This window comes from Struthio camelus, chromosome 2 (genome assembly GCF_040807025.1).
Source record: "Struthio camelus isolate bStrCam1 chromosome 2, bStrCam1.hap1, whole genome shotgun sequence".
In the NCBI taxonomy this organism is placed as follows: Eukaryota; Metazoa; Chordata; class Aves; order Struthioniformes; family Struthionidae; genus Struthio; species Struthio camelus.
Genome location: NC_090943.1, coordinates 62787219 through 62931397, shown reverse-complemented (window position 1 = coordinate 62931397; position 144179 = coordinate 62787219). Strand labels below are relative to the sequence as shown.

The 144179-nt window shown below is 38.7% G+C and overlaps 1 protein-coding gene across 7 annotated transcripts; it reads right to left on the bottom strand.

Annotated features, from left to right (window-relative positions):
* Nucleotides 1-33771: 33771 nt before the first annotated feature.
* On the bottom strand, nt 33772-131871 carry RAMP3 (receptor activity modifying protein 3). Of its 7 annotated transcripts, none has more exons than XR_011139774.1 (5): nt 95243-95450; nt 73412-73441; nt 70253-70385; nt 60518-60686; nt 33772-35284 (listed from the first exon to the last, which is right to left on the bottom strand). XR_011139774.1 is itself a non-coding variant. In XM_068936069.1 (5 exons), the coding sequence occupies exons 3-5, from the start codon at nt 73428-73430 to the stop codon at nt 35029-35031; spliced, it is 408 nt and encodes a 135-aa protein (XP_068792170.1). In that variant the 5' UTR covers nt 73431-73441; nt 88455-88537; nt 95243-95497; the 3' UTR covers nt 33772-35028. The 7 variants fall into 7 exon arrangements, 5 of the variants coding, with proteins under 5 accessions (XP_068792170.1, XP_068792171.1, XP_068792172.1 ...); XM_068936069.1 differs by lacking the exon at nt 60518-60686 and adding an exon at nt 88455-88537 and having other exon boundaries at nt 95243-95497; XM_068936070.1 differs by lacking the exons at nt 60518-60686; nt 95243-95450 and adding exons at nt 88455-88537; nt 90688-90704.
* Nucleotides 131872-144179: the final 12308 nt, after the last annotated feature.

The window sequence follows — 144179 nt, the reverse complement described above, 5'->3', positions numbered from 1 at the left end:
ACTTTCTATAGTTATTTGGAGAGATATGCTAAGCTTTTGCTTACCTGAATGGAATTGTTCACACCTGAAATTTATTCAGCATCATATTTGGGTTTGTTTTGTAGTTCTAAGTCTACACCTCTGCTCATCCAGAAACCAATTCCATTATTTTTCTAACTGGTTTTGTGTACAAATAGTTCCAAACATTGGAAAGTAGGTTTCTGCCAGCTTTTAGCATAGCTTGTTCCAAACTTCCCAGGTAAGCTAGTTAGATATTTTAAAAGAGCTCCTCGAACCACATATGTCGTACTGTGCAGCAGTGATTTGCTTTCATCCAGGAGATGTGACCGATTTCAGAACGTCTGAATTGGCAAGACAGAGGTTGGACAACGGCTGATTTTTTAGCTTCCTTCTCCTGATCTTTTAGATAGTTTTGTCTATCCTTTTACCAGAGGAGCAGGAGAGAAGTTTAGCAGACACTTTTCTTTCTCTTATTCTGAGAAGTATCAGTGTTATATGTATAAAGAACTTAGATACAAAAGAATAAGGAGACTGTAGGCAGCAAATGCTGTGGGCAGTGATGCTGCTTAGGTGCCTCGTGGAGCTAGGTGGGAGCTAGGATTGACACCTGCAATATTTTTATCAATTGCCTGGCATTGAGCCATGGAAAGTGAAAGACGTCTTAAACTCGATCCCCCCCAGAATGTTTGGACACTCAGAGATGCCAGCTAGTTTTGAAAGTCCCAGAGGTTAGCTGCTGCAATATATCAGTGGCAGTCCTGTGATTTCAGTTTGTTCCAAAATCAGCTTTGAATATGTCTTTTCTTGATAACAGAGTTTTATTTCTGACTTCCACACGTTTGTTTATTGTGTGCATGTGAGTGGTGGAGAATTCCACCCTTCAAATTATTAGGGTCAGTGGATGAAACCTCAAGACTAACACAGACTGTGGTTATCAAATTATTAGGGTCAGTGGATGAAACCTCAAGACTAACACAGACTGTGGTTATCACCAATTAATTTTCATTTGGGAATCTGGAAAAAAATCAAAAGGTAGTACATACCTGCAAATAGTCAATATTTAGCATTTGACAGCAAGTGATGCAGTAAAACAAGTATCTCGTATCCTAAATACAGAAAATGCCATGGCTAATGAATGTACCTAATTAAAATGGATTAATATTTAATATCACCCATACTCCAAAAGCCAGAGCTGTCATGCTGCACTAAGCTAGTATCTGTTCCTGACATTTCCACTGTAATCCTCACAAGCTTTTTAACAGATGTTCTGGAGAAAAAGATGGAGGAGAAAGTGTAATCTTTTAAAACGTTTCTTGCTCAAGTTTGTCTGGAGGGCTGCACAGGATCAGTTAGGTTTAAGTGCATTGGATGTAAACATAGGAGGGAAAGAAAATAATAGACTACACCACCTGAGAATCTGACTGAAAATCTTGTACCACAGAGAAATTGTGGAGTACGGTAACGGATACAAACCTGTTCAGTCGTGCTGAAAAAAGGTATCATTATTTCTTGGCATCAAGGAATACAGCAGCAGTAAGGTAGTCCAATAAAACACACACAACTCTCTTGAAATCATCAGCTGTTTGTATATTTGGGATAACCTTAATTTTGTGGGATTTATGGTGACTTAATTCAGCCATTAATCCTGCAATAATTTTACCATAGGTAGTTAATGTGGAAAGAGTAGCTACGAGATTTTATAGACTAGCAAATTTTAAAATAAACTAATCTCATCTTGAAATTTATTGGCAAATACTGCTTAACCATGGTTATCTGCTAGCCTACATTGCAGAAGATGTTGCGTATTTGCGTAGGAGAAACAAAGAATTGACTATAAATTAAATACAAATGTGAGTTTATTCATTTCACAGCTTGTTCTCGCCCAGTGCCAGTGCTCCCCATCCACTAAAAAGATAGCACAAATGGAAAAAATGCATAACAGAGGGCAGCAAAGAGGCAAACGAGGAGGAGAATTGTATGCAACATTGATGTTACAAAACAGGCTGCTCAGAGCGTTGTATCACTGGTTGCATACGGTTCTATGCCTAAATAGACAGGCAAAATTTGATCTTGATAGCAGCAAAGAAAGGGTACAAGGACTATATTTAGTTGTGGCCAGTTGCTATGCAGATTTAACTAAACTTTGGTGAGGAAGCAAAACACCAAAAAGGTGCAAAAGAAAGCAAAAGAAATGCTTGGAGAGAGATGTTACATAAGCTATGCCATGCACAACTCATTTTCCTTACAGGAGTTTAAACACATTTTCAAGGATAATTTATACAAGTCTAACATGAAACTCATTTCAGACCACGGGAGCAGGGCACGTGCTTCCGCTCCCAGGATGACATACAGCGTGTGTCCTGGAGAAAGCTGAGGAGGGTCTGCATGGAGAAGCCCATAGGTTTATCCAGATTTCTATCTTTTGTTTCTGAAATTACAAACTGTCCAAGGTAATCTAGCAGCTCAGGGAATCAGACAACAGCACAGGGTGCAATCTATTCTGGTTTGAAGAGTTATACAAAGTTTGTGAAGGATAGTAGAGGATTATCTCTATTCATCTACCTCATCAGTCCACTGCAGCGATTAAAGCATTACCAACTGCACACTGATACAAGACCCAGCAGAAATTACAACTCCTTGTGAGAGTCCTATTGAACTCTGGAGGCGCAATGACCAGGCGCACACAGCTACACTAGCTAAATCACCAGCTGCAAAACTGGGCCCTTTTGGTAAGCCGCTCACAGCTTGATTTCATGGGATATTGACCGTCTCATCACCTTACAAAACTGAGCCACAAGATCCAGGTTTTCTCATTCTGTTTAGTCTGTTAGTGGGAAAGGGAACGGGACAGCTAACTTCCCTCTTTTTCCCTTTTGAAGACAGGCTTTTATACGTACAACTGTGATTCAGTGTTATGATGTAAACACAGTCAGCTGAACAAACTGAATCCTTCATTTCCCAGACTGCATACAAAGTCAAAGCAGATGAAAGGGGAGAGCTACAACATCTGAATGGTCCTAGATGCTGGAGACCTGCTGAGACCCTTGAGACCTAACCAGTGGCAAATTACTCCTTACAAGCAGCTCCTCATTGCATTTGTGAAAGAAAAAAGAAGCCCATTTGTTTCCCATGTATGAAATCAATAGGCAGGTCACGCACCCCCAGTTATTCATTTGTTATAGCGCAGCACTGAGATAATAACATGACTTAATTTATCCGCTCAATGTATTCGCTCAGTATATTCACCAACCCAACGCATGCAGCTCTGTGTTCACTGTATAATCTGGCTGCTGCAGGCAAAGATGTATTGGGATCAAAATACACCAATGTGAGACGCAGCAGTTCCCTGAAATTTGCCCTTCTCGAAGAGCTGGGAGCAATGGGCACACCTCTGGGAATCCCACCAAAAAGTCCAGGCAGGACATGCTTTAGGAGTAGAGTTATGACATGTCGCTATGCATGAGATAAGGTATAAAAACCTCACTAAGTGCCAAAGCTCACTGAGTCCATAGCAATCAGTGAACGGGGCTTCGAGGGGTTTGGATCAAAACGGCTACTCACATATGCAAGTTCCCGCTCTGTTGGTACAGCATCTGTGTGAAATTTCACGTAAAACTTGGCTCTGCGCTTCCATCTTTCAGAAGAAGGCACTTATAAACACTTTCCCAAAGGCTGGTATTCTTCCTGGACTTCTCAGTAACGTCCTTAGGGGGCATGTCACTTCCGCCTGTCGTAAGTCCATGAGGTAAAACAGTTGTGAATCTGCTTGCAATAACGTGGCTGATCTGGATTGTATTTCAAATTCGTTAGTCAGGCAACAATATTATTCGCTTCATAAATATATCAGGTCTGATGCCAAAGTGCTATTCTTATTGTAATAAGAAAAATTAACATAATATTGATAACTTTTTCTGTAAAGGAACTCAGCCCTTGCTGAAGGGAACTCTGACTTCTTAACTGATACATAACGTTACACCCTCAGTGTGCTTCCACGCCTGGTTCTGGAAGTGAAATCTTTATAAAGTTCAATAGACATGAGGTAAAATGTCGTGCTTTGCTTTGGGATTTGCTAGGCTTCATGCCTTTGAGTTGTCATTTTTATTACATTTTGTGAATCAGTGAAAGGTGTGTTTTTCTAGGCAGAAGTGTGCTTCACATTACATAAAACCAGAAATGCAAATATACAGTTCCAGTTTAAAATGAAGATTCCAGAGATGGTCCCCGGTTTGGTCTATCTCATGTTAAGGCCGCAATTTCTTACCCCTCTACCTGATGAAAACATTTTTCAAAGTACTTTGTGGTTTTGTATGCCATCAAGATAAACACATTTAAGTAAGACTGTTAAGTTACCAGCCAAATGCTAGTGAGCGCTAGCACAGAAAGCTACAAGACCTAAACCCTGCGGTAGACAGCTGAGCACGCGAGGACAGAGCCCTAGTCCAAACGAGACTTGTTCAAAACTCAGCATTATGAGCTGGGGCAGGTCGTCAGCTGCTGTAAATCACAGCCATCATTGGGGGTAACGTACATCGGCTAAGAGTCTAGTTGGAAATATTGACCAGTCTGAGCTTAAAATCCTTTCGTCTGCCTTTGGGTTATGAAGCAAAGCACAGACTATCCGTAGCAAAGCACCCTGTTCCCCACATTATAAGCAAGTAACATCAAAAACTTCTGCTGGCTTCCATCCAAAAGTACAACTCAGAATGTGTTTATGTAAAGCACAGCCCTCACAGGTCAATCACAGCTTTAGTGCTCAGGGCTAATCACAATAAATGAATACCCAGTTTACAGGCAGAAAACCGAGAATTTGCAATCAAGACACATGTTGTAGGCTTTACTGGCAGTTGGTTGAAGAGTTGGAAGGAAAACCCAGGTATTTCCTGAGAAAAATCATCTTCATCCTGCTGTTAAGTTGCTTAATTGCTGATTTGGATTGCATTTCGAATTCTTTCATCACGCAACAATACTATTCGCTTCATAAATATATCCAGTCTAATGCCGAACTGCTATTCTTATTGCAATAAGAATAACTAACCTGATACTGACAACTTAAAAAAGCAAAAAGACTATTGCCAAAAAGACTATTGGAGCTTTTCTTTCATTTTCCTTCTCTGGCTCTTTGTCTTCCTTAATTGTCTTTAATTGCCTTTTTCTCATTCAGACTGTAACGTCTTCAAGATGGGGGCTATTTCTTAACACTTTGCAGGTTCTTTTTTTAGCACATTTTGTCTGTGATCTGTACCTATATATTAGATATGCTATATGTAATAAAGAATGTTAAGAATAAAACCTATTCTCCAAGCATTTTCTGTTTAAAATATGTATGTGAATAATTTTTCAGCTAATGCAAAAAATACAGGCTGGCCTCCATCAAGGTTAGAGAAATGCAAGACTGGTTACATTAATCCGTAATTCTAGAGCACAAGTTTCATCTCATGATGGTCTGCATTTACCTTAGAGTCCATTTTCAGCTGAGCTGCTCTTAAGCACAGCTAGACTGAGAGGTAACTTCTGTAGGTGGCAAGGCAGGTCACAGCACAGCTCTTCTCCCAGTGTTGCCTATGCCAACACGTGGGAAGGGTGCCGGAGGGGTACAATGAGAGGTACTGCGGGATTTGGACTCTGACTGCTCTGAGCACCGTGGTTGCTACCTTGCCACCACCTTCCTCCCCCCGCAGCAATGGGACCTCCAAGTGCAGCTCTCCAGGAAGCTTGTCCAGGTCTCCAATGTAGCTCGGCCCCTTCCCCTTCCTGCAGCAACAGCTGCCGAACCAGAGCCATGCTAGAGAGTCCCGCAGCCTCAACTCAGACAAGTTCTAGGTTTTTTGCACTGCAGGAGACTTTGAGCAGCCTTTTAACTCATTAGGTTTCCTCCACTATTGCTGTTATATCTCAGCACCTTTAGGTGCAAAGGTTTCTTACGCTGGCAGATGTGTGCAGTGACAACAGATTGGCAGGTGTCGCGGCCTTCGAAATAGGTCCCACCGTCCCCTGAAGAGGACTCGTTCTCAGTGAAGCTAGCATAATTACATAAGGAAGCTGACTAATGGCAGGTTGTTACTGTGAATATCTCCCCAAAACATCAAAATGGAAATAGTGCTTCCCTTTATGTTTTGACGAGCTTTAGCTTTGGGCGGTTTAAGCGTTTGAACCAACCCAGATGTCAAACACTCTCAAGGGAAAATAACCTCAGGGTTACCTTTGGATCCAAATTTTCTGAGTGGAAAGCATTTTAATGGCCCGAGATCATAAAAAGGGAGTTAAATTTGGACTGCAAATACAAAATATGCAGTACAGATGCAAATGTTGTTCTAATTCTCAGATATATTTTAAAAGCATATGTTCCCTGTTAATGATTTGACTGTGTTGTTCTAATAAGACTGATTTTGGGTTTGTGTTCAATTGCAGAGCAGGTTTCAGTCAGTTATAACACTTTAAACTAATCCAGTCATTTCTGCTTGTAGAAAATCATGCAACTTTTGAAATTTATTAAATTTTGCCTTGAGCAATGGACATAGATGTGACCCAGGAGGTACTGAAGGAGAAATCCTTTAGCCAGAGACAAGGAATTAATTTCTAGGAAAATAGAAGGAAAATAAAGAGTAGTCATGTTGGGACTAGAAATATTCTGAAACACAGAACATGGCTATTTTAGAAGTAGACAAGGAATAATATGTCCACACTATATCCATAATAGTTTCATTTCATATAGCTAGAAAATCAGTAACAATTTCTTTAATGACATCATTTCCTTTCATTTAAAAAAGCACTCCTTCTTATATAGTTGAAGACCTCTTTTTTCAGATCTCCAGAAATCAATTCTGAAAAAAAAAGGTAACGAAAATCAGGCAACTAAATTTTAGTCGAAGTTTGTTTTAAATAAATCTAAATTCAGGCACCTAAACCCATTGTGATACCTAAACTAAGGGAAAGGACTAGTTTTTAGACATTTACTCTTTAACCAAGGAGCAGAATCACAGAATTGCTGAGGCTGGAAGGGAGCTCTGAGACTCTTTTCCAACCCTCTACTCAAAGGAGGTCCAGTAAGAGAAAGTTTCCCAGGACCAAATACATAATCACATTGCTAGACTGTTTAGATGTGATTATCTGAAAGTCTTGCTGACAACACATCAGCATTTACAACTAAAAATCAAGCACCATTCTAATGAGTTAAATGCTGAGCTTAAAATATGGGTGCTGAAAATAGGAGCTGGTTTTAGTTTTAATAGTTCACTACAATTCTTAAGCAAAATATATTTAATGAATGCTCAAGAACTACTAATTAGAAAGCACAAAGTAATTGGTCAAAATTCCTTCCTTTTTAAAATTAGGTTACCATATTAATATCAGCTTCTAATGTGGCACGCTTTTGTTTTGCCAGTCCCATGAGGCAAGTTTCAAGTTGCAAGCACAGAGAATTTGTACTTATTTTCGCAGTCAGGCTCCTCTACTCACACACATAGATTTGCTGACAATTGAGCCATCAAGCAATTCTCACCACAGAATCCAAAGGCTAAATTAATCCATACAGTATTCTTTTTCTTCAGTGGGATCACATGCATGTTCTTTTTCTATGCCAAAAGACCGAGACTGTGTTGTATTCTGTACCATGTATATCTGGACTATGATAATAGCAGGAGACAATCAATTCTCTGCTTGTAAACAGAGCTGCTGTGCGCTCTCCATGCGCTATTGAAAATGCAAGCATTAATTACAGAAGTTGTTCAGTACAGATGTGTGTTCCCTCTGGAGGAACAGGAAGACAAGTTTTCCAATTTTGAAGATTGCAAATTTGGAACAAAAAGCAACAAATGCAATGTCTGGCCAAATTCAGGAATGGGAGAGGAAAGGTAATTTACAAAGGAAATATATTTGGATTCAAACACAAAGTGTTACTCGGAAAAAAGAGGATTCCTACCATGCCAATTCCATTTCTATTCTTCTCTGGGGGATAATGTCCCATTCTTGTCCAAGCAATTTAGGTAGAGTTTAAACAAGAAGGCCTCAATGTAATCTTGTTCTGAACATGTCAGATGAGATCATAGAGGCAGCTGTCTTCATACACTGCTAGGAGGAGGCTAAGCAGAGTCCCACCACAGCACAAAAGCCAAACAAGGTTGGTGTTACTAGAGACTCTAAGTACATCCTCAAACATCCACCTTCACCACAAATTCAGTCCTCACCTACTGTGACGTAATCTCTTTATGGGGGCACAATTCAGCTTGAAAAAGGAAAAATTAAAAAAGGACTGCAAGCATGCAAAAAGCCATGCTCAGATGCCTCTAGAGATGCACTGAAAGTACATGCTTTTTTAATGTAAGAAAGTGAATGCACTATCTTCTTATACAGTCCACTCCTCAGGACCAGAATAAGTCAGCTTGTTCTGAGGATCTAGGCCAAATTATTAGAACGGAATTTAGTCTTTCACACAGTTGTCTTTGCTGGTCATGTCCTATAAAATCAACTCAACACAAAGTGAAAGCCCACTTGCCTTCAGTTAGTATTTTCTTCCCCTAGTTTCCCCAACACAGTTGCACTTTGTATTTAGCAGGGATCTTTGTTTTGATTTTAAAGAAAAATAGATACTGCAGGATAGTTATTTGCATGGCATTGCTTTGTTCCAAAAGTAAAAACGAGAGTTATGATTCACCAGCACACATTACAGGAGGAGCATATTCATTTCATTCTTCCATATCACATGATGCCTGAGTAAGAATGACTTGACTCCGTCTATGATTTACATGGTTTTAGTTCAGAAGACTTTGATCTCATTCACGTGTTTGTTGAAACCAAACAACAGCATGGCAAACACTTATCTTTGTGGTATTCATTCAAGAGAACAATGGCCTCGGAGGTAATGCTTTATCTATCAAACTTGGTTATACTGCGGGGAGCAATAGAAAGGAAAGTGGTTGTTTGAGTCTGACGAGGAAGATAATATATTGAAATAATGGTTCTTTGTTTCCCTACTTCCCTGCTAATTGCGTTAGGCTGTAAACTTCTCCCTTGTGGTAAATGAGCACAGGCAGCTGTGGGTAGCCCAATGCCAACTGCAAGTTTGGCCTGTGAAAAAGACCAAAAGTTATCAGACATCTAAGAACTAAACGCTTAAAATAGGGATTCTATCAAATGGGATGTCGCTTTTCTTATCTAAAGGAGAACTATGATTAAGATGCTGAAGAAAACAGACATGATTCAGGTTTACAGGACTTTTAATCCCTCTGGAAATAGTCTTTAGACTGAGATAAGGGCATCATTTTTTTAACTTTGTGCTGAAATAAAACAAGCGAGCTTGTTATTAGTCTCTGTCCTTATTGATTTTCTTTTCCTTTTGACATGTTTCCTTGCAGTCACAGAGGTACCCTTTCCATTTTAATGAAATCTATTGGAAGTTTTATTGTGGCAAAGCCCTATTGTACTGTTACACATGAGAATCTTTAGGTGTTTTTGTTCTAAACCTTCTGGGATTTATAGGTCAGCTATAACCATTTGTTGTGCAGTTCTCACTCTCTAAAGTGACTGAATAACTATGGGATACAGTCTGTGCATGTGTTGCAGTTAAGTGAATTCAGAAAGTCTGGAGGGTTCACAAAAGACAAAAATATGAGCACGTTTAATTTTGGGGACAGAAATAAACAACCCAAGTAGATTCACGTTCAGATGAATCAGAGATCCTCCCTTTTCCTTCTACATATCTAGAACCATATATTAACCGTGACTAAAGACTGCATTTTGTAAGAAGCAAGCTCTCTGGTCACTTAAGAACACATTTGGCAGTTAGGCTAGGGGAATCAAAAGCAGTAATTTGTTCAATCTGGAGCCCAAACTCCTGACTCATACCGTTGCTTCATTTGCATTGTAACATTCTAGAAATTGTAGGATTTTCCCTTTCTTCTTTAATACTTTCTTCCATTGCGGGGAGGACATTGTTTTTACCTTGCCACATGGTCGCCTAACACCATAACGAGATGGTATGTGTCATGTTCTTTACTACCTCTGCAGTCTAATGCATTTGATCCAGATTTGATACTGATGTTCTTAACTCAGGCTCTTTCCTTTGCTCCTCTAATCTAATCATGTTCCTTGTATGAGTGTTTGCTATAACGATGCCATCTCTTATAACCATACACCTGCAATGCCACCACACTTTCCCCATTTCCTTATTGGCTGCAGAATCATTTCCTTAGAAAACTTTTCTCTGAAGCAGAGAGAGAGGAATTTATGATGAAGATACATAGGTCTGTGGACTTTTTATCTATTCTGACTTAATATCTATCCTTCTCCTATTCTCAAGGAACCATGGAGGTAATTCTGAAAATTTCTGAAAACTTGACCAGTAGTGTAGACACTAGTATTGTAAAATAATGAGACAGCTAGAGCAGAATGACATTATTCTGGAACATCTGAACATTACTCAACCAAAAAAGAAATGAGTTTTAATGACTAGTACAATTAGATACTTTTTATTCCTCCCCTGGCTTAAAGTTACTAATGCTTTGGAGCTTTCTCCAAGCCTCACCCTGCAAAATGCTGAAAGCGTTTTAATAGACACTAAATAATAGAAGGTTCTCCTAAAGTCAAATGAAAGTGAGATAACTCAGCACTTCATAGAACTGTTTTTTAAGAGGGATTCTATTCTACATGGGATCCTGAAACTGATAGTGTAATTTTTATGTTCAGCTTTTAACAAGTAAATGGAAAAAACGACATTAACCTAGTGTATCTAGTTTTTTCTTTTTATCAGGAAACTCAGCATGCGATTTGTAAATAAAAATACCATGTTTCTTCTCCCCACGTGGTTGGTAAGAACCATGAGTCTACTCAGGCTCTTCGGTTCCACCCAAAATGAGCAGAATGCAAAACCATATTTCATGTTTATTTACATGCTGGATGCATATCATATACTCAGCAGCCACCGAAAATCTTTCCAGAACATAATGTTTTAAGACATGTGTTGTTCTTTGCAAACACTATGACAGAATTACAGTTGATCTATACTGCAGTTTTGCCATCTCCATGCAGCAATCTGAGCACAGGATTTAAAGCTTAGTTTTAAAACTACTTCTGCTCAATTATGAATTGAAAAAGAAGACAGCTGTTTTGTAGCATTTTCAAAAAGAGAACAGGCTCCCAAACAGAAATACTATAATTTCCCTGAGAACAGTGAAATGTTGTTAAATCCAGCTTTTCCATTACAAATCCCATAGGAAATTATAGTTTGCAGATGGGAAGTAAATGTCTCAATGAGATGTGATCTAAGTGATACTGCTAGAGGTTTTTTAGGAAAAGATCAACAAAAAATAAAGATTTTATTGCTTTTCTCTTCATTCCTGTCTTTATGTCTCTCACAGATCCAGAGTCTTATTCTAATTCCCCAATACAGCCATTATGTTACAGGGTTTTTTAAATTGCTTTTCAGAAGAAATGTGATATTTATTTATTTGCTGCATTCAGAGTGTTTTAAATGCTCTTCACCATGAATACACAACTTATTTCACTCAAGTATCACCACTGGTAAGAGCTGCAGCAACAACAACTTCTGTTTCTCTGGCTGTGCCCTTGCACTTTCCAATTTCTCAAAAGACAAGTTCAGCTTTAGTACCCAACCCTTGTATTACATCTCCAGACTTTCCAAACAAGGGCTCCAGCCCCCTGCCCCTGTCTACTGCCTCCACTCTCCTATCACATACAGCACTTCAAAAAAGCTGGAAATCGGTCCAATGGCCTATATCTCCACACGTTTTATACCACATGCTTTCAAAGAGGGAACCTAATCTGCATTTCCAAACATGGTATTTCCCCACTCCTGCCTTCTTCACAAGCTAAGACCACAAATCCCTGTTCCTTGTCTTTTCACACCATTGTAATACCCTTCTTAGCACCTTGATACCTTCCCACTGACCCACACTGGGACACCTTATCTTCCCTGCACCATCCTCACTTTTCTATCAAATCCTTTCACTCTTTCCCTCCCAATACCTGGGGGCCCAGATCAATCTCTTCAGCTGCTTAAGGTCCCCTCCCTTCCCTACAAGCCCAATTCGACTTTACCTGACTGTATCCTTGAGTCCTACAGCAGACACGCAGAAGCATGTTTTGGCTTCTATAAGGTACACCTACATTGGATGGTGGTAGCAGAAGCTCCTGACTCTTTCTAGGTGCACGGAGGTGCTTGCTTTGAGGATCCCACCAGAGGCTTAGCACAGGAAAGATGAGGAGCAGCTCGTCTAGCCAGGCATAGTACCTGGATATGCTCCAGATAGCAGTTTGGGAATCTCTGTCATGTAGAAGAGAAGACATCAGAATTATCATATTGAATCAAATAAATGGTCCATCTAACTACATACCTTGTCTCCAAGAGTGCCCAGTGTCTGCTGCTCCGGAAGAAAATACAAGAAAACCTGCAGACACTTCAGAGCACAAGTACTTTCATTTAGAGACTATGTAATGCCCTTCCACAACTGAGAACAGTGGGTATTCGAAAACAAGGTGATAAAGCAAAAATACATACAGCAAGGAGAAACAAATCCAAAGCCTGTCAAACATTGTGCTCATTGCAAATACTAAAAGAAGGAGCAGAGAGACAAATGAAAAATTTATAACAGCAGTATCAGCTACAGCCAAATATCAAAGGCATCATAGGCTCCTAAAATTTGGTCTGCAAAAGTCATCAGCCTATTTTATTGTAAGTGTAATATGTTTCTGCTTTACCACTTCACCTTCAGGAGGATTGGAGATTATGAAGTTTTTAATATACCTTGAGGGCTGTGGGAATTTTCAATAAAATACTTTTTAATACCATATATGCCTCAGTTAGGGAGTGCAGTTCTTAAAAGACATGAGTTTTTTTATTTCATTGTCAAACATAACGTAGGGTCTGAGTTTCTTTAAAAGTAAATCATCATGATATCAGGCTTTAAGAAATTCTCCTTACTAAATATCATTCATGCTTTTGTACCCATACTCCTCAAACAAATGAAATTGCTTCTTTGTGAAATTCCTTTCCATGCTGAATTCCTTCCCATGCCATTTTGGGATGATTTTTTCTTTCATCCACCTGCATTATCAACTGCTTCCTCAGCTGTCATTGCACCACCAGAAATTAATCTCTAACTGCATAGCTACATGTCTTCCTGAGAGAGTTTTTGCTGACTTTAGCAACAGCAAAAGTAAGTCAGGGCAGAATCATCCACCAATGTACGATGGTACTGCCATGGAGAAATGCAACCACACAGCACCATATTATATTAGAGATACCTGGTCTAGCTTCAATACCACGAGAAGAATAATTTCTTTGGTAATACTGTAGTCATTTTCTCTGTCTGGGTGAATTAACTCAGCTTTAGTTCATGATGACATATTCCATGAGTGAGTCTGCTAGATGCACAGGCTTCTTCATTTGTGGGATGTTTGCAAAGTTCCTCACGACTACAGCAGGGAAAAGAAAGAGATGACGGAACCAGAAATCATTTAAGATTATAAACCTGTGTATTTGCATATACCAGCCTACTAGGTAGAGATATGCATATGGTTTCAATAGCTTTGCAGCCATTGCTAGCTGTAGACGGAAGTAGAGGAAAAATCATTTATGAAAAAGTATCTCAGAATTACAGAATGGCTGAGGTTGGAAGGGACCTCTGGAGACCATCTAGTCCAACCTCCCTGCTCAAGCAGGGTCCTCTAGAGCACATTGCACAGGATTGCATTCAGACAGGTTTTGAATATCTCCAAGGATGAAAACTCCACAACCTCTCTGGGCAACCTGTTCCAGTGCTTTGTCACCCTCTCAGTAAAGAAGTTTTCTCTCCTGCTCAGATGCACCTTCCTGTGTCTCAGTTTACGTCCAATGCCTCTCGTCCTGGGCACCACAGAGAAGTTTGGCCCCATCCTCTGTACACCTTCCCTTCAGATAGCAGATACTTATGCACATTGATCAGATCCTCCCTCAGTCTTCTCTTCTCCAGGCTGAACAGTCCCAGCTCTCTCAGCCTTTCCTCACATGAGAGATGCTCCAGTCCCTTTATCATCTTAGTAGCCCTTCACTTCGATCCAGGCGCTACACGTCTGTCTTGTTTTGGGGAGCCCAGAACAGGACGCAGCACTCCAGGTGTGGCCTTTGTTCACAGCGCTCCAAGAAGTAGAGGGGATATGATTGGCCTGTATAATATCCAGTATATAAACAGGAAAAGTAGTCTTGTTTGGGGATGGGATAGGACTTATTTTCCCTTGAAGGAGCCTTGAAGCCCAGAGGAAAGTAGAAGAAACAAACGTAGAATATACTTCTCCCGTAAGTTCCTCCCAAATTCCAGCAATCAGTGTCTTCAGGGCAATCAGCAGTTGCATCAGACTACAGTATTTACTAGTCCTTGATGGACGTGCCTTCTATGAATATGCTTATTTGTTTTTTCGATCTTTACTTTTTCCGAGTAAAGGTGACAGTTAAGCCATAAGGTTATTACGGCTATGTATTACGGCTAGAAAGTTTAAGAGGCTAATTCAAGGTTACCCAAACTTTTTAATTAGATGAGCTACTAATTGTTCTTTTGACATGTCTGCTTTCATCCACAAGCTGATAAACTATTAGCCTTCTTTTTTTCTTCACTTAGCTTCTCTTGACCATCACAGCAATTTCTTGCACATTAAAAATGCACAGGAGAGTACTGGGTGCATAGTCAGTTTGGGGGATGGAGCAAGTATAATTTTTCCACTTCCTCACTCAAGGCTATCATTCAAACACCATCTTAAGTATGAAAAAAGGATGTGTCCAGGGCCTTTTCAAGAAAGAACAGGCAGATATAAAAGGCTTTCCTGTAGCAGCAGGTGAATGCAGGTCAGTGCCTGCTCCTGCTCATGCAGCTCAGAAGCTACATGAGACCTGACATCTCCTTGCTGCACAAAAAGCCTCGTGTTGATGCTAGAGAAAGAGAACATATGGAAGACTATAACTTAGAGGAATTCACCTGTAAAGAATATGCTACTCATCATCTCTTATACAAGATTTGCCTGTTGCAGGAAAAAGTGGTAGCTTCTATCAAACAACATAGATTTTTCTGAAGTCAGAATAACTTTTGGTTTGTATGTCCATCAGGATGTAGAAGGCAACAATGTCTTTGCACTTATCAGGGAAAGGTCTGCATCTGAAACTATTCCTCCCAGGGAAAAACACAGTTAAATTCTGTGGCAGATCCAGAACTGTGAATCCTGGAATTCTGGACCATACACAGGTATAATATGCTCTAGAGGGATTTCTCAACAGGCAACTAGCATGCAGTGAAGAACTTGCACAGGAACAAACCTATGAAAATCTTCAACATACAATGAAAGCTTTGGGTAAATTTCAAACTACAGCCTATTGGAAAAATAGGATGTATGGCTTGTAAGATTTACATTTTAATTTTTGGCAGACGTAACTAATGGTTTTTTTTTTCCCTATAACAGTTTATGACATAAATGTGGATTCTAGCAGTTTCATTTATAGCACAAAAAGAACCCTATTAAGCTGCCCACCGCTGTCATTGTAACTGTTATTTTCTGTACGTAACATTCATCTTTAGTTACCTAGTACTATTAGCTTGAGATTAGTTGTCATTCCTTTACTGATACTCAGAAGACTACATCATAGAAGTAGTTTTATTAAAACTATTTATCTTTCACTCTCACTTAAATATTATATATATATTTCTTATTATGCTGAAGCTTGTAGCACTGATTATAAACAGTCCTAGGGGAGTTTTATGTTCCTTTCATAAATGTCCAAAACCATACAGCCAACTAGCAAAATACAACTGTTCTCACTTGGTGGACAACCTCAGTAGACAGGTCTACAAAATCACAGTGTGGTCTTCAGGTAAGCAGAGCAGAAGCCAAATGAGTACAGTAGTTATTAGAAACATAAAGTCAGAAAGACTAAATGGTCTGAAGTTTGTTTGCAAAATTAAAAACTAATTAACGAGGAGAAGCTGAATTCGAACAGAAAGAATGTGTCTGTATTCAAGGTGGAATGAAAGGGCTGGAAGAAGTGGAACAGGGCAAAACTTGCAAAGTTAAAAGATGAGTTGCAATATGCATTGAATGCTCGAGCGAGCGTAGTTCAGGGAACAGGACACCAGATTAGGCTTAGGAGGCTTGACTCTACCATTAGCCTTAAAGGACCCTAGCTTTTGGAAGCACTGAGTATTCAAACCCCGAGAAGCTGGCCAATTTAAGGTAATAGGAAATCACAGACCACAGTGTTTGCTTCTGGACAGTCCCTCTTTGCCTGTGGGAACAAAATATACCCAAGTTCCAGTTCTGAATTCATTTAATTATAAATCACTTCCCTAGCTCTGCTTTGTGTGCGTCTTTCCCATGAGATATAGTCATTTAATTTCCAAAGGGGTCCTGAGAGAAGCAAGAACGTCAACAACAGTACTGCTAAGCAAATAATTCACTGAGCTTTCCAATCTAACTCTCTACAGTCTAATACTTTCCTTTTAATTGCTGCCAAGTTTGCATCTTTAATATTCAAGAGAAGTATGTTTCCCCTCCTACTCTATGAGGAGTAAATAGTATTTACTTTATATAGCTTTCACATTCAGAAAGAAAAAAAAAGGCAGAATTCATTGCTACTAAGCTTTACTTCAGTGTAACTCCACTGAATCAGTGGAATTACAGCAGCATAAATTTGGAGTAACTTGGTGATGAATCAGGCTCCCAGTCTCTAGATATTTCAAGCTACTTGTGTATTCTGAAGTGGTAGTCACTCATAAAACTACTGTAGCAATCAATTCTTTGATCCTGATTTCCCTATGATTTACACCGTGAATAAGCCCCTCTTTGGGGAATGAAGAGATGATTCTCACAAACTATAGTTTAAAAAAAATTTGATTTTCTTACTGAGAAGTTTTGAAAATGGCGATGAAAATGCTTAAAATAAAAGGCAATAACTGATCCAAAGTCATGTCAGGTTTGTTTGGCTTTTTTGATCATAAGTGTATTACCTTTCAAAACATTATTTCACACAAAAAATGTCAGCATAAATCTCTTGGGGAATTTTGGGGTTTATTTTAGTCAACACAGTCCAGCAACATAAACATTAATTCACTAAAACATTTGGTCAACCAAATTTTTTTTTTTTAATTGAAAAAAATGAAGCCAGAAAAATCATCTGTGTCTATATAGTCCTCAGCATGAAGGCAACCAATCCCTTCTAAGCATAACTAGCAAGCCACCATCAAATGGTTTTCCTTCAAAGTGGCACAATTACAGTGAATCAGAGCCTGGGAATGAGTAAGGTGTACCGAGCAGCATTGCTCCACATGGAAAATTGCTTCTGCTCCATACTTAGGGCCTAATCTGCTTCACATTCCACTTGTAAAACTTCTGTCAGGTTCAAAGGCAATTCCTTGTGCAAGCATTAAAGGCAAGACGAGACCCTGAAGGTCACCAAAAGAAAGTCCTGAGAAGGCCTTAGATAAGGTCTGTGGGATGGTCTGGCAGAAACAGGAGAGAAAAATGGAAAGAACTAACAATTAGAATAAACATTTTGAAGGGTTTTTAGCTCAAATTCAGGACTTAACCAGTGACAACAAAATCAGGACTTGACCAGTAACATTACAATCACACTTGAATAATTTCAAGACAAGTAAGAGAGGTTCGGCAATTTGCTTATAAATGTTCTAGTCACCAGACATCTAGTCACCTTAGAACAAGACATGGCTGTTCTTTTTAACACTTTAATTAGTATTATAATTTGATTTACAAGTCCCATTAAAAGGAGTGATCTGAATAACAGAGACGCAATTTCCCTTCACAAATGTCTATGACAGAGGAGACGACAAAACTCTGAGCTGCTCAGTAAATTGCTTGCGGCACTACACGCAGTAATTCACCTACCCTCGATTCTGCCTTCTTCATTTTTCACTAACCTGGGCTCAGTCCCTTACTTACACATGCAATATTGCTCACACTTGCACTAATAAGTACATCATCTCTATTCATCTCAAATTTGCAAAGAAATCCTCCCAGCACATTGCTTAATGCAGAAGGGTGCAACTCAGTGGTAGTGAGAGGTCATCAGCACCATCCCATCCCCATTCGGGAGTATGTCGGCAGCTCAGTTACATTGCAAACATATCCGAGCTATCTGGCAATTGACTGGTCACCTGCTCATCGTGTAGGAATAAACTCGGAACCGAGTAGGCAAAGCGGAACGAAGATGTATGTTGCTACCCTGTGCATAGCTCTGCTCTGGGAAGGTAGCTACGCTCCCAGTAAGCCTCAGCCAGCTCCTTAGAGTTAGCTCAAATTCATGTGTGTCCCCGGAGACAGATCTTTTTGTTGCCAATTAGTTATACCTTTGGAAAAGTGGGGGAATATTGGAGAATGAAATGGCGGAGAAATCTTCCCTGCTTCTCCACACTTTTCTCTTTCCTAACAGAAATCACTTGGAGGCTCTCCTGTGACTAGTGAGCCAAACCAGCTCTTTTGGGAAAATATCACTTCACTCCAGTGTACGATCCTCTCTGGACTAAATGGCAACTTCTTGTTTTCTACTCCGAGGTCATCCTCAGAAAACCTGCTACTTCTCCTGAAATATCTTCTCAATTGCCAGTAGGTGCTATATGTCTTCCAGAAACCAAACAAAAGTTAAAAGTTATATGCTGAGAATAAGAAACACACACATAACTGTCTGCTGCTCCCCCACAGCCCTTATATTCAGCCCTTATATTTCTCCATTATATTTCTGTGATTAAGATTTCAAGGCAGACACCTATATGGACTCCAAAACCAACAAGGACCCCTGCATGCTTTAATAATACAAATATTCTTGATTTCAGTGCAGTAAGTCAATCTATTTTTACCTTTCACTAAAATCTTGACCTCAACAACTTTCTGAGGCAAAGAGTTTCACAGTTTAATCACCCTTCTTGTGAAGAAATAATTCATTAGATTAGAATTTCCCACCTATTTTCAGTTCATGTGCTGTGTTTTCCACACAGCAGGGAAAATGTGGTTAATAAAAAAATCTGATTGGAAAACCTAAGACTTCACCCAGCATCTACTGGATTTGATACAGAACCTGTGATGTACTCTTCGGCATAGGTCTCTCTTCAGTGGTTGAAAAAACTTGGTCAGAAATATGAAGAGAGAGTTTCCTACCTACAGCATGAATGTACTTCCTTCTAACTGAAAGAAAGTATTTGTAGTTTGAAAAAAAATTAAGCAAATTATTCCTATTTTGATTACTGTTGAAGCTACTGTGTGCTTTTGTTTCCTCTCAGTTAAGGTTACAGTTCTAGGACATCCTCAGAACTCACTAAGTTAAACTCCCAAAAAGCGATATCACTGAACAATTCTAATCTTTTAATGACTAATAAACTTCCCACCAGTTAACTGAACGTTCTTTTCAGTGTCATTGTGCTGTGGAACTGTAGCTTACATACCCGGTAAAAGGTGAAAATTTTACCTTTCTTCTCCAGATTTTTATTTTAAAATAATAATAATAATGATAGGCATACACATAATTGCTTATCTTACATTTTTATGTGAATATCCTTCTCCTCACAGTTCTCCTTGGCTAGTGCATCACCTTGGTTCACACACTTCTCTAAATTCTCCCGTACTTTTAAACATGACTTTATTATATATAGATAGCACACCAGGACTCTAATTTCTGACTGAGATTTCTATGGAAATAGCGATAGGTTGTGCCTCACAGGCACATTAGACTACATGAGTGGTGTGCAAGCAGGCAGGAATGATAAATATAAATCAATATGGTCAGAATATTTTTTTCTTTATATGAGGAATAATTTTGGAAGGCAATCGGGGATATAATCAGATGACTTCCTAGGGCATCTAAGATGAGTTTGTATGCTTCTAACTGCATCCACACTGATGAGTGGTTCAGGACTGTCCAGACCTGTAAAGTCAGGAGAAAGTGGTAGGCTCAGATTACTTCCCATGGGTATGTAACTTGGATCTTGCCCTGAATGCTCTCCCTACTGACTACAGAGAGGTCCAAAATACAGCACCTTTTGGGGAGGGGAGCTGTTGGTCTCACTCTCCTGAATAGTGATCGCATTAGAAGCATTAAGGATAAACAGCTTTCAGACATCACAGTCATCCATGAAGCACACATGTCTACCACTTAGGGTAGATATGTTCAACCCAAAATCAACCTGAAAAATAAATAAATAAATCAACCCCAAAAACCCAAGGCTAGGGTATGGTCAGAGCAAAGTCTCCTGAGTGGGGTAGATTCTGCAGTTCCTATGGATCCCCACAGAGATACAAGCCAGTGGAAATAAAAATCACCCAGCAGCATCAAGCTGATTTCTTACGCACTGCATTGCCCTTGCCAGGTGCTTAGACAACTCCTCTTCAGCCTAATGCCAGCCCTGAAAAAGGACAATAAATGGGGCAGGGTGGTCGCTGCAGGCAGCAGCACTGCAGCACTGCTGCAGCCAGAAGTCCCACTAACTACAGCTAAGGAGAGAAATATACTACACCATGCTAAAAATATCCCCATTTTCTTCTTTTCTCAGGCACTTACTTCACCCCAGAGAGTGGAAATAAGCCTGAGGAGGCTGATCATATGACCCTGGGAGTAACAGAAATGATTGCTCTGGTTTAAACAGTCTCTGGTGGGATCCTAATGAACAATGCACATTGGTAACGTTAGCAGTGATCATTAACTTTTGGCCTAGATCATCAGTCTCAGAGAATGTGTGGCTTGCAGCATGCTTCATAGTTAGTGCTGTGATTCTCATATATGAGTTACTGTTGAAAATGATCTTCCGTTTTGGAAGACTTGTGCCTTTCTGAGCTACACCATATTTAATAAGGCAAATGTAACAGGAACCTATAGCGCTTCTTAAAACAAGGAGAAGCATTTAATATAGACTTCTGCATCCATGATTTCAGGTGTACCTCCTGTTAATATCTGCAAAGGTATTAGATAAGAGGAATCTGTAAGAGAAAATATAATTATTTACTCCTCCCTTTTCTTTGACTTCTGTATCCCCTATATTTCCTTCTTCAAAAACAAAACTTCCCACGAGGCTAGTCCACAGCCGATGACAGCTAGAGCACACTTTAATCATTTCTGCAATGTCGAAGACTGGTGCAAGAAGTAAGTATGTGGCTTTGAACGGTCTTCTGCTGCTGGCAATATCCAATTGCTTTTTATGCCTTTCAGTCATCAAAAAGAGCAAAATTTCCCCGCATGGCTTTGTGTTGGTATTTAAAAGCCAGATTTGGGGCTTTTAATGCTAAATCAAAAATGTGACATGAATCAAAGTCCTGATCCAATTTAATTTCAAGCTGCCTGTTCAGATTTGTTCAAGAAATACTGGAAGGCCAGCTGGAAACCAGTTGGCTTACTGCCAGATCAGGTATCAAATGGATTTCTACAACCAGCATAAAGCCAGTGTTGATTCTATGTCATGCATCCTGGGCAATTTAGAAGAAATGCAAATTCTGGCAGAGGTGAGAGCAGAGGTGAGCAGAAAAAACAGGCAATGCCTTTTTACTAGTTTTGGTCCCAGAGAAAAGATGTATGGAAATACATCCTCGGCTCTTTAGGCTACCATCTCAAATCTGTACCTGCTCAGTATTGCATCACAATTCAAGATAAATATAGGGACAGACATTCACCACAGCACAGTATATTATCCCATGAGCATTCATTGACCCCTTCTTTGTCAGCCCCACAAGCAAATGAGGAAGCATTACTACTTCTTTTAGAAAAATTACAACTTTGAAGATAAATTTTAAAAATTTTGATAAACAGGTCAAGTGAACCCATTGCTGTAAATGGCTTGTTTCTGCCTTGTCACCCCAAGTCCACATGACCGCCACACAAATATAGGAGCAACATTTATGCAATATAAGTAAAGAAAAATATATAGATGTATTGAGGGGCTCTATCTAGCTACTGAAAATAGTAAACAGACCCTTCAGGCAAAACAAATGAGTCTGTGAGCAGTGCATCTTACTATTGAAAATTATTCTTTGTTTGAATGCAACCTAATTTTAAAGCTTGAAATGTTATCTTCCTGTTTTTCTCCTATCTTCTTGTCCTAGCAGGTACGAATTGTATTCTATATTCACCTTCATTTTTCCCCTTACATCAGTCAAAATATGCTGCAAATTCAGGGAAATAAAAAACACTTTGAATCCATTTGCATCATCTAAGTACCAGCACGGTTTCATGTATCAAACAGCTTGCCATTATTTGTTATTGGCACAATATTTTCATTTTTCCTTATAAATAGGACAAGGACTTCTTGTAAGCCCTCTTCCTCTCCTTTCCTCCAACTACAGTACTGGTATGCAATATACTGACATTAGAGCATGAGGGTCAGCCAAAGAGCGTTTGATTCATGCATAATGAGGAGTTTGGGTAGGAAATTTTATTATGAAACATTCTCAAGAAAATTTTCTCAGTCTTCAAAACTGTTCTGAGCCATGGCTTACACAATTTCTAAGGTTCCAGATGGGCAGTAGGATCCAGGGATTTGGGATCCAGCTCTGCCACAGTAACCCAGGAAGCTCCAGAGCAAACTGAATCTCAGCCTCGATGGCAGTGAGCCTGGAAACCCTGGAGGGCTTCACTGAGTCCAAGATAATTCAGATACTGCCCTTCCCGGAGTTGTGGAGCACCTGACCCTGGGACAAACAGGCTTTCCCTAAAATGTATCTCCTTTTGCAAAGCGCAGAGATGAGACCCCTGGACTACATATGCCTCTGACCTGCTAGAGCTTTTCTTACATTTTTATCTATGCTGGGCAGCAAGCTATGTACTGGAAATCTGCTGTACAAATCCAGAGGAAAAAGAGAGGTGCTGCTCTGTGTTTACAAATTAAGCACTGATCAAGAGTCAAAAGTGCAGTACTGCACTGACTTCTTCAGGACCTGGAGCTGCCCACAATTTCCGCAGAATGAGGCCACCTAGGCTTAATTTCCTGTGAATTTTAAAGCCTCATCTTAGATACTTGAATTTTGAGCCAAAATAAACAAACGTCTGAGGTCAGAGGGTTACACGCAACCCCGCATGTGTATGGACTGATGCACTGCACCTTTATGGAAATGTACTCTTTCACTCAAATTGCTCTCTGGCTTCAATTCAACTAAAAAATTCCAGGGTTAATCAGGTGATTTAGCTCTACCGCTCTTAGTGACATTAACTTATTAGCATCAAGTGACATTGGCCCTGAAGACTGTTCTTAAGTTACACATTTGTAATCCACTCTTTAATCCTGATTTGCAGTGGTTTATTTAACGTAACAGGGATGGGCCAGAAATATCTCACTGTTGTCATTAATCATGGGGTTCTGAAAACAATGGCTTCATATGAGAGTCTTTTGATGCACAAAAATGGGTATATCGGTTAATCAATATTTTCCTAGTATTCAGGTGTCAGGAAGCAGGGAGAGTGGGACTATGCCTGGTCCAGGGAGGTCAGAACCAAGGGCCTGAGCTTCAAGGCACTGTGCCAGGGCCCCCCAGGTGCAGGGGAGGCCACAGAGCTCCGAGACACACAGGGCTCCACTAACGCAAGACTGGAAAATGGTAAAGCTACTTAAAACTGAATACGCTCTTGTAACGGTGAGCAGTGTCCTCCCACCTCGTTCACTGTGGTGGCCACTCTCAGACGGTGCTGCCATGTCTCAGATTAGTGCTGTAGCCCCGTGAGAGTAAGGACCAGCACAATTTGTTTCCTGTACTGGTTACATGGGCAATTTTGGAAGCTATATTCATATATTTTATAAGTATACGTATTATATACGTATATTATATATAGTAAGAGATGGAGGGCCATTTGGGGCCATGCACAGCTCTACTATGAAAAAGAGGAAGCCAGGAGAAATGCAATTTCCAGTTAGTGAAAGGAAACAACACTATTCACTCTCAGCTATTCAGTTTAGATTATGTCAGTAGCAACAAATCCTCCTTAACTGATGGTTTTTCCATAGTTTGTAAGCCGACTTCACTATATTCCCCTCTTTAAAAGCCAAATTCTCCCCAAATCATGCTTCCCTGAGTAAGCAGTGAACAATCTCCTCCACTGAGGGCATGACTATGCAGCGGCGTTACCCCTGCCGAGGAGCCAGGGTTTCCATGTGGGCTGTGCGGCTGCTCTCACTTCTCAGTAAATATGAAGCAGTTTACCTCTGATGAGAGTCTCTCTCCTGGCTGGACTGAAGAAGTTTGGAAGGATCTTGTAAAGAAGCTTTAACTGCTAACGTTATCCTCAGTTTTCGTCAAGGATGTTTACTGTCTGGGCTGGCTAGTAGTGAAATACTACATTTCACAGAATTCATTTGTAAAACGATAAGCTGAAAGCCCTGCTTTATGATTTGAAAGTGATAGCAATCTACCATAAGTGACAGATTTATTCTCCATGTTAATGAGGTCTATTACATAAGGGAAAAATGGGGCCGACTTTTAGTGGATGCTCACCATAAGCTATGGTTCGCCATTTGTAAACTCCATCAAACACAGGCAGGCATCTAGCCCCTTGGCAGGATCCTTGAACACTGAAACAAATACTTCATAAGAGGCACTATGAACCTTTTTTTTCCCCCCAAGGCTTTTTTTTTGGATAATGTATTATAGACAGGGGGAAAAAAGTGAAACATTCCATTTATAAGAAATATTTGGAAGATCAACAACCACATTTTTCCTTCCAATTAAGCATCCCCATGAGCTAGAATAGCACATATTCAACAAAGAGAATGTGGCTTCTATTTTTGCTTGTGAGCTGGGTGGTCCAACTGGTTAGCGCATTGGCCTTTCTCCTCTGAATACTTTGATTTTAATAATAGCTTTGGGCACAACTGAATGAGAATGTGATGGGTTCATTCTACTTGTCCTACTTGTTTTAAAGCCTCTGTACAATATTGACTTTAATGCACTGGGGATATTTGGAAACCAAGGGAAAATATCAGGGTATAACTATTTTTGCATAAATTAATTTTACCAAAATAATGAAAATTTCAATGAATAATTACACTGATCATAAAATTTATGGCATTTCTTCCTTGCCAGAGCTGCTGTAAAATTTCCATTGTTTTATAAAAGTTAATAATTTTGTCATTATATTTTGTTTTCCTCAAGAAAATTTGTGACAGTTTCATCTTACCTCTCCTTATACGTATGTACGTGCACATTTAGAATGTATCTAGAGGTCAAGATGAAGGAGGGACAGATGCATTCTTTGTGAGGTGAAAATTGAGCCTAACCATTTTCACCCTGTCCTCAAAAAAAAGGTTCGCAAAAAGTCTAGCATTTAGGCAACATTATCCTGAAACAAATTTATGACAAGGAACCTTTAGCACCCTCCAGTCTCCCCGTTACAACTCCCTGCCAAGACACTCTCAATCCCATGGTGTGGTCATGCCACTTCCCCTTAGATCAGGGCTGCCTCTATTCTGGCTGTCAGTCATGCTGATCAATTTTGTTGCAGATTTTAGATATGGATTTAGGGGTCCTGTAAGTTCTGTAAGGTGGACCATAAGTTCTAGCTTGAAATACATTTGAAACTTGCCATAGTCTTTTGGCAGTTCTATGAAACAAAAGAAAGAAAAGGACACCAAAAAAAGCAAGGAAAAGAACTGCCAACAAAAAAGGCAATTAATAAAAATTATAATCCTTTCCATCTGCTAATATGTTACTAAGACATACTAATGACATCCTTAGTCATTTTAAAAGGACCTTAAATGCTGACTGGTATATCTTCAGTGTCCTGAAGTTTGTAAGAATGCAGTCTGCATTGAGAGTGGATAAAGGAAATTGCGGAGCAGTTGCTAGCTAACATTTGACTGACGTTTGGTTAAAGCAGTTGAGCTAAAATGGAGGTTGATCGCTGTAAAGGAGGCCATTAAGACACTCATGTGCTGAGATCCAAAAGGAAAGTTCTTATTCTTTGAATTCTCTACGCTGGAAAGTATCTCCATCTTTGGACTCAGAGGTATGTGAGCTGCGTACTGGAAGGTATTGGAAGATTGGGAACGACCACTTCCAGGAATGCATTTCTTTTCTTCTTCAAAAGAAGAGAACATAAGAAGAATGCCAAAGAATACACTTCTCTATTACTGATCACACTTCTCCAAAAGCTTCTGCTCATGAACCTCAGGGGTGATATTAATGTGCACAGTTAAAACCCAGTGAAGATGGAGACCTTCAGAAAGCACCTGGTGTCATCAGAAAGGAAACCTGACTTTCAGAAGTATTGAGCATCTGTAATTCTTACTAACCTCTGTTTTAACCATCTGTTTTCAAAAAGTGAAGTAGTATGCAGATGATGTTGTGGCTCTGGCCACAACAATGCATCATCTGTAAATCATACTATTCTAGTCTTTCAAACAAAACAAAAAGCCAGACTTGTTCAGTATGGGGGAATGTGATTCTGCCAAGTAAAGAGACTTAGCACTAAAGAAATACAAAACTGGAATTCAGATGAATTGGTTTTACTATTGTGGGTTTTTTTAAGAAGATAAAATAACCATAAAATGAAACAAAACAAAACAACCCACTAAGATAAAGATTACCACAATGACTTACTGAGTAGAATTTTGGAGTGTTTTCAGAAGGATGGACCACAGCCAACTGTATAAAGCTGTATGCAGAAAACAGCTAAGGAAAGTCTGTGTATTTCCATTATGCTTTATTGATTTTGTATGTCAAACTTCTCAAAACTATTTTTGCATTATACCTCCACATGACCACGTTTCCAATACTGCATATTGTTCTGCAACCATGTTGTTTGGTAATATGGAAAACCTTTATTCAGTGCACAGAAATTCACGTATTAGAGATACAAAACACTACCTGAGGAGGGATTTATGGATAGATCTCAAGCTGCTTGTGGTACATCATTAACTTATATGAGACATACCGTGAATATATTTATCGTCTCCTGTTTGCAATTTTTTTTAATGTATCAAGCTGGGAGAAGGATGACTCAAGGAATTCTTTATCAAGACTTTGCAATTTATGTTACATATACATTGCAGTAGATTTTAGTTAGTTCTCCATTCTACTCATGCAATGTCACACAGTAGATTGTCTAAGCCAGATGCAAACCTTTATTTGCAAGTTTTTCATGCTCATTAGAGAAGTATTAACAACCTAATTAGAAATGTCACTGTAAAAAAGATTATATTAATTCACTCGTACATGTTTACTAGGGTTCAAGTGTTTTCAGATGGAGAGAGATTATTTATTTCCATAATCATCTTTTCATACTGAGTTAGCACAAATCAGACATTTCATTAAAGTTCTTAGTGTCTACAATTGGAGTCAAATGGGTATTTCTACCAGCTTCTTTTTTTTCTTTCAGCTAACAGATCATATAGATTCTTTTAAAAAATAATTACTGTCACCAGAAAATCATAATGGTCTGACTTATAAATTGGTCTTATTGCTTTCACAAGTGCATTACAGTGAAAAAAAAAGAATTATTAGTATTATTACTATTATTATAGATTATTATTTTAATGGAGTAGCCCATAAGGGCAAATTACTGGTCAGAGAAATATTGTAATTTCTCCATACACTTTCCACAGCTGCTGATATATTCAGATAATTTAATTTAAGCTAGAAGAATTTAGACTCTTTTTCAGTGTGTATGTAACTGGCACTTTTACAGACTCAGCAGCAATATAGTTGAAGAATATTTTCATATTTACATATGTAGTCTTCCAAGTAGACAGCCGCTGGATTTTGCCATTATGTTGGTTACTGCCCTAAAGACTCAGTTCTCAAGCTGGCCTCAGGTCCCTCAATTTTCAGGTTTCACTTCGAAATCAACAGACAGTCAGAGGCTAAAATTGTAGCACAATAGATGTCACTTGGGAAATGTGAGCAGGGATGTTTGGGAAAAGATAAAGAAAAACATAGTTTGAGCAATGTGTTTTTTAATATAGAATTCACTGCACTAAGCTCTTTGGCAGCTAAATTATTAAAGCTGCAATAGTTTTTCAAAATTTACTTCATTATTAGTGTTTACTTTCATGAATCTAATGCTCTAAAAGCTTCTAGAATCATAGTCATCCATAGCATGGCAAAGAGTCTTTACAGACTCAAATGTTTTGACTCTTTATATCAAAAGACTGATGCAGGTCTCGAGCTATTCTCTTTTAAGTATTCATTTCACTATACTCTTGCTCTTTACCATGTGTTTTTTGGAAACAAAGGCCTCAGCTGGCATAAACTATCATACTGGATCCTTCACAAATCTATACGAAGCTTATAATATTGTTTTTTCCTCAGGAAAACCCTTCAGTTTAATCAGTATAGTTGACTAGCATCAGAAATCTTTGTAGTCTATTACTAGCTATCATTTATTTCTATTTCTAAAGTAATACCCTACAGCATAAATTGACAATGCTACATGTTACATAACACAGTCTATTTTTCAGTCTTACAATCTCCTGAATCCATGGTATTTAGCCAGAATCATTTTCCTTGACCTTTTGCAATTAAATCAAAATTATTCAGCCCTATTTCATAATTATTTCAGATTATATAAACCACACAGATGGAAAGGAGCCCCTGATCAACCAAAATAGAGGTACAAAAATTATGCTAACTGGTTTGACTTCCTTACACTCATGTAGGGAAAACAATTGTTTATATAGCAGATTTACCAGTGCATTTTGCTTTAAGTATCATAGCTTTAGTTATTACCAAAGCTGTTTTGAAAATTTGGGCTGCCAGTTCTGCTGCTCTGCCAAAGAAAGTACTCCTAAAATAAGTTATTTTTGCTAGCAAAAAAAAAAAAGTTGAAAGACAGAAAAAATTAGGAAGACAGTCTGCAAATATACTGCCAGCATAATTGTCACATAGTGGTATTTATCCAAAGGTTTCAAAAAGCAGTTTTAATGCCCAAATTAATTCCTAAAAAAGGCAAAAATTGCTGGCAGAGCTTTTCATTTTAAAATAATCTAGGATAAATTAGGCAGTCCAAAAAAAGCTAGGATACACTCTCTGCTGACAAAAAAATTCACTGCTACCACCTCATAAATATTATAACCTAAGCAAATCTCTCTTCTTAAGACACTCAAGCTCATGGGAATCTCCTTAGTCAAAAACCTAGAGGCATACAGCTCTGTAAGATGCTGCTCCTATAAAATTCCTATAAACCATGGTCTTTCTTATAAAATTTATCCTTAGAAATGACCCTCTTTGACAAAACCCAGCAACTTCAAGCCTTCCCAAGTGAGGCTTTTAAATCTGTAGACTGACTCCAGATAGCCCCAAGCTGAACTAAGCATCCCTTTTACAATGCCCCATGAGGGCAAGTAAGATTCCCTCTAAAATCTGAGCCAGATGTTTTCTTAATTCTGCTGGCTCAGAGACTGTGACCTATCACAACCGTCTCCACCAGCATCGTCTAGAGATGCCTTAAGTGACTAACCAGCAAGCAACAGTGGCATCTCAGCATTCACAGAATAGAAAGCCAGGCACCAACATTTCCAAAGGCGGCTGCATTAACAGCTTCATGCCTTTGAAAAAGTGTATGTGCTTGACCTTACGGAAACTATTGTACTTCATATAAAGTCTACATTGCAGAGTAAACCAAAGCATTAATAAACAAAATTAATTTCTTGATAAGTCAAAGAATTTTTTTTTTAATTTTAATTTATCTTTCTTCTTCACCCTTCTCTCTTCTTTGAAGTTAAAATTCAGGCCAGTAGAGATGGCCCACTTAAAAATCAACATATAACTTCACATGCATCTATTTTATTCAAATTGAACATTTAGTTGAATTCATTTGCTAAAGCTCACTCAGATCTGAGCCTGTTTTCAGTCATTTACAATAGGAATGATTTAATGTGACATTTCCTATCTGCTCCAAACTGGTTCCTGCCCAAGCAAAACCACTGGTTTGGTCAGTTCTGATAAATTGAGACATCTTTGCTTTTACAACAGTTAACCAAAAACAAAGTACCTAAAGCCTCCTCCAGATCTAGCTAGCAAGATGCATAGGTAACACCGTAATAAAAATCGGATCGGACACAGAGGCACTTTATGACCTGTATCAGTCAACCTCCCCGGAGGATTTTGGTTCTACTGCTGCTCCTGGCTCTGCGCTCCTACACATGGCTGAGCTATGCTGAAATGGCATCTGCGCCCCCATGGGTACCAGAAAGCATGGCTTTGTCATGCAGATAAAACTAGTAAGATTTCATCTTTGAAGTAACAAGTGCCCATATAACCCTGACTGTTTGTTCAGCATGTGTTTGTGCATCAAATAGCGAGCAGATACACTGTCGAGCAGATACACTGTTCACACACAGCTATACTTGCTCCCCATAGGATATAGATAAACTATTAGTCCAGCTAGAAAATAGCAGCACATTCCCTTGCAGCTGCGTTACAGTTCTGCTGGAGGGAAGGCAGAAATAAGTGTCTTATGTACATGACTGAGGTATTGTTAAGCTTTCTTCGTTTGTTTTTGAATGATTATTTAAAGGCAATCATATGAGGCGAGTCATTAAATGTGTCGTAACTGCCTAGGTTTAAGTGAGGCATTCAAAAGTTATGCACTGGAATTATCTGTGTTCCTGCTCACTGCTTGTATATTTACTCACACAGTCCCTTGGTGAGCTCTCCAAAAAACAGTTCAATTAGTTTCCAAGCCATGCAAAATATTTCAGTTCTAAGGAGCTGTGTGCTAAGCAGCTTCCACTCTGCTGTCATTCTGCAGCTTTAATGTTACTGAAACTGTCAAGCAAAATTTGCTTTTGAATTAGTTAGGAGCTGCAGGAGAATGTAGATGATAAAAGACCCATGCTAATGTCAACTAAAGAGGGGAAATATAATCGCATTTTTGCACATATATAGGGCTATGCCTTAATGGATATAAGGATTTTTATTTCTCTCTTCTAGTTCACTTATTGTTTAAAAAGAATAACTGCAAGACAAAGAAAAACAACAAAGAAAAACAATTAGCCAATGGACTGAATCCTGAAAATTCTCCCTGCATCTATTTCCCATTTATTTTTTATTAGTTGTTTTGTATAATAATGACTGTTGTAAACATGAGCTATACACTCACTACCATCTAAGCACCTTGTAATCATTCATGTATTTATCCTCATAACACTCCTCTGAAATTATTCCCCTTTCAGATGGGGCATCAAAGCACAGAGGAGGAAGGTACTTGGCAGTATGATTAACCTCCTCTATAATTTAGGTATCTACTTTGTAGCCAAGACTACGTGAAGTGAGATTGTCAATAAGATTCAGTCTATGGATCTCAGGGAGCATTTCTGACCATTAATCTGACCAAAAACAGGTTTCTTATTTAGACTGAGGTCATTCTGAGTTTAAAGAATTTGCACACAGGTAGACACCTACCCTACAGATATCTAAACTTAGAAAGGAAAAAAAATAATCCCACCTTGAAGGTTCAGGAAGAATTCAGACACCTCTGAATTCAGACACATTCATTCAAACAAATGAGAATGAGTAACTCCAGCTACATTGCTGCCAGCCCTGCAGATTCCCAGACAACCCAAACACATCCCAGTCACATGTCTGATACACTTCTTTGTATAAATCTATTCTCAGGAAACTCTACAAAGACATATTTTGTTCAGCCCCGTATTTTAAGCTTTCTCCAGCCCACTAGTCAGGTTAAGGCTCTGTGCACAAGGCAGTAGTGCACAGAATCCTCATATCTTTGAGGATTCAAGCAGAATTTATGCTTCACATCAGCTTCCAAAAGACCCAAATAACATACTGAGGCAGCTAAACACTGCCCGGCAGGATCCACAGATGCCATTTAGATGGGCAGAGACATCACCATCTATGCCAGCCATGAGGAAATGCAGGTACAGAATGGGATGATCATAAGTCTCATTCCCCAAGGTAACTAAGGACCTAACATCAGGCAGAGGGGTTCTCAACTGCGACTAACCTACAGAAGTTACCATGGCCAAGCCATCCTGGAACACAGGGCATCCTTCCAATGCAAACATCTCTGTAAAGTTGAAAACAGTCTAAGGTCTGTTTTCAAATCTCTACTCAGCATCAAAAGGATCAAGGATTTGGACTAAGCCTTTCATTTCCACAAACAGAGCTTGCTGGTAGGGTCCGGTCAAGCTCCTTACTGAAGCTGTTCTACCTCATGGACATACAGACATTCCCAGTTCTTCTGCCATGCAAAAAACCCCACAGCAGTGAAGCTGACTCTTTTCGCTAGCTGCTTAGCAAGGCTGCCATTTCTCTTCTGGTCCAAGCACTGCAAGAGAACCACAATGACTTCTAATCTAGAAGGATTTTGGACCACCTATTTTCTTTCACTTTGAATCTTTTACTATTTTCTCCCGAGTCTCTGCTGTAACACAAAATTAGTTTGCAATTACAAAATGAGATAGATTCTAGGTCCCAAGCGTGATTTTCTTGGCAATGCATGCAGACTTCGGGGAAGAGGTAGCTCCAAACAGTAGGGAAAAAAAAAACACTAGATAGAATTATCTCTCACCAACACATAGCACACATTATGTCAAAAGATCCAACATTTACCATTCTGTTCCCTTATTAATGTACACAGCTGTTAAGAACTGGACGCTGTGATGGCTTTTTTCCCCTTACAAATACTAGAAGTGTTTCTGCAGATTTAACCACTGAGTCTACCTTAAATTAGGGATATCTTTTCCCATACCCTGTTTCAACTTCTCTGTCTTGCTATTGAATTTATCCAATAAATAATGGAAGAACCTACATTGAATGGAGAAGATAGAAAAACTGAATAAATGTTCACATCCAAAGCACGCTGCAGCTGTAGAATCTTCCCTCTCCTCAGCAGCACAAGCTTATTAAGGAAAATTTACTATGTCTTATTCTCTGAATCACACATTTCTTAGGCTCTTCTGAAAAATTTACATTATATTATATTTTCAAATTAAACGGAATTCACTTAAATATGACATTTGTTTAAAGACCATAATAAATACATGGCAGCATGATGTCATCAATGTGACAGTTTCTTCTCCATATAATTTCCAGACCAATCTGTGTTATAAGGAATTAAGCTAGCCAATATCACTTAGAGGACTTTTTGATCAGGTGAATGCAGTTTCAGATGAGCCAAAATTGGTCAGGAATTCGTAACAAATATGGCAATTAGATTGAAATGAATATATTTTTGAAGAAGTCAAAATTTTTGCCATATGGTTTCCAAATAGAAGTCTTCTTTTGAAATGTGCTTAAATTTAAATTAAAATGAGGATTTTTTAAAAAGGTTACATTTAGAAAAGAGAATGATTTGGTTTCGGCAAATAAAATGTTTGAATGAATGTTCTTTTGGGTCAAATAAATGGGTTTATTTTTTTTAGCTCACTACTGGTTTTGATGGACCAAAATATTTTGTTTCAGAAAATAATAGTTAAATAGAAAAAGAAAACAAAATCCTTACCATATATTGCACTCTTTTACAAAGAGCAATCTTCTAATAGCTTCCAGAGAACTGAAGAGTATCCTTGGAAAAATATACAGGAAACACCTTACAAAATGAATCATTCTACCACAAGGGTAATTAAAATAACAAGCAACTGTGTTCAACTCTTAGGAAAGGATGTGAAAACAACACAGTACAGCTACAGGTGTTCTTTATCTATGTAGACATAATCAATTTTAATAAAGAGGGCAATTCTATTTTGATTCTGGCCTAGAAACACTCCTCATACACACAGACTTGAATCTCAAATATCAGGCCAGAATCTTAAAGGAGGAAAATCTAACTAGCACGGATAGAAAACACTATTACTTGGACATTCTAGCTATATTTTATTTGTGGATATAAGGTATGGAAAAAATGAAGACTCGCTTGTAATAGAATTCGGTCACTCATAATAACGGAGCATTTGACTTGAAGGCATTTTGTGCAATGACAGATGAGAAAAGTTTACAACACAAGCATAAAAGTTGTTTTATTTTAGGCATATGGTATTTATTTAAATTGTTACATAGGAATAGTTTCATCAAATAAGACTTTTGATTAGATTTTTTTTCTCTTTCCTCCTCTGTTCCAAGCAACGTTCATACCTTTTTGATGCTCATACTTTTAGTTCCCACACTCTTCACATGAGGAAAATCCATTTATGTACAAAATTATTCTCTGAAAGGCACCTCAATCAACATCACATCTTTGTGTTTATTTGTAGGGCATCACTTGTGCAATTTGAAGTGAGAGTGAGGAGTGTATAGTGAACACAAGTCATCAAGAATAATGATTATAAAAGAGGGGGAAAAAAAGAGTCTAGCATATGAAAAGTTCTTCAGCACTCTTTAGCGTATCATCCTATTTCCTCTTATATCTTCCAGCTCTGTGAAATAAGAGCTGTATCCTTCCCAAAGCTTGTTTGTGAGCCATTCAACTCCAACCAGCTATGCTTAGAGGTGTTTATAAACTATGTTATAACATGGCATGATTTGTTCCCTGTAGAGATAGTCACTGGCCACATAAATTGTTCTTTTTGCCAAGATAATATTTCCAGTTCTCGATAATGATGTTTGTAATTAGCTTCCAGGAAAAGCTGCCACGTGGTTACATCCATGTTCAGTTCCTTTGCTGATGAACTTCCATTCAAGTCACAACGTTCACAGATGAAAACCTCAAGTGTCCTGCATGAAAACTCAGGAGATATCACCTCCCCCAAAGTTGATGCTATACTATGCATACATACGCTTACATAGTTTTGGATAACACACTTTACCAACCAGCTTTAGCTGTAGGAAAGTAACTTTACCTCTCTCGTAGCTAATGGGTCCATTTTCCTGGGGACTCTCCTGCTTCTCAGAACTGCCTGTGAACTTCATGATGATAGGTCCTCATGTTAGCTTTCTATCAGCAGCACTGAAGGCCAGCTCAGAAGCAGTTGCTTCCAGCAGCAGCAGCAGCTGTTTGAACACAGGGTCGTCCTCTCTCTCGTATTATCTCACAGGTTCCATTTTTGCAGATCTGAAATTTTTATGTTCCTCCTTGTTAAGTTTGTTAGAAGAAATGGGAAAAAAAGTCTGGAGAACAACTTAAACTAGAATATCACTTCTTTTACTGCACCATACTACCAGTGTTATCATGGCACACGTCAGCATGACGGGGATCAAGATCAGAGTTATGAGAATTTCATCTGGCGGGTCTTCCCAGTGAACCTTTTCTGAGGTACAGTTTGAAAAGAACTGTTTATGGATTGCAGTGATAAAGCCCTCTGCGAGAGGGTTTGGCCAAAAGCAGCTTGCATTGTTGGCTTCACGTTCTGTGCACTGGGTAAAGTTGTCATAATACCTAGGAAAAGAAGAAAATGAAGAGAAGTTGAAACAGAACACATGTATACAACTCAAAGAAAGCTACAATGGGTACCATATAGAATCTATAAGACTGGGTCTATCATATATATACTCTGCTGAAGGACCTTGAATAGAAGCTATGGGTATCAAATCTGATACACTGACTCACGTGTGTAATCATACAACCAAGGGATTCCAGGTGGAATACAGGTATCCTGGAAGGACGGGGTCAAAACCTTTTGGGTGCTTTTACTATGGCCAGGACTTCTTAACTCCATTTAAATACTGCAGAATTACAACCCCCTCAGGAGAGCCCCTCAGTAGAGGCAGCTACAATATCATTAAAAAATATACAGATAGATGTGCCAGGAACAGTACAATTTAAGCAAAATATGGATAACTCATGCCCCATCTGTCATTGGAGAGGAGGCTGTGTCCAAAATGATGATGTGATGTTGGAAATAAGTCACCACATGCATTACTGTGTAATAATTCCAGTTTTGGTATATTATATATAAATATATATATTTACTACCTTTAGCAATAAAAAGGCATTGAAAATAAATTTATCTTTTTCCCAGCTCCAGCAAGTGCCCAATAGGAAAATAAACAAACAAAACAACAACAATAAAAATCCTGCTTAAACCTGTTCTTAATACTCATGAGAGACTGGGAATCCCCTGAAATGTGTGATGCTTGGTTTCAACGCAGCATGTGCTGGAACTTACCTGTTCAAGAACAACTTCTATTTATTTTATGAGAATTGGTGCTCTCTCAGAAAAAGAAAAGGGGAAACAATATGCCTATATGAGTAATAGGGTGGGTTTTGTAGTGTTATCATAAGCCAAGGAAATTCAGGAAGGGAAGGGAGTATGAGGGAGGAGATCGGAAATTAAGAAGATGAAGACTGTCTGGTCAGTACATGAACAGGGGAAGAAATAAGGAAGCTTAAATTATTGTTTGTTGCACTCTTAAGTGTTTTTTTCAGTTCTGCATGACTCAATAACCTTACTTCAAAGGGAAAGAAAAAATAGAAAGGAGAGGGGAAAAAAAAAAACAAAACACACACATGATGCCTCAAGGGATAGCATTCTGCACTATTTTCTGAAGGCCCTGCCTCCTTTTCAGTATATATAAATACAGTAACTCCTGGTGAATGACTCAGTCTTACACAAAGTACCACAGGGGACTAACACTGACTCAATCCTTTGCTGTGAAGTAGTGGAGAAGAGATATTCTATGTCTGGGTCAAGACTGAATTGACATCTACTGTGTAAGGCCTGTCTTTAGGAGAAATGGCTGCCTGCCCATGCTACCATCACATAGGATGGGAACTGCAGAGTAACCTTCTTAGGGTTGTGTTCACAAAAGAGAAGAAAGAAGAAAAACAAAATGAAACAAAAAAGTCTCATAAAAAGGTCCTTCTACACCCTCCTCATAGTTCTCGTTCGCAGTGAGTTTGTGCCAACACGGCTTTGCTCATAAGGCAATATACTGGATGATCTGGCAAGTCCACATCCAGATGCTCTGGCATACAGATGCATATATGCACAATATATGTATATTTTAAGCAAAGGAAGCTTTTGTTATCAGGTCAGCAGCCACAGGGAAACAACAGGAAATAAGCTAAAAATAAAATACAAATATTATCCGTTTGTTATTTTAATAGTGCCATTCTTCCACACAATCCCATAGCATCCATCCTTTTTGTCCTTGAACTAAATTAGAATCTATAGATGTCTAGCTGAATACAGGAAAGACAGTCCCAAAGGACCTCAAGAATAATACATCTAAAGGCATGCCTACAAGGTTCAGCAGATTACTGTGCAGAGGCGATGGAGCTAGCACTGGGTTGCCTGCACAGGTTAGGGGTCCAGGAACAGTCAGGTTGGGCTCTGCTCCAGCCCTGCTCTGTGTCACGCTCTGGCTAGCAATGCCTGTTGCTGATGGGCACCTAGCGTCCCCACTGCCGCAGGCACGTCAGTCCGTGCTGCCTCCAGGTCCCATCTGTTCCTGCAGAATAACAAACATAGCAAAAAAATCCTGGTAGTCTGTAGCAGCTTCATATAAGCTGTCGCTAAACAGAAAGATTTCATGCCAGAAAACTTTTTCTTCGGGGGTGGTTAAAATGTCCTGTAGGCAAGTTTACTGTTCTTTCAAGAATTCTGTAGAATTCTGTCATAAAATGTTAGATGGTATGAACAACTAAACTTTCCCACTGGTACTGAATTTCAAGTCCAACACAGCCAGAAAAAATTGGTTAAACGCTTGAAAATGTAAGATAAAAATAATTAGGGAGTTATGTTGTATTTAAAAGATTGAATCCCTAGGAGTCAAGATAGAACATAAATGTTCTCTTAGTTTGAATTCCTCGCAACACTCACATAAAATACTCTTTCTCAAAAAAGAAAAAGGAGAAAAAAAATTACCTGCACTCTGTTTTTTCAGGCAATTGTGAGAATGTAGACAAAAATGAAAAATCCAAACTATGTGAGAACTGTGTGTCTGCAAGCAACACTCCATTCACTTAAATATTTATGTAATTTAGTAATTTAAGAGCTTTTGCCCTGCAACACAATGCACACTTAAAAAAAACCAAAATCACTGCATAGTACTGTGTAACATCCACTTTAGAAGGTATCAACCAAATTCCAATTACTACAGCATGGGTGTTTTATAGTTGATCAATTGGTTTGCAAAGTTTTTGTTTGTTTGTTTAAGAGGGAGGTAGGTTTTAATAAATATTTAATGCCAACTCAATTCTCCTGTGTTTAATTCTCTTATGCCTTATGTAATTCTCTTAATTCAAATTGTAAAGGTTAGGGAAAGAAAGCATTTCATGCTGTGTGATATACTACCTCTCACAAAGAAGCACTGGCCTCTGACTGGAGGTACTGGAACATAAATACATAAAAATTGTACGTTTTGTGAAAGGAAAGAACTAGAAATGACATCGTACACTTATTCCTGGAACAAGTAATTGGAGAGCAGGAATACAAGCTCCAGTACTTCAACCTCGAGGATTAGAAGGAGGTGTGGGAAGGTCATTATTCTCTGCATTAAGTCACATTTTCAGCTCTCTCTCAGGCTAGCTACAAGGGCCCTGGTTAGTCAATAAGGATATTTACTGCCGGCCAGGTTATTTAAGTCTTACACAGCTCTGTGATCAGTGGGCTGAAAAATTGATGTAGCTAGGAGTTTCAACTCAATTTAGTAGGCCACTGCTGAAGGAGAAAAACTAAACATAGTGTGCACACCAACATTTGTATAAGAATATCTTTTACACTGATATGCTCAGGAGAATCATTTTAAGCTTTATTGAGGAACCAGCTGTTTGGTCATACTGCCTATTATTGATAGTATTCACTATCAAAGAACACTAAAAATAGCTAATTCCTCTTTGGCGCAGTCTCTGGACTCTAACACATTTGTCTTAACAGTATCCTAAAATATGGCAAATAATCTTTTATTTTCAGAGCACATCTTTTCTCCTGTACTTTATGTTTCCAATAAACCAGATAATAACAACCACATAGTTCATTTTTGTAAAAAATATGAAGTTATTTTATCTGTGGAAAAATGTATTTATACATGTATACATAGCCAAGAACCTGGACAGTGGGTAGTTATCATCGGAGATACTAGCATACGCATGTGCTTTGATGAGATGGTGTTCCATGGAGCACCCACTCAGACAAACAGACAGCTGGATGTACTTCATATTGCCCTCCTCAGAGTACCCAGTTGCCTACCTCTTAGGGCACAGGTCAGTCTAAGCAGGGATCTGAATCCCATCCCTAGTTTCCCACATTTAATTCCCATTATTTAAATAAACAAACACATTTTGAATTTCTCTGTATTTCTCAGAAGGGACAAGATTCCTCTTTTACTAGGCCTGACTTGTTATATGACTTGTTATATGATAACAGTCCGCACTCTTCACTTGTTTTGTTCCCTGTAGGCAGCTCTAAAAATGTCTTCTCAGACTTCTAGTTCAATTGCTGATTACTGGAGAGAAATGATCTTAATTGACCCCAGAACTACAAGCCCTGTAGATAACAGCAGTCCTCATGAATCAGAAGTGTGTATCCTCAACACACAGGTTCAATCAAGAAATTTCCTTACACGCAGACATATGTTAAATTACATTTCAAAGTGAACAATTAGCCTCCTATTTGCTTCCCTGGAATTATATCTGATATGAATCTAGCCAGTAATGTACTCTTCATTGAAGAGCATAGAGAAATTAAGTAATCAGACTCTCAAAAATGGAAAATTAATTTTATCTGACTTGCTTTCAAGAAAAAGGTTGGAGTTCTCAGAAGAAAGCTTATACATCTTAAGTCATATTCTCATTAGTAGATATTTCTAAATGAATACAACTATTTAAAAGCAAAAACAAAAAAAAAATCAGTCTCCTCTCAAAACAATATTCAGACAAAGGTCCTTTAATGACACTTTTTCATTTTAGCAAGTGTTTTGGTACTTAGAGCCTCCATCAAGTCTGTAAGGAGAAATGCTGAATTACACATATTACACCATGAGAAAGGCTCTTCTTACAGCATTTCCAGCTGAAGTGGAAGCAGGAAGTACCAAATAACCTCACAAAAAAAGCCTACTCTTGTGTGATATTCAGCCAAATTTTATAGAATTTAAGGGTGTAACAGCCTGGATGAACTTCAAATAGTGATCCAAACCTTAAGATGATTATCTCCTGAGGCTTCACCATCACTTTAAAAGTGAAGCTTTAGTTTTATGATGAGCTATGAGCCTACAAATATGACAGAATCCTTCCATGCCTTTTTCATTCAACATCTCTCCAAACGGATTTGTGGCTGCATCTCATCATTCCTTTAATCCCATGTTGTCTTCTGCCAAGAGGAGTATTCTTGCAGACACACTTGCACCTCCCTAGTCAGACTCTGCCGTTCTGCCTCTCCAACACAGGATTAAGCCAAAAGAAAATAATACATTACGAAACGTAAGGAAGGAAACACATGCGGGAAAAAAAAATGGCAAAAATCCCTTGCTGGGTTAATGACAACATTATAAAATATACTTTACTCTCATGCCACTGAATAATGGGCATTATGACAGATTTACTCCCTTGGGTTGAAAATAATAAATACATTCTGGTGTTCTTTGAAATAATTACAGAACTCCACCCTTGGCTTCACATCAACAGCCTTCTAGAAAATGAAAAATGGTTGAATAAACCTAACTGAAAATCCCAAAATGCAGAATTATTAGTTAACTCTTGTTAACTTCTTAAAGATATAGCAAGAAAATAAAGAACAACTCTAGATTTAAGCAACAGTTTAGACATCTAATTGTCTATCTCTCATAAGCAATAGAAGCTACTATATTAAGCAAATGCAGAATAAGGAGGGAAATGTAGCCTGACATCAAGTACTACGCTATAAAGAGCAAAAAAAATTTAGTAGCACAGGAATTTTACTAAGCTTTTACTAGCACTCCTGAGCTATATTTCAATGATTACTAAGTAGTAAATTCAACCCATTATTTAGGGAACACTAGTTCAGAGAAGTACACTCTGCAGCCAACCCTGTAACCCTTTTGTATTAGACAAAAATCAAAACAGTAGGAATAGGCAAACCCTAATTCTGCAAAAACTTACATATACATATCCAGCTTCTTATATGTACCACACCAGCTAAATAGCCATCACCATCAATGATGTACTTAACATACTGAAGAAACTGCACTGAGTCTCACACGCTGTCAGCTACCTCACGAGTTCCCATTTCAGTGGCAGACAGAAAAACCAAGATACAGGGAATGCACTAGGGAGGACAGAGGAAAAGGGAGAAGTGCCAAAGCAGCGTGTGGAACTGGCATCAGGGAAATTCTAGTAAGCATCCAGCTTACAAAGGTTCATCTGTGTACTGCATCTTCCAGATTAGAGTTTTTAACTATGTAATCATCTCTAAGGAGCAAAACAACATTACAGTGTCACCCTCTTCTTCACCGTGATCTGGCTCGAGAGTTACGGCTTTAAATTAGTTTGACTAAAGCACTATTTACTGTGCTAGTGCATAAACAACGAATTAGGTCAGAATACATTACTAAATCATGACGTCTTCAGGGACAAAGACAAATCTAAAACCAGGAAGGCTGAACTACTCCAAAAAAACCCCTTCTAGAACTAGCTTTCAGGGGAAAAATACACATAACAAATGTGCTATGTGCACGTAGCTATTTTAGTGTGCTCAATATTTAGAGAGGGAACACAGAAGAAAATTGTACCTTTCAGCTTCATTACGAAAAATACTGCTGTCAAGAAGTTTTTATGTATGTACATATATTTGCATACATATAATTGAGCTTCAGTGGCCACGGAAAGCTAAGCAGCTTTTCCACCAGATTTTGCTGGAAAACGGTTCTTAATTTTTGAAACTATTAATGGGATGGATCACTGTGGTGAGCAAAAACTCTAAGGGAAATTCTCAGGTTGAAGCAAATCCCTTCACCAGTTTGATGCAACAGATATTAAGCCACTATGTTAATTTTCAAATACGTACACATTGGATACCTGGCATTTCTGGGTTAAAATAGTACATTTCTTATTGTAACAATAGGATCATCTGTGATACACCGATTTTAAATAACCACTGGTCATTTTCTAAAGCTTACTTGAATTATAACTTTGATGACAGAGCAGCTGATAGAGACCACAGTTATAACTGCAGCTAATTTCTGCGTAAGCCCCTAAGACATACCAGAGCGGTTTGTTTAAAAAAGTGCTGTTGTAATTAGACGTCCTCAGGTTAACCATGAAATGATATTTGAAAAGAGAGTGAGACTGGACAGTATGTGGAAGAGAAAGAGGATTCATTAAAAATATACCTTTTTACTATAATGTACCTTCCATTTTAGAAGGCTCTCAAGTTATAGCTACTGAGGATAGCAGTAATTCTACTACCTTTTATCACTCCTTCTTCTTCTCGGGCTCCTGTGTGATGGGTTGTTTGGGATTTGCTTGTTTAAAATTTTGTGCTCCAAATTATTTTTGGAGCAGAGTTTAAGAGGATAATCTCGGTCTGGAGAGACACAAGCCATTATGGGATCTACAACAAATTCTTTACAGCCAGATTTTTAGAACTACTGAAATCCCAAAAGTCAGTTCTAAAAGCCCCTGAAGATGAGCCTGTTATTTTGTAACTAGTGCAGCACAGATGCCTGGGCACATATGAATTCCCTATGAAGTATTTCTAAGCCCCATTTTCCTCCTCTTCTTTTGAGGACTACTAATGCCTCTGTAGCTGAATTTCAGGTACAATCATTCCAAAACTATTTGGAAATCCAGGTCATATAATCGAAAAATAGTAGCAGTTGGACTTAGTACAGATGACAAGGTTTCTGCACTCTGTTGTATTCCTCCTCCCCAGCAGTGAGGTATGCACTCGTTGCAGATCAATTGCTGAACCATCATGGTGTACAGAACGACGTGGAGCAGCCAATCTTACAGCACCACAGGGAGCTGGGCTGGTTTGTCCTGCAGATGTTCATGAAGGAGAGGTGCTGTCAAGAGGGTCTGAGCATGCTCATCAGTTAGACATCTCTGTTCCTCATTTGTCCCTCTAAATGAAGCTTAAGTAGCATTGTCCAGCCTCACAAAACTATTGTGCAATAGAAGACAACGTGGTCTCTAACCACTACCTGAATAGGGGCCATACGTGCCATATATAAAATATAAATATTTGCATCCATTTCAGAAGTCTTAACATTTCTCAAGTATAAAACAAAAATCTGTTATTTGATTGCCTTGTAAGTGTTAAAATGGAGCATACAGTAGGTGTATCTGTTTCTCATTCTCAACCCTGCTATAAAGCACAGGTAAAGCAAAACAAAGAAAACCTTCTCTCACAATTTTTGCTGTAAAAGAACCAGACTAACACAACATATTTTCAGAATCACTTCACTACATCTGTACTCAAAAACTCACACATGTAAGTAACCCTGTCACTGTAAGTGACAGTGAGAGACCACATACCACTGAAAGACGACTATACAAGTAAAGCCAGCTTGGATGACTATAGCGTTTTGATTTTAATGTCAGACAGCAGTTATGAAATGCTAGCTAAAATAAAACAACTGATTTCTAAATATGGATAGTAAAACAAAGAAAAGAATGTAAGACTGCTATTTCAGATACTGACTTCTCTACACAAACTTTCAGTAGTTAATGCATTTTATTGATGGTTATAGGCAAATAAAGTATTGCTAATAATGCCTATGTATCATCTAATAACTTTCATACATTAATTCACAAAGGAAGAAAATGTATTCATTTCTTTATAGATAGGAAAAGCTCAATCATAATAAGGAATCATGACTTACGCACAGTAGAATTAATGGCAGAGCTGGAATAGAACAACGGTCTCCTAGATTCTGGACCAAGGCTCCAGATTACAGTCCTCGCAAGCAATGTGGACTGTAAAAACCTGGAGAGCCTGAAGTGCCCAAACCCAATGCAAAAATGAAGGGAAGATTACAGACCGCGCATACATAAATGAGTGTTGCTGCTTCCTCCTGGGGACTCACACCCTGACAGGCATAGGGGTGAGGCAGGGACATCCCACAGGGTGCAAGAAGGCATTCCATGCCAGATAGCATGGATTTCAGGGCTGAAGATCCTGTCCTTTCCAGTAAATCTGTGTGCGCCCCCATAAGAAAGACAAAAAGAATGAGGAGGAATATTTATTCCCTACTCGATTTTAAGCTATTAATATGATAGGACAAGTTTTCTATATGCGTGAGGTATACGGAAGCAGTCACGACCACAAGAGAGCAAACAGCGCTATAAAGGCTTCAAAGCTACAGTAAAGAACACATATCACTGCAGAGCACCTTCACAAGTACCCCTAGCTATCGTGACATTCAGCCTATCTCAAGCTGTTTGGCAATATTAATTTGGGAGGGCTGCCACAGTGGACAAGTTGCATTAAAACAGTAATTTTTATTACTGCTTTTAAATGGTAAGCAGTGAAACTATGAAGGCCGGGCCCCCTTAACCAGAGATCAATACAATGCAAACTTTGATTCTTTTCCTGCAATTGCAACTGGGATATTGAAAACAACTTCCTCCTTTATGAAATCTCCACTCTTTGACCTCATTCTACAACCTTTCCTTCAGTGAGAGTAATCTCTTTTACACAGTTCTCTGTTTTCACGAACCTTGTAAGAACTTGATGTCTTATGATTATCACTTCTCTTTCAAATGTGGCTGAAGTCAGCCAGCACAGTCAGTACCTATTGGGAGGGACCGGCACACTGACATGCATGCATGTACACACACGCAGAGCATAATCACATATGACTTAATTCCTTAGGAAATCAGGAGGTTGCCAGAAAGTAGCTTTCTACTGAGAGAAGGTAGAGTTCCAGAAAAGCTCAGTCTTCAGTCTTGGAGGATTATTTAGGCAAAGGAGCTACACAGCATCTGCCAGAGGGGAAGGGAAGGATTCTCTGGGCTTCTTTCTCCTATTTACCTCTCCCTAAGCTTCTTTCCGCTATTTCCTCTAGGCTTGACTGACATACATAAGAAAGGAAAATGCTTTCCATGCACAAAGTTACAACCAAGCAGTGATCTCAGGACACACAAAAAACTGCAACAAACTGAAAGAGATCCACCAGTAACTGAGACCTGAAGCTGCTCATTTGCAAATTAAGAAAATACAAACTACTGCCTTTATTTCACCTAATTTACCAGGTATGTGTCTCCTCTCCCACTTAGCTTTCACACAAAGCAAACCTTAGCATGTCAGACCCCTGACATGCTTTAACAGTTCCTGATTTGGGTTACTAGCAGAGAAAGCTCCTGGAGCAATGCACTGCAAGTAAACTGCACCATCATACCAGAAACTTGGCACAAAAGAGGTGGGATTCATTACATTTTGCTTTGATCTCACCAATTCCCTTGCAAATGGATAAAGTTTGTATTTTTCACCCATAGATCAGAGTCCTGCCTACATTCAACAAATGGCTCACCAATTTTAACTATTTTACAGTTCTGGAAAAGCTACAGAAAAGAAATATATGTTACAGAGAGCTTGCATATTCTGACAGCTTAAAACCACTTTTGAGATATGCCACAAATAATTTTGTAAAGGTGAAGAGGTAAAAACAGATTGAAGAATTCACAATACTTTTGCAGCTACTTTAAACTTGATTTTCATACCTACTGTTTCTCCTTTTCCCAATTTCCCATTAAAATGATGACCTCAAAGAGCAGAAAAGAATGAGTCAGGAAATAAATAACTGCATCTAACAATAGACCAGGTGTCCGAGTTCTGCTCCACAAAAGGAAATGTCAGTCTTTTTTATATCTATGGAATTGGGAACATTCCTATTTGAACACAGGCCAGGGGTCAATAGCATTTATTTGCTCTAAATATATTGATCTTTCAGATTAAGTTCAGGACACCTAAGGCTGTATGAAGTACTGCTGTAGCAGGTGTTACCGACGGATGCTGTTTTCTATTCATTCCAAGGGCTATCAGCCTTTTTTCCTCATAATGCACAAGCAAACTCTGCTTTTGGAAAGACATACTGGGCTGCTAGTTTTAGAGTAGGCAAAATGATGCATAGGAGCAGCTTAAAAGACAGAAACCCACGTAAGCAGCAGCAGAGACTGTGGTGTGCCTAGGTCAACTCTTTAGAATGACCAAGCCTCAATAACAAAACAAATGAACACTGAAACACAAAGACACCTTCCCTAATACTGTGACCCCTGGCAAAGCACCCACTGATGTGCAAAAGAAATGGGATCTGTCAAACAATTATAGATTCAGCAGCAATTAATTAGCAACTGTTCCTTCAGGAGTTAATCCCACCACACCTATTTCAAACATATATGAAAAGGACATTACCTGCTTTACCAGCAAAGCAACGTGGGAGTGGTCGGTGCTCAACTGCAGCAATGATCTTCTCAACTTAGATCTAATGAAACCAAGTGTTCCCATAGGAACACAGTTCCTCCTACAGCCAAAACACTGCAAAATCACAACCCTCAAATTCAACCAGAGGAAAAACGACATTACAGCTAAACCACACACCTCAATTTGAATTCCTCAGCAATAATGTTTTATTGCTATTTAAATAATCACTTCCAGACCCAGATAAAGGAGGTGGCGTTCTAGTAGGAAGGGCAGTAAAAAGCCTCAATGTAAACAGCCCACATAATGTTGTCAAATAACTCCTACCTTCAGTATCGTGAGTGAAGCAGCACGGGAATGAGCTATATTAATCTGGCCAAGCAACAAGCCATTGTTTCTCAGTAACCATTACTGGAAAAGAACTTAAGTAATTCTAACACAGCAACTTTCCTAGTAACTAGAGTTATATAACACGGGTCCATTATTCCTACAGCAAATGAATCAAATATCCTTTTTTAATCCGTAGATCAGTCTATATTTAAGTCACTAAACCAATGCAGTTATACTAAAGTAACTTTCAATTAGCCAACATGAATATTAGAAACAGCTTACCCATGTGCACCTCAGAACAAACTAATCTAGCCTGCTTTTGCAGACAGCTTTGCTCAGCTCCATTTTCCTGTGACAGGCTGGGGGTGATACCAGTCCAATCTGCTTTAAAGGAGGTGAGGTGAGCTGACATTACGCTGCAGGTGATGCTGAAGTTTTTACGTGGACCTGTCCACTGTGAGACGTCTGTTCTTCTGAAATACAGAGCAGGGGTCCTTTCTTAACCCCAACAACAGTAGCTCACATGAGCAAGAAGAAAAACCTGTTTGCTCTCACTTGACTAATTCGGATCTTATTTGCAGAACCATAGCCAATAGAGAGCATCCCATCTTATCAGTAAACACGTTTTTCATGCTTCTGCAAAGAGTCCCGTGTTTTCAGCACTTCTTGAAAACAAGAATAGCAAGACTCACATCATCTAGACATGTGGTAAGTTCCCTTGTCAATCAAGTCCTATCCCATTTGTACTCAAAGCAATACCATAGAAAGCCTAAGGAACGCCACAGCAACATTTGTACAAGACTACCCAGATTCTTTGTTTCAGGGACTTTTATTGTTCTCACAACTTCTTTAGGAGAAACAAACAAAAAAAAAACCCAAAACCCACAAAGCTGAAGGTAAATAACAGAGGGACAATGGACTTGACATACTACTTGATATCTTCAAGTAAGCAGGGTCAGAAAAGACAAAACTAAAACACCCCCAAACAACATCCATGAGGCTAACTGTTGAGTTGAGAACTGTATTGTTCTAAAACATATGCTTTCCCTCCTGTATAGTCCAGGAATGCTCTGACTGCATAGAGCCCTCTCTTTTTATGGAAAACCTTGGTTGCATAAAGTTTACAGATCAGCTGGTGACTCTTAACTCTTAAATACTTCTAGCCCAATCACAAACAAACTCTTACACTTCTCTCTCACTTCCTGCTCAGCATTGTTCTCTTCCTCCTAGGTGAAATGCCAAACAGCTGGCTACCTATGCATGAGTTTTCCATGCGCTTTCCATGCGTTAATAGGTATTTGCTTGCTAATGGTCTGCCGAGAACAAAAAATATAGCTTAGGAAGGTGGTGAAAGGAGAAAATGTGCAAAAGCACAAGATAGCTCAATGGCTCAGAGCATTTAATTATTTATATTAAATATCCTGAGTGTGAGAACAAAGTTTTCTTGATCCAAGAACATTATCCTAAACAATTAAAATTCAATACTGTTCAACATTTATTCTTCTTCAAGAAAAAGAAACAACCCTCCTCTCCTCCCCACAAAATCAGCCTAATTAATTCACAATAGAGAGTTACTTTGAGACTTAATCTGCCTGACTCTGCTAACATGAGTCTGGATGCTAAAGAAATTTTATAAAAACACTGGGTACTGCCAAACTTGAGTGAGATAATACAAGTTTGTAAGGAAACTGTTCTTAAGAACAGTACTCTCTTAAAAAATAATGTTCTAACAGTTTTTTGGCTGTATCTACAATAGGAAAATTTTACTATAGCAAATATCTTTAATGCATAGCAAATAGAATATACTTTTAATTTGGCAGCAAGGGCATTATATAGTATTATTTTATTCAAACTATCATGTGCTATAATTTTGTTACACATATCTTTAATGAACAGGAATTAGAACAGCCAATAAGGAGAACAGGTTATAGCAAACAGAATTTCTGCAGAAGCCTGTTCTTTCCCTTAACATTTAACAGTCTCCAGCACTAAATACTTTTCATGGAGCGCAGGTAATACGTTACTGCGTGGCAGGACCTACTAACAAACAGCCAAAACGCCTGCGGTCAGAAAAGCTCATCTGCCAAGGAACAATATCTCCTTCAAAGAACTGAGGGACTGTTGCTACCAAAAAAAAAAAATATATATATATATATATATATGTATATCTTTTTGATTACACGATCTACTAGTCCGTGGCCTCCTTTCATGGGGTCCGTTATCCCCTATGTATGGGGATAAAAGACTGCTTCAACTGATGATTAATATCTCCGTAAAAATAAAATAGATAAAATAGGTCAACTGAAAATGGAAGAGGTTCTGATGCACACGTGAACATTTCCCAGCGTGTCCAAAGCCCCTGTGGGCAGTGCTACAATCAGAGCAGCTACAGAGATGGCAGCAGGTATAACATTCCTTCTTAAGCAAAAATTGAGAGATTTGTAATTCTGTCTTCAGAGAGAACTGAGTAAATCAAAAGAATTGTTGGAGAAAGGCTCTCAAGCTTCTGCCAACTTCAGGAACCTCCTAGGTAGTCACATCCCTGCAAAGGCTAAGGAGTTGCATCCACTTTAAGTTCTTCTGCCTCTAGAGATCCTCAAGGTAATGCTGTGTTTCAGACCCTCACATGCACACCTGCAAGGCTGACACGCAACTGCTGCAAAAACAATCTACAGAATCTTCACAGAGTCAAATAAGTTTTGCTCCAAAAACAGATGCTATTTTGCCCTCTGCAGTTTGCTTTCCCAAACCCTTGACACGCAGAGTGGCTACATCAGTGTGACTAGTCCTCAATACTGAGCTCTAACAACTGCACTTTGGACAGAGTTATCAAACAGCTCTGTCAAGACCTATGTCCTGTGTTTCCAGATCTCCTCAGACATCTTTACTGTTTTCACTAATCCTCACTTTTCAGTTGTCTAGTGTAAGCTTACCAACACTTTCTATATGAACCCATGGTATCTTTAACACAAACTTTCCCCTCTGCTTCAAAGCAGTATCTGAATTCAGAGCATTTTCTTTAGAAAATGGGTTTTTAACTTTTCCAGAAACATATAGCCATGAGACACCTAATATTTAAAGAACCAGTACACAAAGTGGAGTAAAGGCAAGGAAAAAAAAAAAAAAGAGAGAGAGACATGGTTCAGAATTTAACAGAGTTAAGGTGTGAGATTCCTGACAATTCCTGTCAACTGCACAATTAAAATATCCCCTAGGTAAGAATATAATTAGTCAGATAACATGCCAGAGCATACCCTGTCCTTAAAGATGTGTACTCTGTCTCTGGCCACACAGATATATATCAAGCAAGACCAGTTGACCATAAGTAGTGTGCATCATTACATACCTCCTCCTCAGAATCAAAGGAATCAAGCTTGTGCTTCTATAAATGAAAAGGAAACTTTAATACTTCTTACTTGTGGATCCAGTTTCAAAATTTTTGTCACCTTTGGCAATTAATGAAAGGGTTTGGAATCCCTTCATCTTCATGGTCTTCTCATGAAAGGAGATGGCAGGTTTCTGGGGCAGACATGCAAACACATCACATGCTTTCGTGTCATTATACCCATCAGTATTTGAAATTTTACATCTAAAATTTTATCTATTGTACTAGAACTTGTGAAGGAAAGCAGAAAGAACTCCAAAATACACAGCCAAATGACTAGACTTTCTTTAGATTTCTAATAAATACTTCTCAGTGCTGAAAAACACAGACATAATCCCTGAATTACTGCTGCCTCATCTGCTTCTTCTCTATTACAATCAGCTGTTTCTCTGTTCAATTCAGTTTATTTCACAATATGTCAAGCCAAAGGCAAAAACAGGCTAAAATCTGGAAATTTTTCTTTGCTATCAGCTTTGCCTCTCCCTTCAGTCTCATTAAGAAAAACATTAGCATTTTCCAGTGTGTACGCTCCTTCAGAAATACAGGCATGAAGGAGATGAGAACCCTGGAAAGCAGCGGGCTCATCTTCTCTGCTGGTCCTGCACTGAAACTTGCTTAAAGCCAAAAAGTATGAGACTTACTCCAGGGGAAGGAAAGAAAGAAGGAAAAAATAAAACATAGGAAAAAGAAGCAGATCCTGTGAATATGACAATGGCAACAATTCAAGCTACTAACACTATCTGAAGATATATTTCCACTATTTTTTGCCAGGTTAGATTCAAATAAAACTTCTCCATGCTCAAAAAGTTTATAGTCAGTGGAGATAGTGGAATAATTTTAGGGCATGATATATATGATGGCTTTCACCCAATCTGGACAGGACAACTAGCACATTGGATAGATGAATCCTACGCCTTGTCTCCATAGCCAAGAGCATCACATCAGAAGCAAATTAGTCAAGAATTACACTCAAATACGCCACCTTCAGTGATGGAGAAACATTCAACCAATATGCTCCTATCTACCTAAACTCGCCTCCTACCCCTGTTATAACCATTACAGTCACCACTTGTTTGCAGAGTCTTTGCTCCAATCAGCTGAAGTGCAAGTGCGCTAGTTACATGCTGGTGTTCAGGTTGGTCATTAACATTAGCCATTTCACAAGACAAGTCAGCTTTCTTCCAGATGCATCAGTGACTTTGTTCATTCACCTCCTCAAGTCTGCTAAGGATAATGGCTTACTGCCTCCAAAACATAACACTCAACCTGCTTCAATCCAGTCCTCTAGCATCTGGGGAGGAGCTGGATTCCAGAGGGAAGAGCCATCCTCAGCCCAGTACTACTCTGAACTAGTCATCTCCAGTTTTCTTTCCACCTAGCTGAGCCAAGCGGACACGCAAGCAGAAAAAAATCTGGCTCTTATCCATATCAGTACTACACAGCTGAGACTCCCAACAGCAATTCCAAAAAGGCACCTGTGAACTTAGTCATGTTTCTAACCAGGAGATAAAAACTCAGAGGAAAAGAAACAATAAAATAAGTGGAAGCCCTCCTCATTCATTCAGCTTTCATCTAAAAACAACTGCTTCAGATCCTATTTTTAAAAGGATATTAAAGTGTCATCTGAGGGAGTGGAAGTTGTTATTAGACTCCACTTAGCCTGAAGTAGCCCCAGCCCTTTAGAACTCCACAGCATCATTTCTTAAAGTGGAAACAAGGGAGAGAAATATATGATGATATCCAGCTGTGAAATATAAATCAGAGGTCAACCAGGTTTATACTTTGAGAAATATCTACTGGTGCATATACACAGAATGAAAAAAAACTAAAATAAAAAAATAATTCATGTGCTTCTAAGTAGAATTTTCCACCATAATTTTTACATCTTTACTTAATTTTTGTGAGCATTCAAAAAACCAGAGATTTTGTCTGATTATTCACAGAAAATGGATTTCACATATGCAGATAAAATTCTTGTAATTACAAAACCCATTTGTTCTGGGAGGTGAGTGCTAGTTGTTTTCTGCTCCAATCAGAAATGAAGTAATGAGAGTCAGAAATCAGGTGACTAATTATAGATCTTAAACTTCAAATCATATAATCTACTAGACTAGTTAATGAGCAGATGATTTCTGCAGTTCTGAATAACAAACATATTCTTAAAAAATCCATTCTGTCCCTGGACAATTCATAAACAAGGCTAAAATTCATGAAAAATGAAGGAGGCAGAGTTGCACCTAGAAAAGTACTGCTTAGCTACTATTTAAGGACAAGGTTGTATTTGAACATGAGTTTTGAAGGCACAGGCTGTACACCTTTTACATCAGAGGTGGATTTTTTTTTTTTCTGTTAAGGGTACTGTATACAAACACTCTAGTAAATACTTAATAGAACACTAATATCCTTTTCATATTATCCATATTTCTCCTCCAGTCATCATAATCTCTCCCCACTGCAATTTATTCCAAATGCAAGAAAAACAGTTACTCATGGCAGTAGAGACACATACCTTCTTCTTAAGTAACTTCTTGTTGCACTGAGTGGGTTCTCTAATCTGTTGTGACATCTCACACAGACAAATTGAAGCAGATGCCAGGCCCAAAAGTCCCTACCCCTTCTCCATATTTGTTTATGGAAGATGTGAATGTACAGCACTTCCTGGAATTCCTTCAGGACAGGTCAGCAACCTCTTAAGCAGGTGCAAAAAATACTATGGCAGGAGATGTTGAATGACATTCAAAAAAATTGGCTCCAGGTCAGGAGCAGGAAGACATGGCATCTTTTTGAGATTCATCTGCGGGAAACAGCTGGTTTTCAGCTCCTGACACTGCTGTGTTTACGGCAACAGCCGTAAACTGGGTCCTGCTAAGCTCTACCTTAATTTGAGAAAAAGCAGTGTAATATAGCCCATCACCTGTGAAAGAGATTACTAACCCCTGCCATAAGAAAGCTATTATGGGCTTTTGTTAATGTTTAAGTACTGCAAGTGGTGAAGCAGTATATTTACTTTCTGAGCCTTATCCAATTGGTTTTTGGTTGATGAAAAGAAATCATAGGCTTATTTTCACTCTGAATGTAAAAAAAAAAAAAAAAAAAAAAAAAATTGTTCCTTGCATGTCAACAGTCAAAAGCAGAAAAAAAAAATCTTACTTGTAGGTGAAAATAGATACAACTATTTTTGAACCTATTTTTTTTATAATTAATAACATTCATACCTAACACCTGTATACTACCTGTCAGCCTAGATATGAATTAGGTATAACGTACTCCCCAAGAATATGATGCAAAAATCCACATGATAAACTACAGCACAATGTGATAAATTATACATAACAGACCATTTAAAGATTATTCTGCTTCTTAATCTATTTGCTTAGAGAAAAATTCAGACTAATGCTCAGTGATTAACTCACAATCCCACAATTTGTGTACCCAAGAGAAATATAAAATATCCACTCCTTGAAAGCTGAAAAGAATGGAGTACTTAGTTAAGTACTACGTCTTCGGGACCTTTGTTTTTTCTACTCTTTATACTTTGTTCTTTCTACTCTTCTTCATACATTCAGCTCTTATCATGGAAAAAAGATCCTTAATTTTATGAAGCTACTGTACCCTTAGGTATCATTTTTCCTGAGCATTTCAGCCATTTCATACATCGTCATCAAGTTCATCAATGAATCCAGCAACATATCTTCCCTTTGCAAACTCTAAAAGAGCCTGAAAGAGATGACTAATCTCTAAGAATGCAGAACACTGCATTTCTTGTCTGAGAACAACTTTCCAACACTGCTATATATTGTTTTGCAAGGGTAAATAGAAATGCCAGAGCCTTGTCAATTAACCATGTAAAATACTTTTTTAAAAAGTATCATTATATAATAAACTTCTATAATTGAAACAGGACCCTGAATACAGAGCAAATGGGTAGTATTAATTCATACCTCATTGTGCTGTCAACAGTTAACCACATGACTAATACCACATGTAGCTTGAAGCAAAGAAACTCATTTTTTTGCCTCTACTGAGTTCATCTGGGTTATTATATATTCATGATTGATTCATTCAGAAAACAAGAATGTAGAAACTGTCTTGCAAAACAAAACAGAAGAACCACAAAAGTTTGTATCAAGTATTCATTTTCATAACAGATTTCCTTTTTCATTTTCACTGCCTCTAAAAATACACTGTGCTTGATAGTTGTATTACATAATTGATACCAGTCTATCAGTTATGTTGTATGATTTTACCACCAAAAAAATTTAGACAAACATTTTACATATTGCTTATACTTAAATATGATCTTTCCTAATAAGCTCCATGAAGATTGTTTTCTGTTACTGATCTTGCCATAATAAAATTCAAATAGGCCATGCAAGCTGTTGAAAGGGCATACCAGCTGACAGACAGGAGATTTCATTAGGCAGTGCTTTCCAACATCAGTTCTGCATGGTTCACATTCTCTTTGCAAGCAATTTTACTCATTAGGATTATTGTATTCTTCCATCCTGCACTATTTGTTAATTGATTTGGTAAAGAAAGCACCAACATACTGATCCAAATTTGCAAGTGCAAGCTACCAGCCATTAGTCAGAGGCCTCTACTGTGACACACATCAGCTTGTCCTACAGCAGCCTTGCTAATACAGAAACATAACTGGTGACTTCTGCTGACCTTAACTTCACCAGTATAGAAAACTCTCTCAAAGTCTTAAGAAGAAATTATCAATATTTACATGGGTAAACAGGAAGTATCGGATTTCACTTTTTTTTGTTAAAGAAATAATGACCAAATAAATGCAAATGTCAAAAACTGCTGGAAAAAAAACACTTGAAAAACAAATCTGATATTAAGAATCAATGAGATTTCCCCTATTACTGATGAAGAGTGCTTTCTCTTTTTCTTCCTTAGTAGCAAGCTCAGAAGATCCCTCTCTTTTCTATATGAGTTAAACCTTTCATAAAAATTTGCAAAAGTCTATTTAAATGGAAGAACAGGAAGGTCTGATTCTTCACTAACCTTGAAGAGACTGAGAACGGACAGCAAGAGAACACCGTTTTGTGATAACGATGACTGTGTCATGTCAATGTCAGAACCAGAGCCTCTCCAGTGGTTTAACAAGAAAAAGTTATCCTTGAAGAACGTACTTCAATCATTTGCTCTTCTCCCCATTCCTCAGGAACAGTTTTCCTGAGTTAAAGCTTCTGTAGACTGGAATTACAATGTGTGTTTTGGTATAAATAACTAATGACGTTGTTTCAGTTCACCAAATCTGAGCTCTTGGAAGTCTGTGTGTTAATTCAGCAGTTTCCCAAAAGATTGGCCAATTTGCCTTTATCCTATTTGTTCAACCCATTTAATGGTCTCAGAGTAGCTCTTCAAAGCAATTTTTTTGCAAAAAGTGAGATCTCTCAGTGTCTGAACCTGCAAACCCCGCAAATTAGCATCAGATGAAAAACTGGTAAGGCTTAGTTTGTAGCATAGCTGTCTCTACAACATGCTGCAGAACAAAGCGATAGTCTTGTGCTTATAAGCAAAATGGTCTGTAGGTTTTCAGAGGTTCATAAATAGCAGTGTTCTTAATATATCATTAAAATTCAGAAGTCATATTTAGCATAGAAATTAAAAGTTTGATATTCACAAATGTTGCTACCTTTCTGCATCTTGTAAAGGGGCCACAGCAGACTGATTTAGGTATGCATTCCCATAACTTTGCACTAAAGATTAAAAAAATTAGAAATAAGTATTCAAAGCCATATGCCTATTCAGCATCTCATCTGGAATTATCAAACAGGGATTTCATTTTCACAGTAATGACTTCTATCAAAAGACTTTTAACTGATTCCACATAAACTGGGAATGACAAGGGTGGGAGATAACGATTAAGGAAGGAAATGGTGTGGGGGGAGGGGCTAGCAGTCAAAGGGTCTGGGTTGATGTAAGCAGAAAGGACCTCTTCATCAACAAAACTGGGCTGAAGTGGAATTACCCCAAGCATAGCCCTGAAGGGATGCACCTGCAAGTGCTGATGGAGCTGGCCAATGTCATTGCAAAGCCACTCTCATTTATCTTTGAAAGGTCGAGGCAATGAGAAGAGGTTCCTGAGGACTGGAAGAAAATAAATGTCACTCCTATCTTAAAGGAGGGCAAAAAAGAGGATCCAGGGAACTGCAAGCAGGTCAGCCTCACCTCAATCCCTGGGAAGGTGACCGAGTAACTAATCCTGGGGAATGTTTCCAGACACATGAAGACAGGAAGGTGAATGGGAGTAGTCAACATGGATTTACAAAGGGGAAATTATGCTCAACCAACCTGACAGCCTTCTGTGAGATGACTAGCGTGATGGATAAGGGGGGAGCAGTAGATGTTATTTACCTTGACTTCAGCAAAGCTTTTGACACTGTCTCCTATAACATCCTCATAGACAAACTGACAAAGCGTGGGCTAGGTAAGTAGTCAATGAGGTGGACTGAAAACTGGTTGAACTGCCAGGCTCAGAGAGTTGTGATCAGCAGCACAAAGTCCAGCTGGAGATCAGTGACTAATGGTCACTGATCAGGCGTCAACACGAGGACCATTACTCTTTACTATCTTCCTTGATGATCTGGAAGATGGGAGCTAATGCACCCTCAACAACTTCACAGATGGCACAAAACTGGGAGGAGTAGCTGATACACCAGACGTTGCACTACTATTCAGAGGGACATCAACAGGCTGGAGAAACGAGCAGAGAGGAAACTCATGAAGTTCAACAAAGGAACGTGCAGGCTGGGAGACAACCAGCTCAAGAGCAGCTTTGCAGAGAAGGACATGGGAGCCCTAGCAGACAAGAAGTTAAACATAAGCCACCAGTGTGCCCGTGTGGCAAAACATGCCAGCAGCATCCTGGGCTGTATTAGGAAGAGCATAACCAGCATGTAGAGGGAAGGGATTCTTCTCTACTCAGCACTGTTGACACACAGCTGGAGTGCTGTGTCCAGTTCTGGGCTCCCTAGTACTAGAAAGACAGGGAGTTACCAGAGCAAGCTCAGCAAAGGCCACAAAGACAATTAACGGACCAGAGGAGCTGTTACATGAGAAAGCAGGGACTATTTAGCCTAGAGAAGAGAAGGTTCAGGGATGCTCTTATCAATGTGTATAAATACCTGATGAGAGGGTGTCAAGAGGATGGGGGCCAGACTCTTCTCAGCAGTGCCCAGTAGTAGGGCAAGAGGAAATGGGCATGAACTGGAACACTCAATAAATTCTATGTGAACACAAGAGAACACTTCCTTACTGTCAGGGTGGTTGAACATTGTAAAAGGTTGCCTGGAGAGCTTGTGGAGCCTCTATCCTTGGAGAGGGTCAAAACCCATCTGGACACGGTCCGAGGCAACCTACTCTACCTGACTCTGCTTGAGCAGGGGGGTTGGAAGAGCTGATTTCTAGAGGTCTCTGACAACCCCAACTATTCTGTGATTCTGTAAGCCACTTACTTAAATCCTAACCATCCAAAATTAGAACAAAACTAGAGACTCCTATAGAATTCAACAAACAATTGTGGGGAATAACTAAAAAATATAACCACTCAGTGCTGCATGTTCACCTTGTGACACTGCCTTGTAATTTGAAAACACATGGCTTATATTCAGAAGTGCCAAGGAGGGACTTGGGTCTACAGTTCCTGCACAACTGTGGGAGTGAAACAGTCACTATTCCAAAGAAATCCTCTATTTATGAAAAAAATGGATGCCTATTAATATTCCTGTGGACATTTTGTTGGCTGAAATAATTTGTCTAACAGTCATAGTCTACTGTATTATAAAGTATCTTTCCCCCACCTGTATATTAAGGAGAAAAAGTATAACTGTACTAAGTAACCATATTTCAGCCTCTGTGTCTATTAGGAAGAAAGCAATTATGTGCTAATAAATGGACTATTCTTGCTGTTAGCTTGATAAAGAATCCTGGTCTCTGCATTCTAAGTGACCACTTTATTCACATTCAACAGAACATACTCTCATCTGTACAATATAGAAACAAAGCAAGTATATTAGATATGAAACTAATGGAGATTCACCTGAAATGCAGTTCCTCTTAAAAATATTCTAATATAGCCTCATTCAGGGAAAAGCTGTGTCTTAACATGAACTTCACATTTACTTTGTAGCTAGAATGGCTAATTCCAAACAGCAGGTGATGTACAAATTTTCAGCATGGCCCTGCATCTGGCAAACTAGTGAGATTTCCCACAAGCAGTAGGGTTCTTTTATTTTCAATTTTTAAAATAATACATGGCAAACATTCTTCTTGCAATAAAAAATTGGTATTGTCAGCCACCAGCATGATGGCAACACAATTGTTCAAATATGACATTCTTTTCCATTATTTTATTTGCTAGCACCGCACTGATTTATAAGTTACTTTTCTTTGCTTTTGAAAAGAAAGGCATGAATCACAGAGGAAAAATAATAGGTTTTTGGGGGTAATTAGTACCAGCCTGTTTGTCACTGCTACCATGCCCTCTAGGAGTTTTTAGAAGGATTTTTTAATATACAGTTACTGTAAGTTTTGATATTTGAAGAGGTGAATAAGAAGGAGGCAAAGGGAAAGGATAATGATCAGAATTTAAACTTCATTGAGAATTTCAAAAATGCAGCAAGTAGAACTATATGGGAAGCCCAGAGGAAGACAGATGTCAGGTAGGCTCACAATGCCAAGAGCACTTGGAGGATTCAAAGGGTGGAGGCTGTCTTTCTCCAATTCAGCACTGCTCCTGACACATGCAAGAGTAATGCTCTACATTTCACCACACCCAGGAATAATTCTGGATAGCTGTGCCCCCACTTAGCATGTTGCTAAAAAAAACACATTTGCTTTTACTGGCAAAGTTTGTGTTCCCATGCTACTTGCTTCTATCTGTATTCATCATAACATAAAACAACTGGGCAGGACCAGCCTATTAAAAAAAAAAAAAAAAACACACACACACACACAACGCTAGCTAGCATCCTAGCACAACAGTCCCTGTTTCTCCATACCTGAGCCTCAAACACTTTACTGTAAAAAAAAAAAATCATACAGACATGGGGCCACCTAAAGCGCACGTTTCTAAAACCTTCCTTCACAAGGACGCTAAGCTAATGAAGAACATTTTCTTCTACAAAGCCTGGGCTGACAAATCTGGAAGGGGTTACAGCAAGCTAAATAAGGAGTTTTGGTTCGATTCCCCAGTAAATCTTCAGGGAAAAAAAAGTTTACTCTTCAAACACATACAGAAAGTTATTCAAAAACATTCCATAAATAATCTGGAGACCAGGCAACAAGACAGCAAGCTTTTGTTGTGCAAGCACATTCCTCGTTTGCAGTGTTTTACCACGACTTTGTCTAAAGTAAGGCACAACCAATGTCTGTCTACCTGAATATAAATCCTAATGCACACACATACCCCCACATGGCACAACTGGGGAAGAGTGAGACTTCCTTTAACCAGGACTACTCTGGATCTGAAATCCTAGTGTGCCGGCTACTCAAAAGTCCAGCTCCAGGCAGCCCCAGTTCCACCTCAGGACCCACTAGCTAGTGTTGCCTATTAACTGGCTCTTCATGTTCAGAGGAGCCTCGCGAACATTAGTTACAGGCATGTAAGTGCCCAGTCTATGCCAGACCAGAACCAACACTCCACACTGAAAGAAGAGCACAAAGTGTTTCAAAAGCTCATCTTTATTAATACCATGCTCCTTTTTAACTGAACTTTGTTTCCTTCTGTCTTTCATGCCAGAAAATCACGTTCCAGAACCCAGAATTTAGGCTTCACTGATAGCGTTGAAAAGAATAAGCCGAAGCTATATATTTTCTAACTGTGAGATATGTCATCACAGGAAAAAGTTATCTACATATCAATCATTGCCTCACCTTAGCTGCAAAACAAACCCCGTGGCTTCTCTGATATTTTCACTGTATGCTTCTCTTCTACAGATGTTCTGATATTAGCACCTGGATAATCACCGATCAGGGTCTAGATCAGACTTCCTGCAGCAGTCAATGAGCAAGAAGAAAAAACCTACACAACTGACCAAGAAAATGAGTCAGTTTGGAGGGCTCTTATAACACAGTCAGACATTAGAGGTTATTAGTTCAAAGCTTTAAGAACTGGAGACATAATTTCACCTTGGTTTGCACTGTGTTTCTTTTGCAATTTTTTTTTCCAACTGATCTTAATGTCATCTAGCTTTCTTTTCTTTAATATTTGACCACGTTCCTTTGCAAACTACTAGCTTTTATAATTAGTTTAGTTAGTTGAAATTGTAATACAGGCAAAACTCCCATTGACTTTAAAATTGAGAAATGACTTTAGGATATTTTTCTAAAAGATCAGATCAAATTTGGCTCTAGGCATACACATCTTTTTCGCTAATTTCTTTTCCAGATCTTTGAAAACCTTTACAAAACATGGGAGGATCTCCTTTATCGTTTTCAATATGATTGAAGCTTCTGCTTATATAATTCATTTTGATTTAAAAGGTTCTGGGAAAGCTACACTGAGGCTGTACAAAAAATAAAATGATTGGTCAGTGTGGGAACAAATTCTCAGATCATGCTCATAACAAAACAGAATTCCACCAGATACATAAACATTTACAGTGATGTGAATTAGCTCTGGACATATAGCTAAAGACAGGTCTTGCCCTTTCCTCTTCTGGTAAGGTCCCAAATTTGACTATGCAGAAAAATAAGAATTCTAACATCTTCCAGGAATCACAGACCAGCGTGTCACACAGCCATTCTCCCACAGCAACATGAGGGGATCTCTGGGCAACAAAGACAAGCTTGATGAGATAGAAAGAAATGCAGGGAGTGCATTATTATGCAATTAGTGCAGGGACTGCACTATTACAAATTAATTCTTTCACCAAAATAGAGAAACCAGTTCTTCTCATTACACGCATTACTCTGCCAGAACACTCTGCCAAAACATAAGTCGTCATTTCACTCTCAGCCTTTCAATTCACAGTTATTGCTTGGCTGGCAAACGCAGAATGATTGGCTGGGAGTTCCCCTGGGTAACAGGTATGTGACTTTATACACTTGCAAGATGACTGTTGCACTAGCAATGTAGCCTGGAAATAATAGAACACCTTACACTAGAATAGATGATACGTGATGAAATCAGAGGACAAAGATAACAATCAAACCCTACATTTCTCAATTTCAGTCCAACAGCAAATACATTTTCCTGGGGCTGGTCTCTCCCTTCCGGAACTGGTTATTGGACTCAAACACCCAGAACTGAAACTCAGCACTATTTTTTTGTATCTTGAATTATTAACAGTTATTGCATTTATCAATTTAGCTGCAGAAAAACATGCCAGTTTGCTTTGTTTGCATGAGAAACTGGTTTGGAGATACAATTCTTAGACAATGAACTCCAAGCTGGCATGCTTATGTGGGAACTCAGATTAAGAGAGGACTGTTGGCATGACCAGATGTGTAAGGACACAACTGAATAAACGTGCAGCAAGAGAATATAAGATGTACAAAACATGTAGGTATCCCTTTCTCTTTCTTGAAAGGAATGTCTATGAAGGAAGATTACTTTCTGGGCTCACTTCTCCTGAACTGCATCGGAGGGAGACTGGTCAGCTCTGCTCATAGATAGAGCAATGCTCTTTACTATATCTGTCACTGTCCAGAGTCAAGCAGCATCTTGCCCTCTATTTTGATGTCATTATGTATTTGCTTTAGCAGTGGTGGTAGGGACACATTCTTTACTGGCATTTGGTGTCCAGCGCACCAGGCAGACAATGTGCCTCCTTTGCCTAAATCAGGATCCTTCTGGTAGTTCAGTAAAATAAGCATCAACTCTAAGAGATGAATCAAAGAAGGGAAATGTCCTATGGCTAAATATGTTACTGTCATCTTCACTCTTTCAACAGTTATCCCTTGATTATTTTTCTATGTTCTTACAGTGTAAGACTTTTAATATGAAAAAACTTAAACAAGCCAAAATCATTGAGGAAGTCCACTATTTCTGTACAGAGAAGGTGTCTGGTGGTCTGTCAGCAAACAGAGTAGGCCTCCTCCATAGTTGTAAATGTCAGAGAGCATCATTATTAGCCTTATGGCTAATATACACTTCATATCTAGATATAATGATGTGAAAAAGTCAGGGTGGTTGACTGGGTTGTACTATAATGTAGCTTAATTTGCGCCATTTTTCTGTATAAGTTATCTTTGAATGCCGGTACTGGATGCCCTTGTGAAAAAAAAGTAGTATAACTTTTTGCCTTTAAGATATGCAATGGAGGATTAACCAATAGCTAAGATTAAAGTCAATGTAGCAAGAACTGATATCACTTACTAAGTAAAAGTTTCAAATTACTCAGAGTCCTTTATATATGCATCCTTTTGGGTATAAATCAGTACTAAAACTTTTTGCATTGACATGCTATGTAGATCTACATTTCTTACCTCTATAGTGTTTGTCATCACAGCAGCTAATCAACCAGAAATGCATACATGGAGTCTGTAGTATTTCTTCTGGATTTTTCGAATTAATCTTTTGGGAATTTTGCCTGAGCAGATACTGTCTGCTTCCTTATAATCCCTGTATTTCGTTCTTTGATGTTTAAGGACTGAATGTTTTATTAAAAATTGTCTTAAAATATTCTGTTAAAAATATTATGAAATATTATGAAAAACCATTGCAGCCCATGAACTAAAAATAAAAACGTAACTTGAAAACTAATGATAAACAGGGAATCACCACCCAAGGAGGACCTAATATCTTAATCAAGCATGTGAGGAAAACAAAATAGGTTTTGCTAAAAATATAGAGAGTACGTAAATGGCTCAGGAAGAAAAGATGTAGTTACAGGTACACAGACTGATGTGAATCACTTAGGAACATGGACTCATCTAAATGGAATACTAGAAAATGCAAGATTATCGTTCTAGAAACATATATCATACCAGTCACTCTGAGAAGGACCTAATATCATGCATAGTTTGTAGAATATATGCTCCTGGTATTACTGGCATTACTATGCAGCCAAGAGTGTTAAATACACATATTCTGGCAGAAGAAAAATGCTGAATACTCAGTAGGATCAGAGAAAAAAATATTAAGTGTGTATATAATATTATGAAAACTACTGCTGGATGCAACATTCAAATCTATAGTGGGAAACTTTCTTCAAAAGAAAAGCTGCTGAAACATGCAAAGGGTACAAGAAGTCTGGAATACATACATTACCAAGATAGACTTTGAAAGACTGATCTTAATTTATCCAAAAAAAAAAAAAAAAAAAGAGAGACTGAGAAGTGACTTAAAATTGACTCGTATGTATTTATATGGGAATAAAGGATTTCTGGTAACAATGAGTTTTACTGTATCAGGGAAAGGGGTAAGAAGGCATAATTACTGGAAAGTGAAGTGTGGAAAACACTGATTAGAAATAAGGCACACATTTTCCTCTAACAGTGAAAGCAGTTACCATATGGAACAATATACCTACAGATGAAATGGATTAGTATTCATTTGATATCTACAAATTAACAGTCAATGTCTTCCCTTAACTTATTCAGTCACTCTTATGGGGGTTTAAAATAGTAGTTACTGGGTGGATTCTGTGGCCTGTACTATTCAACAGTGCGGACTAGATGACCACAGCCATCTCTTTGGCCTCAAAATTACTGAAACGCTAATCAAAATACTCTGAAATGTATGGAAAATGGTGACACAGAATACAGAGGAGATACTGTTGCCTGGGAGCAGGCCAAAAGTTTAACAAGCAACTGAGAACAAAAACTAGCACATTGCAGTTCTATATTTCGATAATGGTTAGGGCTGGGAGAGATAGAGATTTGTCTGAGGACTGTCTGTTCTAGAAAAATTGTTTCGAGGATCTAGTTAGAGTTCTTTGGAAAATCCTTTCCTGAGCTAATGATAGAAAATAATCTAGCCAACTACAATAAGCAAAAATTTTTCAGGTACCTGTAAAACTGCTCTGGATACCCCCATCTTCATCGCATCACTTCCTCAAGGAATTAATAGTTGGCCTCTTAACTACAGTCCCATTATAACTAGATCAGGACTTATCACACAGAGCATGATGAAAAAAATCCTGATGGCTAATAACGGGTGTGTGGAGAGTAGTAAAAATACAGATTTTACATATTTAGCAATTGTTAATAAGTATTAAGGATATAATACATTAATAATAAAAAAACACATTAAGAATAAAAAGCTTTCTGCAATTTTCAATCTTCTAGTGAACAAAAAGGTTATCTGCCTTCATTAACTCCCTGCATAGCCTTCACTCACACTTCAGTCTCTGCTTGTTTACTTCCTGCATACTATGATAGTTTCCTGCCATTTAAGTTACCCAGCCACATTTTAGCTTTTAGAACTATTTCCAAATAACCTGAAATCATCAGCAAAACTATGAACAACTGATCCCCAACTCTTTTGTCAATGAATATCTCCAGCCATATTCTGAAAGTTTTACATGTCTATCTCATTTAGGCATTTCTGGTTGTCCTTCATATTCTGGTGTCCAAGCAAGAAACTCTGAAACTCATGATGTCTAAATGACTTAATATATTTGAAAATCTCACCTGGACCCCAATATAGTTAAGCTTTCAAATACTTTCTGACAAGCTAACCCAAAGTCTTTGTGTCCTAACTTCTGTATGAGTCCTCACAGAAAAATGAGGATGTTATACATACACTAATAGGGAAATACTCTCCAGACAGTGCTTCTGTAAAACTTTACATGGAATTTTAACATTTATATTTGGTTGTTATACATTTACAGCAAGGCCAAGATCAGTTGTGGGGACTAAAAACCTTATGCTGGTTTCCAGTACTAGTTGCTATACATGAAAGCATCATCTGTTTAAAACAGTCAAAAGGCTGCTTTTTTAAAGAATAATAATCAGCCTTGAAGTTTCTTAAGAATAAAGTTAAGAAACAAGTAACAGAGCTGTCAGAAAATCTTACAGTATAATTAAGTTGGAGCAAACTGAAGTCACTCAAATCCATCTAGTGACAGTTTGGTCAAGCAGTGAAAGAAAGCAGATAATTGCTATTTACAATTCCATAATCAAGGATAGCTATTTACCAGGAAGAGCTAAAACTCCTCCATAAACAGTTTTACAAAAAGTAGAGCTCCATGAACAATTATATTTTGATATAAGATACAGAGCCAAATTTTGCAAGAGCTTTTTAAGTGAAGAGTGCCATGCAGAAATTACTGTATGAAAAAGTTTCCTTCTCAGAAAGTTGCATTAGTTATAACCCCCTACCTGTTCCAAGCTGGCTAATTTTTACTGCAGGAGGCTAGACTTAGAATCAGTGCAGACTACATACTACCAAGCTTAAATATTTAAATTTTGAGTGACCACTGCTAGAAATGACATTTTTTCGTTTAATTTATCAGAGTACTCCAAATAAAGAGCTACGTGTTTCAGTCTCATCAGAGTTCCTTCAGCAAGCTGGAAGATACTAGCCTATATTCTTATCATAAAAAGCATGATGCCAAATCATAATGTCTGTTCTCAATATAGTTAAATTCCTAAAGGTAGAACTAAATGTGCAGTTTCTACAGTGCAATAAAATCTTAAGCTTAAGTTTGTAATCTGGACAAGAAATGCCTGATCAATACTTGATTCAGCAAATAAACTCCCAAATAAATTTTTCTCTCTCCTCTCCCTCTTCTGAAATGGAATTTCAAATACAAGTGATAGAAAGAAGTTTAAAAATATATATATATGATGCAAAAATATAAACTATTTTTCCTGCTGCATTTGGAGAAAGCTGGCATTTTCTGATGCTGCATATGGGGGAAAATGAACATAATTTTTCCAAAAAATGTTTCATTTTTATTTCACATTCTATAAACAAAAAAGCACATCACACTGGCAGATCTCTTGAGACAAAATAATCTTTAAAGACAGGCAGGAATTTTCTGGTACAGGGAATGAAAATGACACAAAAGAGGAAGAGCAATCAGAAAGGATAAAGGCAAGGTGAGTTGTTAATGCTAATTGAAAGTCAGGAGAACTCAAGAGTCTTCTGTCACCTTTGAACACTGGAAGAATCTTCCAATACAGTATTTTAACTCTTGAAGCAATTTTAGCACAAGGCTTGCAAAATGCTGCCTGTTTCTTCACCTGCATTAAATACTCAAATTGTGTGGATTAGACCTTGGCCTAGCTCACCTGGAACAAAAGGGGTGATGGTTCAATGTGCTGGCCCTTCTCAAACTGTGTGTCCCAACCTCAGCCTTCTGTTTTCCAAAACTAGAAAGTGTATACAACCTTCTTCAGCTGCATTTAGTGTAGAAGTGTAGAGACAAACTTAAAATGACTCATCACAGACCATTTATCACTTGGGAGGAAAATCTTGTTAATATGGCCCACGGTACATGATCCATCGTCTGTTGATAGTACATAATCTTTGACCCACGTGCTACAACCATCATCACATATGAAAGGAAAAGAGAAAAATATAAAATACTTGAATGAGAGTTTGTATTATAACATTAATATTATTTAGAGTATCTGCTTTCTAGGCTGATGTGATTCATTATTCAGGTAACACTTCAGTCCTTTGTAATTTGTGGTAATTATGCTTTTTCCTTTTTAATACCAAAAAAAACTATTTTTATCTTGGGGGTTGGGCTAGATGATTTCCAGAGGTCCCTTCCAACCTCTGCCATTCTCTGATTAAACAAAAGCAGAATCTAATACTTCGAATCCTGTAGGTACCCTTGACTGTACTGCAAGTAATCCCATTAGTTAAGGATACTTCTCAATATGAACAAGATATCAGCAGTGAATTCAAATTTATGATTGAAACACAATTATGATGGAGATCATATCGGGGAAAATTTCAGTCCTTCCTTCAAAAGGAGGAAGATAACTTGTAACTAGATGAGTTATAATTTTGAAATTATTGCTCCATACCTACTATAATAATTAAGAATAAATTATTTATTAAATAAATTATTAGCACTTGCATTTTAAGACTTCTTCTGGTGTACACACATTTCTTTGTCAGATTTCAGTGCAATTTCTGGCTACTTAAGAGGGGGAAAATGTTGGAATATAGAGTAAACACAGCTTAGGCATGCAAAATGAGAATTTTGCAATTCATTTTTTGCTTTCTGTAGAACATTGATACATCTCCACTACTGTAAAGGAATAATTACTTCTCAATTTTTTCAGTTCTGAAGGACCACTCTTCTATCTGCTTGAATGAAATTGCAATTTTTTGATCAGAAATTGTGCAAGTAAAATAGAAATCAAAACAGGACTTGATTTTCCCATAACATGCATAGTTAGTTTTAACAGTATGTCTTTAGCTTCAAAAAAAAAAATCATTTGAGCTCAGTATTATCCAGAGGCTTAATGTCAACACTGTGACATACACTGCTCACTTCTCTCACTGGGAAGTTACAATACAATTAGCCAACGTGCTAACTATCAGCTCTCCATTTCAAGGACTTTATTCCCCACTGCTTCTCTCAAGTGTCACTTACTCCACTTTGGAAGAGTTAATCTGGACTACCTGTTTTGCTCTTGATTTATTGCTAGTACACTGTGAAATAATTTCCCCAGTGCTGACTTCCAATTGCAATGACCATCACAGAAAAGTCAGGCTCCAACACATCTGACTCTGTTATCCTATCATTTAAATATTTCTGTATAGCACAAAATCTAAACTCTGTAATACACCAAAGGTTGTAATACAACTCCATACGCACCCTGAAAACTGCACCCTCTTTTCTTGTGGATATCTTCTTTCTCACCTATTTACAAACACTGTTTTTCTCTTTGCCCCAAGATTTGCACTCTTACATAAAGAAGTTTGCTTTCTATATGGTAAGAGAATTTCAACAGCTCTGTACTAACAGCATTTCCAAAAACATGACACATTCATTTCTCTCTTTTCCCACCTTGTTCTTAAATTTCTTATTAAATAAGGGGAAAAAAATGCATTGTCAAACATTCAGTTGCATCACTTTCTAGCACAGACTAAGAGTACAGTAAATAGCTTCAGGTTTATGGTAAAAATAAGTTTTGGCAAGGTAGAATAAATATCTCTAAATATTCAGAGTACTAGAAAATCAGAACAACACCCCTTGAGGTTCTTTGGGCCATTCTGCTACATACCCAAAGAGAAGAAAGCAGTAACTTTGCTTTGTTCATAAATTATTTTGAGTACAATAGGCAGAAATGCCAGTTATATTGCCCAGATACATTATGAAACACACCCCGCCCAGTACTGATGTCTGAGCCTTCAGGGCAGGACTGGCAAGTTTCTTCAATGAAAGGTAGCCAAAGAGCCCATTTTCAGCCACTCCACAACTCACAGCAAGAGGATTTCAATGCACTATTCCTGTCTCAAAAGCCCACTCTAACTAGATCTGGCCATATAGCAAAGACGGCAGCAAGAATATATTGTCATCCTTAGGGTACCAAAGGGACCAAGCTGGATAACAAGGACTTACCTCCTCCTGCTTTTCTCCACAATTGGAGAAGAGGCACGTATGCAGCTTTCACGCTAGCGCCGTGTGTTTAAAGGCAGGCTACCATCTAAAAGCTGAGCTGTAGTGTCATCCAGCACACGCAAATAAAAGTGTCAAGAGGGAATAGCATCTAAGTGGTTAATATGCTGTCAGATTGTGAAAACATTATCAACAGGTGAGACATTTGAATACAGGTGTCAGTAGCAGAGAAACACAGGGAACTGCTGTAACACAGCACAGAGGTCCAATCCTTCGTTATCTGTTGTGTCTACTGATGGTCAGCCAGTTAAAATCCACATGAAAAACATCAAGCGATACTAAACAGCAGACACGATCAGAGTTCATATGAGACAAGGACACATCTGGGGCTAAATGAAATTATAACAGATGCGGTAAGGGCTAATCTGTGACTACCCCACCTGAGGAGCAGCCCCGAAACCAGAGTACTGCATCGGTGCAGTTTCTAATCTAGGAAGAGAATCTGTTCAGACTGGCTCACATTTCACCAGAGCTAATTCACTTGAGCCTAGTTTTCTGAAGTGTCGAACACCTGCGGTTTCCTCTGATTTCAATTGGTGTAGAGGGTACTCGGCACTTCCGAAAACCAAGCACTATGCGTGAGCAGACATGCTTTGAAGAAGTAGGTGCTCCACGAAGCCAAAAAAGCCACAAATTGCACGAGCTCACATTACTGTGAGTTTCCTCCAGACCACAGTTTGAAGCGTGCAGCTTTAGAGAAAGATGTTTAAACACCTCCAGCAACCACAAAACAAGAATAGAGATCAGAAAATAATAATGCCTCCCTCATTACTGTCAGTCTAGCAGGTTTTAAGTCATTCAAGCAGAACAGGTGGTGCTTACTCTCCCCATGCTATCTGGCAGGCATAAAAACAAACTGCAACAGTATCAACACAACAGATCATTTCACATTTAGACAGGATAATTTCACACAAGAGGTAGATTTCTGAAACTGTGCCTCAGGAAATATTGTCATCTTATAGAAAAAGAAATCAGAGAAGGAAATTGCATTGCTACCAACAAAGAAAATAAAATAGTGTGATTCTAGAATCACATTACTTTAGTGCTTTCACAGAAAAATGGATTTAAGTAACATTTGCATAAAATATACTGAAATACAAGGTAAATATAAACATAGCCGAGGTAAAAGCTATACCAAATAGCATTCATTAGCCTACTAGTTAATCTCCACTAATGTGATTTATTTTGTGCACTCTTAGGGTCAAGAACTGGGTGTCTCTCTGCGAGCACGTGGTCATATTGCAGGGATTTAAGAGCGACAGTTTAGCCCTCCGCAGTGGGAACTAAATACAAGAGGATTTCAATTTATCTGGAACCCAAACATTTTACATGCATTATAGATAATGGTAAACCATGGCTTTCATTAGGTACCGATAAAAATAGCCATGCAGCACTGCATATAAATTGTTGTGAAAGGTGCTCTGAGAGCAAATGCAAAAGAAAGGATTGTTAACAGAATCATTCCTTTATGAAGCATTACCCTGACTTTCACTGCTGTAGTAAGCGAAAGCAGAAGTGAAGGCAAGTGAAAACTAAGGCAAACGCTCCCTTCACTGACTTCAAAATACAGCAAACATTTCACATCGAGCAGAGCAAAACCTTTTCCTCAACAGAATTGCTAAATTTTATCAGACTTGGCCTGTGAAGATAAAATAAAGACATGTTTATACTAGTCTGCTTGAGAGACCTCACACATGGTTACTAGGTGTTAAGCTGCCCTTGGCATTTGAGGGGATCAATTTTCTTAAAGGATAGTCACTATAGGAAGATGAGAATGTATCAAAACCAAAACTAACTCTTACATGATAAATTCTGTCAGGTTGCACCATTTTTTAGAGTCTATTTTCTTCATCATTTCTTCAAAGGATTTTCCACAGGCAGGCAACTTTTCTAACATGAGGGATTCATTGCAGAGATTAGTCTGGTGGCGGGCACCTAGGTAAAGTCAAAAAACACCTTAAATTCCAAACATTGAAATAGAAGAGGCATGAATGCATTTTTCACAAACTCATTCACATAATTCTGCCCGCCACTTACATTGCTGTAGACCTAACATTCAACCTTCTAAACAACTTGATAGGTAAAACGTATGTATATTAAAAAAGTAACTCAGTATAAAATACTATACCTTGCCTTGCACAGAGAAACCTACCTAGTCACCTTTCTAATCTTACTGAATTTCTAACCTTACTAACTTCTTACTGAACACCTGCACCATTAATTAAAAGCTAACTAGAGCTGGCTGGTCATATACTTCCCAGGCCTTCAGTGTAGAAAGTATTGCTCAAGCTTATACAGTCATGTCCCATTGAACTAACTATATGACTATAAATATCCTTTATCAGAAAAATTTGTACACCTTATCAACTAAAGGCTTGAAAACCCATGGTCACAATTAAGATTTTTGCTTAATATATCCATTAATGGAATTATTTGCCGTTATCTGATGTTAATGTTATAAGCATCCAGCTCCTCTGAAAGAAGGAATTAACCTTGTGTTGAGCAAGCCTGTACCTTTTGCTATATGTAATGGCAACTCCATGACAATATTTAGAGTCAGAGTCAAAAGTACTTATCCAGCCCACACCTGAAGTGCAATATATATAAATCTATAAAGCCAATATTTTGATATTCCTTATAAAATTAAAATTCTGAAAAATTTTTATTCAGAGTAATTGAAGCACTCAGTTTTGCTAAGGCTGAAACATTCTGTTTTGATTAGGTAATTCAATTTGGAATATGTCTTCCTTTACCTTTATCATTTCAGTTATTTTGATTCCACTTTTATATACAAAATGTATACATTTTGGAGAATATTAAAAATTACTTGTAGATGTATCTGTCAATATATTTAATATAATGCCCTAAATTAAATTAGGAAACTAGTTAGAAGAAAACATTGGCATACCTTCTCTTTAAACCAACAGAAATTTGAGAAAAATTTCATCTCAACAAAACCGCAGTCCTAACAAGTCTGTGTGCCAGATAGCTCCCTTTGAGAGTTCTGGAGGAATAGTGTGTTTTTTTTTTTTTTTTTTTTTAAAAAGAGAAAAGCCAGGAAGAACAGACCATTTTGTCCATTTTTTAATCTTTGAGAAACAAAATCTATGTAGAACCAGGTCTTGCACCAATTTTTGAACCAACATTTTTATCTATCCACATTGCACAGAGGAGATATTTCCTTTCCTTGTATTAGTTACATTTGGAGAATAGGATCTCATCATTGCTGAAAAGAGCTGGTGGCCTTGTTCCTACCTCAGCTTCTTTGTCTACTGCTCCAGATAACCTGAAATCCTGCCTTCCTCCATGGAAGAAGGATCTGACTTGCTGCTGACCAAGAGCTGCTTTATGGTTGCCCTTTTCAAAACTCTTCCTCCAGCATCTAAAATTTACTTCATTCACAGTTGCTATATAAACAACAAGTGATACCAATCTATGGCTGTCACTGGGGAAATTTTACCACAAAATCGAGGTTCCTCCCAACTTTTCCCCCCTTTCTAACTATATCCTGATTTTGTGTTGTGTCAGCAAAAAAATAGCGTTAAGTGAAGTAAGGTCAAAGGCATGCAAGTCTTCATTTGATGAAAACCCAGATACAGTCCTCACTCTCAACGGGGTAGAGATCCTTAGTATTTATTCCAACAAAACAAAAGCAAGATGTTTGGTTTCAGACTTCTTAACGTGATGCAGTTGTTGATTACAAATTGAAATATCTCCATTCAAAATGAGACATGTGATTGTAAAACAGCACCAGGTGCACACTACAGTGCTTAATCCATGAAGGAGACTCTTCAGAGCTCTTCTTTCAGAGCCCAAGTAGGAGTGCCTTGCCAATTTAATTCGTGCTATAGCAGCTGATTCTTTTAGCTGGAGAAGACACTGACTCAGTAATGCCCTGTGCCAACTAAGAGGCAGCCATCATATCTGATCAACAAAATACTTTGCTTTCATATACTCTCAAACAGCAGGACTGTAATTGGACAGTCTATTTTACCTCTAAGACCCTAAGACTGTTATTTCATACTGGCCACAAACCTCTTCATGCCTACGGCTGACTAATTGGGACCATCTGGATAAACCCATTACTTCTGACCCTACCTACTTCCTCACATCTCATTGTCAAGAGCTCTTATGGCTGACACTAAGACTTCATCAACATTTTGAAAATTCAGAACTACAATTTATCACCAGCAATAGAAATGATAAGAGTTATGAAATATAGCAAGCGTAATTCTGTCCTTTAGAAGTGAACACGATAGTTAAAAACCCTGTCTATTAAAGTGTTCCCACCAATTCATCTAGCAGTTATAATTTATACCTTCCAAAGGTAGATGTGCAGATAAATATTAAAACTGGGAGGAATCCACAACCAGATATGATAGATGTATGCCTGCCAACTTGAATTCTGCAGGGATGCTTTTACAAAATTTAGGCAATGCTAGCTGCCCTGGCTGATTATTCTAAATAGCAAGCTATCACTTGATTTATAACCCTATAAGTTCAATGGAATAGAAGCTTTTTCTCATTACGTAATGTGCACTGTTATTGACTCCAGCTCCTTCTCAGTGGAGTGTTTAAATGGATTTTCCATGGCCTTGGTATTTTTGGTTGCATTTCTTCAGAACTTTAATGGTTTAAAAGATTGTAAGAAAGTTCTGAGAGAATGCATACTGTGAAAAAGATCTACCTCCTGAAATAATGTGATGACATAAGAATTTCCGTCTAAAACCCTGGCCAAAGGGTTTCAAATTTATGAATAATTCTGCAACTTTACCATCGCTATTGAGACTGATCTTTACAAACACTGAGCCACTGTCTGTTCATAAAACCAATGGACAACAGCAATTGTAAAAAATGCATGAAGGCTGACTAATTGAAATGAGAGAGAATGGAAGTGCTTTATAAATAGCTATCATTAACAAAACAAAAATATATGTTTGAATTTTAGAAGTAAAGCTCACCTGTTAATCCAAGCGTCATTAGACCATTAACTAGGGGAGGAAAAAAAAGATAGAGATTGGTTAGATATCTTCACTTTATTCCATAATGCATAGACTTAGTGCAGATACGAGCAAACCTGAGCCTATTTCATGCTTCAACAAAACACCTCATTTTAACAGTAGTTTCATTTTTATTAGAACGTGTTTGAATGGAAAAAATGAACATGTAGAGAACAGGAATTTTTTAAAATTGCTTTTTATCTATCTTTTAAACAGTTGAGTCATGTAGACATTTATTGATCTGTCAACATCACTTTTTCTGTAGTTTCCAAAGTTAAGGATTAGGGACAAGGGAATTTTTATTTTAGTTTCTTGAAGGGACTGACATAAAGTTGGAGAAGCAAACACATCCACATGAAATGTCAGTCAATTACGCATTCTAAAGTGCAAAGTAAATCCTTTTGTTATTGCAATTAAGTAAGCACAAAATAAAAAAATAAATAACGCATGTCCTATTCATCTGGAAATATAATGCTGTGTTTTGTGATCTCCATCTTTTCCACAGTGAATTTATATATTTGGAAAGACATAAGCTCAAACCCTGTAAGTATCTGATGTGGAAGTTATGTTAACACATGTATGTTGGATGAGTCTCCTCATGGAAACATGGAATATGCCAACAGAAGTTGTCTTCTGATCAGCAGTTTGCAGTACCTCCAGATGGATGAAATTAGCAGAAGCCCACTGAGTTAGCGTGGCTGCAGCTGCACTTAGCATTTTGCAAACATAGCATAGGAAGGATGTGACTTAATTATTTTTGACCTCCTTTTGGAAAAGAAAAATTGCTGGCAAATCTCTGCAGTGCTAACCTTGTATCAGAAATAAAATGAATAATTTCACACAGACTGATACCTCCTGCTCCGTGTTTATACCCTGTGTGTCCTTCCAACAAAATGAACGAAGATATATGGAAAAAAATCAGTCCCAATTACAGTGATCTAAATTCTGCCTTCACTGAAATACGCCAAACTTTTGACTGAGTTAAATGCAAACTGTTGTGTACATACATCTGAGAAGAATTTAGATCCCTCTAAGAATATATTTTTCTTCCAGCCAAGCGCTAATCTCTGTGTTAACTGCTAATGAGCCAGAACGTACTGAAATTGTGAAGAGCAGGAATCCATGTATCAGAACATTTTATTGCATCCAGACACATAGAGCTGGAATTCCATTATATACTCTGATGGCTGCATCGCTTTTATAAATAAAATACTCTTTTTTTCAAAGCTATTAACTACCATACTAGTAAATACACTTTAGTCCCATTGATAGGTTTTTCTTTAATCTGTACTTGAAAATGTGCTTCATCAATTCCACAAAACTGAAGATGGGATTAAAAGTACACATTCTATGAAGAAGCTAAAACGACCTATTCTGAGGAAACTGTGAGGTGAACATAGTTTACAACGAGAGAGAACCAATAAGAGAAAACAATGTATCCATATTTTAAAAATAGAGAGATTAAGTGACTTCTCCAGTGTTGCTTAAGGAAGCTGTGATAAACCAAGTACAGAATAAACAGCTCTTGGTTCTCAGATTTGTGTTCTATCACAAATCCCTCTGGTCACAGGAAAACCTGTTTTCAGCATTTTCTGATCTGATTAAAATAGAGTAACACAGGCTATTTCATACCTACCCGCAACCAAAAGAGTCCAGATATATTCAGATAAGGGTAAAATAACAACACAGACCACCACGTGCTATCATACTTAACTCTCACCATTTTCAGGGGTCTCAGATATTCAACTTATAACAAAGATTTAACAAGGAGACCACAACTTGCTGGGCATGACAGCTTACACAGGAAGTATGCCCTTTCAGGCAGCCCTATTAAGAAGGGGCAAGTCCAGTGTGTTTCTTGAAGTGTTTATGCCATCACATCTCATTAGAAGAAACATATTAGTGCGAAGCAAAGTGCAGTCAAAGCCATTGGAAGATGTTGCCCCAACCCCGTAACAAGCAATTTCCTAGCTACTTTTTCACGCATTCTTACCGGAACCAACATTTGAGGTGAAAAGCGGAGGTCCATTTTAACTGTACCAGTTGCCTGCAGGCTTAGTCATATTAATACCAGTTCACAGCAACTGCCTTCAACTTGTATTTATTCCATATACTGTAGTAGCAGGAATGACTGCCTCTAGCACTAGTGGAATCAGAAACTAAGACACCAGCCAATTTAAAATTGGAGTAACTGGTACAATGGCAGTGAAGGCAAGACAGGGAAAAACAGGTTTAGAAATGTATTGTAAAGAAGAATAAAAGATAAGCAAGAGAGGAAAAAGTAATAGAAAATAAGAAAACCAAGAAACAAAGCAAGCTTCTATTACCAACCTATTTCAAAATCTTGTGCATTAAAAAAAGAAAATCTGATCCTAGATATTCACTGTAGCCTTTTATTGCCTAGTCTATATTCTCCTTTTGTGATCAGAAATCCTCCTGACATTAAAGAAGAAATTCAGAATGGACTCACAGCAATATGTAAATTTACCGTTGAGATGCAGGAGAAGGTAATTTTTGTTCTTTAATTACTCAGGTACAGAAACTTCTGCTTTTTGTGAGATAGACAAATATTTCTCAATATTTACCTTTATGATATACTGTTATTACGCACTGTTGCTTCTTTTCCCTCAGAGGCTTAAGAGTAGTACTGAAAGTCTTTGTATCTCAACTACTGAATAAATCTAAACAGTTTTTTGCTACATGTTCCACAAAACTCTTCGTAATAATAATTTTGAAACCTTGTATAAGTGTACACAAGAGGAAAGCGTCAGAATATTATTTTCCTTTATCTGAACTTTTCTTCAGCATGCTGCAATTAACAACAAGACTGCAAGACTTCTGCAAGGCTGCAATACTTCCTCAGAATACAGATACAAAGTGTTTCTTGTTTTACCTGACCTGTGTGTGCAGTTTTTCCATCAGCAATTACAGTAGTGTAATCCTATGTATACTTTGCCTTGTACACACTCAGCTTTGAAATTTATGTTGTCTGATCCAAAAACATGTTCCTTCTCAATCATTTCTCTCACAGCAAACAAAAAACATTTAATGATCTCACGTTAAAACTCAAGTTCGTACTGTTACACCTTCTTTAAAAAACAGTCCTGTCAGTCACTATCATCTACTGCTTAACAATATGTCTGGACATCAGATCAGTACTGAGAAGTTATGCAAACTAAAACAACATCTGCCTCTTTCTGCAGAATCTTACGCCTGTACAAAAAACGGATTGACATAGTTCATAAAAGCAATTAAGACTGCAGTCTGAAATGCAGCTGTTGCTCTGCAGTCATACTACAATTTGTTGGAGATGCAGTAGAGAGATTAAAATTCTATTAATATCATTTGGTTGCATAGACCAAATGTCACTACCCACGTTTCTTTTAAGTCTTAAATACTGAACAACCTGATCTTACAGGACAGTATGTACATTTCTTTAGATATTTAAATGCTGCATAGATAAATCTACCAGTTGCATAGATAAAGAAGGTGTTAAATTCATCAAACTTTTGTTTAAACCTAGTTTTATCATTACACAGCATTCGCACCAAGATCTGCATGAGTGTTTTCTGGCAGGAATCAATAGACACTTCAGGATATCTAAGGCGTAAGAAACTGGTATAGAAAGATCTTCACTTATGTTCTGACATAATGTCTAAAGGCAGCTTGGAGTATGGTAAAAACATTGGTTACAGTTGGGGTAGGATTTCTTTATGCTTATCATCTGCGTTACTGTTGCCTCTCTGAGGTCAAGAGCCTCACTGCAGTAGGCCTCTACAGACACAGAAGGAAAAGATGAGCTTACGCTAACATCCCATGGGTGCCTTCCAAGGTCTTCTCTAAAAGCCCTGTAAAGGGGATATGCCAAATGCGTGTGGCCAAGACACCCCAGGCTACAAAGGGGCTGAGAGTCCTGAAACACGATGGGAAAGCCCAAGCAGCTCTCACACCTGAGCCCCCCACCACACTGCCTGACTGACAGAAGCAGCCCACTCACGCCTGGAGTAACCCTGGATTCACTTTAAAGTTACCTCACCCCTCACTTCAGCACAGCTTCTCCCTGTGGCTTGTTGGGAATCTCAGAGCAAGAGAAAGGAATTTCCTATGATAGCCTTTAAATACAAGCAGTATAAGCCAAATAGTTTCTTCAAACGTATTTCGTCAAATACACTTTTTCACTCTGCATAACCTCTATACCTATCCTCAGTCAAATACAGAAAGTAAGCCTTTCTTTAAAGGCAGATCCAAGCATATCTCCCTGTTCTAACTTTGCATGACTTTAGCGCACAAAGCTTTGTAATATCATCTCAAGTACAGAGCTGGAAGAGGGGAAGAAGAATTCTAAGTTAGCATATGGCCATGATGCTCAGAGGGGAGAAACTGTTCTGGACAGCAAAAGAAACATCTGGAAGAATATATCATCTCTGTAACTTCAGCTACAAGCCAAGGTTTGCTGTGTCAGCTGTTGGGAAAAAAGGCACTGATCCTTAGTGTAAAATAGTTTTGACTATTTGACCATTGAGTTTTGACCATCTCAATCAGATGAAAGCCTAACCCTAACATAAGTCAGCTTTTCAACCCACTGGAAGTGAGAGAAGATACAATTATGAAGTTATTGAGATAGATTTGGCTTACCATTCTCAGTGCCACTGCCTACAACCCCAAGAGAAGAATCTAATGCTGCTAGCTTCATATAGGGATATGGAAGCTTGAAGTCATGTATTTCCCAACACTTACGATGCACCTCACTCAAGCACCTTAGGAAGCTGGCTGTTCCTCCCCCCTGTCGCACACTGTGTTTAAGGATCTATGCTTTTACCCTTGTCTTTTTTGGCCTACTTCATAGCACCACAAACTGCAGCTCTGGGTTATTTTTTAAATTGCTTCTCTGAACCCAGTTCTCATTTCAGCTAATCACACCAGGATGCTAAACCCTCAACAGAGATAACAAAAGATAATTTAGCATAAAATTGCTAAGTAGATGGGCAAAGCATCAATTTCTCGTACAGAAGAAAACTGTAACGCGCTCAGGAAAGCAAAAATTGAGGATGATAGTCCATTCTGATGTGAGCTCTCGTGAGCAAAGTACAGAGAGAGCTCATGGAACTGGGAGACTTATGGGGCTAGTCACAGACAGCATAACATTAACAGAGCATTTGTTAGGGAGCAGCACAAGTGGGGCTGCTCTGCAAAGGGGGCCGAACCAGGTGCCACAGTGACCCCAGCATGAGCTCTGTCCTTGCCAGCAGGGTGCTGACCACCAGGGTCTGAGGAGGGTGGGCAGAGTCAGAGGCTGGTGACAGGCTCCAGCAATAGCTCTGACACAGCCAGGGCACGAACAGGGTTCGGCCAGGGGTGCAGCCAGGAGCAGAAGGAGATAGGACCCGAGGCTGGGCTGGAGACAAGGCTATCCAACACATGGATCCAAAGTCAATCCATGAATAAGCCAGGACAGCAGGAGGCAGGGCCAGGCCTAGGACTACATATGGCACAGCTCAAGGCAACACGGCGTGCCCTGGCATGAGCTGAAAGGGAGCTTCTGGGCCCACAGGCAAAGGGGGTGAATGGGGGTCCCACGTGAGGCTGCTCAGGGCCATTGTGCGCTTTTAGTGCACTCAGATCCCTGGCAGCATGGCAGCAAGTGTCCAGTAAAGTGCAACTTTGTACCCAGGTTCAAAGAACATAATTCAAATGGTTCAAGACAAACAATGGAAGGTTAGACATGAGAATGGAAGCTGGGAAAACGCTCTAGAAAAAAGTCTAGCTTTTTAAAAATAGATATATGTAATCTAGTATTTTACTATCTGGTTAAGCTAATTAGAACAGTACGTACTTCCCTCTTCGGAAGAGATTGAGTTCAAAATGTGTACACATCCTTATATAGTTTTTCCTGTCCTATCATGCAGGGACATAAGCAAGTCAAAGGATATTCCCAGAGCGTTAATTTGCTTTAGACCTTGACTTGAAGCAGTGAATTTGGCATGGGCAGAAAAATAAAAGTTCACTGGGCTGCTGCATAGGTCTTCATCTGTTCACAGTCATGATGAGAACACAAACTGCTTGCTCATGTCCATTCCTGGTTCTGATCAGACACCAATCAATACTTACCTGTATCCGTCAGTAACCACAAACTACAGTTTCCTAACAGACATGTTCACCAGACAGATATAGCATGACACCATGTCACCGTAATGCAACATCTCTGTTCTCAGAATTGTCGGTGAATTCTTCACTTGATAAGCTACAGTAACAAATGCCAAAAAAGTGCTAGGAGCAAGGAATATCTCCAGGAGTTCCTATTTCCTACTAAATGCTCAAAACAGCCTATGGAGCCATGCTTCATATTTCCCTCTTTAAGGACCAGTGAACCTAGCAATCTCATATGCACAGCTGGCACAGCTTCAATGGAAGTGGGTAGAAAATGGCCCAGATTCAGGTTATTCTAATGCCTGATGGTTTTAGGCACTCCTCTAAGAGGAGGAAATTTGGACTTCAGTTTCTCAACAATTACATTGCTGTTCCATAAAAACTGACTACCATCACTGCCTCTCTTTACGTATATGTTTTAGAGAAGAATGGGCCCTTTTTCAATTCTTTCAAAAGGAAAGGAATGAATTCCAGACTCCAGATGCTGATGGAGGTCCCTCTTGCAGGTCTTACTCAAGCATCTGTGGTCCAGGTAGAAGTTGGATCTCAGACACATTTTATTCTCAGTGTTTCCCATTCAGAAGATGGGATATCTCCCTCAGCTTTCTCCAACCCTGAATCAGCACACCAGCTCTCAGGAATCTCATTCTGTGACATTTCGTTCTCCCGATGCACTGCTTAAACAAAAATTGCAAAGTGCTTTTGAAAATGGATGCTAGAAGGGTAGTATATAAGAATAGGTAAGCATAGCTACAAAATGAACCCCATCACATGCACACAAACACACATACACAGTCTTAACAAAAATGAAAACCAAGCAAGCACTACTTCTTCCCTGAGTAGTGATGAGCAGTTCAGCTATGAGTTGCTGGACTGAGATTAGAAAAGGAGAATTTGTAGCCTTTGCAAGTATTCGGTATTTGCTTTTTCCTGGAAAAAACAAAAAAGCAGTATCTTCATTAGGTCAACTGGGTTTGATGTTACAGTGACACGATACCAAAGGCCGCTGCTCACCTTTTCTGCTTCTGCCTCAATTACAAATCTTCCCTACCTTTCTTGTGAAAGTTTGGCATAAAATGTAAATGCAGGATGCAAAATCTCAACCAAACAGAACATTCACAAATCCTAAACCAGGTTAGTTCTATTTAGTTTCTATTGCATAACTTTTGTGCTACTGAAATGCTTGGTAAAGTTTGGACTTCGCATTTTAGGGTAGGTTCCTATGTCAGACTCCAACCGCATGACTTCAGCGGCCATATTTATGCTGTCCTTAAAGCACTGAGAAATAATAGCCAATTCACCATTAATGTAGTTTCTCTGTGTGGTGTAAGACAGCTACCTCCTATGGACTAAGTTGGAATGCTGCTTTTTCACTACCCTACCTTTCTACAAATGGTACACTGTTCAGCAGTCAGCAGCATACTGCTGTGGTGAAAAGAATATGAGCACAGGACAGATAACAGGCCTGGGCCTGACAACTGGCCAGCACCTGATAACCAGCCAAAAACTTCACCCACGTGAAATTTTTGCAGGAGTCTATTCTTTGTATAACATAGTTCTATAAAGGAAAAAAATCGTTTTCAGTTTTGGAGAACAATTCTGGCTTAGGAAAAAATACATATTAATTCACTGCCAAGGCAACTCATGTCAGCATTCTAGGAATTCTATTTAATTCAAAATTAAATTTTTATTTTGAAAAGAGCTCAAAATTTTCCACAAAGTTTTGCGGTTTTTTTGTTTGTTTGTTTTTCCAAAAAGCTATCCAAACTAAACTGCTTCAACACTTGCCCCCAAACTAGAAGAAAATAAAGAAAATATCAAAATCATCAAGCTCACACTTTTACCCAAAGGTCAAGATCTGCAATGCCAGATCTGCACTGAGCGTTCACAAATATATCCTTGTGTGAAACATCAATCAGCTGTGAAAGCATAACAGCAGACTCCCGCTGGTCCTAAAGTGTAGTCCTACGAGAAGTGGGTTGTCTTAGAGTTTGCAATCAAAGAGATAAAGAATTGCCTAGTGACTGAACCCTTCCTGCAAACTGAAAACTATCTGAAAGATGTAGCTGAGATGAATAACCCAATCCAAACCCACCACGGAGATATATGGCACTTCACAAAAACTGCTGGCAATAGAGGAACCGAGGATGGTTTCAATACTCAACTGGTATAAGTAACAGAAGGGACATCCATCCTCTTTGGAGCAGTGACTGCAACCCATTATCTCCATCCCAAAGTTGCTGTACCCTCCATCCCCGGTGTTGAAGATTTCTGAGCCAACTACAGAAACTAGCATACACTGAACAGCAGCAGGCTTCTAAGGTCCTGATTAAAACATGAGATGCAGTAAGAAGAAATGGCATGTACCTCTGGCTGTTTTCCCAAATAAATGCCGGACGTAGACACTGCCAGAACCCTTGGGAGCAGGTGTCCCAGCCAGCCCTACTGGGCACAGCCACCAGGCCCCATAGCCAGGAAGCAGTCGAGTGGAAGTGAGCAGTAAAGAGCCTCCATGGTATGCCCCCTCATTTGAGGCTGCGTGAAGCTCAGGCCCTTGGTCTCAGTCTGGCCATGTTGCAGCCCTGCCACTCCTGTCCACAGACCTCCCTGATCCTGACCTGCTGCCATGGCATCCTGGCCTCATCCCCACAGCTGCTCCAGGCCAGCTCTGGCCCCAGTCCCCATCGCTGGCCCTGCAGCGCCCGGCTCCCCTGCCCAGGTGCCCGACTCTGCTCTCCCTGCTCCCTGACATACACATAGTAGATGTTTCTCTCCCTGTAAGACAGCTGCAAGTGAATACATACAGCAGTTTCACCATTATCTTTAAAAAAAATGAGTCCAGTTAGATATTTATACCTGCTACATAGTGAGATAAAGGTGTCTATTTACAGGGAAAATGAAATGCAGCTTCTCAAGTGTCCCATCCTCAAAAAGAAAACTGACATCAATGTCCTTATTCTTTTGGGTCTAGAGGCTGTTGTAAAAGTACAGGACGGAAAAATAATGTTATTGGTACAAAAACAGATCTCTCACCTGCCGACCTTCAAATAACCCTTGCCACAGTATACCCAGCTCAGAAGGTCGTCCTTTGTTCGCACTGTTACCAATTGTCCCTTCTACGCTTGCCTTTACAGTAGGCACAGACTGGCGGGGGGGGGGGGGGGGGCGGTAACAATCAGTGGTGTGAAAGCAGCAGAGGAAATGAGACAATTAAAGTTCACAGAGTCAGGCCATGAGAGGAACCTGGCACAAAGGAAGGATGCAGAGAAAAAAACAGAAGCTTGCAGTAAATATAGTGCTAGAAATAAACATTACACTTGCATTCAAAACTGGCCCAGAAAAACATATGCCTACATCAGAACTTTGATGGGCAGAAGCAAGGTGAAGTTGGGGGAGCGCATTGATCTCTTACTGCATCAGCAAAGTATAACATCAGCCCAGCCCTACTTGACTCCTGCTCCGCGTCAATACTACACTGTAGGGCAATCTGGGTTTGGGAAAGACCAATGGGTTAGTCAGGGGGACATCAGCATGCAATGTGGCATATGTGAAATTATTTTTACTGGGGTAAACTCTAAGGGAAAGTTCAGGAGATTTCTCAGCACTGCCAATGAGTTGGAGATCTGGTACAGGAGAAGTAGTTGGGGACGGGGGGGATTAACAATCAGAGTTAACAGTTATACAGTCTCTATAATGAATGTAGTCAGAAGAGATATAGATAACTGATACAGTTGGTTTGGGCTAGGTACAACCTGAAAATTGAAAGAGGATTCCCTACGTCCAAGAAGTTTTCTAGAAATCTAAAGTAACACGGACAGCCAGTTTGTATTATCCTCTGCTTTGATGTTGAATCCTTTTTAATACTTTCTCATTTTTTTTTCCTGTATCCACTATATGCAAGACAAATATATTAGCCAAGGAAATGTAATACTTAAAACTGGAGTTCCACGCTGTGTCACAGTTTTAAGTATTATGCTATTGCTTTTGAACTGATAAGGTAATTTAAGACAGTTAACAACTTTGGGTATTACAGTCCTTCCTGCAGAGCAAGAAAAGCATGAAAAGGAAGCAATTTAAGCTTTTTTTATTCCATCAGTGCAAATCAACAGGGAACATTACTGAGGGCATCAGCTGTTCAGTCTCATGTTGGTTCAGAATTCCTCAACTTTCCAGAGGCTGCAAAGAAGTTGCCAATTATTCTGGAGTCATACCCCCAGTGAGAATTTTTCAGAGCAGGAATATAAATGATTTCCTTCACATTCATTTGTAAAGTACTTAAATCACTGTTAGCAGCATATAAATAATATCTGACATTTTCCGAACAGCCTATGTCTACTTGCAGAGCGGCTGGATGGGTTTTCTACTACTTTGCTTGAAACCAGTATGCTTTATTTTATCCTACTGATTCAACCACAGACTTAGGCAGCAATTGACTGAACCTTTACATCAATATTATAATGGAAGTCATGTGGTTCAACCTGAAATATCAAATAGTATTTTCTTCACATCTTTTCTGTCCTGTTATATTTTTGATGAAGTAGTGTACAACTGAAATATAAAATATTTTCTAAAACCACTGATTTTCAGGTAGCGGATAAACTAAATGCTCTAACAATGGGATCCATTGCTCGAAGTAAACTCTCTTCATGCTCTTGAAGAGTGTCATAGACAAATGTGTTCCTTGCTGCAAAAGCCAATTCAAGATCCTTCCAGAGAGAAAAACTGAAGAACACATTTGTTTGAAGAGTATAAAGAAAGTCACAGCATTAGAAACTTTAAAGATGTCTCTCAACAACAATACAGTGACCATCATCTGATTTAAAGTGGCCAGAAGAGAGTTCTAAAGAATCAGGCTACTCTGGAGGTGCTAGAGTGTACAGCTAGTAGAGATGAGCAGGGCAGCTATCCCCACAAACCCAAATCGCCTCTGACTGAATTCACTTCTGTGGAACACGAGAAAAGACTCTCATTCAGAACGTAAGTAGTATGTGCAGGCCTTGCACAAGTCCTCAAGCTCCTTGTTTTCATCTAACCTCCATCTGTGTAGCCTGGTCTTCTGGGACATGTTATGCAGTGGTTGTCACACAGATGTATAATCTCTTCACTATCCAGATCATAGCTCTTAATAATTTATGATTACACATACATATGTTTCTAACAAGAGGAGGTGAAAATCTTATTTTGCACCCTAAACATTTGCACTTCTTTTGGTTCATTATAGCCTTGTGAGGTACTGTCACAGCAGTCTCCGTTTTACATCAGCTATGGAAATAATGACAGAAGCGATAAGAGATTTGTCTAAGACCACCAGCAGGAATCAGCATCATGCCAAGTACAGTGTGACCCAAATAGCAGTCCTGTGCTGGACCTCTGTCTCACAATTACCTCCTTCTCTCAGAAACAGCTGCCAGAGCAATTGAAGTGCATGATAATCCTTCCCTGCCTAAAAGATCACTGCAAAGTGTGTCTGCTGTGTAACATTATAGGAAAGGTGCATCAACAAATGAGGCAACATCATAGTTCAGATTTGCTCCCCACAAAAGGCCAGTGAGCTCAATTACCATGGAAATACCTCCTCCCTGCCCTAGTCCACCTGCAAATTCAAAGCCATGGAAGTTGTTCAAGTGAATCCAGGACAGCAGAGGATCCTCAATCTGACACTCCATTGTGTACCACTTGATCACCTAGAAGCACACAGTTGATCTAATGGGTGCTCATTATTGCAACCCAGCTGCCTGTCGTTGGCCAAAGCAGCAGGAAAAGGCAAGAAGATGTAATATGACATTTGGTTTACCTATAATAAGGAAACAAAGGGTCAGCAAAATATTGGCTCTACTCAACACCTACCCACCTGTGAATGAGATGTAAAACACCAGCCCCCTGAGACAAATAAGGACTTTAATCTGCTTTGCTAGAGAAGCCTTGGAGAGGTCAAATGACTTTTTTTTTTTTTTTTTTTTTAAATAACCTTGGGAAGGGGAAATGACCCATGAAGGTTTCACAGACAAGGGTCACAGCACACTCCCTCCTGAGGAAGTGTTTAAAACTATGTGATACTTGAAGACATTAAAAGTTTCTTCTTCCCTTGACAGGCAGAAACTTTAAATCAAAATAATGCCATTACAGAAGGCCTGGGAAAATGTTTTTGCCTTTTCTGCCTAGACAACAAAAATCCCCACCCTGAACATCGATTCCCTCTTGAAACTACTTGTACTTCTATCTCAGGCTCCTACTGCTGATACTAACTACTGTCGAATCATTACATCAGTATGATTTAATGGAGTCATGGTTTCAATGACTGTAGCCTATGCCTACCATGAAAGAGTAAGTTAGCCTGAGTGTTTGAAGGTGGTTTTTGTTTTTGTTTTTAAAAGTAGCCTAAGCCTTCCATAGCGGTCCAAAATTCTGCATACCCAACAACTGTATCATCACAAAACATTTTAAACAACATACTGGCATGAAGAACTCACAAGAGCAATACAATAGTAACTAAATCTCAGAGCCTCATTTGTCTGTTTATATTGCTATATGTTACTGCTATATATGTATCTGCACACAGAAAGTGTGCATGGCAATTCACAATGGCATCCTTGCTCCAAGGAATATACACTGAATATAAATCCTTGCCTGGCAGGAATAGCAGCATGTTCCCTGCACACTGTAATTTCCCCTTGAGGGAAATCCACAGAGGAAACTTTGCACAGGGGCAAACTCTGGTATAGGAAATTGCTTGGGCTCAATCACAAAGTCATTAATTTTGATGGATCTGAGAAGCAGAACTGAACCCCAAAGGAGCACAAAATCCCAGGTGTCATCTCTTAAGATATATTGTCCAAAGCTAGGTAGGATTTCTATCCATCTCTGAAGGAACCAGAGCTTCTTTTCACCAGGGAAGGGTAAGTGCGGCTGATCATGCAGAAACTAAGTTCTTCTAGGTTTGCACATACTCTATTTTATTTGATTTCATGTTTCTTAAAACAATACAGTTCGTTTGCTTTGTTTTTCAAATAATATATGCCACTAGTGGAATAAGAGAAAATGACAGTGAAAGGTCTAAATTTCAATTTCTTTTCTTCACTATTATCTTCATAGATTAACACTGTACTGAAGTGCAGTGTAATTTATTACAGTTATGCCTAATTAATAAAACCAAGGCGTTTACCAGTGTTCTACAAAATGTCTAATAACAAAGCTATACATAAAGTAATAAGAATGAAGTGCTTCACCTTTAGAGTAAAGCTTTCTTTACAACTGTCAATAATCTATATGCTTTTTTATCTCATATCAATTTTTTTTTTTTAAGAAAATTAAGAAAAAGGTAGCATGTCTGACCATGTTTATGTGACCAGGCCAAGACGAAAAGGTGTTTTAGTAACACCAGAACAGTAGCACTTACATTTACCTATATGGGAAAACAAGGACTGTGCTAGGAATATGCCAGTTAACAAGCATGGAAAAAAATCAAAAAAAGGAAACATTGTACAGGAAAATGATAAATTCTGTTACCTCAAGGGATGAAGTGGAAAATACAGAACTGCTCAGAGGCACACAACATCACTATTATTATCGCTATTTGTCGAATCACACTGAAACAGTGAACACAGTTGACTCAGGACAGCAGGTCCCTAAGAAGATCTTGAGATCTACATGTTTTTGTGCTCCATAATGACTGATACTTGTACAAAGTTTTCTGCTGCACAGCAACCCTGTCATATTCACTATCCAGACCTTCTTCACATATGCTTTTTCACAAACTTTCACCCTATAAATAATAAAAACTTCTTCAATAACTTGAAGAATAAAGCAAAAACTCCTTTTGGGGGAAGGGGGGGTTGCGCAAATAAACTTCTGCATAAAGCCAGCTACAAAAAAGTTATGTCTTGTTATTCAAAAATGCACCAGAGCTCACTGTATTATTGTGTGACCAACTCCTCAGCTAGGATTTCTGTTTTGCAACTGGGACATGAATTAGTGACAGTGGAGCTGACTGCTTAGTTTCACATACAACCAGCCTCCCTGCATTGTTATAGCCTTTTCATAACTCTTCACTGATGTGCTTTAACTCACTGTTGCATAAAGAAAAGAGCATTCCGTATACCACCCAGTAACTAACTTGCATATTCAGATCTTCCAGCCCAGAAAAAAAGAATTAAAATGGAAGTGCAGACATAATCTGACACATATTAGTTATTCTCTATTGATCTACAGAACATTAGGGTTTGTTTAGCACAAACACCAGCAGTAACACCGCAGAACAGTTTATCTGAATCTGCTTGCTTTCACTATCTCAAAAACATTCTTCTTAGGCTGAAATTTTCCACAGCTGGTTCTCATATTGGGGCAAACTGTTTTCCTGAAGTCCAAGGAAAATGCTCTTCAGGGTTTTTGAGTCATGTGAAAAAGCTGTAGAAAGGGGAGTAGGGAGGAACGAGGACTGCTCTCATTGTGGAGAAATTATGTCAATCATTCTTTTCCTCACAAACTTAAAATTAGCTTTATTTTAAAATCCTATGGAAAGATACATTCCATGGTCAGAAGAATACTTAGGATCATCTAGATTGACCTCTTTTGTAGCACAAGGTAAAGAATGTCTACCAATCACTTCTGTACCAAGCCAATAACTTCCATTTATACGATAGCATATTATGTCTAAGTATTTCCGGTATAGACTTCAGGATTGCAAGTGAAGAAGAGTCCCATGCTTCCCTCAGGAGGTGTCTATTTTGGATTGTTTCTGCCAACATCTTTTATTTCTTTGTTAAGGTCCTTCTAATTGTTAACGTGATAAAGTACAATAAAGTATGAAGTAGCTGGGTGGGAAAGAAAACCCAAATGTATCTAAGCATACTCAGCTTACAATAGCCAAATCTTCAGCAGGTCTCCAAAGGATCAAACATTCTTATGGTGTTACAATGCACAGTCTCCCTGTTCCACTCCGCCCTGCAACAAAGGCGAGACAAAGATAGAATTGGAACCTACTTTAATGAAATCCTGCTGAAAATTCCAGGCTTAAAATGTAACATTACGACATACAGGGAGACTTTTTTTGCTATTCTTAAAAAAAAAACAAATTAAATGCAAGAAAAAAGCATTAATATTTCTTTCCACAATCTTAAAATGCAGAAAGACATCAAAATACAAGTATTTTGAGGAGCTTCATTCTCCTTTGACCTTTCTTTCACATTGCTCTGACTTTCTTGGTGTTTCTGGATTAAACTAGAGCTAGTTAAAGAAAGATTGGGTCCATGGTTATTCCAGCAGTGCTAGCCCTGATTCATTGTGTATTGCTATGTATTTTATGACAGAACACTTTCCACATGGTACCAAATATACTCCTGGAAACATGTCCAGCAGCAACATTGACAATGAAGGCTAACTTTTCTGAATGCAAATCCAGTCTAAGTCCACTGACCAAGAGAAAGGAAGAAGACTTCAATGAATTTTCCAATATGACATAGTAAGTCCTGAATTTGAGCTACTATTGCAAGGCATGTGTTTATCATAGAGTGTAACCAGGTATTGATCTGCCTTTCTAAAAATAAAGTAGTAAAAGGTGAGATTTCAGCCATACTGTATGACAGTCAGTGACACTGTGCAAACATCAGCTTCCTGTCTCCCCCAACTGAAAGACAAAACAAATTACTTTTTCATGTTTCATGTAGAAATTTATTAGGCTCACAAGCAATAGCAGTGGGAAAGGACTGTGTAAAACCTCCACTGACAGAAAAAAGAAAGTGAAGAGAAAATTTGTTCCACAGATCCATGTGACTACTGGGCAGCAACAACCTGATGCCAAGGCTGAGATACCCTTTGAGCAGATGGCATCCTTCTCTCCAAAGCTGCAGAACATATCCTGTTACTCCAGAAACAGCTGAGTCTCTTCAGATAATCAGACTGACTGGGAGCATCCACATGGCCTCTGTCTGCCCGATCAGGAGGATGTCTTCCTCACAGCCTTTAAGATACTGTAGCGCACAGATGCTGAGATGCAGAGGGTGAGCAAGAGAGAGGATTCCAGCTGAAAGCCAATGTTTTAACCCTTTTAGGTCTCTTCTGCCCCAATACTCTAAAGCTCAAGTCCAAGAGCTTAAGTCAAGAAAAAAACCTGGACTTTGCGTCCTCCTGATGAAAACTTTAACAGAAGTAACATCTTATAGAAATCGTTTAAGTATCTCCCAGCCTGTTTAGAATACCCTATGGCTGTGAACTCACTTTTCCTTTACACTGAAGGCACAAAGGCAATACAGACTGAGAAAAGCACATCCTTTACCTCCCAAATCTAGACTATATACCTAACAAAAATGCAAGAATATTTTCTAAAATATAACCTCTTTAACATCAATCCCTCTGCACACAAAAGGATGCAAAAGAAATTGGTCACTTAAAACATTTGGAAACAAAACTTTGAATCCCCAGTCATTACTGGCCAATGTCAGTTACACTATTTCCTCTCGCACTGCCGGCGGAATTTTTCTCCAGATGATGCTCTCCAAAATAAGGGCAAATTAGTCACAGTTATTAGGGTGTGAAAGTAATAAGATAGATGCTTTATTGTAGGGTGTGGTGTTTTTGCATAGCCTTTTGCTTACTCAGCTTGATGTGGCTAGATGTGAACAAGATGTGCTTTTGTCAGTACAGTGCTGTGCTACAGTCTCTGCAGGGCCTATCATATTATCTTCAGATCAGAGTCTTGCTGGCTTGGAGCATAGGTGGAGCAAGTGAAATTTTGTTTGTAAAAGGCCATAAATCTGGCTGTTGGCTCCATACAGATAAAATTCTATATTCCAGGGCTAAATTTAGGCCTACAGCTGTTATTCAGACATGCCCCTTGTTGAAGTAAATATGGTAGGTCACATCAAGTTGTTCTCAAGATGAAGGCTGGGACCCCCAGTAGTTTTCAGACCATTTCTAAAGAGCCTCCACCATTTCTCTTAATGCCTTTAAAGAGGAATAAAGCAGCCTCCTCTCTTCAGGCTAGTTTCAGGGAAGTCAGTATTAATGGAGATCAAGCCCAAAAAGTTCTAGGGAAGAAAGATTTGTCTGATCCTGCTTTTCTGCTCAATTGTTTCCTCACACCCACTCATCCTTACCTATTCTGGCCCTCCTTCCCAAATGAACCAAAAGTCATTCATGCAGCCTTTCAGGTTGCTCTACATTTACAGTCACATTAAGATAATGTTGATTTTTCATTCGCATTTTCCAGTTTATCTCAACAGAAGCCTGTTTGTGAAGAGACTCTTATTTCAGAAAAATCACATAGGCTATCTTCATAAACTGCGAAGTAGGATGCTTCTATTTTTGAAATAAGATGGTTCATGCAACAGCTTTTGCTAAAATAAAAAGGTGAAAATTAAAACAGATTTCATTATTTTGGTGAAAATTAATCTGTTTACAAGCCTAAACAGGAACACAATTTGCTTTCTTCATACCTCTCTCTCAAGCGTTACTTTCAATAGCAAAGACACAGATGCTGGCAAACAGTGTTTAGTAAGTGACCCCCTCATTGCATTTCTTTCCTTGGTAGAAAGCACAGGAATTTGATTTGTTTGCCTCTAATCTAAGCCATGAATCATCTCTGTTATCAGTTGAGGTGGGGGAAACTGAAATAACTAATCATACCAAAACCTCTGGTGCTGGAATGTTTAAATACAGCTTAATTGGCAAAACCTCCCACAGTTCCCTTGAGCTGATCCAGTCATACTCAAGAGGTGCTTCTTAAAATGCTGTGGTTTGTGTATATCTGTATCTATAGCACTACCTGTCTATCGGCCTATAGATATCTATCCTCAGTTTGCAGCCTCTGATGGGTTGACTTCCACATTTAGTTAAAACAAACCTAGAAGCTTAAGCCTAAGACCTCAAAGGTGTTTAGAAACCTAACTGCTATTTAGGAAGGAAAACCTCACTCATTTAATAGCAAGAGTTTACTGCCTAAATGTTTTCCAGGACTGGATCCCACTTACATTGGTGTAAATCAGGAGCGACTCCACTGAATTTAATGAAATTGCACTAGTATAGTCAAATTAGGATCAGAAAGCCATTTTTTGTCCTATCTTCAATCTGGAGTTAACTTCAAATGCTGTGAATGTCATTATTCCTGACTTCTGGGCCATGCTAGTTTGAGATGGGCATTTGATGCTCTGTGCTACCACCTACAGACCATTTGTGGTCATTTCAGACAATTAACTCAAGCAGAGAATACTGCTGCTAATTATGTCAAGTGCACATAGCATGAATCTGTTGCCTGTTGTCCATGCAGACTTCAGTGAAAGGTCAACCAGAAAAAGGAATCAGGAGAAACAGAAAAGGTGAATGACGGTGGGAAGCATGCCTGGATCCAACAACAAGTTGGAAGTAGAGGTTGCATTTACATTTGTTGCTTTGCTTCAGAAATCATGATGTTGATGAGGTCTGCCGATTATCTTCCCATTCATCTGGCAGCTAAAATCACGTGTGCCTTTAGAAAACAAAGCATTGCTTTGGTAGAGTAGTGTTTTTGCTAAGACTGTCTGCTCTGTTTCAAAATCAGATGTTCTGCCTTGCAAAGGTTTATTTGTTTTACATGCATACACACCCGTATCTATTACATTCAGCATTCCCACACTGGTTTTCCCTTTCTTCTTTCCACCTTTTGCAGCTGCAGAACAGCATGGTAGATTCAATAGGAAAATAATAGAAAAATCCTTGATTTGGTTTTCAAACTTTAACCTATATAAAATTGTTTGCCTGTTTGATTTTTCTCTTTCGAGTTCAAACGTCCCAGGATGCTAAGCTTCGTGCCCTACATAAAACAGGATTATGAAATGTGAACAAACATATAAAATCTATGAAATCTACATGGGAAAACTGTTCAAGATGGTAACTGTCATGCAATCTGTCTCTTTCTATAGAGATATTTTATATATATTATATATGTATGTAGAGAGAGAGAGAGAGAGAGAGAAACTCCTCCAGAATTAAAAAAAAAAGTAGCTTTAATCTGGTACAAATAGTACCCCTGAAATGCAGACATTATCTAAAGGATGAAAGAGCAAATGTTTGGAGAAGGAAGTCAAAATAACAACCATTTGTTTAAAACAAAAAAAACAAAAACAAAAAAAAAAACACAAAAAACAACCTGTTCTGTTAAACATCCTGGTCAAGCCCTGAAGTTTCTCCATGCCTGTTTCTATACATAAAAAGAGAATAACCACATCTCAAAGTATTTTGCTAAATACATCATTGTTTCCAAGGTGATTAGATGACAGTAAGTAGATGCCTTCTAAGTATCTAAGGCTCTGCTAAACAAAGTATGAGGATTTCACCTGACAGCTCAAGTTTCCAGCTGTGCATCTCACCACATTTGGGATGTTATCAGCACTTCATAGGGGGAATCAGTACAGATTAACTGTTTGTGTACCAGCTGCCTCAGCTCACAGCTTCCCCGCACACCCACATCACAGCAAATCCCACTTCTGCAGTAATTACTAAGCTTCCAGGGAGCAAACACGCTGCCTGTCTTGCCATCCTGGCAAAAGAGTGATGACACTCAGCAGATGGTTCTGTATAGTGATAATGTTTTTTAAGAGCTTTAGACAGAAAGATATGCAGAAAGCAGTAGTTTGAGTTTAGAGAAGTAAGGTCTCAATCCCTATGCAGACAGAATTCCCACCGAATTCAATGAGAGCTAACACTGAGGCATCATGGCAACATCTTTACCTTAAAGACCGCATTCATGGGTCTCTGGTTAGCAGAAGCCATTAGGAAACGTGGAAGAAAACATGATCAATTCAAGTGAAAATCCTTCAGGAATAACTGACATAAAAGTACATTTATATTACTTGAGAAAGAACGACTTTGGTTTTCTGCCACTTAAAGCATTCCTTATCATGAGGAATTCACATTATAAAACTTTCAGAACTCCTAAATGGCTTTTCTAGCAGGAAATTAGTCTAATTGCATTTTGTTCTTCAGTGCATCTACCCTTTCAAACTTCAGTCAAAAGTAATACATTATCAGCTAACAGATACCATCAAAATCAGTTCTTCTGCAACCTTATGTTAGGAAAGCAACTAGCACAGGCAAAAATTTCTAACACCTGATTTAGTGGTTAGTGTCTCTCTGGTGAAAAACGTTTCCTAGCTTTCTGAGCTACAAGGGACGTTACTCCTCACTGCGCTCATTCTCTGAAAATAAATCTCCGGTAATCAGGTTTGTATTGTAAAAGTCACGACAACACCCTGATGTCTTCCCAGTCAAAAAAAAGACTGCTTGGTTCCCTAAATTTAACACTGAAAAAATAAATCCTTAAGCGTCAAGACAGGTGTTGGCCATTTTTTATTCTTTTTCAGTTAGGAAGCAACAAAAAGCTTGTGTGATCAAGGTAAGATTTTAGCAATCCTTGAGCCACAGAGAATCAGAAAGTTTAAGCATTTGATGTGTCATTCTTTTTACAGATCAAATCAAGACAGTGCTACCAAACCTTGTCAGAAACAACTATCCATTTATTTATAGGTCTTTTCACAGAAAGATGTGCAGTATTTGCCAACTTTGTACTTTGAAAGGGGCATCAAGTTAGCAAACAAAGTTAGAGAGTCCTCAGATAACCCTTTTAAAATGTATGAGGCCTGATTTTCTTCCCTATCTGTGACTCACAAGGAATTAACTCACATTTCTGGGGTTACTGTAGAGTGAGGAAGATCAGAACGGACTTCTCCCAGCAACTTTAAACCTGCCTACAGCACATTACATCTGGGCATCCTAAAGCAAGCTGCCTGACAAGAGAAAAATGAAGTACTTCTAACAGCAGAGTTAATCTTGAATTAAATAAATGAAGGCTCTGAAAGATATCTGCACTTTTACAACCGGCTGTTTGTAACAGAACACATCCTAACTGCAATCAATCCTTCAGCAGAAGCAGAAAACCCTCCTCTTTCCCAAAGATCAAACCTGCCTTCCCAGAATCAGATTTGGGATCTGACAGCTAAATAACAGCAAAAATCGGTCAGATCATCTTTCTTGGGGTGGGGGGAGGAGGGTAAGGTATCAACGCACAGTACAGCATTTCTGGATTTATCTCCTGGCAGTATCCGTCTGCGAGATGTGGGACCAGCGATTAAGCAGCCGCTCGCCTTGCTGATGTCGCGTCTTGCCTGCCCGCCGGCCCTAGCCGCTGTAGCCGGTGCGCAACCCGCTGTGTCACTCCCCACGCGGGGCTTCGGGAGTATTTCCCCAGCGAGGCCGGCGGCTCCAGCCCGCGGGAGAGCCGAGGGGGGCCGAGCGCCCCGCAGCCTCCCCGCCCGGCGCGGCCGGAGCGCGGCTCGGGCGGGCTCCCCCCGCGGGGCAGCCGCCCGCCTCTCCGCCTCCCTCCCGCGCCGCCCGCTCCCCGCGATGGCTATCGCAAGGGACACCCCCCCCCCCCCCCAGCCAAGAGATGATCCGCAGGGCCGGGGGACACACGCACGGCGGGGAGCTCCCGCCTATGCCCAACTTCATGCCCGCCCGCCCCCGGGGACGCGCTCGCACGGCTGAGGATGCTCCGCAGCCCCTCGCTGCCCCCCCCCCCGGCAAGGCAGGCGCAGCGGGGACACCTCGGTGGCCGCCGCTGTCCCGGAGCGCCTCGGCACAGTGGCCGGGACGCCCCCCCGGCAGGCGCCCCCCACTTACCCCACAGCAGCAGGACGGGGAGCTGCCGCCGGCGGCAGCAGCTGGGCGCCTCCATCCCGGCGCGGGCGGCGGCGAGCGGCCGCGGGGGACGGAGCCCGCATGGGGCGGCCGGTCCGCAGCCGCGCAGGGCTCGGGCCCGCCTCAGCCCCCCCACCGGGGAGGCTCCTCTTCATGCCGCGGCGTCCAGCCCCGGGCGGCGGCGGCGGCAGCAGCGGGGGCGGCGCGGAGGGGCGCAGCTCCTCCGCCCCCGGGTGCTCTGAGCGCCGGGGGCGGCCCCGCGGCCGGGCGGGGCCCGCGGGGGCGGGCTGCGGCGGGGCTGCTGGCGGGGGCGTAACGGCCTCGGAGGGAGCTGTGTGCGCCTATGTGTGCATGCATGGTGCGTGCGAACGCGCCCGTGAGTGCGTGCATTTGCGTGCCTGTGTCCATGCATGGGTGCACTCGTGTGCAAGCATGAGTGTGCTTGGGTGCACATGGGTGCATGTCAGTGCCTGCATGTGTGCATGCATGTTGAGAGTGCATGTGTACGTGTGTGTGCACATGTGCATGCATGCTTGGTGCATATGAGCGCACAGGTCAGTGTGCATGCATGTAAGTGCATAGGTGTGTGTGTGTGCATGTGATCACGCACACATGTCAGTATGTATTAGAGCATGCACATGTGAGTGTACACGCATGCGTACAAGTGCTGCCGTGCCTCTGGGCCCTCCAAGAGCCACAGCAAGCCACAGGAATCCCATGGGAGACTTCTTGCCCCCCCACCCCAGGAGTCAGAGTAGCCTCCCCTCTCTTGCTGTGACACGCTGGCAGCACGGACAAAGGCGTGAGTGGCTGGAGGTCACTGGGGACCAACATATTAGCCTCCTTAGTATTTACAGCTGAATATGTGCAGAGAGCTATCCTAACCCTGCACTGATGCCAGCACAGAGGAGCCAGGACCTTGAAGAAAATGCTTAATGTATTTTCCTGTTGCCATTTTGTCTCTGTACAGCTCTATCCAGAGGGGGAGTGGTACAGCTCCTCATTGTCATCAACAGTTAAAGGCTGTGTTCCTGGAGCTCTCTCTCTAGGAAATTAGCATCCCTAGCAAGAACCACCACACTGAGAAGCCACTAATGAAGCCTTTTCTTGGCTAACAATATTTATACTGTTCAATTTTAATAAGGAGCCAGAGCGTGTTTCTAAGTACAGGAACGCTCAACCTCAAGAACTGCGTGTGAGCAGAACATGAAGTTACTGCCATTGTTGAAGGTCGGATGTATCGCAAAACTTGAGACTTCAAAAAATGCTAATGTCCTACACAAGAACAGATGTACATTTCTGCATCAGTTGGGTTGTTCACATTGACTTTAAATACTGCCTGGAAGAGTAACTTTCAAAGTTTTTGGAGAGTTCCAGCTAGTGACCCCAATGCTACAGGATTATGCTACCGGTATCTGAAGGCAAAGTACTCCATACACAGACTAAAAGCAGCCGTCTAATTTATGCTGTTATCTAGGCTGAAGGAAATGGAAAACTTGAGAAACCACAGAGATGATTGTGAATGCAATGTGTTGAAGTGGCTCTACAGACATTCAAGTGCATAAGTTACAATGAACCTCCTTTATTTGCGTGCCGCTTCTTCCTCTTAGCTAAAAGCAAATCTGGTAAAATTCCACGGGCCATAAATAACCAATAGGTCAGGGAGATCCTCCTTCAACTGAGGGGCTGGCACCTCTGCTTTGCAAGGAGTATCTGCAAGCTACTCCTATCAAAAGGACTACAGAACGCAGAGTAGTGACAAGTATGAAGCTCCACACGCTGCAGACTCACTATAGCATCCCTCCTAACAGTGAGATTTCAATTTCCCTTTCAAAATCTGTTACAGTCAATCTCTGACATCACAAATAGTATTTCCAAGAATTTGGACCAGTCTTCAGGAGTGTTAAGACACTCATATACTTCATATACTGCAAATGATGCAGCATACATTATACATATATTTTACAATATACATTATGCAGGATTGGAGATGATGCAGACATTTTTCTTCTAATCTATTTTCAATATCTTCACCTGTTTCAGATTAGAAAAAACTCCATGCAAAACTGGCAGATTTCTAGATTCACAAGTTACTGCTTTCAACTAGCAAGATTCAGCCAGAACTTCCCATTTTATATCTGTGGCAGATATTATGAAGATGCAAGTAAAACCTTCAAGGTAGAACAACAGCTAAAATTTACAGGCAAATGCACTAATTTAGAAATGGTCCAGTTATAATAGAGCACAAGCAAACTATGCTGGCCTGTATCTTCAGCTACATGTATTAAAATGAGTAATTCTGATATGCAGGTATATCTGAACAAAATTGTCATGGGATTAGAACTATCAATAACAGGCAACTTTAGCTGTGTAAAGGCTTTCACTAACACTGTTTCTATCAGTTGCAGTAATGCTAATACATTTACTTCAGAAAGGCTGTGAACCTTTTTATTTTGCAAATCTGCCTCAGCAACTTCACATCTCTATACCAGCAGTGGAAATCTGTTTCGCCTTCAAATAAGAAATCCTACAAATTCTAACTGCTGTATATAACTCTAAATCCCTTCCTTGACAAGAAGCAGTAATAATATTCTCAAAAGTATAGTTTGTTGTAATTCTCAAAAATACAGCCTCCAGAGAAAACAACCCATTTTCAGGTACCCTGCAGAGAATGCTGCCATCACATCACTTCAAGCATTGTTTCAGATACTTATCCTCCTAATAAGCCACTGACTAGAAAAATGACAGCAACAGACAGGTAAGTGGCTGTCGCAGTGTTAAAGTTCTCAGGGAGTTTGAAACAAGAAAAGGGAGGTGGAATCAAGCCAGACAGGACAGGTATCATCATGAGCACCAGATCATTCATAGTTGTGTGAGATAATGTAATGAAATCTCATCTGCAGAGGTTAAACTGATCCTGCAGAAACAACTGTTCAGAAGAAAACTAGGTAAAGATACTACATCATGAAAAGTAACATTGCCCTTCCTTGTAGCATGAAGTGTTGGCCTTACAGAATACCCACTTGTCTGTGCAGATCGATATCTGATCCACTGCGGGCCAGAAGGTTTTCTTCTGTGGTTCCTAGCAAAATAAGTAGTTTTGTATAAAAGATATATTAAGATTTTAAAACCACATCTTAATGGAATTGTTTACTGAAATGAGGTCTGGAAGAGCAGGTGGAGGTTCAGCTCATCTGCCTTTTTTGTTTTTAAACTGAGAATATGTCATCTTGCTTTCAACTGGTTAATCTTTCTTCTCCCATTCAGCGGTCCTACGACCATGTCTTTCCTATTCCAGAAATTTTAAAAAAATACATAAAAAGGACCTGAATTAAAACCATTTCCTCCTCTGTGTTCTGCTTGCATAATTTCACGCAAACATTTTCTCCTGTCTTTTTTCTCCAATGTAGAAAAAATACAAATATATTAAAAATATTATTATTAGTAAATGGCATCTTCCTATGACTGAAAAGACATTTTTCAAAGACCAGACTGTGGTATTGAGTGCACATAAAGCTAAAATGATTTTAAGCACATCAAATTTCACTAGCTGAAATTCTTTATGCCTACATGACCTGAACTAAAGAGGGGGGAAAAAAAGACATTTTTCTATGTAAATACCTTGATTTTCACATAAGAACAGACACTGATTATGGGAGTACACAAATACTTATGGCACTGTTCCAAAACTTTAAGATACATGTGAATTTGGTCTGTGATTTCAGTGGGGTTCTTATTGGTTAGATGCTTAACTATCAGCATCATGTAGGTATTTCAAAATACTGTCATTTTCTGAGATGCTGAGCTACTCAATTATTACTTGGCAGCATTCCCATTGGTATAAAATGTGTACTTTTTTTAAAGGAATTGGAATATTCATATTTTGTTAGCTTTCTTGTATTTTAAAGTGCATTCATGCAAAAAAAAAAAAAAAAGAACATAGCAAGCTACTATTACACGCCATCAAGGCTAATAAAAATGGCTTCAGAAGTGTCAAGACAGACATCAAGGGAAAGCAGAACAGATATTATATGGAAATGAATTTACTTCCAGGATGAAATAAAGAACTAAAGTAGTTCAAGTGAATTTTATTTGCTGTGAAAGAGGATGACTTTTGTTTATTTTCCCCCTACAGCTGTATGTACCCTATTCTATCCTCTAGAAACAAGAAAGATTCTTTTAAAGTAGTGTTGTTAATCAAATTACACAAAATAGCAATGGACAACGATAGTAAGGACTCCAGATAGAGGCCTTCTGGCTCCTACCCCCAAACTTCAAATGCAAGATACATAACGAAGGTAGGAAACATTCCTTGGAAGTCAACAAACAATCCCTGCTTTGGGATGCTAACAGAGGGATGGTAGGAGCAAATTCCAGAGTCAAGGGCTCTCCGCTAAAGCGCCTGTCCCTATATGTATGCTGATACATGGGGGCTTGAGAATGGCAGGATAGCTTAAAATACGTGACTGGAAGCTTGGGCATAGGGTTAAGCCTGCTCTGCAACTGATCTATTGAAGGACTTTTCTTCCTGCTTCGGTTCCCTTAGCAGCAGTAATATGGGAATGCAACTCATGGCACAAAGCTTTGACAGATATAGATGGCTAACATGCTATTCATTCTGACTTTTACTCCATCTGATCTGGCTTGTTTTATGATCTATGTTATAAAAGCATCTCTTCAAGGGACCGCAGAGCTAAACTGTAGGAGCTAGTATGTGTAGCTGATTTCCAACTGTTTTTCCTCTTATCGTAAGAGGCATTCTAGGATTGTGCTTGACTCTAGTGATACACCCTGTGATCTTTTCTTCCTGTTGCGCATTACTATTCATCTTTTTGTACATCAGGCAGAAGCGTGAGTATAAAAGAAAGTCTTTGTAATTTGGCTCAGGCGTAGGAAACAAATCATGCCTTCATTTTTAATGTAAACAAATCATGCCTTCATTTTTAATGTAAACATTAATAAAATATGAACAATGCTTTATTCCTCCTAGACCAAATAAAGCCAATATTAATCTATGCTCTTTTAAACACTTCACTGTATGGTATGTTTTAAAGGCCCTGAATTTTTACACAGAAAATGCATTAAGTTCTCTCATGACAGACTGTCTGAGGAGCTTGGGAAATGCCAACAGGGAATATGTATGATGTCTCCATACATGGTTGTGTCTCTGAGAATAAGAGAAATAGCTTGGAAAATGAAAGGAAAGGTAAAAGAAAACAGATGGAAACATACACGTATATATACATATTACAAATAATAATGCTCCTATAGTTTTTCTTTGCACTAACTCTTATAGGAATCGGGTCATTATACTTTTGTAGTAATCTAAAGGAATATTCAGAGATCTTTTTATAACCCTTGAAATTCAGCTGACTCTGCAGACACTGGTGAAACAGCACAGAGTAAATTTACCTGTGACAGAAAGCAGTAATGGTTAGTCTAACTCAGCTTAAGGATTTCTGACTTCACATACGGACTCCCTTCCACAAGACTATGATTCAGTCAATACCATATTTGCATGAAAATGGACTGATTATCCCTTCTAGATGCATGAAAGACTGGCTTTACGGCTAAGCAAGGTAAGACCCTAGAAGACTACTTACATGGGAGATTTCCGTAAACAAGTATGGTTAAAGTATGGCACTATATAAAATGTAAAATATTTCTATATTAACTGAAAGGTTATTTAGAGGCACAAAATGAGTGCAAAACATGACATTTAATTTTTTTTTCCAGTTTTAATTGCTACAGGACTACTATAGTTCTCCTTATAAAGGAAAATAGAAAAAATACATGAGTTCATCAAGGCTGACTTCAACTAGTTATCACATTCACATAGTTACATTTCCATTGTAATAAATCAACCTCTTTAAATCCTGTAATCTTTATAGCCCCAGGGCAACCACAGTTTGTACACAGACAATTCACATCTCTTTTCCCAAGCATATCTCTCAACAGTTGCTACAAATAGCATAAAATGTGAGCCCAGAGACAAAGATTGCCTTACCATATTTTACTAGCCCAATGCAGACCTTTGCAGTGCAACTGTGCAAAGCTCTAGTCTCCATCACTTGAGGACGAGATAAGATCCAGAGAGACCTTCATCAATGCCATGAATTCAGTTATTCATAAGTATTATATAAAACATTCCTTTCCCCTGATTAAGAAATGATGCATAGCAGGTATCTTTTGCTTCTTAATAGGAAATTCAGAAAACATAAGTTGGCAGTGTGCTTAAAAACCCATCATTAATTGTCACTACCATTGAAAAAGGGGAAAGGAGAAAAGCAAGGGTCACAGAGATATTTCATTGCTCTTTCCGTAGATCTAGAACATATCCATTTGCAAAGGGTTTTCTTACCCTTTGAGAATATACTTTCCTTTATCAAGGCTTGGGACTCCCTCTGAATGCTTTGAATAGAGGAGGATATTTTCCCCATATAGCAATGAAATTGCTGTTTGCATTTACTAGTGCCTGAGTTAAAGGGTTACATTTCTAAGTTTACTTTATATAAAGAGAACTTGGCATCTGGCATCAGGTCCTTCTGGCCACAAGCAACTAAGAACAGGTAAGTATGCTGAGATATTGTAACTCACAAGCCAGCACAAGCTGGTAAAAGAAGCTACTCTACTCTCCTACCCTCCCCTAGCGCCAGGCTACCTGCTCCTGTCCTTTTGCTGCCTCTCCAATGTGCTGGCATAAGTGTTTATGCTACTGTGCAGTAAAATAGATAAAGGTTACAATTAATCTAGCAAAAGAAAATGCATTTCAAATACTTCAGGCAGTACAGTAAGGGAACAGGACACGGGTGGAAACGATGAACTGAGGATTTGTTTTAGTAGCACTTGCTATCTTCACTCTACCTCAAACAGCAGCACATGCTGCTGAAACTGGTGTGTTTAATCTCTGCTTCACTGAGAATTATTCCACATTCTGAGGAAATTTCAGCTCTTATTAAAGAAACTAAAGTATGTATTTATGTATCAGTTAACATTAAAAAACATCTATCCTTAAATAAAAGTACTAGTTTAAAATACAGTAGGAAGGAAAGAAGATTCTCTTTTAAAGTGTTCACTGTTTATGAAAGGTTTTATTCTTCATGAAGTTACTTTCAATAGGAGATTCAGCCCTTCATGTTTGATAATTGATTTGCTGTAAAAATCTCCCACAGTTTTTAACTCTAGTAGTTCAATGTTATTGCATCTTATGGAAACATTAATGAAGTCTGAAATAGGATCTCTTCTTATCGTCACTCCTTTTTTCCAACTTAGGTAAGATTAGAAACAACAAAAAAGAGATAGCAATAGTCACCATAACAAGTTAAATTTACCACATATTAAATTCCTGCATGGAAAGTAAGTAAGAAGCTAATACAGATGAGCATGAATACTTTAAATAACTTAGATTAATTGAGTTAGGCAGCTATTTTGCCTGTAGATGTAAATGCAAAATATTCCAAGGGTGAGCTATCTTTACCATTGTCTCCTGAGATTTCTAAATCAGAGGAAGGATATGAGTAAGCAGATGACAGGCACACAGGTGTTATACCAAGAGCACGCATGTTCACACAGTCTCCTAGTATATCAGCTGGTTGAATAATTAGTTGCAGCTCAATGATTTCAGGTGGAATCTACTGCTTGATGTTGGCTTGAGTAACATGAATACTTAAAGTAAAGCCCAGCGTAAAAGAGCCACAGGTGGAAAGTACAGCATGATACTAGGGGAAGTAAGATTTCTCAGAAAACTTCACTGCCTCCCAGACACAGAAGTGCACCACGAAATCTCCCCAGGCCAAAAGCTAAAACAAGATTTAAAGTCTGCAGTAAAATCAAGCAATGGCAAACACCTGCAAGAGGTTTTTTTGCACTGCTGTCCCAAGCATATCATCTGTCTCCCATCAGAGGTTCAAATAAGATTATAAATGAGAGTTTCAAACACAAGGTACATATCCCAAAACAGAAATATATTTATACTGTCCTAAAAAAAATGCTTAAAGTGCATGTGGAAAAAAATCATAAGTTTTTAACCAAAAACATATACCTGTGCCCCCATACAGGCAAGTGCTTTTAAAAGGTACTATTGCCCCAAAATATTTTTAACTTGCTCTATCTTCTGCACATTTGCCCAAGTGTTCCTCTATTGGAAGAATCTCTTTTCACTGTTTACTCTTCAGAACATTGTTAAACCATTTTTCAGTAAAATAAATGTCTATAATTGAACTTGTTGTGAGGAGAGGTGTTTCCATAATTTGAGACAGTAATCCCATCCGTTAAAGGAACAGATTGATGGTTGGATGAAGTGAATAAAAAGATGAAAAAGATCAAGATTCCCTGAACAATATTTTTTTAACCTATTTTGCCAAGTATGAAATCAGCATTATAGGTAGAATTGTCATAATTGTAAGATGGGCTCAGAAAGCCCATCTGTCAAAATGTTCCTCAAGTGAATAGTTTTACGGATTAATTTAAATCATTTTGTGTAAGGGATGGGCATAGACATTTCCAGCAATAATAACATATAGATTTACTTTTTAAAATTAATTCATTCTGAAATCTAGCAAATATTAATTGATAGAAGGGCTTGCATCGAAATTAAACTTCAAAAGAAGCTGATCTTTAACTGACTATAGAAAGATGTGCTGTCAAAACAGTATCTAAGAAGATTTAAGCAAAGCAACAGATTTCCTTTCTTAGTCTAGAGATAATATTAATGGATTTTCTTAATCAAAGAAACCCTTTGAAGTGAATTATCTTGACCAAATAAGATAAAATAATTATCAGACTAAAGATGATATGGGTCTTTAAAAAGGATAGGATATCAAATTCTACCGGTGAGAGACATCTTGTGGTAACAGAGTAAACTGTCCCTCTCGCAGTTACCTTGAAAGAAACAATAGAAGGATGAATGATTTGTGGTGGCCAAATAATAGGTTATAAAATAATCAGTTTTAATAGTACAGATTACATCAATAAGAACAAAAGGAAAGTGATATAACAGCAGCAACTTCCGTTTCCAAAGTGCTGTTCACACTACTTCTGCTAAGTTATTTTCCACCCATTACCTCTCCGCCTCTGAGGCGCTCCCTCGTCCCACAAGCTCTAGTGTGTGTCACCTTCCAGCCTGCAAGCTGGCCTGCTCTCCTCAAACCCTGCAGCACCTGAGCACGGGCAGAGTGGGGATGGTAACAGTCTCCATCCATAGCACCACACACGGTGAGGGGATGAATCAGGTCCAGGGTCCAGCCACGGGTCCAGCTGGGAGCAAAAGGAGCCAGGACCGGGCCCAGCTGCAGGGCAGGATGGGGTGCCCCGGCCTGAGCTGAGGTTGGACCAAGAGGGTTGTGGATGGGGTTACCCCACGAGGTTCGTCAAGGCTGTTAAGGCCAATTAGTACACCCAGGAGCCTGACAACTTGTGCTGTTCATGACCATTATCTAAATTTCCTTCCATCTCTCTAAATGCCACTTTGTCATTTTCCAGCAAGCCTTTTTTCTCTTCTCATTTTCCTTGGCTTCCTTCACTTCCCACAGTCTCTGTATAATTTCTCTCTACTCCAATATACTTCTTCGTTCCTGACCTCTGTCCCTCTGAGCCCATCCTTTTGACATCTCCTTTGAGACATCCCACTGCTGACTCCAAACTAACTTGGTCCAAAGGCAGCTCTTCAGTGCTTCTGCAGTGCATCAGTCACCCTCTATTTTCTGTCAATTTTGGTAGCGCTGCTTTCCTCCCTCCTTCTTACATCCTCCAACTATTTGTATATTTGTCTTTATTTTTCTGTTTGTATTCACATATCAAAGTTTTGGTTTTTTCATGTCTTTCTCTCTCACTATATTGCTAGGATCTTACTGTCCATGCAGTTAGAGCTCTTATTATGTCTCTTATTTTCCGTATTAATTCTGTACAAAGTGAATACTTTAGCCAGTAGTTCATTTACTTCCAAATCACATGCTGATTAGCCCATCACAATAATTAAAAAAGCCTACTGATTAAATTCCAGCAGCACCTTCTTCAAACTTCCTGTCTTCATTTACAAGTTCCTTCAAGACGCTCCTCTTCTCTGCCCTTTGCTCATACTTTCGTCTTCTTTACATTATCTCTAGACATCTGTAATCCTCAAACAAGTAGAGGATATAAAGGAAAGTGAGGCTCCTTCCACTGTAGGTGCCACAAGCACCCACGTCTGCTGGGGCTGTGATCAGATGTGGTGTTAGGACATAGCTAAGCTGTGTTGTGAGGTCACCGTGCCTCAACTGCTCTGCCCTCCAACACAAGGGAGATGTAGTGTCACACCTGCCCTGAAAGGCAGGCAGATTAGCTGTCCCTTCTTTGCAATAGTAAAAGGAGAGCTCAATGTGCTCTTCTCCATGTTTAGAGACGACTCAAAAATGGCAGGACTGGGGTAGGGCTGCTGCCAGCTAGGTCATTTTTCTAATACAGCTAAAGGACAGTGCTGCCCAATATGAAGAAACAGGGAGGTTTTTTTTCCTGTTTGGACAGTTTCCTGATCATTTCCATGTGTTTTGGAAATAAATGCTGTTCAAGAGATTTTTCATCAGAGCATGTGTTGTGCCCGTAGCTCTGGGAAGCCAAGAGATAAGCCTGGTTTATACTTTCTTCTAGATCTCCCAGATCAACGAAACATACAATCTTTCCCTTACCCAGTTCTATCAAAATGGGCTTAGAATAAATAGTTTAATCCTATGAAGGCGGGAGAAGGAAAGGTTAACCTGGATTATTTTCACAGAAACAGGATTGAGACCACTACATAGCACACTTATACTGGCAACTCTAATGGACTGACAATCTCGTACTGAGGCTGTGCTGAAATCAGTCTGACAGCAACTAATATGCAAAGATAAAGAAGAAAAAACCTAAAATGTAAACAATCTAAAAGATTATTTAATTCTTAAACCATTAAAGAAGTAACTGAAAAAATTTCTCATATCTATACAAGTCTCATTTAAATTGTTCCATTAAATGGATATTTGTGAACATAAACAGCACCCAGGTAAACTGTAGTTTAATAAAATCAGCTGCAAGTCATACAGATGAGCAGCATGTTGCCTCTACTCTGCTGTATTACATTCTGCATGGTAATACTGCCAGGTAAGACCATTAGCTGACTTAACTGACTTAATATCCTCTGACTCACCTCACTTAATAGCTTGGAATAAATGTCCATCATCTTTCTGAGCTGGAATGTTAAAGTCTCATGCATTATTCCACCCACGTTTCTAATTTTTTTAGGTGACAACACACTGAATATATTTTTTAACTTCCAGCTCCCTCTACTGTGCAAACATTTAAAAAAAATAGAAGCTTGATGCTTCATTATTTAAAACAATGTGACAGCGAATTTAAAGTCAATGTTCTCAGAGATTTAGAATAAAAAATAATATAAGGAAAAAAAAGTTTTTTTCTTGCTTTCTCTTGCATTCAGCAGCTGGGTTTTGAGCTTGTTTTGTGCATATATCCAGGAACCAGGGGTCATACAGCTAATCCTGAACTACTCCAAAGCAGGCCATTCCACCACAGGAACTGGCCAAGTCTCACTACAGCCTGTGAATACATCTTTAAAGCCAGACACATAAAGTGGGCATCACTACATAGAGAAATTGCAGGCAGGAATCGTGCTGTGATCGGGCGATCTCTGAGATCAAGAAGCTCAGCAAGCCAATCAAAACAAAGACAGGCAGTTTCTTACCCTGGTAGGCGATGAAGCCTGCGTAAGGAAGGTTCTCCAAATAATTGGAAAGGGAAAATACAAGATTTCACATACTGAGTCCCAAATGTTGTGCTTTATACAGCAACCGTAGCTGATACCATTATGGCATTTATACCTTATTAGGAGAAAGTTATTTGGAAGTCAGTAAGCACATCACGGTATATTCTTGTATGGTGTACAGCATTTCATCAGCAAGACATCAGCCATTTTCTAAAAAGTTTAAAAGTTCCTCTAAAAATTTTAAGGGCAAAGTGAGCCAGATTGCACATTTGTACAGATACTTTTTTTAGAACAGTCGTCTTTGCTTCTAAAGGGCTCAGCACAGCGCAAGGCACCCACTGCCAAGCAGAATGAGCAAAGATGGAGCAGTTTGTCGCATGCACTACAGTACCTTGAGGACACAACGGGCCAACAGATATCTTGTAGCTATCAGTATAGCAAATGAGGGGTATCAGTCATTAGATCCCCCAGGAAAGGACTAGGAAAGCTTGTAGTGTTTAAGAAATCTGTTCTTTAAGGTGTTTTAGGAAAAATAGAAGAGAACCGACATTGCAAGCACTACTTAGTCACCTTTCTCAATTAAATTTTGCTTCTCCAAAAGTGTGGCATCAATTTTGGTCAAAACTAAAAAAAAGAAAAAAGAAAAAAAACACCACCCCCAGAACCAAAAAGTCCACAAAATCCTTTATGTCTTCTTTAGGCTTGAAGAAGTACAAAAGGAATCTAAAACCCACTTTCAAATTATCTGCAAGATACTCAGTATGGGAATGCTCACAAAACCCATTCTTGGCAAAAGGCCTGGATAATAACACATTTTAAGACAGGGTGTGAGGGTATGCAGGGCATCCAGATTGAACACCCAAAACTATCTGAGCGAGCATTTGCTGAAAACTGATCACATTAAAGACAACAACAACAGCGAGCCAGATTAAACAGTAACTGAGGAATTACAGAGACTTTTGAAACAAAGCAGGAGTCAACTTTAAAAGCTGTACAAAACGAAGCACCCTGGTGGGTGCTGCCAGATGTTGCCCATGGCCCCGTGGGGGCCAGACAGACCAGCGTCCTCATGGGCACCATGAGCTTGTGCCCACCCATGGGCTGATGGTGCAGAGGCAGCATGCGTGATGCCCACCCTACGGCATCTGTGGACCTTGAAGGCTATCTTGCTGGTACGTAGGTTAGAAGGTTGCAGGGACTGGCATGGGCACATACAGGGCTGAGAGCCCATGTCTGCCGCAGGATTGAACGGGCAACTGCGCTCCCCAAAACATGGCAAGGTGTTTTTAACTGCCACAGCCTGCATGTGCATGTGTGGCAGGGGTGCGCATGTAACTCCACAGGTGCAGATAACAACTTCTTGGGGTTAGTTACAGAAGGTGCTTAGAAGTTTGTGGATATTTCTTAACACTGCGTAAGTGCCTAGTATTGTAGTTTATCCATTGTATTACTGATCCTGATCCTGAATGCAATGGTTAACTACTTCCTGCATAATTACTTGTCATTAATAAAAATCAATAAACCTCTTCGATCCTCATTTGGTTTAAACTACGTGAACCGAGCAGATTTTCCCTGCAACAGCCAGAAAAGCCAAGGAACTAGCTCAGTTGTGCAGAATACTGAACTCAGTCTGAAGGGTTATATGGGGTTACCTGTGCCCTCCCTTTATGTAATATTTAGCTGAGATTTTTTAACTGCCAGAGGCCAAATATAATGTATGACAACAATTCATCCCAGCAAGTTGGTTCACATCCTTGAAATACAGAATAATCCTTGGTTTCTCTTCCATAAGGCTTATTTCTTGGGTGGTGTATAACAGGAAAAGGGATACTAACCGCGTTTGTTATTGTAGATGTTATTGTAGGCTGCAGAAGACAGCCCCAGCTGTGTTCCTATCTGAAATGAGAATTTCTTAGTGTTTGTCTGAACAAACTGTTCTTTTAAGAAAAATATCATTGTGCATGCTAAAAACAATAACAGGAGAAAATGCTACTATTTCTACCCACTCCTAGCACAAAACAAGCCTAATCACCTCTCAGAGAAGACCGGGAAGGGGGAGTGTATATTTTTTTTATGCATGTATATGTGTGTGTATATATATGTATATATTTTTTATACCTTGGGTTAGTGTAAATATATCCTGTATATCCTGTGACTAAGACACCAGTCAGAAACGGCATACCTGCAGCCGGGGCAGAGGGAATGACAGGTTAGAGGAAACAGCAGAAGGAATACTGTTGTAAGAGATATTAATAAGCAGAGGAGATAGGAAGTAGTTTGAGGAAGCAATAAAGGAACAGCTTGCAGCTGATAAGTGCAGTGTCCTGAGTCGGTACCGAAAGGGAAGGGTGGACTCTAGAAGTAAAGGATCCAGAAATAGTGACCTCCCTGGCTGGGACAAGAGACAGGCTGGGTGGAAAGGAGGAGATGCGCTGAACTTTGTTATCTGTGTTAGAGAAATACAGAGAATGCTAAGAAAAGGCCAGTACTGATAAGTTTTCCTCTCCCAGGCTAAGGACTGGGATCTTTTGATACTGGTTAGAACAGACAATAATGGGCACTAATGTCAACACGATATCAACAATCTTAAGAGTCTTCAAACCCCTTATTACGCCATGATTTCTTAAAGCAGCTGTTCCTGTAGTATCTACACACTAATTCAAACCCCAAATCTTATCAAAAGCAAGGACTGTGTTTTTGCAGCATAGGCTAGATTTCAGAGAGTTTAATCAGCTATCATCTATTTTCCTGATCACCAGCCACCTCTCTTCTTTCCATTCCTGCCAACATCTCTGTTATACTGATGCCAAATTTTAAGAAGATAGCAATGCATTAAATTAATATAAATAGGCATACATACGATTTTTATACTTCTTTGGTTTTACCTATCAATCTGGGGAGCAGTTGTGAAACAAACATTTCCTTTGCGTATTTTTTTTTTAAAAAAGCCAAAAAACTATACAGCAGAAACAGAAGCTTTAATACTTCAAAATGTGTATGCTTATGGAACTGAAGGAAAATCATAACCTTTTCAACACTTAAATATATTATCAGTAATCTCTTCTGAAGCTCTTTATTATACCTTTCTGCTTGGAGGAGTTTTCTGTGCAGTGTCTGAAATTAATATTAATCAGAGAAGAACTAATTCCTCTAAAAGAGAAAGTATCCTGGGAAGTATCACAAATCAAAGAAGTTACAGTTCCAGGTAAGTGATCCTTCAAAGGTTTGAATTTTCAGCTTGAGTAGTCATGCAGAAAGTATGGACTCTTATTTTAAAACTACTGAGTGTTAAAAGCTGAGTTTTGACTTGCTCAAGAACAGCAGGACTGAGAGACTTCTAATCCTTCTTCTTTTCCACTTTAGGTAGAAATAACTTGGGAAACAATTTCAGAATTTAAACCTGAAAAACAGTATTAAAGTATGCAAGATGTTCATGCAAAACAGTATCAGTTTATTTGAAGATATACACTGTGTCTGTGATCAGCTATGTCTACCTATATTAGCAAAATATATCAAATCACTTCAGAAAAGAAAACTGAATGCACTTTCTACTGAGCATCAAGAAACATGGTTCTGCTTTATTCAGAGCATGTTAGCTGATACTAAAAAATAACAGTAATAAGAAGCACAAGTCTGTAGAAACTCCTAAAAAAAAATCTCTGAAAAGTTAAAACAATTCTGAATCTCAGATCTTGGACCCCAAAAGAATTTTCAGCCCAATGAAAGAGACAAAGAAAATAAGAGAAGAGAAACCGGCTGTATGAGTGATTTATGCAATCCATAGCAGAAGCACTAGGAGAAAGAATACTTCTAAATTAAATGTATTCAGTCAGAAATGACTGAGAAAAAAAATATATCCCACACACAACTGCCACCATCATCACCATCTTCTTTTCGTTATCATTTTGGGAAGAAAATAGAGATTGGTTCATCTTTTATGCAAAGCAGCATAACTACCCTTCACTCTGGATGAGCAGTGCTGCTTACATTCTTGTGACATTACTGCATAAAGTCTCAACATCTTATTTCCAGAATGGAATTATCTCTAGGATTTTTTCTGCAAAAAATCTCAGGTATCAGGGTAGTGGTATCTCAGATAAAATAGTTTTAATGTACTTTTCTTTTAATTTGTTCTTGCTGAACAAATAAATAAGGTAGAAGAGCAGGGGAGCAGAATTAACTTCCTGCTGCAGCAAATAGCATTTGCAAATGGAGACAATCCCACAGAGAATTAAACATTTCAGAGTCTGTTTGCTGATGAGCATTAATTACCTCATGGCCTCAGAAGCAAAAAACTAAAACATTTGTGTCCAAGTGATTGAGTCATAAAAATGCAAGGACCATGCAGAGTACTGAAAAGCTAGATAAACTAACCATTTACCCAGTAAAGAAATCAAGAGTTTGCTGAAAAGCCATCTCTTCAGTCATCAAAAGGTGAAGGTGTTTATACCTATGATGAAATCAGAGAGAGTTAAATAAGGTGAGAAAGAGAGATTAAGAAGATAACACTTAAAAATTACTATCTGTAAAGAGCATGAAATAGGAAGACACAGGCAGACTCAGTTGTTTAGGACACAGTAAGTCATTATAAATGACAGGGACAATATTAAAGATGAGAGAGCTTTTGATAAATATCCAAGTGCATTCTCAAAGCTTTTGAGGTCTCTTAGCTCAGGTACGGCCCATCACTACTACTTTCACATTGAGCTAAGTACAGAGTGTAGGTGAAGGGGGAAAAAAACAAAATAAAAACCTGTAAGTTGACCTGACTTACACTTACTCCCTGTCTCAAAATGTTTACAACCCCAGCGCCTGTGCACTCCCATATCTCCCAGTGGATAGCCTACTCTCCTCCTGCTCTGTGAGCAATCTCCACATTTGTAATTTTTCCTTGAACTCCGAAAAGGCTCACCAGACTTTCCACTGATATCAAATCCATCTGTCTAAGGATTTCTATCACACTCAGCTCTCTCCCTCCAAGAGCCCCACTAACACTTTCTCAATTTCTGTCTCACTAATGTGTGTCTCCGAGGAGGGGAGAGTGTTCCCAGGGTTTGCAATAATGTCAAAGTGCTCTTGGGCTGTCCGGTTTAAGCCTTACTTTCTCTCATGCTCTATTGAAAGAGACATAGCCCCATTTTCATGTCCTTTAAGGTAACAGCACAAAATTTAGTGTCTTTAACCAGTTTAGCAGAACTTGACAGTAGAAGCGGGTCCATGGCTTATGGATGCCACTTGTTTTAAAGCGGTTATGTTCATTTGTCTCTTCCTCTATGAGCCTACCAGCTAAGTGGCTGATGAATCAGTAATTTCAAATCTTTTTAAGTTTATAAAAGAAAAGGCATGAAAGTTCTCTCTTTTTTTCAACTTTTTAAATCCCCAAATTGGTTACAGATATCTCCATTTCTATAAGCGGATTCTTTTAGGGACTTACACAATAAACAGGTACACAAACTGCCATAGGGAACCACCCTGTGGCCACCCATTTCACCACTGTGAAATGCTGCTCTGCAGGCCAGTTGCAAGACAGCTGTTGGCAAGGTGTCTTTCAAGACAGAGACAAGTCCTGCTACTTCCATAAATTCTGGGGACCGAACACCAGACCTTAGAGCAAAGAATACAGAGGAAATTGCACGTGCAGTGGAGACACACTGGAGTTTCTTTTCCCTCCTGAGGTTTTTTTCCTCCCAACAGAAATGAACAGTTTTATTGTTCTGGACTCTCATATCCTCTTTCAGAGTGTCCAGGAACTCCAAAGACAGCTTATATACTATTTCTTCTTCCCATTCAGTCAACTTGACTTGATGATCACTTACTATGATCTCCTCTATAGTGGAATAGAGCAGAAATGTAACTACATCAAACACAATTAGTTTAAGCCAAGAAGCCAAAGAACACAAAACATAGGTGAACTTGAAATAGTATCATTTGTTTTATGTCCTATGCTGGAGTCTTAGTAAGGCTTAAAGTAAACACAAGGTGTGCAACTTTAAAAACAGAATAAGTCTTCAATGATACATACACATATTCCATCACAGCTGAGTTCCTACCACTTCAGTCCAGTGATTGGCTGTACTAATAAGAAGAAACAGTGGCAGCTCTTTGTGGATCATCCCTGTCCTGAACCTTCCCTGTCCAGTTAGCTTGTGAGACACAGAGAAGGGATCTTAAGGGCTACTGAACTAAGACTCTGAAAAAGAATCATTTTGAAAAAAATGAGAAAGATGTTTTCTCAGCTAACTGGCAGGGAATGGATAACAGGCTCCAGTTAAAATGAAAAATGAGCTTCTAATAAGGACAAGAGACTGGCAGGATTGCTAAGTAAAAAGTGTTTGTCTTCGGTGCCATACAAATAAAGGTATTACAGACAACAATTAAGTTTGCAGAGGAAGAGAATTGTTCATATCATTCATAATTAACAAAGCCTTCAACAGAGACCAAGAAAAAAGATTAACAGTGTTTAAGAAGAAGGAAAAAAAAAAAAAAAAGAGAGCGCGCGAGCGAGCAGATGATGACCAGAGATTTAAAGCAAATGAGTAGTAAGAGACAGACATGACATCATGACTACAGGGTAAAGGTCAAGAAAGAACATCTTTAAGCTCACTGAAAAAGGAGGAAATTTTTGCAGTTCTTATAAATTGACAAGTATTGTATACAAGTGGCATTAATGAGACAAAAAAGAGTACAAAGATGATAATATGGGGATCTATAAAGCTACTGTATAATTCTCTACCAAAAAGAGCTAACACCTTTTTATCTTTTGATATTTAAAAATAGACTGAAAGTATTGAAAAATATTGTGTAAGAAATGAGCCCACAATAGTTTGAAGGAACTGGGCAAGGTGACTTCCATTTCTCTTTTATGGAATGCACTTTAACAAAAACCAAGGTGACTCTTTGTTCAAAGAGTCTGATAGGAAGAACATAAAAGATACTGAAGATAAAAGCCCAGAGGGTCAGAGCTTGAAAAAAGGCTCTGCTCAAATCTTTAAAAAAAAAAAAAGTAGACTGTAGAAGAAAGAAAAGGTACTATAAGGTGAAGGGGGGAAGCTATTATATGTGGCTTATAAACCAATAACAGACTAAGAGTCAATGCAAAATTGTTCAGTTTTCAAAACTGACTAAACTAAAGTTGGTCTAATGGTTTTGTAGACAAAATAACAGAAGATGAAAAAAAAAGAAGTGAACAAATATAGAATAAATTTTGAATTAACATCTCTAGGAGTCTGAGATTTTTAGTCACTGTCTCAGACTGAACTGAGACTCAGACTGAATCGATAAGTCATGTTAAGCACAAGTTAAGTTTTAGCATTTCAGTAGTAGCAAAAAGAGAAGAAAACAAATTGAGCACATTTTTCTTTCATTTTTAAATCATTATTAGCAAATGTGAACATATGGAAAAATACATGTCTTAAGATTTAGTTTTCAACTGGAATTTTGATTTCGATGGGAACAGTATTTCCAACAATGAGCACTGCACACACAGTTAGAATAAATAATGATAATTAACTGATGAATTCAATTTGGAGCAAGAAGATCACATGACTTACAAAAGAAGAGCAAAAACTGCTTATATTCACGAACTGGTTACTCCATGGGTGGCCTATTTCCTTCATCTTTTAGACAGTAAATTTCATTCATTGCATTTTTCTGTTTAATTGATGTTCACAGGCTTCCTGACATGCAGTGGAACAAGTGGCTAGGCAAGTTGCATGGGTTTCAGTATGAAAACTGAAAAGATAACAATGAAAGCAAGAATTAGGGCAGGGAAGGAAATAGAGGAAAATACCACTACACTAAAAAATATAGCGATCAAAGTTTGAAAGCATTAGCTAAGCAGTGAATGCAAGTCAAAGTAACCGCTAGCAAAAAAATAGGAAGAAGCAAATAAAATAGAATTACAAAGAGATTTAAGGAAAGGGAAATTCGCTTGGACTGAATGACAGAAAAAGAAATAACTATATCATAAAAACCAAATATCACTGTTCCCTGTGACAAGCCTGGAGGTCCGACCAATACTTAATTACACTAACCAAAGAACAGCTGTCAAGGTGATGAATGCCAGAACTATTCAGTACCATTCAGTGGCTAAAACAGAAAAGTACTCAATTTTTATCAGATCTGTTTCAACCTGAAAGAATGCTAGAAAGCAATGCAGTAATCAGCCTGTAGAGCATTGGAAAACAAAACTGAAAGGATTCAGTTCCATAAACTGTGAAACAGTACATTCGCAGATGACCAGAAACCTTGAGATCTTAAAATATCATGGAATTTCAGATCTGAAAAGAATATATTGAAAGGAGAACAAAAGTGAATGAGAGTAAGGTAAGAATATGATTTAGTTAAGGAACAGTTTTCTGATCTGAAAACTCATGTTACAGTTACAGCTACAATTCCCTCAACAAAAGGACAAAAAAAAAAGATAGAAAAAAAAATCTTAAGATACAGAAGAGACCTTGCAAGTGTTTTATAATGAACTATTTTTATGTAGAAGTGCAGCTCCTTCAGAAGTCCTTAAATACAGTGATTGAGCTTCGAATTAATATGTTCATGCGGTTTAGTATTATATCCATTTCGCTGGCAGACAAACTAGAGCAGTCAGGTCACATGACTAGTCTTGAGTCATACAGCAAGTCATTTGCAACTGAAGATAGTAGGATTCAAAAAGCCTTCTTTCTAAGCCTCTTCTGAGTCCTAGAAAGCAGTTCCCAGAACTCTGGTTTTAGTGCAAAAACATGATCAATATAGGGGCAACAACAACTGAGATTTTAAACACAACATGGCCATCTTACAGCCTTCCTCCAACTCAACCCTGCCTCCCACAGCTAAAAATAAAACAATGCATTTTCTTTTTTTCACTTGGGAACCAAAAGAGTTTATGTCCCTGAGGGGAACTCAAGTTCTAAAAAATTCACTTGTCTGGTATTTGAGTCACCACAAAATTGTCTAAGTTTTTGCTTCCTCTTGGCTGCCAGTGTCGATCTCGGAGCGCTTAGCCAAGCTTACTCAACTTTTGCCATTTTACCCAGCCACTTTGGCTAGCCCTCTCAAAACGCAAACATCACATTTGTATTAGCATAATGATGAAGTGGATAATGAAATGCATTGCTAAATAGAGCCAAGGATATTTTTCTATTAAACACCAGGGAAAGGCTTAAAAGAAAGGTTGTTAACAATATAAACTTAATACACACACCCAACAAACATTTTTCCTACACCTAAGCACAGTTCTTAAAATGTGGTCTAGTGTGATATCTCATAACTCCTTTTCCCCTCGATGGAAAATGCTTGCTGTGATATCTTTGAAAACATGGGTTACAACTACATCTGACTAAAGAGTTGTTCAGCTGTTGCAGAGCTGGGCCTGAGTGTTACTGAGAACCAAATAGGGCAGGAAGCAGAAAAAAAAAGAAATCACAATGCTCAGAAGAGGGAATTCCAGGCTTTCCCTGCAGGGAGGAAAGAGCAAGTATCAAGACTTCTTTATAGTACTTCAGTAATTCACTGGAGGTTTACAAATAGAAATACATGAGTGTAGCTTTACCTGTTTATTCTATGTGAGCAAGATTTGTTCACGTATTATGAATAAATAGATAAGGAAATACCTTGAGGTCTTTCCACAATTTCAAATAGAAAAATAAGCTTACATCAGAAAGTGATGCATTTACTTACATTAAGTAAGTAATTATTAGAATTACCTTAATAGTCTGACTCAAACAGCTTTACCACCACATTCATCAAAGAGTGAATTTACCCTCCTTTTCCTCCTCTGCTTCACTCTAACCATAAAGATCAAATATGTTTAAAAATGTATTTTAAACATCCCATTGATGATGTGTAAAGTTAACCTTGGCATAAGATAAATGAAAGAAAACAGTTACTATTTTACCCTTCAGAATGGTTAGTTCCCTTATAGTGGCAGAAAAGAAGATCAGTTTGTAGGATGGAGCACATCCTTTCTTGGTTGGCTGCGAAGAATTCAGACTTTCCTCTGTAAGTAAAAACTGCTGCAGAGTTTTGTCATGACATTGGTATGTCCAGAGAGTACACACTTAGGAAGAACTTAGCGCTGATCAGCTGACAAAAACCGGTGCATCCTGAAGAATGGGTCACAATGCCCTTTTCAAACATTATTTTAAAAGGCTGTGACCTGCTCATGCCGACCAGCATGAAGTCTTACCTCAAACTTCTTTCTAACCTATTTGTTGAAAATGACTTGCTAATACACAATCTAGTTTCTAGTATAGACAGGACAAGCTAGCAGACTCTTACGCAGCATTCAATATCAACCTAATTTTAACGAACACTATCTTGTCACCTTCCTTCTCCTGTAAAACTACTGTAACTGCTTAAAAATAAAAATAGAAACAAAACAGAAGTTTTCCTTCTAAAGTGGAATAAAATTACAGTGCTGGAATTCAGAGGTGATCTAACTCATTCGCTGGTACTCAGAGGAAGGCACCACAATATTTATATCATTCCATGTCTTCTTAAAGACCTCCAAAAAAGAAGGCCTCAGAACATACCAATCTCTTTCAATACTTCAGTATCTTTATTATAGAGCTTCCTCCCCACCCCCAGAATCTAACCTGAATTTCCCTTTGTTGCAATCTAAGTTCATTACTTCCTATGCTGTCCATTGTCAATAAGGGGAACAAGCTGGAAAAGAGCCAGGAGCTGTAGCTACAGCTAGTGCTTTCAACGACTAATACTCAGTTAAAAAAACCTTACAAAGAGCTCACTGATATTTTACACAAAGTTAAATGCTAGTGTGTCTATATGTCAGCCCTGAAAACTACTTCTAATCCCGTATTTGGGTGATACATATTGAATACAACAGCAGTGTCGGACATTCTGGGGTCGTGGTCATGAACAACTTTTCAAAGACTAAGGAAATGACACCTTAAGCATGGGGGGGGGAGGGGGAGGAAACAGGCAAAAGGAGAAGCAGAAAGCCCTTGTTACAAATAGTTTACATGATTTTTAAAAATTACTTTTTAGAAACAGAGCTGTACACTATAGTCTGGGTTGGAAGCTAGTACTTGTGAAAGTTCGGAAGAAATTGGTTCCAGGTCCTGTTTTTGTGGGAAGGTTGATCCAATCTGTAGATCTCCACACAGGGAAAACCTATACAGTCTTTCGCAGGCGTATGTGAATTCACTCTGCCCATGCTCCAAGACAATTAAGTGGTGTAGCTACAGTAAGTGTAGCATTTAGCCCATATCTTCCTAAAAATGCTATATAGATATATTTATGTAAATATATATGTATGTATGTATGTATAAAATCATAGAGTTCAGTGAATTAGCAGCGAATATAACTTAGGGAATCAACAGTTCCTTCACTTCATTTTCTAAAAGACCTCAGAACACAAAACATATGGGGTCAAGCATTACAGAAGTGTTGGCTGAGAAAGTACTGAAGTAACTGGAAAAAATTGTGATGAGAATGCAGAAGCTACATAGCCTGGAAATTCTGCAGTAGAGAATAAGTTTGCCTTAAGACAGAAAGATAAACACAGACTAAGAACCCAAGGAAGTATAATAGAAAATTGAGATGCAGTTTCTCAGCTACTAGTATAATCGTTGTTTTCTCTGATTATTTATGGTTTTAATAGCAAAGTAGCATGATGACATCCATCTGCACAACAATGGCTGTAGTAAAAAAAATGGGTTTGTTGCAGACAAGATAAGTAATAAAAATACTTTAAACGGAAAAAAGTTATTTTAGAAATGGAACGGTTACAGTACAGCACAAGTTATGAGGTGCCAGTCAGGCAATCTTAACAGATGGGACTGATGTGCAAACTAGGTTGCTAAATGCTTTATATTACACCTACGTAAGGAATTATTTTAAAAACAAAAACATACCAGATTAAATTTGTATATAGGTAGTAAAGCCAAAGTATACACACATAGACATCAGTATATAGCTAGAGTTTCTATAAATCAGATTACTAGAATAGTAGAGTGGGAAGACTATAGCAGGGAGTTTTAAAATGTCTCATATCTCTGGTGGAGGAACCTTTTTAGAAAGGGAAGAGCAATATATTAAACATTGATTCTCTTCATGCACCTACCCTATAGCAAAGCCCACTAAATTTTCTTTCTCATTGGCTGTAAGACTCTGCTGCTTTCACAGCCCCTCTGTGCTTTTCTGTCTTGGGACTGTTTCACACCTCTTCTGACAACTCTTAAGCCCTGCCCCCAGGTTTTACCCTCTTGTTCCTCTTCTCTTTTTTTCTTATGCAAATTCTGCTAATCATTTTTTTCAATTATCCTGCTTTTTATCCTTCTTTTGATTAGGGGGAAAAAAAAAGGACTCTGCACACAAGAAAAGGAGCAGGCTTTGGATATTACCTTCAGGAGAAATTACTAAGGCCATTCAGCTTTTTATTACCTCTTTTCTTCAGTTCTAGAAGGTGCTGCTCTTGTGTACCTAAAGGGGTTTTTTGTTAGTTTTGCTGTTGATTTGATATTGTTGAGCAAAACCACATTTCTCTGGACTTCACTAATACCATAAAGAATATAGCTCCTGTAAAGCTTCACCTATGTTCATAGGTGAATATGCAACAATGTCATTTTCAATAAGAAGCTTCAGACTATCTGTAATTCCTCTAAATTGTGAAACTCAGTTGAATGTGCTTATTCCTGACAGAATTTTATAAACACAATAATAAGTACTGTGTATCTATTCACTGTCAAGAGGGACAAAATTAAGATTATTAAATCTTTTGAGAGACCAGTAGAAGCCCTCACAAAAGATTGAAATGTTATTATAAAATACATCACTGACAATATTACAGGTACATGGAGAAAGATATAGTCACACCAGCTGAGACTGTAAACATTTTCATGGACTACATCACCATTCTTACCTCTTGGTAAACTGTAGATTTAAAGTGCTCATAAAATGCTTCCCGATTCAAATACAGCACAAAAATTTCCTGTAGGAAAACTGAGTGCAAACAATTTGCTGTATTCTGTTACCATCACAGATGGGTGGAAACTGAGTTAGAATAGCATGGAGCTTTCAGTGGCTTTTCAGCTGATGCATCTAAGAAGTTCTACCTGTCTTGAAAGGACACTTGAAACCAAAGAAAGGTTTCAAGGTTTATTAAGGAATGGTGAAATCTCAGATGGAATTTCATAAAGCTTGGCTTACTCTGCAGAAGTGCCACTTAAAAGCAGCAGCCAGTTTAAGCACCTATGCAGAAGACAATGCAACATTTAACTACAGAAAGTCCTACCCTGACTTTCAAACCTGAATGAAGTATCATCTTACCTTTTTCCTATAAATACCCCAGCTACCCTCATAGCAACTGCACTGTTAAAACTTAGACTTTTTCCATTTAAGGCTGACAGTGAGTCCTCCTATTTTACTAATAAAATGCTGAATTAACAGAATGCTTTGACTCTACCAACTTAAAGTGGCAAAATGTTCTGAAACACATCACCACTAGCTATACATTTCTCTATCCAATAATTTGCTGGCTTGATGAAAAGCGGCCTGTCATTTTCATTAGAACATGTAATTAAAGTCATGATTAGCATACTTGGAAGTTTATGAAGACAGTTTAATTCCATGCACAAGAGAGGTGCCAGTTATCTAATGAAATAAACTGATTTTGAAAAAAGTTCTTACAAATACAGTGTTCAGTTTGATGAGGGTAGTGAAGGTCAAACATAAAAAAATGTAGTGGAGAACCTGCAGGTCTGTGCTTAGCTAAATAAACTGATATGGTTAAAGCAAGGCCTGATTTCAGCATGTAGTCTGACTGCCTGATCTCTGCTACAGGCATAGGATGATAGCTTTTTGAGAAGGATGGTATAGATTAGCCCCTGCATTTGTAAAGAGTAATGCAGTTTGTGGTATCTACTCCTGTTAGCATAGATCCATTTAAAATAGGAAACTGATAGCGCAAAATATGTGAGCAAGTGAAAAAAGTAGTTGGCAAACAGATCAATAAACAGTAAATCCTGTACTTTTTTCTTGTTTTTTACCTCTTGCTCGGAGTTTTCTGACTATTTGAACGAGAATAGTTTCTACAGGTCGTATATTATTCTCTGATATGACTTTTAGCTCAAGTGATGCAAATATGGTAGCATCAACCTTTTAATACTTCAGTTTACAATTTTTGAAGGAGAATGCTGTTTCATTAAATATGATAAATTTAAAATTTCTCTGGTAAATACAGTTGATAAAACCATTAGACGTCTCACTTCTCCCCATTCCTCTTACCCACTAAATTAAATACCTAGGATCACTCTTTCCTAGATTAGTGCCTGCAGTATTGACACCACTTGTTAAGTGGCCTAAGTATTTTCCCTAGTCATGATGACACAGCTATGAAAATTGTTCAGTGGAATTGGAAAGTCAGGGAAGATCAGAGAAAGAGGCCGTGTAAAGTGCAAACTGTTAAAACTGTGTTTGCAGTAAGAACTAGTTAAGAGAAGTAGTCATAGGAAGAAATATTCTTCAGCTAGTTATAACAGAGAATGTTTCCATTGTTCATAAACCCAGATGCAAATTCAAACTTGGTGCTCATATTTGAACCTTCATAGTATGCAAATTGCAAATGTTACTAGGGTATTCTGTCCATTAATATTAAAATTGTTAAACAGATGTGGGTAGTACAGGTTTGCCTAAGGTTTCTTCACTCTCTTTATCTGGACAATGGATTTTCTAGATTTAAAAGTGATGCTTATAAAACTGAATGATAGAAAAAAAATGCCTAAAATCCAGGCTCTCCAGGGTTTATCTAAAATTCAGAGACATGGATCTGTAGAGATAACCAGTTCCTGCAGTTTACACAGTTGAAAGAAACATTTTTCATGAAACAAGAGTGGCTGGCAGCCCCAGCTCAGCACATGTCACCATTTAGAAGAAAGCACATGCCAAACACATGCAAGTGGAAAGACTTTTGCTGACTAATGCTTGCCAAGGTTTGTGTCAAGGGAGGAGAAGAAAATAGCAGTGAAAAGGAGGCAGAAGGAAAGGAGAAAAAAAAAAAAGATACTGCCTTAATAAAGGTACTTAATTCTGAAAAAAAAAAGCATTCAGAGGCTTTTTTGGACCTATTTGGTTAGCTGGGGGCACAAGGAGCAAAAATACTTGACTCTTACACTGTTTGGGGATTTGGGACTTGGTACACTCTTTTTAAAAGCACATGGTTATATTTTAAATTTTCAAACTCAACAATCATGTTTTATCCTTAATTCTTTGTTTACCTGAAAGACTTTACAGTTTTGTCTAACTCCCCATGTCAAAAGGGCTAACAGTTCCTAGTCACCTTTGATGGATAAAATCAGATATTTCCTAGATATTCCTAAGAGTATATTTTAGAGCAACAAAGCAGTATAAGGGTCTAATGTTAGTATTCTCAAATTTCCGATGCTTTCAAATGTCTCCGATTTTAGATAGATAAACAGAGTCAAAGCTGAACAGTGCAGTGAGCTACTTTGCTTATTTATGTTCAGCACTGAAATAATCAGAGAAATGTTATATACCTCAGCAGGAAAAACATTTTAAAGTGTCCACACACACACTTAGTTTTAACCCATAGAAGTCATCAGCAGTTTCTAGCTCAGGTTTTACTTTTAAATGGATGTGCAGAGTGAGCTCAGAACAGGCTGGCAAACTGATATTATTATTCAATTGTATGATTATTAACGATTAGCCTATGTAATGTGCTCCTGATTAAAACTATACCTGACCATTCAGTATATTCAGTTATGACTCTGACTGGCATTACACATATATCTGCTCCAGGTAGTTTCATCTTACACATTTATTTAGTGACTGTAATGAAAGGGCACACTAGAAAAAAAAATTAAATACAAACAGTAAGTGACTCGGTAGTATTTTTAGCTCAGCTGATGTGTCTTGAGTTATTCTCATGTGTTGAAGAACAGAGCTACAGCAGCAGCTCATCACAAGTCAGAAAGAGTAAAAGCATCCAGATTTCAGCAGTATTGTTGGCTGCAGAAAACTCTCATTGACACAGTCCCCTTTGGCACTCACTGGCAGACTTATTGAGGCCAAGGAGGCATATATATGACCTCTCTCATGACATTTGCCTTAGACTTGGCCAGAGGAAGTTAAGAACATGGGATGAAAATAAACACATTGTGGACCACACTTAATAAACCATGGTCTTCCTCTCTCCTCACCCCAATTCAGGAACCTAAAAAAGAAAAATAAATCGTTCATTTCAAACTATGAACAAACTTAAATGCAAGGATAACTAAACTCAATACACCTACACAAGCATCTATATGGTCACCAATTTCATGTTTAAAGTAACTACTTCTTAAGGATAGCACAGTCTAAAACCAGCAAATTATTGTAACTGAGCAAGAAGCAATCAATAGCTAAGTAGGTTTAAAGTTTTAATATTGCCCTCTAAAGGCGTTAGAAAAATGTTATCTAGGAAGGGCCTAAAAAATCTTAATGTTTTTTTCTGTCCACATCTCAGTACAATGGTACTTCTGAAAAACAAGCTAAGACAAACAGCCGGCTGGGGATTCTCCTGGTGGCGGAGAATCTGCTTGGCACAGGAAACAGGATGGGGATGCCAAGTCTTTTGCAGTTTCCCAATACTCAGGTCTAGTGGGCAAAGGCCCCAGCCTAACAATACAGCATTTGTTTTCATTTAAAACGTGTCACACCAATAGAGAAGTGTCATAATGGAGCCATCCTCTCCTGTCTCACATGGAACAGAGGCAAAAGGGAGCAGGTGGCAAAGGGCTCTAGCAAGCAGAAGGGTAATGGCAACAAAACATTCTTCTGCACCATTTTCAAAAAGCAACTTCAGCCCCAAATCTCGATCAGCTGCAATATGTCTTCTTCTAGGTTGTGTTATAAATAAACATTTGCTTTTTTCTACTTTAAAGTAGACAGATCAGGTGCTCTGGTCGAGAAACTACTGCTAACAATTCTGTCCCAAGTGGAGGAGCTGTGCCATCTCTACCAGGAAGGAAAGGCTTTCCTCTGCCTAAGAGTAGAGCCCTCCTGGAGGACAGATCTTCCCCAGCCACCTCGACACTGACACCAGCAGATGAAACCAGACACTGAAATCGGCGTCTAGCCTGTACAACTAAAAAAAAAATTAGCCCATGTTAGCTGATCAAGATGATGGAAAAAGTGAATTCAATAACAATAGCAATTCACAGCACAGGGAGAAAATAAAGCTTTCAATAATTTTAAAGTCTTCTAAAACTAATGTTTTATTCTTTCATATGCTTCTTCTGTTATTTTTATTTCTGGGTATTTGGTATATCTAAGTGTGTGTATGAACAGCTTTTTTTGCCTGCCCTGACTCCAAGGCTGGACAAAAACTAATAAAAACATGCTTTAAAACACAGTAAGGTCACTATTAAAACAATTTATAATACAAACCAGAAGAGAGCTAGAGGTATACAGGATACAAGCAAGAAAACACAACAGTGGAAGAAAGTAATAAGCATGTTCTTCATTACATTATTGCATCTTGCATGGAGCTGTTAGCCAATATTCAGAGCCATTTGTCCGAAAACAAGTGAATTTTTAGACACTAACAGTGTCATTATTGACGAATAATGTACAGAAAGTCTTGCTTCTCCAAACACAATGAAGAAAGCAGATGATTTCTTTGCTTAGAAACCCTTAAGCTTAACACTTCAAGCAAGCTTTTTATCCCCAAAATCTCATGGGTATAGGCCCATATCTTGTACGAACAGACTTCGGTTCTTCTTCCTCTCCCATCAGAGGTTACCAACCCCAACTGCTGCTGGCTGAGCAGTTTATGTATGCACTCCCTAAGACAAAAAAATGACATTACCAAGAAGTACTGCCCAAAAGGTGAAAGAGCTGGTAAAGAGGTCCCAGTCACCACACTATACACGTTTCATGGGCTTTACGTGGGCTGAATGCTGATTAGCAACGGGAGTTCATGAAGTACATTGCTGGAGCACATCTTCCAGTTTTGTTTCATCCTAATGAAACCCAACTCACATGTTTTGAGACTGCTCTGCAATGGGAAGCAATAAGGGTGCACAAACAGGAGATTCACTTGAAAAAATGCTTGTACTCTAGATCTGAACTGAAACACTAACACAGATACACCCAGAAGGAACTGAGACAGCACATACTTACTATTCCAGCTATTTAAGCTAACCCAGACTAAGGTTATAACTTCTTTAGCTGCCACAGGTTCACCCAGGATGCATTTCCAAGCCCTCTGTCTTTCATTCTTTTAGATGTAACTCACAATCTCTTCCACACACTTTGGTAACTCTAACCTGCCAACAGTATCTTAGTCCACCTGCATATTCAATCAAGGAAGACCTTCATGCCAAACTGAAGCAGGAATTTCCACTTTTTGCAGCTGAACTGGCATGCCCATCAGCTTGGAAGTCTAAACACATCCATCAATCAGAGATTCCTTTAATAATAGGCACCATAAATATCAACAGAATAAATACATTCCTGGAAAAAAATTGGTTCAAAATAGCATGGTTTGCAACAGAGGCCTAAACCAACTCAAATTCAGGAAGATTAGACACCTACCATGCTCAGAAAAATAACTTTCTAAGATTAAGCCCTAGTCAATGGCAGGTTTTCTGGCCAGCTAGCCAAGGGAGCTTCTGGTGGTTTGGTCAGTCCTCTTTGCTTTTGCCCTCTGTCTTTCCTTTCCCTCTGCCAGGGAAAGTAATGAAGATATTTCACATTTCCTACTATAATTTTAACATTAATCCCTCACGTTTAATTTTCTGGGTTTTTTAGAGGTAATTTAACATGATTTAACTACTTCTCATTTTTTAATTCTGATTATGTTGTTTGCAATAGAAAAAAAAACCCTTGTGTATATGTTATTGAATGAATTGTCCATTTTATTAGCTGTTGTAACTAAGGCTATATATTTTGGTAATTAATTCAGTGTTGAACAACACACTGAAAGATGTTCCCTTAAATGGAATTTCAGCTAAAAACATTTCTGTTCAAATAATGCAAATGTAATTCTTGAGAATTGATACTGGAAGCAAAGTATGTTTGATAAGTCACCTGCATTGCAAACATTAACTTTTTATAGATTTGTATCTATTTCAACGTAATGCTGAAGAATATATTGAAACCAAAAAAAGTCATTATCTTTTGTAGATGCATAAACAGCAGAAAGCTAAGTACACAAGGCTTTCCAGATAACTAACTTTAAAGATACAGAATATCATCTCACATTAACTTGCACATTCTTGTTACTGTACTCTTGAAATAGTATAAGTAGATATTTATTGATCTAGAGCTAACATTTAAATTTTGCTCTATTACACTTATCTAACCTTTTTTCAGTTTTCTTGAGAAACCATTTTTTCAAGTTGAAGGCAATTTCTTAGTTGTGTTTATATTTAGGAAAGATTTTTCCCCACAGGCAATGAATAATAAATTGTGTGTGCTGTGGAATCAATCTTTTAATAAATATACATTCTAAAAATGTAATACAACAATATTGATGGCTTATTATATGATGTTATGTTCCACCAGTCTTTTTCATAAAAATCCAACATAGCATAGAAACAAAAGTAATTTCATAAATTTCTTTGTTTTTAAAAGGCAGTTCCAGTGACATGAAAATAAAATAATAATGAAAAATATGGTTCCCATTATTTGAAAACACAAATAAGTACCATTTAAAGATTGCAACAAATTCTATTTGTTTTTGCAGCACAAAGCAGAGGGAAGACATGCATAATTTCCTGCTCTTTCACAAAAGCAAACATTCTTTGAGTCATGGTCTTCAACATGTAAAAGCATAATACAAGAAAAGGGTTATGATTTACATCTATTTTATTCATTCAGGTGAAACTCAATTCAAATGCATAACAAGACAGAGTACAGTAGGCTTTATCTCCCTTCAAATGCTCCCAAAATTTTTCGTAACTGCTATGAGGTAAATTAGTTGACACTGGAATACCCTACAATACAGTGATTGTTTCTGAGGGCAGGAAGCCCAACAAGATGCTGCAAGATTAACAACATTTGTTGATTAGCCTTGGGTGGCCATGGATGTAGAAAACTGTGTAAACTATCATCCTGCCACAGTTATAAAAAGGTGCTTTCTATTTCTCCTCTCATATATGATAAAAAAAAAAAGCAAGCAGTAGAAGCCACACTACTTAAAAGTACTAAAAGATGGGGACCTGCTTTGCATACAGTAGACATGCCAAGTGCTGGCAGGAATTGCACTGAACATCCATTTTCTGAATGTAATGTTCTGTTCAAAATATCTATGCTTTAAAAGATATACTAATGTAGATAAGACTCTTTTTTCCTAACGCTATAAGTCAACACACAATTAAGTTAAAATGACTGCTTCCCTCCAACCTTCACAAAATTCCTTTATAGAAGAAGGAATATAAAAATAGAATTAAAAATAAAAAATAGAAAATAAAAATACTTTCACCACGTTCAGAGGATGCTGAGGCACTACTCTCCAAAAAATTTGGTACAAGATAGCAGCCACATGTGAGATCCAGAAGCTCTGGAACAGAGCCTATACTGTGAAGGTTTCATAAAACAATTTTGTAGCAATTTTGGAGGGGTTAAAAAACTGTGCAGCTCTTCTTTAGAAAACTTCTTTACAAGTCTAGCATATTTAAGCTGTTCTTATACTAAGGTACTTCCGTCATTTCAGTGGAAGATAAGTATCTTGCGTTTGCAAGAGCACAAAACAGGAGGTTCTTTGGCTGGAAAGATAACTGGTATACAGATAACTGGTATACAGATACAATGGTAAAAACATTCATATTTTCTTCAGTAAAATTCATAAAATATAATAGTGTAAACAGCTTGAGGAGTGCACTATCTTCTGGTAGATTTATTTGCAGATGCCCCATTCTGTTTCTTTCTGTCCGAAAAAGCAACTTTTTCCTCAAAAGGCCTACTGGTATCAGAAATCACTCTAGTGCAAGTCCTACCTAGAGATAACCCTTTCGGCTACAGCCTAATTATCACTTCCACTCCTTCCAAGAGTGGATCTGCACTACCACCTTCAAGTAGGAATTATCATTTCAGCATGTCATGCCAAAATCAAGTCAGGTTGGAAAATCTGTTTTATAAATACAGACCCTTAACTTTTCTGTACTTTTCTGCAATGAAAATAAATAACATACTTTGATTTTTGTAAAGCACTGTGAAACACAGAGGAAAGTGCTAAATAACGTATACTATAAAATAATTTATTACAGTACAGCTATTGCATCCTTACCTAACAGATCTCCCCATCTGAGTACCCATAAAATTTATGTAAAGTTTATATGCAAGAATAACATACTGCTCTCATAAGGAAGCTATACTATGAATCATAAAAAGCTTCTTCTACAGAATATAGTTCCAGTTTTATTAAGGGCCTCCTACAAGCGATTAGACATTGAAGTTTACAAATAAAACAGAAAAAAATGTCACGGCCTCTTGCCTTGCACAGGAAATAGGCAAATATTGAAAAATCATGAAAATAAAAGTATTTAATAATTGCATAACATATTTACAGTCACTATGTTCTTAAGAAAAAAACAGAATACTGCAGCTAGCTTAGAAATATTATCAGCTTGCAAGGAGAGCAGCGCTGAGAGAGGCCTTTCTCATAGGGAAGAAGCATAGGGAAGTCCCAGCTGAGACCATGAAACTCTAAATAGGGCTGAAGTGGAGAACACTCAAAAGAAATTGCTTTGCCGTACTTTAAATACATACAACATGCATCTTTCCTTTACCCAAGAAGCTTCACTGACTAATGAAAGAGCAAAACCTCCTGTCTGAGCTAAAGCTCACAAGCCCATTCATGGCACAGAATAGCAGCTGCATACCCCAGGCAGAGCAAAGCTGACTGTACGGCGTAGTCCAAGAGGCAACACTAAGTGAATTTATAGCCTGTCTCAAGGTCAGCGTATGGAGACCTGCTGGAGGATCGTTCAGTACACCATGCTGTGAGTGCCTCTTCAGGAAAACAAAAGGAAGAGCAGGGAATCTAAAACAGCATTCACATTATTAAAGAAACAAGAAAAGCCTGCATATTTACATTCAAAGCATTAGAGATTTAAAATACACTAGGCATTTGCATGTCATTGCAATATTATTTTCTTCATTCTCCCAAGACTCAAGATTGATAACAAGATGACTTAAGAAAAATGAACATATATAAACAAGTGCAATCCTTTTTGGTGTCTATAAAGAAGCACAACCCTTTTAGCGTCTTTCCTCATGCCTGAAGGCAATTATAAAAGGATCCACTTGTTATGAGTCAACTGTAGTTTATTGAAAAGTACCATCTAGTGGTGATTTTATATTACAGAGACAAACTGATTTTGTGTTTGGCCTGTGAATGTCAAAGTGCACAGTCACCAAAAGTGAAATTTAGCATTATCGCACCACCATACATATCAGCTTCACTCAAAACAAAGCAATACATTATCCTTTACTCTTGCCTTTGTTCACTTACCAGCTGGTGATTCACTGTAAAAGCATGATATTCCTGAAGAGAAATGAAAGACCTACAATAGCTCATTGCTGAGTTTAGCCCATTTTCAGGGCTGGAATAGTAAAGACTTCTGGGAGAGATATTGTAATGATTACCAACAGTGGTTTTCGCTCTGTTAGCAGGAGTGCTAACACTGGTGCTCTCCATCAAATTAACTAAGGAATCAATCCAGGAAAAAAGCAGCACCTTGATCTTATTAATGTTACCCAATAAATAGGAATTTGTTAATTGCAAATAAAAAGACAAGAGGGGTTATTGGAATTGTTGTTATTGATTATCCAGATTTGCTATAACTCAAAATCCTCCTATCTCTCTCCAGAGTCTATTCCACATAGGCTGATGACAAAGTATGCACTAAGCTATTCAGTGCATGGTTTATCGCAGATATGACTGTAGACCACATTAATAAGCCCCACGATCTCCTGAAAGCAACAAAACCCAAAGAACAAAGCTACCATAAGAATGAATGGCCATTCATAGTGCTACTATGACTTTTGAGGGTGTCAGGAAATAGGTTAGCAAGGCGGTGGGTAATAAACTAAAACAAAGCGTGCTTGTTCCAGCTCCTTATTACTCCAAGCCTGTGAATCCCCCAAAAAGGACAGAGTATCAGGCCTTAGGAGTTGTATACATCTTCACAACCCAAGCATTCAGTTCAGATGCTCTCAGTCTCAGGTGTCATGTGGCCCTGGACTAGCACATGGTGAATGCTATTAAATACTCCTGTAGGAATATCCAGACCCATATCAACTTAGGGAAGGAATAAAAGTTCAGTCAAACAGAGCTAATGGCCATTATTAAAACATATCATTCAAATTTGCACTTAAGCCCCCAATGCAAAGGTTAGAAATAGCATGTAAAGGATTCCCAGATAGATTGAGAAAAGCAACAGTTCCCACCTAAGCAGTTGATTTAGTCTTGGCGAGTGATTCATGAGGAGTAGGAATAAGAATATAGGCAACTCTTAAAATAGCTTACCTTTGCCTATCCTTGCAATTTGCTTCTGCCATGCAGATAATAAACTATCATATCAGCCTTTTTCTTAGTGTAATTCCTTATATTCTTGGACCTGCAGACGCAAGTATCATCTTACAATAATTCTTTTTTAAAACTCCTCCCAAAGGACTTGTATTCCTTTCGTTGCTCCAAATTCTACCCATATATAGCTGTGAGTATGTAAATACTATGGTACCAAACATTTCCTTTCTGTGCATACACAATCACAGTGGTTTTTGACTTTGAAATAGTTTAATCATGAAGTTTAAAAATCTATTTAGTTGCCCTAAAGTAAAACATGCTACATCATGGAACTGCATGTTGCATAGCCTTCCTGTTACCAATGACCTAAAATAATGTTTTTTTCCTAAAGAAAAATTATCATTCATTTCTATATCTGCTCATTCCTGCTCCTCTTAAATTATCCGACCAACTCTTCAAGTCTTTCTAATGGTTTCTATTGCAATTGAGCATCAGAATCTACTCCATCAGCTTCAGCTTTATTCTGTCATGTCATAGTTTCATTTAACTATTTATCTGCTGAAAATAGCTCTGCAGAAAATCTTCCTTATTCCAAACTAATGGAAAAATTCAATTCAAAGAAAGTTTGTCAGTGTTTTTAATTACAGGTAATGTAAGAGAATGTCGAGTTTATTGCATTTTTACAATAATGTGTTGAATATAATTACTTCAGCCACATGCTGTGTAGATATTTTTGTAACCGAAAGCATATACACTTCCTCACATGGTTCTTCTGGAGGATGGGAGGCTGAGTTATATGGTATAAAATTGGATAGAATTATTTCTTCTTAATTTTACATGTGAAATAATTCCAAATATGTATTGATAAGTCTATTTTTGCTGTTTGCATGAGCTATAAATGCGCTGTCTTAAAGCTATATACAGTCAATCCTGGCAGCCGTTAAGAAAGATGGAAAGTTAAGTTAAGATGGTAAAAATAGAGCATAAATTATTTATTTAAAACACTGGTGCCCTTTCAACTAATTCAGAAGGACAAAGTAGGAGAATAGAAGACAGAAATATGACAGACAAAAATACCCAAAAATGAGATTCATGTTATAAAGGTAAATAGATACGATTAATTTAATGATTATGAATAATTTCAATAGAACAATCACAAATAATCTGCCTTCCTTACCTGGTTATGGTATGAAGTAAATCTGCATTTTCTAGACTCAGTACTAAATTTTACATGCTACTTTGCTACAGATTTGTGTTGTTAATATGCAAACCAATGCTGCACGCTTCCAAATGATAATGAATAAAGTGATCAACTTCACAATGTCTATAAACAGAAGATTATGTATTTTGCTACAGCCGTCATACTTATGCAGCCCTGTATACTACTCTCTTGCCTACTCTGTGCTGATACTGCACTATGGCACACAGTTGGGAAAGACGTTCCTGCTTGGGATGCTAATACAGTTTGAACTCCGTGGGTGTTCTTGAATTTAAAAGCCACTGAGCCCTCAAAATGTCAGTCAAGTCCAAGCAGGGTCTCATTCAGAAGGGGCATGGAATGGCCTGAAAGTTTTTAATGACAATACTGCCACAGATCATTGACTCCCTCTCTGTTCCTGGCCCATCCGCTACAACAAAAAACTCTTCCCAGAGAAGCCTGGATAAGGCTGAAGCTTCCTGACAGGAGGAGGCAGACAGCATTGTGAACAAAGAGTTGTCTTTAACCACAGGCAGGAGATGAGAAAGGAAAAAAGAAAGAAGGCAGAAGACACATCTCAAGACCACTTCTTGTTTTGCAGAGTATAAGCCCCTACTACTTCCAAGCATACATGTGACTGCATTTAAGACATTGCCGCCTTAGTTTTTGTTTCCTTGCTCGCCTACTACAATCTGAGAAGATTAACCACACACTGGTAGCAGATGGTACCCACTGAAATAGATGTTAGAGTAATATGATTTCCTACAGGAAAATTTCTAAGCATAAAAATGATTTCAGGGTCTGGATTCACACTAAAGCAAACTAAAGCTGAAGATGGCAGTATTATAGAGAGACACTCTTCTCTCAGTGTACTGCACTGACAGGAGGCTCTGAGCAGGGACAAACGGAAATCACCTGGGCAATATTCATATAAATGTAGTGTATGGTTACGCAGGCTTTCAGAGGTGAATTCAAACTTGCTTGTATGTCCACTAGCTTTAAGCCATACAGGAGTGTTGCTGGGTCAGCCCAAACTGCGGAAGCTTAGGCAAGACCTTCACACTGGTACCCCACTCCTGTGCCTCAACAGCTATGGCACTGCTGGTACCTAACCCAGGGAGCTTGGGGACTGTAATAGCAACTCTGGATTGCAGGGAGTATATTCTCATGGCGGGCGTGTGACTCTTAGTTTGGCAAACTGTACCCATACGCGGAAAACAGATGTAAACTAGCTAATATAATTATTTAAGAATTTGAGATTCCCAAGCAACTTATGCCTCAAGTTGGTCTGAAAGCAGAAGACTGAGAGGAAGCATCTCCTAGTGCTTTTACTTCTACAGAAGCTAGACGCATGACAGGACTGGCACAGCTTTCAAGCATATAACAAGCTGCAACTGTAAGCTTTTGCTTGGAAATATAAATAGCAGCAAAAATATATTAGCTGAGGTCTTAAAACATAAGAAAACAAGAGCATCTTGGAAAAAATACAGTGCTAGTTAGAACGCAAATTTATTTTTCACAGTTTAAGGAGTCTGGTTCTTATTTGCTATAAATGGAAGGCCTTTTTTGATCTACAATAGTGCGTGTTTTGTGGTTCAGCTTTATTTACTGGGTAAGAGAGAGGAATACGAAGGGAAGACTCAGTTATCTGTAACAGAAGAGTTGTACCTGCAGAAGTTGAGCTAGATTTTCATATTCTTCAAAAGTACTTATATCCCTGAACTAAAGTGTTTAGAAATTTAATCTAGCTGACTAATGTAATTCTTCCTCACAGAACTTCTAATCTTCCTTCATAACCCTTCTAAAGGCTTTGCCAAGAAGCAAATATTGAACATCCAACTCTCAAGCTTGAGGAGACTAGCTCTTACTTACAGTTCTGGAAAGAAACATTTTAGTGGGCATCAGGACTTTTCCTGGCATCTTTTTTTCTTTCTGAAAAGCAACTGCTTCCCAAAGCTGCTGTCTGGCAGGAAGTAAATCACAGGCCAAAAAAATTCCAGAGGATTACTGGCTATAAACATTCAGTTATGACTGAGACTGTCTCTCAAAAGACAAGCTATTCATCTTAGACTAAGGGGATTCATTCACCCAGAAATTGCCATAATCCTTAGGACTGTGAGCTAAGGAGGTGCAGCAGAAACATTGGTCATTGACTTGCCATTGATAGTCATAGGATTGCTACAGGTCTTTAGCTGTGATAGGCTCAATATTATGAGTATGCTTACTGGAATGAATAGAGAAAATGGCTTCTAACCCAAGAGTTCAGGTCCAAACAAAGGTAGTCAAAACTTTTGGAGCATGGGGCTATCATATCAGATACTGGTAATTCATCTTCTTACAGACTAGGTTAAGAGATGCTCTTATTTTGAATGTCTCATAGACTGTACTGTCTTCTCAAGGTTGCATTTGTTAAGTTTTTTAATATACCCCTGAGCTGCAAAAATAGAGTCTATTGAAAGTGGTTTTAGTTCTCTTTTTCTGCTATCAATCATTTCATTGACTCATGAGGCAAACGAAAACCATTAGCTAATTAGAAAAAGGTCTGCTGGCTGTTTGGTCAGACTACTCTTGCATACTTGCTGTTTGGGATCATTCAATAACTTCTTTAATTCACACTGGCTAGCCAAAGCCAACAAACCCCACTTGGTGCTCCCAGAGGCTCCCAGACCTGCTGGGGTCACATATGCCCATATCAGACTGAGGGAGGTTTTATAGTGAAGCAAGAGGAACCATCCTCAGTACAAAGCTCCTGGTGCAGACCTGAGGGCCACTGCAGTCTGTAGAAGTACAAGAAGAGGTAGGATCTAGAAGTAGGCTTAATTAGTTGTTTTGGCTCAGGGTAAGGTTAGAGATAGTGACAAAAAAAGCCCCCCAAATAAGTTTCTTTAAATGCTTCTATATTCCCCTTCCATTAAGGGGATGGCTCAGATAGAATAGATCCCTCTAGAACAGACATTTCACGTAATACTCTGGATTATTGCAAGTCATGCCTGCTTGCAGGGCACCTTTGTCCAAGGTACACAGAACATGTGCTTGCCTGTCCTGGAAAAAAGATCTTTCTCTTTTCCTCACTGAGTGACATAAACCTACAGCCTACCTCAGCTCCAAGGGGTCAGCTTCAGCAGAAAAAAATCGTAGGGAGTAATCCCATGCTACAAAACCTTTCAAACAACACAAGGAACTTCCCTGCTATCTTCCCTTAAGGTAACAACCTAATTCTGATGTCTTCGTGATAGGACAGCTGGGTACAGCATCTTCCTGTGAGCTGGCTATGTAATTTCATGGTGATGTCTACCCTGACAACTGTTGAGAGCCACAGCTAGCACCCAGGCTGCAGAACAGCGGGAAGCTCGGACGACATCCAAGCTCCAGCTGCTGAGACTGACAGGAAAGGTAGGCCTGTTGGCTGTGCGATTAAATGACAGTAGGGTTTGAAGTCTATTGTAATTCCTGGCCAGTAAACCGATCATAACAGAGTGAGCATTTCTCTTTGATGGAAGAGACCAAGAACCATTTTTGATTGTGGAGTACCTAAAAACCACTGCTATTTTCTTTTTCCAGCAGAGGAAAGATCAAATGAGGGAATAGCTATCTGAGAGCAAATACTAAATACCTTCCTATTAATTACAATAGGGACATAAGTGGATAGGTCAGCCATGCCGAATTGCCTGTCATGTTCCCTAGAGCAATCTAAATTTTAGCTGCTTATTGTGATTATTATGAACATGTCCTCACCGATAACAATTTCTAGGCTTGCTTTCTTAAATTGATAGAAGCTCATGGATAATATTTTATTTTAATTTAATTCCATAGTCTTTAAGCTTTGAATCAAGATTCTGTAACACAGATTTCAAAGGAAAACTAAAATATCAAATCTTAGGGTAAACAGATTTGGAGTACAAATGTCTGCCAGGTAGATCATGATTCTGTAATATAGGTAGAACATGAAACACAGGAATTCCCATGAACTTTCACATGAAGATGTTTCAAAGCTTGTAATTCACAGGGTTCTTACAAAAAAAATTGTAAACTTTGACTGTTTTCTGAAGTTGATCTTGCATTTACAGCCTTTTTCAGAGGACAGTTTGGCATGTTACCAGAAAATTCCGTTTGCTATGTCATAGTAATTTTAATATGTGTATGTTCTTAGTTAATAATTACACTTGCTTTGTGATTTATAAGAAAAAAAGCATCTAATCCTTTCCTTTATATGGTTTCTATTTTTACAACTATTACTACATGTGACATAAGTCATTTTAAGAGTCTGTATAAAGTTAAATTTTCTAATAAATTTGAAATTAAAACAAATAAATCACCTCCAAGAAATTTTTTTTGAAAGTTACATTATTTTCCCTTTTGAAAATAAATTACTGTAATAATTTCTTCAAATAGTTTTAGAGATGTCTGGGCTGAGGCAGAGGCAAACCCTGCTCTGAGCACAAGCAGAAGATACCTTTTCTTGTCTCCTTCCCAAAATATATCATTTACCTTGCTACATATAAGAAGGCAAGTTCTTCAGACCACAGTGCCATCCACCTTCTCCAGGCCATGCTCCCCACCAGCAGAGGCAATCACACAGCCCGAAGTCCTTGCACTAGTGGATTCTGACCCTGCATTGAGACTGAGTGCCTGAAAATCAGAATAGCCATGCACCCTTGCACCAGCCTGATGGGCAGTTGTACTCACAGGCTAACAGGGCTAGGCAGAAAGGAGGCAAAGCTACAGGTCAGGGCTCTTTGTCCTCCAAAAAAACATAGCCATACAAGCAATACAGGCTGATCAAGAACACTAAGACCATTAAATTCCTCTTCTCCACCCACAGGGGTTTGCAGCAGTACTTAGCATATCCACAGCAATACACACAAGATATTAAGCAACACAGGTAAATTAAAGATTATGCAGGCAGCTATCCCGGTGCAGCTATAGATCTATATAGCTATACAGATCATTTTTACTGCTCCTGTCACCAAGTGATCAATGCAGCCTGCATGTGGGTGGAAAATCAGTGCCTAATTGTGTTAGACACTGCAACTAGCAGCCAGGTCATCCCAGGCTGACATTTGTGTGCGATCAGAGGAGGGCACCAAGTTCAGTTCCAGCACAAAAGCCAATCTGTGAGTCTCATTCATCTAATACTCCAACAATAGAGCTCCAGCTCCAGTACAGAGACAAAGGAACAGCCAGAAGGTGAAGGAACCAACAGGTACTTGCTGTGGTTGTTACTCTTCAATTCATGAAGGCACACATGTGGCAGGCACTCCTATTAGCTGTAGAATGGCAGATATAGCTGTTATTACCCAGAGAACGCATCAAATAGAAGCATGTAAAGGCCCAAAGGCAAATACTGAGTGCAGGCAAAGGTAGGCTCAAGGTAGACACCTGTGATGGATGGACAAGTTTCATGTAGTTTATGAGGGATGAGCGGTGAAGAGTTTGTCACGTTCCTTTAAAAAGCCATGGACTGGCAGCAGGGAAAGGGCTGCTGTTTGCCTTGTTTTGCCAGCTGCAGATGGAGCCAGGAGGAACTGGGGAAGAAGAGAGGCAACAAGGGCACTGGAAAGTAACCTGGCACTGTAGAAAGATGTTCCAGCATGCGCAGCAAAGCAGGAGGAGAAGTGGGTGTGCAAGTACAGCAAGAGAACCGAGTGACTTCTGAGAGAAGCAAGGACAATGCACACAGTTAGGTTTTAGAGGCTTAAGATTTTTCCTAGGGATCCAGAAAGACCTGTGTAGAGTTTGATGCAAGGCAGAAAGGAATTGAATTGCTAGACTTGCAAATTAGGCAGAAAGGAATCATGTTTACAGACTCATTTTTTATATATTCTTTTATTTTTTACTCAGTTTTATTTTGGTTTTATTTGAAAAAGTGTGGTTTTCTACTTTGTGCCCTCATGCAATATACATTTGGAAGTTCAAAGTCCTTTTGGTGTTTTGATGCTCTCTCTTCTAAAGAAAAAGTCCAGGCAGCTATACCTCAAAATCCTGATTGACTTGGGATCCCAGCACTTTGATTTAAAAAGGAGGGGAGTCCTCTGGGTGGCAAAACTCTCATCCACTCTGCTGATGTGTCTCTGAGCCTGGGGGCCTAAGGTGCCTCAACCAAGCCGCTGCGGCAGAGGTAAGGCAGCAAAATAGCTCTAAGAATGAGCACAGGTTTACACCAAAACCCCCTCAAACACCTCACTGTTTTTCATATTTCAACATTCTGACTCTCTTTTGGGCACTGTTACACACACAAGTCTTCAGCCAGGCTCCCATCTCAGACCTTCTGTCATAAGAAAGCAAATATTAACAGTAGCTAGCATTTAGTATGTCATTTGGTTTGGGTTATGTCCTCTGGAGGAAAGAAAACACGAACTTGCATCTGCCCCTGCAACATCTGGTGTAATCATTGTCTCCCGCCCCAGGGCTTCAACCACAGCAGCAAACACTGAGGACTGAGTGCTGTGAAGTAGACGCACAGCCGTCTTCAGAGATCACAAAAGAGCAAGTTATTGAGGAAGTCATCAGAGTAAATAGAGTAGCATGCTACCAGGCAGGACTATGGATATGTAAGAAGACACTGCACACGTGGGAGAGGAGTTTATAGTTCTTGATCAGGCATGTATTGTTCAAAAACCTGCAGCAGGAAAAGGGTTGTGAGCAAATGTAAAAATGTCTAGTCTTAAAAAAGAAAAGGAAAATATCCTTTCAATGTATATTTCTCAGGCAAAAATAGATGACTTCTTTCTTCTAAAAAGGACTGTGCAGGTTGTGTTATCAAAGTGTTTAGTGTAACCTATTGAGCCTTCAAGAGCATTTTCAAACCAAATACAGAAAATAATTTACTAACAACCAGGACAAACAGATGCAAGAAGGTAGCACATGAAAAGGCGATTAGTATTCTGTCACATTTAAGAATAAGCCAAAAAACAAAAGAAGAAACTACAGAAATAAGTTACCAGATTTCACTGTGCATTACAACAAAACAGCCCCACATTTACAGATGGGAGGTTTTGGGGAGAAAAAAAAAATTCTTTCCTCAAAAGTGCTGAGTGTTTGCTTAACGACCTTCCAAATGAAGACTTAACATTGTCCTGCCAGTTTCTGTGAAAACTGATGAACAGCATGCACATGAAATTGAAATTATTAGAGAACATGAAACAGTGAGAAAAGACAAAGAGATTTATTAGTGTTATATTTGACGAAAGCACTAATTTAAATGATACCTCACATATGGCTATATTCTTTGAAGAGCTCATCCTCTGGAAGGAATCCAAGAGGCAATGTGTTGTTTTAAACTGCCTTAAACAAAGAGGGTAGATATAATGGAAGCTCTGCGTAACATTTTGAAGAGAGTAGACACAAAAAGATTCATAATATAATTGTATTGCTGTTACAACAAAGAAGCAAAGAGGAAGAGCTCAGTGGTAATCACAGATATCACTACCTGACGCACCAGAAAGTTGTGTGTGTCATATACTGATCATCAACATAATGATATGATGTACACAGTGAAGAAAATAGAGGATTTTCTCACTTTGAAAGCCAAGTGATGCTCCCAGGCAATTTAAAATTGTGATGGATAAATTAAACACTTTTAGGGCAAATATCTTTTTCACCATTTGACAGTTAAGCTAGAGCAAAATTTTGGACTGATAGGCAAACTGTTGTGATGCAGTTTGCAGAGTGTTTAGGCTTTTCCAAAAAAATGACAAAGTTATCCTCAACTGAGCCATTAAAATTGTCCAGGCAGGCTCATAGTCATAACTGATATGCTCTGGTTACAAATGCTGGGGTAGCTATGACATTTAGGAGGCATTTGTTTCAAAACCAAGGGATTCCCTAGGCTACGGTTCTTGTTTGTGGCAGTAATAATTTGGTCTTCTGTACTGCTACTTAATGCTATACCTACACCGTTGCTGCAGTCATCACTTCTGCATTTGCTACCTGCTAAAAGCCATGACGCTGTGTTTGGCACCCTAACAAGCCTTGCCAAAGAAAATTCCACTGCAGAACTGTCTGCACCTGGCCTACTGGGAGGCCAGGCAACAAACCCACTGGGAAGCCAGGCAACAAAACAGGTTAGCGAGGATTATAACAACATCGTCATCATCAACCCCTGTATGAATATCACGAGCTGAAACCAGAAGCTGCCGTTAACACAGTCCTAGCTGGGCTGGTGAGGTTCCTACTCAGAAACTATAGGGAGGCTCTTATGCAGAGCACAACAGCAACTTCCCTGTCATCTGCAATGTATGTAGTTTGGCTCCCACAAAAAGCAAGTCTGTTTTCCACCTTCACCCTTCTGTTATTGCTGCTGTTAAGTGGACCTCTCTGGGATGCATGTCAACAACCTAGATCATCAAAACTAAATACCAAGAACACAGAAAACTTCTGGGAAATTTTTAGTAGCCTCCTCTCTACAGACCAGGGCATGCATCATGCAAAATCCTGCAATTTCTTTGAAGTCCTCTTGCTTTTGTTTATTTTTTCCCTCAGGATCCCCATGAAGAAAAATAAAGCTTTCCTAATTGCATTCCACCTTTCAAAGTGTTTCACAGATGCTAACCAACAAGTCCTCCCAGATCCCTGTAATTTTCTTCATTCTTCCCTCTTCTTTAGTATTCTGGGTTTATAATCATAAAGTAAATAATTGCACTAGATTTTTTTCCCCTTTTCCAAGACAGGGATTCTCACAGCCTGGATTTTGTGTACTTTCCGTAATAATCCACTCTAAACCTAGAAATGGTGTCATGTATCTGAACTGGACTGGAGCTAAAGACTCAGTGTATCTTTGTTGCTATGTACTTCATACAGCAGATAGTGACAATAAATGAAACCATGAATAATGTAAACAAAATTAGTGAATGGAAACTGAAGTAATAGTTTTAAAATCTCAATGGGAAACTTCATATCCCTTTTGTTCAAGAGGCAGAATAAGCCATAACTTGCCATGTACAGGAAATACGGTTTCAACAGACATTGTATCATTTACCATTGCTTCAAATTTGCACAGTGTTCTGGTGAATCTCAAAATGCTAACAGAACTGCATTTTAAAAATACACATATCCCGCAGGAAGAAACCATCTTCATAAAAACAGCTAACGTAAAATCCTCATTTTTGTGGCCTCTGTAAGATTACAGTGGTCCTGAGCTCTTCTAAGAGAAAGAAAACTACTATGATGGTTATAAGCTGTCACAGAATGACAAAAGATGTAAATGAAAAGAAAGTTGCTAAGCATTTTCGTATTTCTCTTTCAAAGCAGGTAGAGATAAAATGCAAATATGAAAACCCTCATTTCAAGTTAATTTCAGATGTTATAGTAACAAAATATTATTTTATCCCTTGCCCTTGATGCCAGCGCAGATATCACAGATGTTAAAGAACTGCTAATATTCATAAAAGTGATAGCAAGGAGTTTGTCATATGACAGAGAGCTGTTCCACATTGCAACTTTGTACCCTCAGAAACAATGCAAATATTTTTGTAGTAGTTCCTCATTCCATAGGTGCACATGGTGGCTTTAGCATTATATTTAATATTCCAAAAGAGAAATCAAGTTCTATGATATGTTCGGGGGGGAGGGGGACTATTAAGGCATAACTGGAATAAAGCTCAAGCAATACATAACATTTTTTAGCAGGAAGCTTTTCATGGTGAACCCATAAAACTTAACAAATTTTACAAAATGGTCATGAACTCTATTCCTCTGAACAGAAGTGGTAACCCACGATGTTCTCATCACAGCTTTTTTTCCTTTTTTTCCAGGGCTGAACATTGCATCCAGAAAATTGTTATTGCACACCGAAGACTAATAACTGTGTCAAACAAAATGTCCAAAGAGCACTTCTGACTTAGGAAAGAGTTTATTAGATATCTAAAAGGGATCTAAATTGGCCGCTAATCATCTAGGAGAGGAACAGTGGTGTTCCAAATGTATGTGCTTATTTCTTATAAATATTACCAAGAATTTCAGTGATCTAAAACTGCAGTAAAATGATTAAAACTAAAGCATTTCAACACCTGTTAGTTATGTTACCTGCTTTTGTAGAAAGCTGAAAGGGATCAAGTCATGATTTTGAAGAATTAATTCAACTTTTTCCATTTTGCAAAGTCTGTCCTAAAGAATATGATGTTAACTTACTGAGCTCTTTGTCTACCACTGAAGAACTGATCTCCAACCTCAAGATTCTCCTCTAAGACTTTAAAAACATGCTCTTAGCTGACTCTTTTGAAAAAAAACACCTGATCATGAAATGAACTTCAACAGATCTGTTGCCAGTTAGAACTTGGTGGCTTGGAGGATGAGCCGTGTTTTAGAGCTAGCAAAGAGCAAAGCCTAGATTTTTTAAAATTATTCTCAAAAAGTTTCTGTACTACGGGTTGATGGGTATGGTGCCATATATTTATCACAATGATGGGTGTAATACTGTGGGAGTAATAGTGAAACATTTTAAAGCAAAGATTTGAAATCTCCCAAGAATTGTCATCATCTTGTGTCTCGGATGTTGTTACACAATGTTGATATCTCTATTTTTACCAAGGATTGAGATCATTCACATGGATACCCTTAGTGAAAGTTGTATAATATTTTTTATTAATATCACTAAAATATTTTATTTAGGAGAACAGCTTTTTAGTACTTGTTCTGAATTTCCTACAGAATTGATATAATAAAATAATTGCACTCCTTTTTTAGCTGTTTACACTCCTGTAGGCACCTTTCCACAGGGGTACCTTTAGGTATAAGCAAAGTATTCTGCAGCAGAGGGAAGACTTATGAGGCAAAAAATGACAGTGGTAAGCAGCACAGAAATAGCAAAGGATGCAGATCACTCGGGGCAATGGCAGGAACACCCTTCTGCAGACACAAAGTCATTTGTACTGACCCCCCAAATTCTTGAACTGTATTTCACATGACTCACTCTTCCCTTCTGCACTCCTCCTTGCTCTAACATTTACAGATAAACAGAGGCAATATGGAAAACTGTGTGCACAGAGACAGCTCTCATTGTAGCCACTGAATCCTCTGCCTGCAGACAGATATTTAAGTTGCTGATAGTAACCATTTCATTTGTTTAAAGAACCTTCTCCTCTCTTAATTTGTATGACACACAACAGAAGCAGACATTTTTTCTTTAAACATTTTCAAAATTAGAAAGCAGAGATGTATGCAAAAGTGTTTCACCTTTTCACAAGTGCAACAGTTCAAAACTTGCCTCTAGTACCGTTAGAGACATTACTATTAATATTAATAATCAAATGAACTACTGAACATTCAATGAAATTAAGCAAAAGCTTGCCAATCTGTTCTCTATGGCATGTTAAGTTGGCACGGCATTAATAATGCTATAGGAAACCTGTCTATTCACAGCAGCCTGCCAAAACGAATACTTCGTGTGAAAGAAGCATTAGTTGATTTTCCCCTTCATCCACAGCTTATCTAATCATGACTCTACAGCTGAGGGCATCTAGTGGCCAGAGAAAAATAAGTGAGGCCTGGATTTTGGTCAGGCATCCCATCCTGGCATAAGAGGAAATCTGGTTTGCATACAAAAAAAATCCTGAAGTAACTATAAAGTAATACGCTGCAAAACCTACAGAGCAGCTGGCCACTGATGCAAAACTAGACAGATTACACAGCATGTTATTCAAATAAGAAACTGCTCATTTATGAAGGCAGCAACGGAAGGCTATTTACTGTAACCCCTTATTGTGAAACTGCCAAATAGTAAATAAGGCAATGTGGTGTATCTTCTACATAGTCCACACAACAGAAAATCAAGTTGAATCTCAGTATAAGAGCACATCATGAAGTGGAATCTAAAGATAGAACAATTAATGATACTAAAAAAAACTAAGCAACTTCTCTACTCCGTCACATATCTCCAAGCAGTCTAATGAGATTTTTACTGCTAAGGAAACATATCTTTTTCCGAGTTTCCTTAGTCCCTGAAATGTTTCCAGGTGATATTAGGAAACAGCACTAGGACCTTGAAAATGTTTTGTCTGATGAACTATCATGAAACGGTTTTAATGAAATAAATCCTCTAGGGAGACAAAGAGCAACTTAAGACTTGTCTCCACAAGAGCAAAACAGAGAAGAAAAAAACAGCTATAGGATCTAGCTACAGTTTGTCTAGAAAATCCCAAAGGAATGCTTTAGCAAAGTCACCTTTGCTGTTTAACCCTATTTATAGCTAATGGAGGATATCCTGTTGCTGAGTTACTTTTACAATGGCCCACCATTTTCCCCTGCTTCCCCTTCCTTTGAAAGCAGCTTCAGCTGCAGACTCATCTTCTCACATCACTTGTGCCCAGCGGTCTCATGCTCATCATGTCAGGTTCCTAATCACAATCACACAAAAGCTAGAAGTCAAGTTTTAACATAAAATGAAACATTCACTAGTGTTATGAATCCTAGAAATCCTGTATTATAACGTGCCAACTGTGAGCAAGGGGAGGTTTTGGCTGGCTGAGGCAGAGGCCAGGGGTTGGGTTGTCCCCAAATGAGTTTCAGA

What these genes read in the sequence shown, in the direction of transcription:
- RAMP3 (XM_068936068.1), bottom strand. Translation starts at nt 95,297, where the DNA reads ATGGAGGCGCCCAGCTGCTGCCGCCGGCGGCAGCTCCCCGTCCTGCTG. An exon ending in CCCCGTCCTGCTGCTGTGGG is followed by an intron (nt 73,442 to 95,242) that starts GTAAGTGGGGGG and finishes TTCCTCCCCTAG; the next exon opens with TTAATGGTCTAATGACGCTT. An exon ending in AACCTGACAGAATTTATCAT is followed by an intron (nt 35,285 to 70,252) that starts GTAAGAGTTAGT and finishes TTCTTTTCCTAG; the next exon opens with GTATTATGACAACTTTACCC.